Source organism: Atractosteus spatula, chromosome 5, assembly GCF_055471065.1.
Source record: "Atractosteus spatula isolate fAtrSpa1 chromosome 5, fAtrSpa1.hap1, whole genome shotgun sequence".
NCBI lineage: Eukaryota > Metazoa > Chordata > Actinopteri > Semionotiformes > Lepisosteidae > Atractosteus > Atractosteus spatula.
Genome location: NC_142710.1, coordinates 48,789,194 through 48,933,372, shown reverse-complemented (window position 1 = coordinate 48,933,372; position 144,179 = coordinate 48,789,194). Strand labels below are relative to the sequence as shown.

The 144,179-nt window shown below is 36.2% G+C and overlaps 1 protein-coding gene across 1 annotated transcript; it reads left to right on the top strand.

Annotated features, from left to right (window-relative positions):
* The first annotated feature begins 26,289 nt into the window (after positions 1–26,289).
* suclg2 (succinate-CoA ligase GDP-forming subunit beta) lies at positions 26,290–142,721 on the top strand. The gene is made up of 11 exons (XM_088916469.1): positions 26,290–26,382; positions 49,856–49,997; positions 79,784–79,883; positions 80,991–81,081; positions 82,442–82,594; positions 84,030–84,119; positions 85,880–85,976; positions 90,108–90,269; positions 91,988–92,130; positions 134,462–134,582; positions 140,990–142,721. Exons 1-11 carry the CDS (start codon positions 26,311–26,313, stop codon positions 141,103–141,105), a joined length of 1,287 nt encoding a protein of 428 aa, XP_088772595.1. The 5' UTR covers positions 26,290–26,310; the 3' UTR covers positions 141,106–142,721.
* The last annotated feature ends 1,458 nt before the right edge of the window (positions 142,722–144,179 follow it).

Below are 144,179 nucleotides of genomic sequence, written 5' to 3'. Positions count from 1 at the left end.
AAAAAAACATTTCAATCTGTCACTCATTTATAATTTATTTAGGTATATTGAGGTTTGCTGTTTCTCTGAAAGGTAGACATGGTTCTAGCTGTTGATTGTAATTTGACAGCATTCCTACTGGAAATTTTAATATCCTTGGTAATGGTTTTTCTGTAAAAACATGGGTTCAGAAATATAGGCAGAATGTTCCATCTAGGTTTTTTGTAATCTAGATTTTATGAGGTCTTGATTAAAGTTTTATATTGTCTCTTCCTACTTATTTATGTCCTGCTGTTATTTGGCTACATACTGTATTTCTCTGTTAAATCTTTAATTTATTATTGTTTTTATATATCAATTACCCACTGTAATTTACAGAATGATTGCTGGGTAGCAGTATCAGTCTGTTCAGAATAAACTAAGATAAAAAAGATTTGTTTCTTTCAGGTTTATTTTTTGTCCATGAACATTTCATATTATTTACATATACCTGTACAATCCTTTACCCAATCATGTTGAGAGGATTTAATGTTTTGGTCAGCTTTTACTTAAACATACAACCAAGCCACTTAAAAATACAGTACAACCCTTGCAGTATGCTGTAATTTAAAAATAAATTTAGCCCAGTTTGAAAATTCAACTGAGTATGCAGTGATTTATAAACATGGTTAAAAAATCAATTAAAATAATATCTGCTCAGAATTCTGTGTCCCTGTGATGTGTTGAAACATTTTTTATACGTACAAGACTCTAAAAAGCCTTTAAAAGGTGACAGAAATGATAAAAACATACAGTATGCAGGAAAGAAGATTCTGCTGGGACCTACAGTAAGACAAATCCTGTGTAATTTATTGACTGTGAACAGAGAACTCTATTAATTAAAGGCATTCTGCTGAAATTGCCTTTGTATCATCCTATAAAATACTACTTAATAGAATTAATGTTGGTTTTGCTTCCACAGATTGTTGTTATATAATAAAATTAATTCCCAGTGATATTATGCATTGTAACACTTAATGAGAGGTCGTCAGTGTGCTAGGAGGTGACTCTGGTGTTCAATGTCATCAAAGCAGTAATGTATCAGTTTTTGACACAAACGTTTGACTGTTGTCTTTAAAAGATGGGCAAATTAGCCTGACTAGACGAGATCAAATAGCAAAGCCTTGATGTGATGCTATCTGATCCATTTGTTTCTCTTGCGAGGAAAGGCGCCTATCGTGAAAAAAAAACAGACTGAAGACTCCCAGACCTAAGGAAACTGTTCCTGTTGATTGAGACTTATTTAAAACCACATCATGAATGAAGAAATTTGTTTTCTAAGAATATTTCTTGTTCTTCTGAATTCTCACACAGAGGTGGTTATGGGAAGGTTGAGAAAAAGAAGACAACAACCTACATGTGTGTAGAATTTAGGGCCTGAGGTTTTCTGAAACCAGTATTTACAGCTGGATTACAAATGCTGTCAAATCCTGATGTCATAATAAAAACTTTCTTTGAAAGCATTGCTTTTGTTTTGTTTTTTTTATTTTTTTAGTATTGGATGCTATAGTTGGGCTTGAAAAGACCTTTTGGGATTTTTTCACAAAAAATCAGATGTTTTGGCATTTCACTACTGGATGAGCTGTGAAATCATCATAGCTTTCTCCTTTAGAGAGCTGTTTGAAGCCTTTTCAATGGAAAAATTGTGCAGTTAAAATAACTCACATGAATTAGTTGTTCAGAGTGAAACATACTGTAGTTTAACAAATGCAAACAGTAATTTACACTCTGAAGTGGAGCAATAAGCAGTATAAACAACTTCTGTGCTAAAAACGGAAATCCTATTCATACTTAATTAGGATGTGTATGCTTGTGTTTTTGGATTAATGATACCTGCTAATCCACATATTATGTGCCCAGGACACTCACAAAAGCTCATTTTCAGATGCCACGATTGTAAGCAGGCTCACCTCACTACCATCCTGAAAAATAAAATAAGTGATGGAAGCAAAATATGTTGTTTCATATATTGTTTCAAGAAACAAAATATTCAGTTGTTTAACATTATGAATGATTTATTATAAGCTTTTTTTTTCACGTTATTTTCGTGATTACGTTCGGGAGAAGAGACAGAAAAAAATGAGATTTCTGTTACAACACATCCCCTTTAACGATACATACCTACCCACACAACAGTTGGTATGCCAGAGGTGTTGCACAGTTAGATTAAACATTGTTTCATATATGAGGAAAATGGTTTTAATAGGGTCGCTCAAAAAAAGGAACACGATTCTTTATGAAATTACATCCATTGCTGGAGCTCAGGGGCACTTATCCTTGAGTCATTCTGACAACTCATACTACACTCTAATTGAACTGGCTGGACTGAGAAAAAATGAATGTTTCTGAGGGAGAAAGGCCAACAGAATTACCAAAATTATATTCAGAACAAAAAGCTGCCTGGTTTCATACTTCACAATGCCAAGCCTGCTCAAACAAACACATTTGGCTGAAAATGAAGAGCATCTGCTACTGAGTTGAAATCTCATTTACATTTCATACAGCCCAATTTTACTGTTACTATTAAAATCTTACAGCCTCAGTTTCGCAGCCTGTTGCTTCAGATCCAAGTCACTGTAGGAAAGAGAGAAAGCATACGGGACTACCAGTAGGAATAGCGACTACTGGCAGGAATAGCGAGAGTTTAATTTTAATACAAAGTAGGCATTGAGTGTTAGAAATGTTTGGACAAAGTTCTAGAAATATACTGTAACTATATATACAGTAATTCTACTGCATGATCTTAAAATAGTCTTTGTGTACATAATATGCATGATGACCCTAGAAGAGTCAACTATAATTTAAATAGGGAACCGTTTTCTGTAACCATGAAAGAAAACCATTCAATCTATCTGGCTTCTTTGGCTGCTAGTAGCTAATGGATTCAAGGATTTCATCCAGTCATTTCTTGAAAGAAGCCCAGGCATCTGCTCTGACAACATGAGTAGGTAGCTTGTTCCATACTGCCAACATCTTTTTGAGTAAAAGAGTGCATTGGACAAATACTGCTGTGCTAAAATATGAAACTGACCAAAAAAGGTGACATAGCCACAGGGATTATTTTCTCTTTGTGCAGCTGCTGTTTGCCCTTTACAATTTACGGGAGACACTTCAAAATGCAGTTACATTAAATCCAGTTGTAGCCATGCTGCAGGAAGAGGCAAGTTACATTTTTCACCACCTTACACTTTCCACAATATTTATCACTGCCCTCCGTTCCACTACTGCCTATTGCTTGGGTGAAAAGCACATTAAAGCTTAAAAAATAGTTTGAGTATGCAGCGCCTTGCAAAAATTATTTAGCCCCTTGCACAGCTTCCACATTGTTTTATTTTAAACCTCGCAGTCATGACACTTATAAGCAGCAATTAATATCTGTTATACGCACAATATGCTCCACACATTTAAAACAAAAAGAAAGACGTACATAGATAATTAATATGAAGGGAAAATGGAAAAGTCATAATTGCAGAAGTACTCAAACCCTTTGTTGTGGTTAATTTATGTGCACAAAATTACCTTAATGAGACACACAATTAGTTGAGTGGCTTCTGTCTGTGTGCAATAACAGTGGTTTATATGGTTTTCAGAAGAAACTCATATGTCTCGGTAAAGTCCCTCAGTCAGGTAGTGACTTTGAAGCAAAGACTCAACCATGAGGACTTAGGCGCTTTTAAAGCAACACAGGGATAAAGATGTACTGTAGGAAGGCACAGACAAAGCGAAGAGAATAAAAATTTTTCAAATACACTGAATACCTTTTTGAGAAAGGTGAAATCATTAAGAATTGGAACGTGCATCGTACTACCCAGACACTGCTTACAGTATATCAGGCTGTCCCTTCAAACTGAGCAGCTGGGCAAGGTGAAAACTTGTTAGGGGTGCCACTGTGAGGCGAACGGCAATTTTGAAAGAGCTACAGAATTAAATTGCAGAGATGGAAGAAAATGCCCATGAGTCAAAGCTAGCCGAGAGTGGAAGAGAGTTGGCAGGGTGGAAGGAAGGATGCCTTTAATGGAACAAAACAAAACAATTCAAATCCTGCATAGCAGTTTGCAAAGAACTTCTAAACATTAAGCATTTAAAGCGTTTAAGTGTTACTACAAACATATGGTAAAATTTGTTTTTTGGTCAGACTGCAGAATGTTACATCTAGTGCAAATAACACAGCGCATCACCCAGCCAACACAATCCCTAGTGTCAAGCATGGTGGTGGCATAGGGCTGCTTCTCATTAGCAGCAAGCTTGTCAGGACTGAGGGAAAATGGATGGTGCCGACTATAGACAAATACTATAGGAAAACCTGCTTCAGTCTGTCAAATTTCCCTATTCACTGGAGTGATTTAAGAATAAGAAGGTGAATGTCTTTGACTGGCCCAATCAAAGTCTTGACCTGAATAATATTGAGAACCTGTAGAAAGACTTGAAAACCACCATTGGTAAAAGGTCCCCAAGCAACCTGAGTGTGCTTTCACAAATATGCCAAGAATAAGGGGCAAAAATGACATTGAGTTGATGTGCAAAGTTGGCAGAGGCTTAGCCAAAAAGACTTGTGGCTGTAATATTGAGTTCATGGATCCGAATACTTATGCAATCAACATATTTCAATTTTCAATACATTAGCTTACCCTTAGAAGTTTATAATTTGAGCATACAGGATCAAAAAAAATGTCATTTAATAAAACAGGTACTGTATACAGAATGACACTGTGGTGCAGAGGCCCTGGGTTTGATTCTGGACCCGGGGAGCTGTCTGCATTATTTGTTACTCTGTCTTCCCCGTGTTTGTGTGGGTTTCCTCTGGCTGCTCTGGTTTTTTTCTTTAATTGGCTTCTGGGAAAAATTGGCCAGAAAATCGGTTAGAAAATGGATGGGCAGATGGACACACATTTTCCATCCATCATTTTTCTAGTCACTTGCAATTCAGGGTTGCAGGGGAGCCAGAGCCTAAACTGGCGTGCCATAGGTCCAAGTTAGTATACACCCTTGACAGGACGCCAGTCTGCCACAAGGCACACACCAGGACCATTTTTTTCCCATAAGCCAATTAACCTACAAGTGTGTCTTTGGATTGTGAGAGGAAACTGGAGCACTCGAAGGAAACCCACACACACATGGGGAGAACATACAAACTCCGTGCAGATAGCACCACAGGTCTGAGATTGAACCCAGAGCTACGGTACTACAAGCCAACAATGCTAACCACTGTGACACCAGGCTAACATTACAAGAGGGATCTGAATACTGTTCTAGAGCGCTCTATATGTTCTTTTACATAGCCATGGGTTTTTATTAAACCAAAACTATAGTATCTATAAAATCCCTTAATGATTAAATACTTCATTGTGAGAACGTTGTGAGTATACTGTATCAAAGATTTAGTGTTTGCAATTTGCTCACTGTTACAAACGTTTTGTAAATGCTTAATTCAAAGGACACATACTGTACACAACCAATTTCTTTTTAATTCTCAGTGACTGAATTATTAATGGAAGGTTAGTTGTCTATTTTGAGATTAAGGCATGAGATGTTACACTGGAGTTACAGAAGATGTTCCAACACTTGTGAAATAATAATGACAGGGCTGTCTTATCTATGGAACAGTGCTTCTTTTTTCAAGTTATTCAAAGGCATATTGCAAAGAAGCAATATAAGCTGCTCCTTCATTCATTAAGTTGCATTTTCACAGTTTTTTTCATTTTCTTTTTATTTTGCTTTTAACAGCAAACCCATCATTCCAAGTAAAACACAATCATTGTCTATTAATACAGAAGGAAATAAATTGCATAATAATTTGTTATGGCACATAGGGACAAAATTGTGCAGCCCTCCAGTACTAAAATTATCCAAGAAAGAGAAAAAAAATGAATAACTGAATTAAGTAAGGTGACTTTCAATATAAATCCAAAGTGGTGACCAGATCTTCCACAAGTGCTCCGATCTTGAGTGGAAATCATCTTTCAGTTTTTTCAGAGGTAGAAATGCAGCACCTTGAGAGAGCCACATTTCCACAGTCGGTATCTTAGAGACAGATCATAGCAGCAAAGTACATTTCTTAGCAAAATAAACAAGCATAGAAAAGAGACAGTCTGAATCTTTGTCAGGTTTAACCATATAATCACTGTGTAGAAGATACTATTCCGCAGACATAGTAAAATGTATACCCAAGCAGTTTCGCAGTTTTAGCAATGACCAAAAGCACCAGAAATGTATATTTCATATAGGATCAATATGATGGCAAGTAAGGCTGTATATCAATGCCTTCACAAAAGGAATTGTTTAGGAATGCATTTCACATCTAGAAGAAAACACAATTTTATCAGAGACCGAACGCAGTGATGTTCAAAATGAATTCAAATTTAATAAAGCTATATCACATTAATGTATTTAATGTAAAGTGTTTAAGCCTCCATGCTTTGCAAGTTAATGGTGTAATAAAATCTTTAAAATCAATAAAATCTTGATGTAATTTCCAAGCACTGGTAATATGAAACATAGCAAGTGATCCAAAAGCTAGTTGTAATTACAAATCACGATGGTTAAGAAAACCAAGTGGCGCTCGAAGTTTAATGAGCTGGAGAAGCCATAGGACAATGATTTGCTTTTGTCGAAACCTAATTCAATACAAATACTCATAAAGTTCAAAGGCCTCTTCAACTTGTATTGATCTGTTTGAACCAATTCCTGATTGGCTCTTGAATTGTAATGTTTGAATATTAAGATGTATATATTACCTTGAACACATGAAAAGGTAATGGCGTTGCTTGACATTTTTCTTCTTCAGCCTGTAGTCAGAATTAAATACACATCCACAAGCAAAGGTTGTAGAGAGTATGTTTGTTTGTGTTTCTCTCTCCTGATGTTTGAATATTGCTGTTGCAATTTCATTCTGAACTTGTGGGACAGCATTGTCAGAGATTTTTCTTCTTTAGCCAGAGGTACAAACTAAATACACATTCTCGAGCATAGGTCATGTTGAGGTGATACAGCTCACACTCTGGACCAATGAATGCTACACAGGACAGATAAATTGTAGTTTACTTGTGTTGGTCTCCAGTACATTGTGCTGAAATGAGTTTTAGTCCTTTGAGAATAGCTGTCATAAACAGACAGGAAAGAAAACCTTAATAGGGTGAAGCTCTTTCAGTAAGAGCTGGAAGAAAAAAATAAAAATAGCATCCCACAGGTCTCGAGTCCAAACCTGAGTTAATGGAAAAAAGGAGAAGGGGAACATAGGCAACAGAAATGCATTCCAATTACAAATAATGTAACCAAAATGCTGTTTATCTGCTTTTCACCTGCTTTTATCTAGTAATTTTTCTAATGATTGAGCATTAATTTCAAATTAATCTCACAATAGTGGAATTGCACAAAGAAATGACAATTGCACACCTGAGATCTCAGCTCTATCAATCAGTAAACATCATTAGTACAAACCGGCTGACAAATAGTTGATAACCAACAGAGTGTTTCAAAAGCAGGATAATTTAGGGAAGTTTCTTCTTTCTTCAAGAGATATCAGCGTTCACTGGTCTGTGAAGAGAAATTGGAGCCCTAATCACTATTTTGAAAGGACACCCTTGTTAATTTACTGTTTTTACTCTTACTTGATGTTCATTTAAAGCTGGATTAAAATACAGACACAAAAATTGAGTTTTTAAAATAAAACCACAGTTATCGTCAGCAATGGGGAATTCAGTGACAGCTACAAGTTGCTGAAAATGTAATCTCATTGCAGTACTAATTAAAGTAGGGTTAATTACTCCCCACCAAGTATTATCATGTGCTTGGCAGAAACCTCTTATATTTCTCTGGGTTTTTACTCTGCACTAAATTTAAAGATATTTGTTCCAGTTGGCAGTTTGTTGAACAAGAATTAGTGACACTCATGGACACCAACTCTCAAATCCACTAATTTCCTGCCTTGCACCCATATTGAAGAATACCTACAGATACAGGAATGCATCATCGACAAGACACCTGTTTAGGCTATAGCTTTAGATTTGTATCACTGCAATCCCTGTCATGCTGTAAACAGCTTCCAATAATATCACTTTTGTTTCATGGGGTTTTAACTATACTTTAGCAAACTCCAATTCTGTCTGTCATATCAATAATTCCCAAGCTTGTTTTGGTTACTCTATTATTTGGAGTTTTTGCATGAACTGTTTTTTATTTCTATCACTCAATGATGTGTTTTTCACCATTAATGTGTTGACAACTCGTCAAATGTCATAAATATAAGTCATCATTGATAATGACTGGCTAAATACATGAATAATACTAACTACTATAAATGTCATAATGTCAGCTTTTATGGCTCCATTCTTTTGCATTGTTGCAGGACATTTTTATGATATTGTGACATTGTGTGCTTCAAAATACCTCTTAAGGATAAGAGATTTACTTATACAGATAGGTGGGAACGCACTTTATCTGTCAGTGGTGCAGTGGTTCTTTTGCACCTATCATAACAGCACCCTGGCTGTCAACAGATGTCTGAAGGGACAAACTGTGGAATGCCAGGAGAGCGAAAAAGACCCTATACATAGCGGCAAGACGGGGGCTAGCCCGGGCTCAGCTGTTCAGGAAATGCCGTATAGAAACCTATGCCCTCAGGCCGTGGACAGGAGTGACCTGGTGCTACAGTAGGTGGGTTTCAGGACATCCGAACCTCAATGCTGAACGAGAAACAGAGCAGAAGCAGGAAGTAAATAGGCTACACAACAAGACACACCACAAAGTCATGAATAATCACAGCGAACTAGGAACAAGAGAGAAGTAGAGAGCCCTCTAGGTGTACTGGGCGTGACAATGGCATTGTTCGGATATCTCCCATTTACTGAGCAGGCCCAGTCTTCCTTAGCTTTGGAAGTCTGAAGAGATCAGGCGAAAAGGAGATACTGTAGCACTGTCTGGTTCGGGCATTTGCTATGGCATTAACCTGCTGCACTCTGAATTCTCCCCCACAACACATTGAAAGCCACTAGGGCTGGAGGAGCTTAAATTTGATCAGGGTATCGTTGCATTGTTGCACAACTTTGACATATAGGCAGCAGGGCTCTGTGGAGACGACACGATGTCAGGGGATGGGCAGCTAATGCAATCAGCTTTCTGGTGGGGTGCTTGCCTGTCATCATTCCTCTCCTGGCACATTCAAGGGCTGTAATACCAAGCCAAGCTGAAATCCAGCTGGCAAATCTACATTTGAGCATAAGATAGAAGCAAATTTACTGTTCAAACTAAAAAAAAACACAGAGGTAGCATTTGCTGCTGTTGTGCTCCTAAATAACCTACAATGACAGACCTAACTTTCATTCTGTTATTGTATTTATAATTTTGTTTCTAAGGAGGTTTAGCAACACTTTTCAGAAGCTGTTCTTTTTCATATTTATTGTATCTCTTTCAAGGGTTAATAGCATACATGCGTGAGAATAGTTAATCTAGAACCAGGGGAAACCATGCTGTTCCAGTTTTAAAGTCAAAAGGAGTATAAGACTATTCTCCAACTGTACATGTAATACATTTATTGGCGACCCCATGTGTTAAAGCTGACAGTTCTGACCTAATTGCTTCAGGCTGTTTGGCTAGGTTGAAATAATGTATTTCCCTAACCATTGAAAGATTGTGAGCTGTACTCGGCATGCACCTGTGCTTTATCTAGTATTTTTTTGTTGTCAAAAATCAAATTCTGAGCAAAGGGAAATTAATAACAACTTAAAAAGTTACACATTTGTTTTCATCTATCTAGTTGGCAGGGCTCACTAAATAAGTAAATGCAATGCTTGGTTTCTCGTTTGGAATCACAGATTCATCAGATTTCTGTGCTTCAGTCAGGTATGTCTGTACACTGCCAGTGCAAAATTAAATGTCAACTTCTGGCTGTTGCATTAAAAAAAGAAAAATCCTGCTATTGTACCGCATTTAGCTCTTATATAAATATTCATGTTAAGGCTGCTCTGTAAGTGGCCCAGTGTGATATAACATCAATGATACTTTGTAGTTGTACAAATGAACGGAATGGCTTTAATTTTGCTAAATGATGTTTTAATGCGTTACATTATGTGAAAATGTATGATTTCCATCCTTTATCAGAAAGCCACATTTTCCTGTTACTGGTACTGTAACAGCGACACAGAGCCTGTCTTGGGAGCATAGAACAAAATTGTTACTACACCTTGGAGAAGCCAAATTATCACAACGCAAACACACACACAAATACACACATTTAGAGACACACTACCCAACCTACCTTCACAAATATGGACAGCACATGCAAACTTCACACAAAGCTGGAAAGAAACCAAGGACCCAAGAGCTTATACTATATGTAGTAGATGTCATGATGCATTTGTACTGTACATGTATAGTATAGTCAAAAAACAGATTTCAAAGTTATGTGTCTACACAAAACAATATAAAAAAAGATAGGTGGAAGTCTGTAGTTTACAGAGTAACGTTTTAATGTAGTGTCATTCAGAAAACCAACTGAGAATTCAGTTTGTAGACATATTGATAATGCTGCAGCTAGTAGCCCAAATTGAAAGATACTAGCATACCGTATATAATACTGTCTTTTGTGCGGAACTAATTTATGCTTTCTATAAGGAGAACAAATACTAAAAACGCAGTGGTGAGCTTTTGCTAAATTTAAGGTTAAGAATAAAATTATATAAATTTGTCTGTCATAAACACCACTTTATTTATTTCTTATGACAGCCGGAGCCTATTTCAGCAAGCAAGAGGCGCAAGGCAGGGTACAGTACATCCTGAACGGGAAGCCAGTCCATTTCAGGGAACATACAGACACAGACACAAATACACACACTCACACCAGGGCCAGGAACGCAAACACAAGGAGGACAATCTCTAAACTTCGCACATATAGCATCCCAGGTTTCAAATTCAACCCAGGGCTTCAGTGATGCAAGGCAGCAATGCTAACTATTGTGCCATCCTGCTACCCCCCTATACAGTATATGCTATATAATATATATATTTATATGAATTACAACTTGCAGCTGTATTTCAATATCAAATTAAGTAATGTTTCATAATAGGTGGATTGTTAGGGGCATGCACATTACAGATACCAAGAGGTTGTTTCTTTGCACAAGCAGTCTACAACACAAGCACGCATACTTTGTTTTGTATCCAGTTTTAAAAGTGTCAATTGAGAAGCTCTCTTGCTTTTTTTCATTACGTGGATGACAATCACAGAATCCCAAACTGATATCAAAGGAATGATAAAAGCTAATGACCTGACCCTCAGCTTGTGAGGCTGGAAGGAAATACCACTATCTCGACATTAAGATCATTAGAGACTGTTGGGTCATTACTAGAACAAGGACTGTTTATGTTCTCGGCGGTGTAGACTGCAGTGAGTAAAATGACAAGCGGCAGTTCATATATCCAACTATTTTTGGGTGCTTCTTCGCGATTTTACATTGTTAATTGAAAGTCAGGTTTCACTGTTGTAATGTTCAGCCTGGTCTGCAACATGACATTGCCCATGCTGATGTACCCATAGTGTATTCACAGCTCTGAGATGATCACAACATCGCAGTACCTCCCTGGTGTGCCTTATTACCTGTCATAGCAGAGATCAAAATAATACACTTAGGCTGAACGTCAATATTGATTGTAAAGTCATCCATCAAATCAGAAACTACAATGATAAGAGATGCTTTTTGTTGTGGAGTTGCTGGCATTCAACAATATATTCACCTAACTGAAACTGTTACTGTAGGTGGCTCAATATATTCTGAATTGCTTCCCAGGCATACAGTATCAAGGATGATTATCATATGCACCTCTTATTAATATGCATACCCTCATGACCCTCAAAAGCATGGTAAATTATACTGTAAACACTGAACAGAATCATAATTTCCATATATTTACCCAATATTAATATATGATTGTTTGTAAATATTGAAATGTATAAATACTGACTGCTCATTAACACACAGATAAGTATGATTTTGAACATTGGGCCGTAAGACTCATACACAGTGCAAGTATTTATATGCATCGGGCTAAATACTGTAACATTGTACACACATTTTTTAATCTTGGCAGAAATATGCTGGTATGTGTAAATATTGCCTGAATGCAATGCAAACTACTGGTAAGTAATGCACTACATCCCAAGGGATCTATAATACAAGAAACAGCTAGAAGCCAAGACCTGCCAGTACATATTGAAGTTAATCACGGTTTCTGCTTCTTCTGCCACTGGCACATTTCATGTGCCTAAAAGGGACATCCAAGGCTTAACTCAATCTGTTGTTTCCAGATGTCTCTTTAAAGTTATGGCTGCAGTTGACAGGAAAGCACAGAAATAAATGTGTTTTTTTGTGAGGATTATGAAGACTGAAAATACAAGCAAATAAGGCTCTACTATTTAATATCATGTGGTATCATGCAATGTGTACATTGTGTTATGTAAAAGATTAACATGTGGCCATGACTTGTAAGCCAATAATATAATTTCTTACATAAACTACATATGAAGAAATAACAGCAGTCACTGGCACCCTGTCATTGCTACACAAATATTTTTAATTTTATGTGATTTGTGGTCAATTAGTTTCTGATTTTATGTCCATCTTCAACATCTTGTAGACATTACTAGGTTACAAATTCCCTTTCTCACCTTGCATTGATACAAGCATGCAGAAAATTCAAAAACTTACATAACCTTGAAACTTTTTCCTGAAACATTTGCCAATGTCTTTCCCAAAATAGGGGAAATAATGTAAAATGGAAGAGGGACATTGGAAGTTATGAATGACCCAAAGCTTCTCAGCCAGCATACTGAAAGCCTAGTGTGATCTTTGTTCTTCCACCAGACTTCAAATGGAAATCCATGATTGAGTCAACCCTTTAAATCACTGAGTGTGATTAGATGAAATGTCAGAATACTTTCACCCTCATTTTGTTTTGTTTTTGCTCCTTCTTCAGCACAAATACAAACAGAATTATACATGAGAGCCAGGAGGGATGAATGTGCTACACTGTCACCCTGCAACACACTGGAATATCACATCAGGAAAATCCAATTCCCTAGGACTCGTTATCTTTTTAATAAAGTAAATGGGCTTAATACCAGTTCAATTAATTGCAATTCAGACAAAAACAGTCCTATCTCCAATATCTTCAATTTAAATTTTTAACAGTCTATAACACATGCACTGAACCGCATGTACTTTTACACTGAAAATGATGATTAATGTAGCTGAGCTGTGATTTAATGCTGTTTAAGCATTTTACTCAAGCAACGTCAGCCCACATAGATCATGATGGGTTGCAAAACCATAAATAACAGTATACAGTACGTAACAGGGTTTATAGTGTAAGATGTAACTATTATAGTGAAATCAGTCCCCAGGACTCTCGTGAGTCTTCTAACTCCTTATGGTAAGAAATCAACCTTTTGCTATAGTGAGTTTGGCACTTCACTGGACTTTGCAACCAAATTATGGCAGCTGAATTCAGGATCCACCTACAGACTACAGGAAAAGAAGCATGACCTGGATCAAGAAGACTGATGTCTGTCAGTTGCTATGGTATTTATAGAGTACAACAAAATTCCTAGAGCATGGCGATATTGCTCAAGAAGGTTAAAGCTTTCATAGCAAGGTGTAATGGGCTTGACACATACTGTAGCTGAGCTGTATAGACCAGGTACTGTAGTTGTGGAGGGCAGGGATAAGGGTTCAAACCCAGGGTCAAATTACACATAAATGCTGCACAGCATAAGTTCTAAAGATGCTGCAATGTAAAGACAAATCTGAAGATAAATGCAGCAAACATAAATCACCTACAGTTCACAGATATCATAGTTACTGTATATCTGGGACAAGAGCCACTGAACTAACGTTCAAGAACTATATGATAACATGAAATAGCATCTACTACTGTACTGTACAGTATATACTGTATGGTTGCATCAAAATAGGTTTGAAAATCAACTTAAAGAAACTAGAGTGATATTTAAAAATATGCCCTTCCCAGTGAAAAGGAGGAAAAATTGAATGTAAAATAGAGGCAAGATCAAAAACAACTAGACATAAAAGTTTGATTAGTTTTAATTAATGTATATAATAAAGTATTAGGCATTTATCTCATATTACCTTATATGAATTACTTACAGTACTTCCTTACACTAATATCCTGCTTCCTGCTTGTTCATTTGGTCTTTACATTCTTATCTATTTGTTCTTTTTTACATTAACCTTTTTAAAATATTGTGTTCCATCTAAATAAAGTTTGCAGAATGACAAACGGGTTAAGAACATAAGAAAGGTTACAAGCCAGAAAAAGCAATTCAATCCAACTACCCCATCTTGCAGAAATCAATAAACTAATCAGTTAAAGGTTAACTATGCAAAAAAGTAATTAAGGGTGAGGAGATACTTCTAAATATTTAGCAGGTAGTATTCCATGAACACTACACATTTGGTACATTAAGTTATCAGTTGATTGAATTTTATGATGACAAAATAATCCACTTGAACAAGGACATTCAAAAAAAAAAAGGCATTTACTGTATATACGCGCTATATAGGATTTGCTTCATAAAAGCCATTAGACAGCTACGTAACCTTAGACTTCCATTGAGTCCTCAGCTGCTTCCCCAATCTCTTACTTCAGGTACAGTCATTTACAGTCATTACACGTTTATAATTCGACTGATCCTCCCTGTGTTTTATTAACATTCCAAAGTCTGATAAACATACACAATATAACTCTCCTTTAAAGATTTTGTGAAACTTATTAAGTGCATTTTTTCACGGTCTTCATTGTGAACATTATACATTGATGTTATCAAGTGGAGCTTATTGGAGCTTATGTGTTTTAATAATGTGACTTATTTTGTCTGAATGCAGGGTGTATACTGTAACATTCAATCTAGTGTGTAGGTAGTTGTTGTACATTCTGCAATACTTAACCCATGTACAGTACATGTCCACTTATATGGCATTGACATTGGTTATAAACTGTAAGTACTTCCCATGTAGTATCTGTATAACCAATGCACTGTATACCGTAACTTGTATAACCCCATAAGAATTGTTTAATTTGTAGTTTAGATCAACAGTTCTTGTAACGCTAATTTTATTTGCAGTATCTTATATACTGTAGGTCCAATATCACTTTAAATTACATTAAAACTAAATAACAAAAAATAATACCTGCCTGTTTTCTGACCTTTTCCTGTTTATAGCTTCCTTTCACATACATAACATTCTGCGAGGGACCAATTAATACAGCCTGCATTCCAGTTATTCTTTTAAATTGTAAATGTCTACCTTAAAGTATTGAAAAACAGAGTGTAGCATTTAGATCTAATACACTACTGTCTGCAGCCATCATGATTTATTGCAGCAATATTCTTTACAACACAATCATGTTTGTTTCAATGTCTTTATTGACATTTGCTGAACCATAAATCGCATTGAAACCAAAGCCAAGCACATTCCTCACTGCAGACATAGCTTCACTGAGCTTCTAAAAGAAAATGTCCGATCAAAGTTTCAGACATCCAGTTTTATTTGAGAAAGTCCCTCCTGCATTATATATATATTTTTTTGCTCTTGTATTTTTATTTGCCAGTTTGTGAGCATTGCTGGAAGATGATTGAGCCACGGACGTCATTGTGGATGCGCAGTGTAGCAGGATGAATCACACACCAGTACAGCAAAGGGTTTTCATGAGGAATTGGAGCAGATCTGAAATGGTGAAGGGAAATGCATGTGAGTGAAGTCAGCAGGAGTTTGATGATTTATGATGTGCCAATATATGGCTAAACGATTTTGATTCTGCTTGGAAAACATATTGAACGAACACAGGTTGGAAATGTGTACAACACACTCACCCTGTGAACCCGAACACTGCACTGTTTTCTGTTGTCTAATGTTATAATAAAATTGAATTACTTATTAAATAAAAAGCAGAATAGACCAAGTGCCATGAATTCATTCTTAATATAATATTTTAATTAATGTTATCTGTTTTACAGATGACAGATACAGTGTTACCATATACAGGATTCTACTGTATCACCTGTACATTGCTATGTAAAGAAGGCATTTGTATCCTTGAGAAGACTGTAGACTGAGACTACTTCATGAATAAGAAAGTTAAAGCTATTGTTTCTTTCATAATTTACTTTCCTGACACATCTAATAACAGTTAAGAGGTTCTGAACATTATCCTTCGTTCCTCATGGATAAGCAGCCCAATGCATCCCTTCAAAGGGAAATTTGCTTTTATGCTCTAACTTCCATGTTCTTTTTTTTTTGCCTTTGATATCAATACTGACACACTCCCAGAAAGCTCTGAGGGAACCATGGGTATACTACATGTTGAAATATCCCATGTGGTGTCTGATGACAACACCCCTCTGCCTCTGTTTCTATCGAATGGATTAAGAGCTACATAAATGGATTATTTTACTGGAGTCTAGAGGTCGGGCTCTTTTGTTCCTTTCACTTTCTGTACACTTGCCTAGAGGAGTCCAATCTGTGAAGTCTTCGGAGGTAAGAAGCTACTTTGATCTACTTTATTCCAAGATGGCAAACCTGTTGGAGGCTGTGAACTGGATGAAACACAGAAGAACTGCATGCATTTATTTTTACTCACTTAACAGCTGAACCCGAAGCCTCCAAGACACTGAGTTTTATGAAAGTGCTGACTGAATGCACTAAATCGCATACCTTCGTGGGCTTCAACAACTGTGAAAAGGAAGAGAATATAATAAGATTGCAGGTTGTGCTGGGAAAAATTGTGTTGTAAAAAATACACAGTTACAAGTTACTTGTGTCAGGGATTTCAGTTTAGGAGAAAACAGTTTTGAAATGTAATCAGTTACAATGATAAGTACAGCGACATTGAGTGTGTGTGTGTGTAGTTGTGGTGTAAATAATTTATTACATTATAAAAACAATTTCCCCAGTCTTGTAAATTTCATTTTACATTTTACTGTCACCTGTGATGATAGCTTTCTCCAGCGCTGGTTGATAGTATTTGAAACTGTGGGCACTCATTGCAGCTGGATATGGAAATCAAATGTTTTGTTTAATCTCTTTAGCTCTTGTTCAAAGAATAGGAAATTACTTCACCTAATATTTTGTTTCTGTTTTCTCACACAAATTCTACAAAGCCAAATAAAATAAAAAAAACAATCAGTAATGGGATTGGTCCCTTTGGAATCTGAGTCTAACTGGTATTTTTTTCCTTAATTTTCTCATCAAGAAGCAGTTTTCATGTGGCTGAGTACTTTATTACTTTCCCTGTTGACTCAGCAGTTAAGTGCATTAATTCTCCAACTTTGTAAGGCATTTATTTTTGCCTGGATAGCACACAAACCCCCCTGAAGTGACTGTCTAATACTCAGTAAATCTGCTGGTAAACATATAATAAAATTGAATGTGAACCTAGGCCTTTGGGGGAATAAAACTGAAGCAATGGAGCTTTTAGCTGTGTTTAAAAATGCCTTTTAAATTGAAAGTGGAAATGGGTAATGCAATTTCAAATTCAGCTAATAGGGATGAGGGATCCAGCTGTAGTCATCATCCATTTTGCTAAGAAATTGTGCATTGGCAGCCCTGAAGTCATTGACCAAAAAGTAAATCAAAATAGGGTATTTGCATTTCTTCCTTTAAGCAAGTAAAAAAAATGTCTTTAATGTGAGTATGGTGTATGAAGAGAACAGACTTCAGAATAACTTGGGGATCTTTGTCTTTGTCAGCAAGCCCTAAGGTGGGTTTGTTTGAAACCTCACGAGAAGAAAGATTATAAAGGATGTGGCATTATGTCTGTGCATCCCCCCTCACCCCCTCAAGTGAGACAAGATAATGGGATATATCTGTTTAATTGCAGACCCAACTGAATTTAGCTTTTGTACATCAAGAAGACTATACAACCCAGTTGTTAAGGTAAAGGGCTTGTTAGCAGGAGATTCTCAACTCAAACTCTGACCCTTCCACTGATTCATGGTGTGTTGCCCTGAGCAAGATATTGAACCTTGGACTCCATCCTTCCAATGAGATATAAAACCAAGATCCTGTTGCATGTGGCTCTGCAGTAGCCATTGTTAATTCATTGTTCACACCACAGCCCTTGATAGCTGTGTAAAAGTGTGAGATAAATGATTAATCTTTCTTATTTTTAACCCGTATCATTAGAAGAAAATTGATTCATTGTGCATTGCCAGTGGAACAACAGGCTTAAACTGTTGAATTTTGTCACTGTTGTTCAATTCCCATCTACACCTGGTTGTCTATGCTGGCTGGACCCATGGAAAGAGCAGTAGCAACAATTTCTTTCCCAGGTATGAGACTATACTGTACATCTGTTCTGGGCACCGTTTCCTCATTTCTACAAAGATATCCCTTCTCAACAAACAACAGGTGCAGGAAAGTGAAGATAACTCACATTGAGCTCTGTCCACTATGGCTCCACCACGCCGTGACTTTTGGTAATTAGGTTTCCTGAGTGAAAATAGGCCTGGGGTTATTACTGAGATCAGGGAACAGTGCTCATCATTCCTCTTTGCTCTTACATGAACAGGGTGAAGAGATGCTGAAAAGAATTATGTTCTAAGTGAATTATGCCGATGAAAACTGAAACAAAAAGCAACTCCATTTTTTAAAAGTTATCATTTACATTTTACTTTGAATTAATAGGTAGCTCTGTTATATAATAATAAGTATACATATTTTAAACTTATTTAAAATGGTTTGCCCATCTGTTGGATGTTGTACAGTACATGGTATAATATTCTAAAGATCATGAAAATGTCATGGTGACATACAATTATAAAGATCTGTAGTCTTATTAAGCTAATCACCCAAATATACCAAAAATAGTAAAAGGAAAACAATAAATGTAGAAAATGTTTTCAGGATTACATAAACTTTTAGATCTATTACAAATTACATAACACATTGTTTTGTATAGTACAGTGGAATGCAATAGCAGCAGAACAGCAGGAAATAAATCAGAGTTGATCTTTGGATCTATAGTTTTCTATAGCCTCAAGAATAGACAAGATCATCTTATTATTTCAAACATGGAAAACATTTTTATGCTGTGCATTTTATTATTTGTGGTGAATGTTTATTAGAATAACCAATTATTTTAAAACTCTAAAATTCCCAATCAGCATACAGGTACAGTGTGTGGCTTTATGTCTTAATCACAACCAAGTGCCTACATGTGGATAATGAGGAAATACCCAAAGGTTCCTCTGACCCATCAAGCCTGTCATGTCTTCCAGCACATTGCAGCCTCCACTGTGACCTGCAGGGGATTCAATAAGAAGGTATGCTTCCTTAAAAAAGGAATGAACGATGATTGTACGGGGTACAGTGACTGCAAATCCTTGCCAATTATTTTGTAACAGTTAATTTGTAATATTAACTTATGCTGTTAAAAACATGTAGCTAATTAATGTCAAGTTTATTAAGCACCATTGTAGTTACTGTACCATGCGATTGACACATGGTCACCTGACATTTTATTCTTACAGCTCACACTGGCTTCAGAAGTATTAAAATTGACAAGTACAAAAAAAGAAGATAGTAATACTTCAGAACTGCTTGCAGTTTTCTAGTTGGAACTTATATTTAAAATAGGTATTTTGTATCATTTATTCTTTTGCAAATTGGTTTTATTAATGTTGATGTCTTTGTTTCATTGCTATGTAACATCTCCCTTCACAAATGCTCACAAGTATAGTTTACTGTTTCAAAAGGGAAAAAAAAGCTTTTTATGTAATGTACAGTAACTGTAATTGGATTATAGATTATAACATGAGTGTGTAATGAATTGTCATAAATTCCTGTGCTGAAAAAAAGTTTCAAAATAGAGATTTCCTTGTGCTTGTTTATTCATTCTTATCACCCATTAGCTATTTCTGTCATAATCTACACATTTTATTGTTCAGGACATTTTGTACAAGAAATGAACAGAAATATCAGCTTTATAAGGATAACAGTTTACAGTTATACGTAAATAAAATGTGTAGCACAGATTCAATGCCAGTTTGAAAAGCATGTAAATCAATCAGCTTGACATTTTAAATGATTGCACATAGGAGTTAAGTCCTCACTTGTAAGAATGATAAAACCTAATGTAATCAGAAAAATTCAATACCTTCAAAATGAAAATTTAATTGATTTGAAAAGAGGACATGTGGTGCATAAAGAACAGGGTGTGACATGATTTCAGATCATTGTACAGCTGTTTAGGCTGCCAAAGTGCTTCAAAAGTCAAAAGAACATGTTAAGTGTCTACTGTACATCACAGTTTAGGCCTGAATGTAAGCAAGTGCTATATTATGTTTGTTGTCTATAGATCTTTTCTTTTATTCTGCTACACTTTTAATTGAGTTTTCTATTAGCTTATGTTTATTCTGGGTAGTTTGTTCTATACTCTGGCAACTCTTTGTGTAAAGACATGCCTCCAGTTCATGGTTATAAATGCACTTCCACTTAAGTTTCCACTTGTATACTCTGCCTCTTTTTTCATGGTTGAAACTGAAGAAGTGTGCTTGGTAGATTTTGTCAAGGCCTTTGAGGATTGTGAATTCCTGTACCAGATTCCCTTACAGGTTTGTCTGTTCAAGACTAAGAAGCTTCAGTTTGTTGAGCCTGTCAGTGAAGGATATTCCCTTAAGCCATGGAATGTAACCGATTGCTCTTCTCTGGACTGAATCTGGAGCAGCAATATGTTTTCTATAATGTGATGACAACAATTGTACGTAAAATTCTAATTAAGGTCTTACTATTATGTTATACAATTTTAAAATTGTATCCATTGATTTAAATTCTACATTTAATATCTTATGAAGGTAATATCTAACATATGATTTGCTTTTGTGAGTCATCAAGCTCAGCATTTCTCATTTTGTATGGAGAAAGTAGTTGATGTTGTTGATACCTGCATGAAATACTCTTGAATACATTAAACCGGTGTTTGCCCAGTCTTTTTATCTAAATATTTTTTAATTTCATTTTCTGCTTCTATAATCTTTGCTGATTCCTCCCATTTTAGTTTCATCTGTAATCTTGAATACTTTGCTAAAACTATGCCAGAATCCAGGCAATTGAAATGAATTTTGAAAAGTAGTGGTTCTAGTACAGGTCCCTGTGGTACTCCAATAATTACATCACCCCAATTTGACCATTCATCCCTATCTGTACTATTATTTTTTATTGTTATCAATCCAAAATCCAAATATGCATTTCTCCAAATGTGTACCACCTGATATTTGCAAATATATTTCTTGTACTTTACAGATGTTCGATAAATGTGGTATTAAAAAGAATTCAGAATTGTTTTACAGGTTCAAGGCAGCTCAGATTATTTCATTGGCTTTCCTTCTTCCCCCCAGTGCTGCAGCTGTAGATGTGCCACACAGTAAGGCTGCAGTCACAAAGAGATTCAATCCAATTGCAAGACTAAAACCTCAGCCTTATAACATGCCGCTGTACAAAAGCAATGCAACACTCAGGTATAACAGATTTAATCACAGATAGCAAAAATATCACAAAACATGAAAAAAATACAGATTAGAGAATGTTATCAGTATGAAAAGTGACACTGTCAGATTGAAAACAGTACTGGGTATGACCCCCATGGGTATTAACACTCCTGGCAGGGCTGATTCATGGACCATCTTGGATTGCCTGCGGTGGGATGTTCTGCTACTTTTCATTTGCAACTGCAGCCAGCTGGCTAAGACTGACCACTCATGTTTGTTGATGATATTTGTAAGTTGACCCAAAAGATGTTTAGATGTTAGGGTTCAGGAGAAAAGCTGGCCACAGCAAGATCTTATTGTTATTGCAGCAGTTCCTCTTCTTTAGGTAGTGTGGTCTAGATTTGCATGGTATCACAATTTCCCTACTATTTAAGAAAGTAGGTAATCAACTGAGGTCAAAGTAGTTCAGGTGGGTAGCTGCGTCAGCATGCATAGGCCGCAAAAGAACAAGTCATAGGTTTATTCCATGCTGAAAAGTGAAGAAAGAAAAGACAATGTTTCGGCTGTGGAGCCTTCTTTGAGTGTCAAGTGGAGCCTTCTTTGAGTATCAACTAAGGTCAGACCAATTCTGTTGTTTAAGCCTTTACGCCCTTGTTTGGTCCTTAACCTTAGCCGTTGCACTTCCCCTCTTGATAAACCTCCTGTTTTCCCAGTGAATACTATTTGGTCAGGGACAGATATCAGACTTGGGATATTATATGCCCCGGAAACAGCAACACATTTCTGTCACACCGTTAACACATTTGTCTGCTTCAGACTTTACCAAACTACTGGTCTGTGACAGAACTTTACCTTACCAGGGCAGTTTCTCGGGACTTCATGTACAAAATTCACAATGACAACAAAAAGTATAGCCCACAAAACATTATTTTAGGCCTTTTTAGATAAATGCATCATTATCGTATAATTACACCCATGAGAAAACGAGCATTAATTAACTGATTAATCCCCACTGTGACTATTTATAAGCAATAGAGGCCTTGTGGGGTGTCATAGTGGTGGAGTGGTTAGCTTTGCTGCATTGCAATGCTGAGGCCCTGGGTGCAATTCCAGACTAAAGATGCCATCTTTATGGAATTTGTATAGCATGTTCTCCCAATGTTCGTGTGGGTTTCGGGTGTTCCGGTTTCCTCCCACAGTCCAAAAACGTACTGGTAAGTTAGTTGGTTTTGGAAAAACTGGCCCTAGGTGTGAATGTGTGCATGTCTGTGTTTGTGTCTGTCTTTAATGCAATGGCCTTGCGTCCATTGCATGCCTTTGTCTCCTCCTCAACGCTGAATTGGAATTAGAAAATGGATGGATAAAGACCTTATAGTGGCCTCTGTTGAGAGGTAAAGTGTAATTACACCTTTGCCACAGCATTGTAATCCCAGCATTGTATGGTGTTAAATTTCCCTGCTGAGAATTAATACGAATAGGGAAAGGACAAACACTTAGTCAATGTGATGCCAAAAAATTGCACTCAATCTGTACCAATTGGTGCTCCTGTGTTAAAGCAGAATCCTCACCCCAATATTACAGTTCCACTACCACACCAGTTGGATTAAACAATGTATTTTTAACTCTCAATCTGACATCTCCACAGCATTGTCTTCTGTTTGGTCTGTCAAGGGCAAAACGACATTTGTTGGTGAATTTTTCACAGCTCCCTGTTGCTATCTCAAATGCTCCCTGGTCTACAGAAGACAGTGATTTTGTCACTCAGTTGTCAGAATGTTACCCCTGATGCATGGGTTATTTCCTGCTCATATTCCTTGTGCTGTAGCTGCTGCAGTCTGAAAATGATTACATTGATTGATCAGACAGATGTGATGGTTTTAGGCTGGTGCAGTGACCCTCTGCCTTCCAGAACATGGCCTGTCCCTCATGGAGACGGTATCCTTGTTTCTTCGGACTAATCTGAGGATTGTTGAAGCGGAACATCATTCTCCAAGCGAGTTCTCTCACCGACAGACCGCCTTCAATCATACCAACAGCAACCTTCATTACTGAAGCGGAACATGGCAGTATCTTTAGCTGTGCTTGAATTAATTAAAGTTATGTCTTTTTAAATGGCTATACAAATTCTTAATCAACTCATTTTGGCATATTTAATTCAACACAGACACTGAGCACTTGTTTTCTTTATGAAATCACAAGACTTGAATTCAGTATTTTGCTGTCCCAAAGAACAATAATTAATTGGTTATATTTCTATAATGCTTTTCATCTCAAAGGATTCCAGAGCTCTTTACATAAAGGAAGGGACTCAAAGGAGCAATGCTACCCAACCAACAGCCCTGTCTGCCAGTTATGTAAAATATAAACAACATTACCCATGTGCCCAAAGAGCTTTACTGATGTAAAACTTAGATTGTTGTGTTTTTATTAAACAAGGATATGCTCTGTACACGTCCATGTCTTCTTTCGAGACCACAGACATTTTAGACCTTTCTCAATCATCTTTATATTTTAATTGAATATAACATTAAAAAAAAATGTGGGAGAAAAAGTATTTTCTAATTGTTCTTATTTAAATAACTGAATATGTGGCCCAGATGGGAGTAGAAAATGATAACTGTGAAAAGGTCCTACCCTTTATTGTTTGCTGTTATGGTACTTATGTTCCTACATTAAAGGACTACAGAAATCTGGCTAATAATCCTGTCCACAGCAAGTCTTAGTTCTAATATTCACGCCTCCATCTCCTCTGTTTGGTAGAGAGTCCTAAAAGTCAAATTCAATAGGGAATTAAAGTTATAGGTGTGCATTGTTATGTGGAAGTTTCTAAATCATATTTCAACATAAAGTATGTTGTGTACAGTGCAGGGAAAAGGTTTATTTTAGGCTGCTCCTTATTCTTGTATATCCTAAAACATAAATTAATTAGATTTTAATTATTGTCTTACTAAAGCCTTTTACTGGTGTTTGACACACGAATACACACAAAAGCTGCAGTGAGAGCAGATCCTTACATGTTACTCTGGGGCTCTTGAAACTTCCTAGATGATTAATTGTGCTGTTCTTGGGTCGATTTTGAAAAGATCATCCGTAGAACCACTATGGTCTTGAACAGTTTCCAACTGTAGATATGCAAAGACTATCCAGCGACTATCTGACAATGGGTACATGGAGCCCCAAATATTAAGAAATGGTTTTGTAATCCTCTCCAGACGAACATCAATTTCCCCTTTTCTGACATTCTCTGAAATCTCTTCTGACTGTGACATGGTGTGTTTCTGCTAACCTGTATGAGGAAGATTGTGTTTCTAAATATTATATACAGTAGGACAGGGCTGTCCAACACCAGTTCTAGTTTACATGTTACCCATTTATGGATTCTAATCTCCCCCTGAATTGTACTAAACAAACCAGGGGCACACATATTATTTCACATACACTGATGCTTAATTATTCATTCTTCTACTTCATACAACATTGGGTCTCAAAAACATTGAATTAGTAAATATGAACCTTTTTGGTTAAGAAAATAAATTGTAATTCCTGTTATTATACTGTAACAGGAGGCTCACAGACTTTTTTCAGGTCTGTATATAATTCTATACACACAAAGATACATAATCTTTGTGGACAGTGCATCTTGAAAGCATAAGTATGCACTTTATTAAGCATATTCCAATTTAGATATTCTTTAAAAGAGGGGAGCATGGTGGAGAGGTGGTTAGCATTGCTGTCTCGCTATGCTGGGGCCTAGGGTTCAATTCTTGAATGCTATCTGTGTGGAATTTGCATGTTCTTCTTGTGTTCATGTGGGTTTCCTCCAGGTTCTTCACTTTCCTCCCACAGTCCAAAGATACAGTATACTGGTAGGTTAATTGGCTTCTGGGAAAACTGTCCCTGTGTAAGAGTGTACCATGCCTTGTGCCCATTGCTCATTGTGATTGCTCTGGCTCCCCTGTGTTCCTGTATTGGATAAAGCAGATAGAAAATCGATAGATATTTTGCAAAAGAGATAAAATATTAAAATGAAGTCAATGATGCATTTCCTGATCATAGTGACCTGACCAAAATTGCTTCTGGAGTACACCCTTGCATCAGCAATTCCTTACAGTGATTCTGCAATGAACTTTTCTGGCTATCCTTCTTCCCTCTATCCTTCGGTGAATCTATATTGGGTGCCATTTGTTCTGTTCTCACATTTAGGATATATACCTGACACAAGCTGGCGATTCCTGCCAAATAACTGATCATGTCAACAGTTAGACCAGGTGTTCCAGGCAGAAAGCAAGGATACTTAATAAAGTACAAGGTCAATTAGCTGTCACTAATGCTTCTTTTTCTGGGTATGCACAGAAGAACAATGTGCACCGAAAGATTTCTGACAGTATTGACCAACTACTGCACTTTGGAATTCTTGAAAGCTTCTCTTTAGTTTCATTTTTCATGCAAAAGTCTTTCTTCTGAGATGAGTAAAGATCTGTAGCTCTGTACCTGCTAAAAGAAAACAGCAGTAAAAGGAGTCTTATATAAAATAAACCATTCTAATTTTATTTTACTAAAATTAATTAGAATAACATTAACAATAAAATAACATACATACAAGATGATTATAAGGAAGTGGAAATAAAAATACATTAATGTGGAATACACATAAATGGCCTGAGATTCCCTTTGTGCATCTCACATAAACACCTGATGCAGGTAGCATAGCAGGGAGAAGCTATTTCCTCCGCTCCGAGAAGGACAAGATTTTCATTTGTCCAAAGGTCATATTCGTTTCATACTTCCGGTTCAAGATGGCGGCGTCCATGGCAGCAGTGAGAGGATTACGTGGAGCAACAGCTAAATACTTGCTCCACAAAAGCAAGGTACTGGCGCAGATTAAACTAAAGGATTTAAAAACCTTTTAATTGCATCGTGACAGCAGCTGCTGTGTATTTAGTTGCATTAGTTTTGGAATGCATTAGCAAGTGCAGTGGATTACAAGACGGTTTAACTAGCGATTAGTAACAGCGCTACTCCAGTGCTGTTAAACCTTGATTCGAAACTTTAAAAAGTTAGGCGTTGTTTTTTTATACATTATTCAGTAATTAAAGAGGGATGCTTTATTATTTTACGCGCATTTTTAGAACTCAGTTATGCTGTGGACTCTGTGCAAAACCGTATAACTATATAACGGTATAACCACGTGCATAGATGAATATTTGGTAAAATAAATGTAGGATATGTCTGTTCAACCTCACGTTTACTGATAAATACATTTGACAATGTGTAATTTAGTTTTTAAATTGAATACTTTTAAGTTGGTTATTTTTTAAAAAAATATTTGTCCGTAACAGTCGAATTCTGTTTTTTCAGAAGATTTATAACCATGATTTCTTCAATGAAAATTAGTTTACAGAACACATTATGCTAGAATCTAACCATAATGTCGGTGTCCGATATAGTCCCAGTTTTTTTAAAGCAAGTCTGACTTTTTATTATTTAAGGAGATTAACAAAAATCTTTTTCTTCCCCACATTTTTTCATGCATGCACTAACAAGTGATATTATTGTGGAATTGTTATACATTGAGTATACGTTTTTGACGGCTTATCACCATATTATACATTAATGAATTTTGACCTACGAATGAGTTCTCGGAGCTTGTGTAATCATAGTTAACTGGTAGCGATAACTTGTTGCTTAATCACAATGCTGAAGCAAGAGTCTAAAGGTTAGTTTCAGTGAGGCACCATTTTTAGTAAAAATCAGTTTTATGATTAGTTTGTGCTATGGACAAATCTGCATGTGCTTAATTTGATTGTCCGCTGGTCCGCACCTGAATTACCAGCTGATTTATATTTATTTCTCAGAAGTGATTAATATATCCCATGACTGGATTTATTTTTGTTTTGAAATGCCTTTCAAAATACTCTTCAGCCAATTAGGAAGTTAATTATTGAGGTATTCCATTAAGAAGGACAGTTCTATGAACTGTTGTCCATTAAAATGCAGTATGTGCAGGCTTGTTTTTCCTCTTGATGGTGACTTTATTGTAGGTAGTATATGGTTGAACATTGGAGTTATTTGGAGACCACATATCACTACCTCAGGATAGCAGAGGGTAGTGCTAATCACTGGTAGAACAATGAGAAAAAAGGAAATGGAATTTGTGGGTAAAGATTACAAATCTAGGTTCGGCTGTTCAGAGACAGCTTAAGTGAAATTGCTCAAGAGTAGGGACCTTCACATTTCCATTTTGAGCCACTGCAGGGTTTGCATCCAGCCCGCTCTTTCATTAATCGATTGGGTCTTAATTACTTGACTGGTGCTGCAAAGGATCATTACTGTATATCAATTGAGACACAGTCAGAGTAAAGGCTTATAGTATTAGGGAACAGGAGAGCCAAAGTCACCTTCCTCTGAAAAAGGTGGTCGAACTTTGCCCACACGTGTTCAGTTGCATTGATTTCCATTGATTGTCCAAGTTCTACAGCACAGATGTGATGCCCCAACTCTCCTGGATTTAGTTAGGGCTGTTGGGTAGTCCCTACTAAGACAGAGGCCACATTAAGTGGGACTTCAGACTGCCTTTGCAAGTGATATTTTGTCCAGTTTTGCTACATTTTTTGGAAGAAACTTCAACACGGTTCAGTCATTATCTGCCTGATAACTGGACTTCAGCTCCTTTAAGACTGTGCAGGCTCGCTCTTCTTCCATTCCTTGTAGAAATCCCAGTAGATCCACTTCTAAGTGTTTTGGGCGGTGCGGTGACTCTGTGGTTATGGATCTGCGCCTGTGGCCAGAAGGTTGCTGGTTCGTATCCCACGGCCAGCAGAGGTATCCTACTCCTTTGGGCCCCTGGGTAAGGTCCTTAACCCCGACTGCACCAGGGGCACTGTATAAATGGTTGACCCTGCTCTTTGACCCCAAGCTTTTCTCCCTGTCTGTGTGTCTGTGTGCCTCAGAGCTTATGCGAAAAGACAAATTCCTAATACAAGAAATTGTATATGGCCAATGAAGTGGTCTTATTCTAATGCAGATTCTAATTTAGGATTGGGCTGCAGTCCTGCCTATGATGGTTGCTGGCCTCCACGTGAATGTGTACACATGTTAATGCCCGTCTTTAAAACAAATAATTGTCACTGTAATATATTAATCCCATTCACATTTATAGTTTGTGTGTGGTTCTGGAATAAATTACTTCGAACTTGTTGGCTGCATTCTGCAGTATTTATCAAATGCTCAGAAGCACATTGGGGGCTTTCAGAAATAAAAGCAGTTTATTTTAACTTTAACATTCAAATAGGGAGACTTTTCTGTGCATATAATAGATTTCCTAAGGGTAGTGAAACTTCTGCTATTGCCACGTGCTGTTTCTCTAAGGAAATTCCCTTGGCTCCACTCAGAGATAAAGGACGCACTGGAGATTAATATGCAGTGCATTCCAAGTTGATTAATAACCCTGTACGTTTAAATAATATTGATTGCAACAGTACTGAAAAACAAAATGTTGCAGTGACGCAGTATGTGGTCTGAGTGTACTGAATTGGAAAGATACTGTTTTTCAGCAGTTCTGTGTACTGTTTTGATAAATACGACTGTCTAAATATATTTTTTTCTAAGTTGCAATAGCTCAGGACCCCTTTCCTTGAACCTCTTATAAAATCACACCTGCTTCTCATAGGAATCACTGCCATATTGTACTGTCATAGTGTATGAAAAGGAGGCTGATTGTCCACATTTGGCATTTTAGAAATTTACATTGTTTTGTTGCCCTCGGAATACAATGGCTTCTGAAGATCCCATTCCAGAAAACCATGGCAAGCGTTTGTGTTTGTTTGGACAATGGAGGATATGGCTGTTAGATTAAAATAGAAGACTTATACATGTGGATATTGAATACAGTCCATATGTTTGTTTACAGACAATGCAATGAACAGGAAAAGAAAACATGCTAAAGTGCGGTTGCAGCTTATACAGTATATCGGACATAGCTTACAAGGCATAGTCCAGTAACACACACAATTATAGAAGCAATAGGAAGAACAAGTCTTCTGATGGTGTTGCTACTGTACAATAACACAACCAGTCATGTACAAGTTAAAACCTGCTCTATATGAATTATTTCTGTTATTTCATTTTTTTCAGAAAGGGACAATCATGTTGTTACTTTACCCATGAAAGTTGCCTGCTGGATTAAATTGTGTAGGTGAAAAACATGCTTTAAGGGTGTGCACCAGTAATGTAGCTTGTAGTGTATACAGAAGAAAAATCCAACAGGATATTACTATAAAATAGCTTGGGTCATTTAGAAATGCCTTAGATCTAGAGACCAATTTTAAAATGAATATAAGAGCTGAAAGAAAAAGTTAAAAAACTTTAAAAAATTGATAAAACTTAATATAATTTAACCAGTGTCCCACCATTCTGTGCTTCTTAAATGTTCTGATTTTTTATTCTGATTATTATAACCAATGACAATTTTTCATTAGATCAATGGGATCCATATTACCTCTACAGGACAACTGATGCTGGTGCTTGGCTTGGAATCTTGAATGGCCAATTAAATGGCTGTTTTGGCCATTCAAGATTTGACATTCATTATCAAATCGTTCTGAAACAAGATGCATTTAGGCATGGAGAAGACATGTATTTTATTAATAAATAATAATTTTAAAAATGCTTACACTTATATAGCGGTTTTCTGGACACTCCACTCAAAGAGCTTTACAGGTAACAGGGACTCCCCCCCACCACCACCAGTGTGCAGCATCCACCCAGATGATGCGACGGCAGCCATAGTGCGCCAGAATGCTCACCACACATCACACATTAGTGGGGAAGAGAACAGTAATGAAGCCACTTCATAGATGGGATTATTAGGAGGCCATGATTGGTAAGAGCCAATGGGAAATTTGGTCAGGATTCCGGGGTTACACCCCTACTCTTTTCAGGAAACGTCCTGGGATTTTTAATGACCACAGAGAGTCAGGACCTTGGTTTTATGTCTCATCTGAAAGATGGTGTCTTTTTACAGTATAGTGTCCCTGTCACTATAGAGGGGCATTAGGACCACATAGACCACACAGTGAGTGCCCCATGCTGGCCCCACTAACATCTTTTCCAGCAGCAACCTTAGTTTTTCCCAGGAGGTCTCCCATCCAGGTACTGGCCAGGCTCACACCTGCTGAGCTTCAGTGGGTTGCCAGTTGTGAGTTGCCGGGTGATATGCTGGCAGTTTTACATCATTATTTTCTTTATGGAAGTTCTTGCATTACGAGTGTTTGCTGATCTATATTTTCAGTACAGCCTTTTGCCTGAAGTTGATCTTGTATGGAGGGATTGTTGAGAAGACTGCTTTTTGCTTTATTCATATGTTTTTGAAAATAATTTGTTTAAGTGATGAACCTTGACTGCCTGACATCCAGATATTGCTCTGCCTTGGTGGTTTGTCGGTAGTTTTAATTTCACTGCTTTTTTGTTTTTTTTTCAAGTTGTATAAGGAGAAGGTGGTTCTGTTTTTAAAGATGCTGTACTGTATGTGATCTCATTTGAAAGTCTGTAAAGAAATCTAAATCATGATGTGGAATGAAAGAATCAACATTGTTCATTTTTGCAAGAAAACCTCACTTGCAACATTTAGTTCAGCAGTAAACAGCTGTATTTATTGTTTAAACTGCTCCTACAGGTGTTGCATGGTGGAAATGGTTTAAAGTGTGCCCTTTTCTCCTCAAAACATCTTCTTTTTGCTCCTGGGGTTTTTATGGCATCATCTACTGTATGGCCTCCTCTCCTGCTTCATTGTAGAAAGCCCTGAAATACCACTGCTGTACTTCTGCTGTCTGGAACACCTGGTTCTGATACCTTCTGGACAGCTGCTGATGTTATCAAACACAGAGTAATGACTTCTGATATTGTCACTTACTCCTATCAGGAAGTCCATTAGCTTGCTGGCATCCTCAGTTTGCCTGACACAAATTCTACCTGTACTTTGTCTGGGTTCTCCCATTAACAACTTTCAGTTGTGATAGCTTTGTCAATACCCATAGACAATGTATTAAATGAGTACAAGTGTAAACATTTTGTGTAAAAAATGGCAGTGCTGCTATCACATTGTACTCTGATCTTGTCAGATCTCCGAAGCAAAGCAATGCTGGACTTTTTCAGACTGGGGATGGGAGACCTCCAAGTAAAATACTCGTCTCTGCAGCACTTGCTGTTGGTATTAAACTGTTTCTAAATTCAGTTTTATAAGTAGAATTCCTTGCTGGAGTATTATGACTCTTTGTTATTACAATCGTATTGCATTGTTTCAATACAAATGAGAGGACTTCAAAGATAAAAGGCTTATGTTGTTCCATAAAAAAAGACATTTTGGCAAACTCAAGCTGTGAAATCCAGTATTGTGCAATACCAATATGCCCTACGAAGAAAACTGGTTTATCTGTTTTTGGCCAGAACAGGACTTCAGCATGTTGAGCTGGTTACAGTAAGAATGCATTTACAATACTTTTCCATATGCACCAAAATAATCCCTGGAGGGGAACAACATTTGGAGTTTGGAGACTTACCAGTAATTTATGTGGTTTCTTAATCAATTTGAAATATTCTATTCTGTAGAACCCAACTAAATTATCACAAAGCTCGTGGTATGCAGTTGTTTTTGTGTGTTTTGAAAACCAGGGAAAATTGTCTTGACTGTTTTTAGTAACTTGTCTACTGATTAAAAAAAAAATGTAGGTCTTCTCTCATCAGTGGCCAGCTGTATTTTGATACAAGGTGAGAGAATCAGAAGTAGTTTATCACCTCTTCCAAATGATTGAAGTCAGTATGAAGTAGGGGTCTTTATGAGTTTAAAAACTCAACTGCATCAATGTTAGACTATTAAATGCCTTGCAGACAGCTGCCTTTCGTAGTACATTCTGTGCTGTATTTTGCATGAATGACGGATGGCTTTTAGTAAATGTCGAAGCCCCCCAACACTCACACCTTCTATATCAAGATTTTCAAGCTAGTAAATTTTAGAGGTATTCAGAATGGCAGGTGATCAGTCATAATCTCAAAGATAGAAGGGATTATGCTGCATACCATTGCCTCCTCTGCAAAGCACAGACAACAAATGTCCGAATCTGTGTACTGAGCCGGATTATTATTGCAACAACACATCATCAGCAGGGTAAAACTAACCTGTATCATGGCATCTCTGTAGTTAGCTGTGGGTGTCTTGTAGTTTTCCACCGATTCAATAAGAATACTGGGATAATGCTATACTTCATAGTTGGTAGATATGTAGCCATAGGCTAGTGGCAACATCCTTATCTCTCGAGAGATGTTTCATATACCTTTTTGAGTGTGATGCATGTATTACACATAGTCATACATAGCTGTACAAGAGGTGATATATACTTGAAAAGGTTTTTCTGCATTATTATTGCTTGAGGAACTAAAGTTGCGCAGTTGCAGGTTAGAGTAGTGGTTTGAACACCAAACTCATTACAAGAAGATTGTGGGTTCAAATCCCAGGTGGGTCATTGCTATTGTACCCTTGAACAACCTACTGCACTCCTACTGCTTTAGTAAAATAACCCAATATACCAATGGGTGCTCCCTGGTTTGTCATTGTAAATGTTTTATTTTCACAATTTACTATGTGGTTTAAATATAGAATTATAATTGCATAGCAGCCAAATTTCAGAAATCTGTATTTTTGTTATATTAGATGTGTGTACATGGATTTCAAGTATCATAGACTTAGTGAGTGAGGCATTCATGGCTTTGCATGTGAAATGAATGTTTTAGCTTTTGCAGTGCATTATTTTTTCCACATACTTAATTCTTAACACAACCAATTTCCCCAGTGAAACTGATCTGATGCTGGTTTAATTTATCCACCACTGAATCTATTAACATATTTTTTTAAACATAATTTGAGGTCCCATTTGCTGCATCATAGGCACATCAGTCAGGTCACATTTTAATCTTAACTTTTATCAATTCTGTGCACTTTAAGCACTGGCCAGTGCTTCTCTGCAGCTTGAGACAGTGTGTTCTCAAGCCCCTGTGCACACTTATCTTGCTTTCAACCTGACACATTCAATAGGGTTGCTTAATGATGCATCTTATTAACAATGCTAATTGCTAAATTCATATCAGTAGAGAGCTGCAGTCTGTCTTTGTACCCTGTCTGTGGTAGATTAAGTCTCTTCAGACCTGCCAGTGATGCAGATCAGAGGGGTCTAAATCCTGCACACCAGTCTTGCTTGCAATGCATACAGTTCACTGTAGCTGAACAACATCTGACTTTGCGGGCTAATGATGCAGCCTAAAGATTTAGTTGAAACATTTTTTTTTTCTGTAGTGGAATATTGTAATACAATAATGCCAAGGACATTCTCTTTATTACTTTGTATGAAGGCAGGACAAGGATGTTAAACACAGTGGACTAAGAGGCAATAGAGAAAGTTTGTTGATTGTTTTTCATTTAAAAACATATATTAGTCTGAATATTTACTGACTTAAATGTCTTTTTGTGAAATGTTTTAATCAGTACTGTGGAAGCATTCTGTAACAATCCTGTTACTAGTATCGATTTTAAAATGTTGTGCATTGTGCATTCACTTTTATTTAACAAGGTTTGTATTACTGGTAATAAATTGCACAGAAGTATATGCAAATCTGTGTGGTGGTGGTATCAGTCTAGTTTCACAGTCCAGTATCTAAACTTAATTTTGTTAAGTAGTTTTGGTGAATCATATTATTCATTGTGCAAGCGTTTGACCATGGCTGAGCTGTGCTTGAGATGTAGAAAACCCCAATCTATACTCGAAAGATTATAAATGGATAGATCATAAATAGAGGATTATCAACTTGTTATTGTCCCTACGGATAGCAAAGTAGGGAAAAAGTACAAGTTCAAACAGAGCAGGAATAGAGTGAGATAAGTTTGCGATGAATTAAAATGTGTTCAAGTTTTTAAAGGTTCTAGATGTCCCACAAGGAAAATTTCAGTTAATCAGTTGCAACACCAGGGCAGATACTAATTAAGAGGAGACATTTCAAAGGGTTATGACTTCAGTGGGGATTTCAACTTTAAGACGTTTTCAGTGCAGCAGGGCATTCTATAGCATTCAGGCTATTGGCTGTTCTTTCCAAGTCTCCAGAGAGCAGCGCAGAAAATAGTGAACTTCTGAAAAGTTTTAAAAAAGCGACTATTTGTACTTAACCAATATAGTTAAACAAAAACTGCAGGCATATTTTAATTCTAACCTCAGTTGACTACTGTTTTGAATATATTCTGCAAGAGAAACTAAGCTGAGACTTCAAAGAATCAGAACATCAGACACTATTACAGTAACCTTAGCTGAATGAATCTGTAGCATAAATTAGCCGTTTGGTTTAAGACAAAGATAGGAGATCTGTAGTATGTTTTCTTATGTCACTAACTGTACAATGAAATTTGTAGCTCTTTAATGCCCTGTTAGCTTCTTAAGTTGAATGAGAGTGAATAAATAACTTCCGTTTCTCTCATTTACTGTTCTGCAGAAGGGTCATGTTTTATGCTGACATGTTCAGCTCGGGGGTGCCCTAAATTTGTTCCTGGTTGTCTGGATCCTGCTGGTTTTGTAGGTCCATCCCATCCATCACCTACTAAAAACCAGTGAAAGATGGATATTGTGACAATTAAATTGTTTAATCTGTCATTTAGAATTCAGATTGAAACACATGTGAAAAGTGTTGCAGCTCTCATGGACTAGACCTTAACCATCTCTGTTTGTAATAGGTCATAATGTACAGAAAGGCTGATTTCTTGAGTTCCTTGTTTCCTGCTGGAAGCCCATCTTGCCTAGCATCCCTGCCCAGACCTAAAACCATAGCCATGCACGTTTTCATTTCTGTACTTGTAAAGACTTCCCGTTGCCTCTCATTCTATTTTTATTTAGGATTCTGTACTCCTATACACTCTGTCTCTCGCATCATTTGGGGTCCTTGCACTCTTCCCAGTTGTGACTTTTTAAGGATTACCCTGGATTAGTTGCAGCTGAGTCTGTCAACAGGTTCACCCTAGTCCAGTCTAGTCTTTACCCGACCAGGTAAAGGAATCATGGTTGGGTAGTAACCTTCCCATCTTAGATGAACGTTACCTGCCCAGTGCCAATAAGGGCAATATCTGCCTGCATTTGGTGACTGTCATGGCCTGAGTGTGAACCATTGATCTTCAGCCTGTGAGAATCCTTCTGTAATCTAGCTGTAGGCTTCTTTTTTTTCTCTCAGATGAGTCACCCGGGAGCCCTTCAGAGAGTATTTATTATTTTAAATACATTTTAGGAAAGCTTTTGATTGAAAAATCATAAGCTCCACATTTTCTCTTTCAAAGCAGAGGGAGGTCAATAAGAATTTACAAATTGCCCTTCATGAATATGCTAGTGAAGTGCAGGAGAAGCTACAGTAACATAGATTTGTCTAAGAAAAAAAAGTCTTTACCAATCAATGATTCTTATTGACGGCTGAAGTTTACCTTCCTTCAGGTTTTAAACGGGGCTTATCTCAACAGTAATAGCACCTGCACACTCTTAAGACATGCTAATGGTAACGCTCGGAAAACGTAATGGAGAGATTATTTCTTTGGGGCATTTACATTTCACTGTGGGGTGTCAGGAATGTGCTGTCAGTGTTTTAGCTTTGTATGGGAGCTGTATAGTTGATTCAGCAACTAACACATTTATATTTGGTAAGTGGAACACAGAACAAAAGTTGTATGTAACATATAAATGGGTAAGTGAAACATTTTTATTTAAGGAGGTTCTTGTTCAAACATACCTGCTTTACTCCTGTTCACTCTTTTTCATCTTCAGTGTTCTGTAAACCCTGTAAAGTAATCTAGGGAAACATCATTACCTATTAAGAAGTACTATGCAAATCAAGATGTATAATGAGGAGTACAGTAAAATAATATGCTTAACAATATGTACAGTATATTATGGAAATGTTAAAAAAGCCATTTTGTCCCATAATAACCCACTAAGCAATACCTACTTAAAAGACACAATATACAGTTCAGACCGTAAGTACTGGGACAGTGTCAAAGTTGCTGTTTTTGCTGAATCCTCAAGCAATCTGGATTTGAAGTGAAAACATGAATATAAGGCCATAATACAGAATGTCACCTTTCATTTCTGGATATTTCTGTGCTTATATGTTGTACCATTTTAGAATAATAACACTTTGTTTTCAATCCTCCTATTTCAGGTGAGTTTAAATATTGTGACAACTGGGTGTCAGGTGTTTTCTTATTGGGTGGTTGTTTCCTGTTGTATTGATTATTCACACCTAAAAGAGCTGTGGATGTGTAGTGTTGGATTTAGTCTTTACTCTTCCTTTTGGCGTCTGCCTTTGGAGTCAGTAGGCCTAAACCAACATGAAGACTAGAGAATGGTCTGTGAAAGAAAAGCAGGCAATTTGGATGCTGAAAGTAAAGAATAATTCAATCGAAACTGTAGTACAAGAAAATGCCTCCAGACTCATTGGCTGGCTTTTCATCGTGCAGCAAGACAGTGGCCTACACTGCCGGTGCAGCCAAGGAGTTCATCGGGGGAAAAACATGCAAAGTCTTAGACTGGCCTAGACGGTCTCTTGATTTAAATCCAGTTGAGACTGAAGCCACACCCCCCCCCCCCCCCAAAACATACAGCAGCTGAAAATGGCTGCAGCAGTGTTTTGCTTGGCAAAGCATCTCAAAAGAATAAACCAAGAGTTCGGTGATTTCAGTGGGTCGCAGACTTGATGCAGTTTTTGCATGCAAAGAGTTTGTAGCCAAATACTAAATTTTAGATTACTTTAATAGACTTTGTTAATTTCTCCCAATACGTATGCTCACCTAAAATGCAGGAATGGACCACAAAAGGTGGAATTATGCTAAAACAATAAATCATACATGTGCAGAAATACCAAGAAATAAATAATGACATTCTGTACTTCCTCATGTTCATCTTTTTTTTTCAAATCTGAATTCCTTGAGTATAATGCAAAAATAGTAATTTTGACTTGTGTCCCAGTACATATGGTGCTCTCTGTAGCATATACCAATTAAAACTGAAAAAAAAAAGTCATTTTACAACGTAGCAGTGGCTGCTTAATGAAATGTGGGCTAAGGGTTTGAACTGCAAGAGCTGCTTTACGTTAAATATCCTGCTGTAAGCTCACATAAATGGCTAAAGTGCCTGTAGAGAGATCTGTTGTACAAAGCTGCCTAGGGGTCTTCTATGCTGGAACCTGTGAGAGTGAAGTAAGTGATGTGTTGTGCATCACACAGTGCACTAAAGTCGCTCACAGGCTTTGGAAAGCTTGGCACTACAGGTGCTTGCAGTCAGGCATTTGTTTTTATTGGACCTTTCGTCAAAAGCCAGAAATGTAGGATTTTAGCTCTTTTGCCTTTTAAAGATATTATTGGTTTTTCTTTCAGATTGCTCCTATAGAAGGGATTTTTAAAATTACATTAGCGGACCTAATTGTAGAGAACACCATGCAAAAAGGGGTGACAGAAGATTTTAAATTTAAAACTACTTAATTGTTCTGATTTTTTTTTCTCAGAAGATTTGTAAAACGTTTGCAAAAGGTGCTTTTATTCCCTTCTTTCTGTAGTGATCAGGATTCAGTTGTTTGTTTTCTGCTTTAGAATTCTGCCTTAAGCATTTATGGTAAAATTAATTGTGTTTTCAGAGCTTGACTGTTACTAACATTTGTCACAAAATTAATTTCCTTGACTTTAGATGGTGTCAAAGATGACAGTTTGTGTAAGTTAAATGTCATTTAATTGTGTGTTCTGCTTAAACAAGAATATGATGAAAGGGTGTTCTTATTTTTTGAATGGACCTAGAAAAAGAGAGAAAGAGAAATGTCTGACATTTAGGATATTGTCTGTTTATATACATTTGAAATTTGAAAACTGCTGTAGAAAAATTTGACAGTAGGTTACAGCCCTGGAAGTGTGCCAAGTGCCTGATCATTTTAGTCATTGTTGGTGTGTAATTTGCATGAGACAAGTAGTAGTTGAGCCTAGAAAATTGGAGGTGTTCAGCATCTACACAGAGCATAAAGAAGAAATAACACATTTGATCTGGTCATAACAGGATCCGAAACAAGTTGACAATAACATAAAGCACAACATGCCGTGAAAATTGGCTAAAAGATTTGTTTCAAGAAAATTCGTACCTAGTTTTGGATCCTGAGTGAAAATTCTTCCTCCTGCTGGTTTACTTTCAGGTATGTTGAAATGCGATAAATCAATAGGGGGTGAGAATTTGGACTTCTGAACCTGTGCCAGGAATTGTATTATTTCAAAGACTGAATTTCTCTTTTTTTTTACTTTTCTGCTAGATTGTCTTGAGATCATTGAAGCTACTTCGGGGCAAACTACAATGCATACTGGTCTCTGATTTCAGTCTAAGCATTTTTCTTAAACATTTTAAATTTTAAACTTTTTTTTTCACTAGTGCAGAAATAAGAAAGATTACTTGGTTGTTATTTACATTGAATAATGTAATAATTTGGGCAAAACTTTCTAGTACAGCTGGACACTGATCACTCTCTCATTGTGGAGCGCATTTGCATCCTGTAATCCAATAGCACGGGTAGGAGATCATCTATAGGACCAATGTCTGCATCCCACAGGGGCTCGTGGGTGCTGCATGATGTTTGAGGGTCAAACAGTCCTCTTAGCAGTGGAACCCCTTAAGGTTAGGCATCAGGGTCTGGGGGAGGGAGTCCCCTCTAGCTGATCGTCAGAACAGGTGGTGGTGATTCTCCTTGCAGTGACCCTTGTTCAGTGTGTTGAGGTGCTGGCAACTTCCCAAAACCTTTTATAGCTTTATTGTTTGTGGGTTTTACTAAGTCAAATGCATTTTTCACTTTTTGGGGTACATAGTTTGCATTGCTTAAAGTGAGTGTACTGCTCAAATGTAGAGTAGAAATTACAAGTAGTTTCATTGCTGACCTTTTTTTTAATTAAACAAAGTTTTGCTAAGTCAGGCTACCAGGCTGTCAGTAATGCTTCCATTTCTTCTTAACCTGTGGTTTATTGGAAATTCTTCCATTTTTACTCGATGTTTTATCTCTTAGAGGTTTAAAGAGAAACATTAAACATTCAAATGATGAATACCTACCCTTTACTGCTCCTACCTGTTCATTTTCTTTAAAGTGTTGTACAAAATGTAGTGCCCTGAGTGTTTTATATTAAAACTACTTGGCTTTTTAACCCTAATAAGCATTTATTTTGCTGCACACGTTTTCAATTTCAAGCTGTGAAATTCAGTAGAGGAGCGTGTCCGAGAGATGCGAGATTTACATAAAACAAGTAAAGAGGAATTTATAACACTACAGTGTCAATTAAATGTCATCTGGATGAAAAAGGAAAACCAGAATTCATTCCACATTTCAAATCTTATTACCAAGTGATGGATCGGAAGTCTAATACCTATGGTAGCAGCAATGGGTTTTGTTCTGCCCACTGCTTTAGACTGTTTACTGCTTTGTTTTGGGGGGGGGTGACATTTCTTGACCTTCCATTCTGAAGGAGAACTTATTGCTCTAATAAATCCCACTATGCTTTTTGACATATGCTTCCTGTGCATTGAGAGGAAACCTGTTATGATATAATATATTGCACTCATCATTCAGATTTGTTGGTACATCACTGGTAGAATGATTAGATGCACTGTACGACACGCAGTGGTGTCAGAGCTATAAAGCACAGCGTGGTTTACTGTAATGTGGGAAGTTATTCCTCTAAGAACTCCTCATCATTTATTGTCTGAAGCGAGGCACTTAAGCTCATTATATCTTAACTGTACATGGGGGGAAAAAAAATCAGAAATGGGTTTGGAATTTGAGCTAATCCAACCATAGTAAACTATAAAATAAGTCAGGTGTCACTGTCCTAGAATTTGCATTCATACTTAACTGTGTGTTTTAAATGCAGGAAGGGAAAGCTATCACCGATAGCAGGTTGAAAAGACTTGACTTCTTTCAGGAAGTGTAATCTGCAATGTGTAAAAAAGTGTAATGCACAGCTTGCTTAATATTTCAGATTTCCCAACAATGGTTTTTCCTTTTTCTGTGGTTCTATAGTGTAGCAGTTATCGCATCTGCTTCACACAGAAGCTCCTGGGTTCAAGTCCCAGTGGAACCAAACTCTTTCTAAGTTTATTAAATTGCCCCCCTGGGGATGAACAAAGAATTTAAGTTGTATTTATTTTTTCTCCCAGCATCCCACAGGATATATATTTAATCTGAAATTATCATATTGAATATTGTAATTAACACTTGAATTTCTTTCTGGTGACCTGGTTTGGAGTTAAGGAACATGGCTGAGGAAAAATATTATGAGCCGTAAAGTGATGGAAATAAGCACGGAGCCCCACGCTATTCTGTTCCGTGTTGACTTGCAGCTTTCACTTGTGAGTGTGCTCAATGTGATGTTGCATAACAGAACACTTGGGTATGTCGCTGTTATGAAATAGCAGCTCTGTGCCATTTACTAACCTGCAACATGGAAATTGTACTCATTATGTACTGTGTCTGTGAAGGGTTTTTTTTCCATGGTTGCTTTTTTTTTCCCCTCTGCTAGGGTATAGGCTCTGCAGGTCTGTAGCACATGGACTTGTCAGATGCTTTGGAAAGCCGGCTGGCTCGTGCTGTTGAATTTCCCTGGAGGAATGGTGCAGAGGGTACCCTCACTGATGTTGTGCTGTAGTTTGCCTTTGAAGACATACAGCTGCTGTGCTTTCTAAGAGAAAAGGAGCACGTCTGTGTCAGGGAGTGAAGCTCTTTGTCCAAGCTTGGCAAACCTCAGTACTGGCACCAGTATTGCAGTTTAAATTTAAGTTACATAATGCATTTTTGCTAATAAGCTATATATTTTTTTCAAACTCTGATAGAGAACCCAAAAAAACCCACTGTATAACATTTTTTTTTCAGATCACAGGAACTATACAGTAGGTACCTGGTCTTTAAAATGAGCCATTCTGTAATGTTAAAACTAATCTGCAGATTACACTGCATTTTAAACTGTGTTTAAATTAATAATTATAATTAATGCCTTTGTCTGCCTTCTTTGGAGCATAATATTCATTCTGCACTATTGTAGAATTAAGAAAATGTATTGGCAGGCACCTCACTTTTAATGCAGTATGAAACAATCTACCAGATTTACTGTTCTATTGAGGTTCTTTAATTTTATTTAAGGTTGTAGCCCACAGGCAAGCATTTCATTGTTCTTAATTTTGACACTAATTATTTTAATGTTTTATTTTATCTGCAGATATTATTTAATCACTTTGTGCTTACAGCATTTACTTTAATGCATGTAATTAATTGTATTTTCTCGTTTTGTACATCTTTAAACACTATGATAATGAATGTATTTGGTTGTTCAAAATTGTATAGACAATGCTATAAAAAGTATGTATTGAATTGTGGTAGATTGATTGTAATAATATTGAAAAGGACAGCCGCTTCTTGTTTCTTTAAATAAAGCTTAACACATCTATATCTTGAAATATTATCTTTTGTTACTGGCTTATTTACAGTTTTATGAACAAGTAGATTTTCCAATGACAGGCATATCTGTTTAGGTGTGAATATTATAATATCAATGCTATTCTTTTGTTACTTTTTCTTTCATTTGTCTATATAGAAAGGCTGCTCTTTCCCTCATAGCCCAGGGAACAGAAGGCTCTGTAAAACCTTTCCCAATGCAGGCATTTTATTAGCAAAGATGAATTGGAAGTGCTTTTTATGAAGTAATCAAAGGATATAGTGAAAATGCAGAAATAAAATTAGGCATTAGGCTGAGAGACTTTGAAAGGACATTTTATCTCCAAAGACACATTTGTTTTGTCTGCAGTAGCAATACATTACTTTACAAAGCGTCATCATTTCTGAAGTAAAAGAGTGACAGTTTTGCTTGAGTAATACAATTGATGGAAATGTACACATTTTACCAGTTCAGTGATTGGCCTTTTTTTTTACTTGCAGTGTTTTCAAAATAAAATACTTCACAAGGACTGGGTTTTGCTATAGTTGAAAGAAGCCTGGAGGGAGAAATCATTTAATATTCCCTAGAATGTCATTTGCACTGCGATGAATAATTAATTCTTTTGCTCTTGGTCAATCACTCTTAGGAAAAGCCCCGAGGTCCGATGGGGATTCTGAATTCATCCGTCGAGATTTTGATCTTTGTTGAAGTTGCATGCTGCTGCCTTGGCTGGATGCAAAAGGAGAAAAGATATAGAAAAGAAATCTTGTTCACTGATGCATGGCCTCCCTAGTTAAATCTTTATTTTAATGTTGCTTTCAGTAAATTACTGCTTTTCTCTGCTTTAAAAGTTCACAAATTAGATCTGTTCTTCATACTTTCATATGAAGCATCGATGGAGAATTGTATTTTAAGAAAGTGGTCATGTGTGTTCACATATTCTGCTACATTTTCAAGACAACTGACTAACTACTGTTTCACTAAGAAATATCTTTCTTCGGAGAGCCTTCACTGCTTCCTGAACTGGCTCATTGGATACTGCATGCTGAACATATCCTGGTGTTAGTGTTTTTTTTTAATGGTCAGTGAATGATCTGATCAGATTGTTTTCCTCTAGGATTATTAATGATTTTATTTTTGCTACGAGGTCAGATTTGAGTATTTTTTTCATGTTATGATTTCTCCATGTTTTACCCGATCTTGATGACTATCATGAGAAGTTTTAAATTGCTTCCTTCTTAGATTTTCCACCTTTGTCCTTTGATCTCCCCATTACGATATTGCTTGAGGACTCCGTAATTTAGAGTCAAATCAGTTGCTGATCTTCCCCTCCGTCTCCAGCCCAAGGGAACAGTGTGGCCAACATGATGCAGTTCTGCAGTCTCCAGAACACACTCTGACCTTATTTATACATGACAGGGTTTTCTGATTTTACAGTAGCACAGTGCATCACTAGGGACCAATGAAGCCTTTTTTGTGCCCAAAAGGCAAACAGATTCTTTCTGAAAGTTGTTTTGTTTCATGTTTGCTCAGTATATCTTCTGCTGCCTGGTCAAATGGCTTTGAGTTACTTGTGTGCACTACCATCAGCTGTAACCTTCTGAATGTATTGGTTAAATTCATTTGTACTTATACAATTGCTCAGTGAAATTAGCATTAGTGGGTCTCAATCAAAATATAAATCCTTTAAATGCTTTTGGAGTATTTAGCTTGAGTCAATTACGTTTTAAACAGAAAATAGAAATAAAACCTTGTGTTTCTTTCTATGTTTTAATAAATAATTGATTTTTTTTCCTATAGTTCCAGTACTTCTTACAAAATCCTTTGTCAGATCATATCTGATTAATGGCACTGACACAGGGCAGTGTTCTTAGTGATTGTCCATTGATTCAGTACTGGAAGACATACTCGGGACCCAGCTTTTGCAGTGAAAAGCTTTCTATCCTTTATCCCCACAGATGGGGACGGGTCATACCTTAAAAAAGATGCTTGCATCTGCCTGCTGCTCTTTGATGGCACATGCAAGCATAACAGCTTCTCAGCAGTATTTCTCCCTAGTTCTGTCATCATAATATTTGTATTAAAGTAGCAGGTCTTTTATGTATGTTTGTTTATGGAAACATTGAAAACATTTATATTGAAAACTTCAAATGGTAATTTCTGTAAGATTTTATTTTTTGTCATGCACATCTCTACACTTTTCCTATTTGTATGCATTCGTATGCTTTCGGAAGATACTTCAATGCTGAGAAATGGACAGCAAATGTGTGACTTTCCTCTCAGTTGTGTGCTACATAATCATTTCTTTTCACAGGACAAACTATAGTATAATGATCTGTTTTTTTTTTTAGTTTGCTTTTATACACCTTTTTCAGTATTAAATGGAAATGGATATTTACAGCAGTTTGTCTGGCTGTATATTGTTCTTTCACGAAAACAACTGTAATATACTATTTATTGCTAGGTTCTTGTACCTTTCTAAAATGTGCATTATTTTATGTAGTGAGGCCACCATTTAAAATTATATGGTTTCCTGAAATAGAAATGGCATTTTCAGTGGCCACTAACATTTATGATAGACTATAGAGCATTTATTCTTTGAAGGACGCTACCATATACAGCAGCAGTAACTGATTTTGTGAGACCAAAATTGTTTCAACTTCTTAACATTAAAAGTTTATTTGCAGTTTGTTAGCATTGCTGTCTCGCAGTGCTGGGGCCCTGGGTTAAATTTTTGGGGCATTATCTGTGTGGTGTTTGGATGTTCTCTCCAAGTTTTTGTGAGTTTCCTCTGGTGCGTCAGTGTGCCTTGCAGTGGACTGGCATCCAGGGTGGATCCTGCCTTGCACCCATTGCTTGCAGGGATAAGCTCTGGCTCCCCTGTGATCCTATTAGATGAAGATGTTAGAAAATGGATGAATGGATTTTTTTCCTTGGTTGAAAATGCCTTGTAATTAGCAGTAGGAGAGTTTTCGCTGAGAAGCGATAGGAAGGGCAAATTTGTTCTTTGTTTTCAGACCTGTTGTATTAGGGACTTATCTGCTGAGCCCCTCAGAGCTGAAAAATTCTGGTAATTAAATCACTTTGGCAGATAAGATAGGTCACTATCTTATCTATTGTAGTTTTGGGAATTTTGCAATGAAAATGGATATCTCTTTAGCAGACAGAGAATTTAATAAATGCACTTATAAAGCGCTTTTCTGAACACTACACTCAAATTGCTTTACAGGTAATGGGGACTCTCCTCCACCTCCACCAATGTGCAGCATCCACCTGAATGGATGGAATTTAGTGTATACCAGTGGTATAAGGTATATAACATATAAAGTTTTAGCCAGCAGCCATATCACCCTGCAGCTCACAGTTGGCAGCCCACTGAAGCTAAGCAGGTGTGAGCCTGGTCTGTACCTGGATGAGAGACCTCCTGGGAAAAACTAAGGTTGCTGCTGGAAGTGTTTTAAGATCATTTTATTGGCCATATACAAATGGCCATATACAAATTCTTGTATTAGGAATTTGTCTTTTCGCATACCCCAATTTGCTCTCCATAAGACACACAGACAGGTAGAGAAGCTTGGGGTCAGAGCGCAGGGTCAGCCATTTATACGGTGCCCCTGGTACAGTTGGGGTTAAGGGCCTTGCTCAGGGGCCCAACGGAGTGGGATTCCTCTGCCGGCCCCGGGATACGAACCAGCAACCTTCCAGCAATGGGTGCAGGTCCTTAGTCACCGAGCCACCTGTTGGGTGCAGTCTGTGTGGGTCCTTATGTCCCAGTTTAGTGACGGGGACACTATACTGTAAAATAGGCGCCGTCCTTTGGATGAGACGTAAAACCAAGGTCCTGACTCTCAGTGGTCATTAAAAATCCCAGGGTGTTTTTCGAAGAGTACTGTAGGTGTATAACCTCAGCATCCAGATCAAATTTCCCATTGGCCTTTACCAATCATGGCCTCCTTGTAATCCCCATCTATGAACTGGCTTCATCACTCTGTTCTCCTCCCCACTGATAGCTGATGTGTGGTGAGTGTACTGTGTGCACTATGGCTGCCAGCGCATCATCCAGGTGGAGGTGGTGGAGGGGAGTCCCCATTACCTGTAAAGTGCTTTGACTGTAGTGTCCAGAAAAGCGCTGTATAAGTGTAAGCAATTATTATTATTAATTTTTTATTATTAAAGTTGGTGTGGTGTGATTAAATTAAATGGACCTGGTGTAGCAAAACATTAAAATCAGTATTACATAGATAAAATTCATAATTTATTTTTTTTGTGCCTTGTGACTATATGAAATGGCTTCATGGCATTATGAAAATGTGTGGTATGTACAGTAGTTTGCATTGATAGTTTCTTTCAACAACAGTTGAGGTGGCAGAATGAGCAGATAGGTCACCATTCAACAGTGAGGCCTACTCAATGGACACATTAGGCAAAGCATGGAGAGAGCCTGACCATTAATAAAATGCTATAACTTGGAACATCTGTTGATTGAAGAATTAAAATGTATGAACTTTACAGAGAGAAAACAAGTTAGAAATTCAGAACAATTATTTTTTAAATGTTATTTTCTGCATAGGTTTGAGGTTTTTCAGTCTTAACATGACTAAAGAAGGCCCCAAAGCCATAACTGTTTTTCTGCCTGCCAGTGTATTACACCTCAGCTCAGAATTAACCTGTGCAGCTATTTTCAGTGCTATGCTAGGAAATGGGATCAGGCTTCAGCTCCTGCAGGACTGCACTGTTTTATACTGTCTGAATCTAATGGAGGCACCTGTCCAGAGGAACAATACAAGCATCCACCTCCAAACAGAAAAATTAACCACATTTCCCACATTCTGAGTTTTTTGGGGTTTTTTTGGTAGAGATGAAAGGATTCCCCAAGGCACCTACATTCAATTACTGGCCACGAACAGTTTTAAGGTAATAAATTACCATATAGTGGCAGTTTGGTTGAGTTTGTACAAAAGAGACAAACAACTTCTAATTTTAGTTAGTTTTCCATTAAAATATCTTGAAAATGGAAATATAAAAATTATAGCTAGGTAATTGACCCATTTATAAATTTGACAACATCAATGTCAACATCACAGTATAATGTTAGCAAACTATTAATATATGAGAATTATTTACAGTAAATGGTGAAACATATATAGGGGCAGTCCTTCTAGAGAAGCACTGGTAAGACAGGGTGTAGTTAACAAAAGGCTGCCAACCGCTGACTCACACATAATGGATACAAGCATATCTCAAATATGTACTAAGCTCAGAAGGCTCTGTCCACAGCATGTCTTTCTCACCTCAGACTGTCTGCATGTTGTCTCTTTAGCTTTCTCATAGTTATGACTCTGCTGTCTCCTGTGGTGTCCCTCAGGGCTCTGTCCTTGACCCCACACAGCCCGTAGTATGGTGCTACAATTAGTTGAATTGCTTTGTCATCGTTGTAAGTTTTTGAGTGTTAGAAGGATGATTCATGGCCTTTGATTTCTATGAGCTGGTTCTCCTGTAGCCTTCTTGTTTGTGTGCTGTGGAGATGCCATGTCTTTTCTCAGCTGTGGCTTCTTTTGGGTCGTCCACATGAATGGAAAACCAGTTCTGTACAATTTAGACTGGTCTTGTCGCATTAGGCTTAGATGCACCATTTTGCCCATTCAGCAGATACATCCTGTAGTGGTTTATTAATGAGACTAATTTTTAGGATTTAAGCCGTGTTCAAATTTTGTCTCTTTTTTTTTTTACATTCTTAACATCTGATCAACAGCAGATGGGTGCAGTCATGTTCTCATTCTCAAATGTCCTAGCAGAAATCTAGTGCTCATGTCTAGAATTGGCTCAGTTATCTGTTTCCAGGGTTCTAAATGAAACAAAATTTGCCTCGATGCATTTCCTTTTTCCATGTAACATACTGATCTGACTAGGCAACTGTTTCAAAATAGTTCTTGCTGTCTGCTTTTATAATATTGTAAATCGTGGCCTCTTGAGAACTTTCAAAGGAAAGTGTTCAGGTGTTTTTTCATTCAGTACTGCACTCTATTCTCTTGTCAGAAATAAGCGTTTTATTTAATATTTAAGGCTGAATTTCTTTTGCTTGCATACAGTACATATGTGTGCTTCACACTTCCCTATTTCAGTTCGATCAATATTAAGGAGAACAGTCGTTGAATGTTTAAAATTGTAAAGAAGGCTCCACAGCTGAAATGTTGTGTTTTCTCTCTTCTCTTTTCAGCATGGAATAAACCTATTACTTGTTCCTTTGTAAAAAAATATAATTGAATTTATATATGTACCGCTATGCCATTTTAAGCATTGAAAAACTTTATTTGAGCCTGTTTTTCTATGCAGTGAGTTTCAAGTGTGCAGTACAGAAATATTTCCCAAGACTAGAAAAGTGCCACACACACTTGAATGATTTTAACAATAACAATTTTTGGAAAGAGTACTGCTTTGTGCTTTATCGCTAAATTTGCCCCTTATGGAAGCTTAAAAAGCCAAAAGGTTAAATCTTTAATATTGGCTCTCTAAACCAATGATACTGTATGTCTCTTCATCTTCTGTAGTTCTGGTGCATTTAAATTCAGCCTACCTTTTATATATACTGGACAGCATCAGAAATGGAACTGGGTTGTATTTTATTCGAGAGCTATGGTGTCCAGTCCTCTTACTGGCAATTTTGAATTTCCAGATCGATTATAACTGTCTTGGGGGAGGCTGGATTACATCATTAATAAGGTTAGGTCTGATGGTTAGTTATATGTCCACAGTAAATTTAAAGGTGAAGTTTGAAGTTTGTAATAAAAATTAGTGTAATGCTTGGTCTTTGGTTCTGATTAGGGATTCGTTTGGGTTGTGGCTTGTTTTAAAGGTTTAGCGAGTTGAAGATTTTGTAATTGCATTTTGATCTGATTAGGTTCAGAATTAAGTGACTTAAGGGTAAGATTTAAGATAGATTAGCGTGACTTTACATGTGCTTGGATTATGATACCATTGTTTAAACTTACTGTATGCTACTTGCATAGATTCCTGCAAGCTGCCCAAGAGCACAAATGTACTTTATCGTACTTTCTTTTAGTCTAGGGATCTGTGATATGAAAAACATCAAAATTTAAGAAACCCACCTACTTGAGTAGGCAGCTCACATTGCATTGTCTGGCACTGCTTACGGTTGCCTCACTCTCACCGCCTTCGTCCAGATTGTACTAATGAACTGTTTCGCCCTTCTCCTTATTTGTATTGCTCTTTGGGAATACAGATTAATTATAGAATGTGGTGTGTTTAACAAATTACTAAACACAGACTATTTGCTATTATTAATGCGGATTTGCTTGTGCGTTTGCAATGTTTTGGTTATTCCTAACTTTGTGTTTTCCCAAATGCAAACAGTGTGTTTCTGGTACTTTTAAATGCACTTCAATTGATTGTTCTGCTGTACAGTCACAGATATTATTTTCATTCCCCTTTTTGTTTTGTTTTTAAGTTTTCTGTATCTGTTCTGCTACTTTGTAAATAGTAATTCTCTACCACAGATGCACAAGTTCAAGAAACTAGCGAGTGGAATCCATTTAAAAAGAAAGTGGAATGACAGATTTAAAATGAGACTGAATGTTTAACAGCTGTAACAGCTGGAGTTGACTTATTTCCGGTCTGCTGAGACAACAGCGAAGTGCGCTCCACGGTTTCTTTTGCGTTTCATCACACTTGAAAAAGAAAATGTCTGAGATGGTCTAATGATATACATATGTCTGTATAGTCCTTCATTAAACAGGTTCGGAAACTGCAAAAAATGACCATATATAGTATATAAACTATGACCAAATGCTCTCATCCTTTTCCTGTAGCCGGCCTGTGTTTATCCCAGACGATGGCTGAACCTGCAAGAGTACCAGAGCAAGAAGCTGATGCAGGACTGTGGTGTGGCCGTGCAGAGGTTCTTTGTGGCTGGCACTGCCTCGGAAGCCTTGGAAGCTGCCAAAAGGCTTAGTAAGTAGGAGCAGGAGCATATAAAGGCTCTTCTTTTCTGAGCTGGGTCCTTGGTGGTCTTGGTGGCTTACTCCTGCACTTTTTTTCACCCCCACTGTGAAACAAGGGGGCATTCCACAGAGACACTTCACTGTTACTCACTAGGATGAATCAGTGGAGAATACTCTCAAAATCCCGGATAACACAGTATCATTGACAGCATTAAGCTAAGGTATTTACAAAATATAGGTGGATGTTCAAGACTAGAAATGAAAAAAAAATAACTGAAAGCATCAGGCTCTTGAGCATGATCAGGTGTTACAAGTTTGACTCTGGATAATGGTACCAGCCAACACAAAAAATTACAAGTTCAAATGACAAAATAATAAAATCACAATGGTTATTCTTTGGATTAGGTTCTGATATATATATATTCCTAAATAGAAAATAGATAATGTGCTGCTTTTGTAAAGACAGATATGCAGTATGTTTTTGCAGTTTATTTTGATATTTACAGTATTCCAAATATTTATTGGAGCAAAAGTAAGTGAATGTAATTATACATTATAAATTAATAGCTTCTTAGTAAAAATTAAGTGTTTCCTCATGCTGAATTTATTAATTGGCAAAGTACAATAGCAGAATATTGCCAGTCAACAACTGGCAATTTGTTGCCAGTTGTTGACTGCCACACCATCACAATTCTAGGAAGTGATACAGTCATAGAGTTTTACATATAGTATGTGGTAAACACTGTGGTTTCTGGTAAGGAAATCACACATGACAAGTCCACAGAAATCAAAGGTTTAGCTAATGTAGATGATTCCTATTGACACATTGTAGCTGAATCTGCTGAAGAGTGGAAACAAAATTGATGAATTTTTGTCTTCTCTCTGTTCCTTAAGGAGATTATCCTCAAGTATTGTTTGTTCCTGTAGACAGCTTTTTGGCTCTAGACCAGTTTGTCAATTACAGATGTTGCTTCTCCGTACTTGCTGATTATGCTTTGGATATCAAAACATTGAAAATCCAGTGACATAGCTGTTTCACTCAGTATTTTTCTTTCTGTAGTTAAAAAACATGATGGTATAGTGATCTTCTCCTTAAATTTTTATCGAGTTCGTTTTATATTGTTTCTCCTAATGGGTGTGCATCTTTCATTACAAAAGTAGAAACCTTTTATCTTATGAATGAGTAGAGAGGAACAGGTGTTCGAAAAGCTTGGTTTCATCTCATGCAAGCTAAGGTTTATTAATAACAATGTTGCTACAATAGCATAAAACACTAGTGGAGCCTCTGACTAAATTTTTTGATGCTTGTAAAGTATATGTCTTGAATCTGTTTGACTTTTTCTTACACAGCAGTGTGTGTTGTGTTCTACACTAATTCTTAACTTTCTTTAATGAGTCTTTCTTTTCGATATTTTTATATTCCCAATCTGACCTCGAGGAAGGTGATTATGTAGCAGCCCATGCTGACTGTTCCTGCTTGTAAAATAAATAAATGTTTTTTAATGTGATGATTAAAATAATGTACACCGAGTGTTACAAGACGGAGGTGTTTGTATTAAACTTTCGTTCTCTGTTCTGAAAACTGAAGCAGCCTCAGTTCTTTTGGAACCAGGTTCTGTGCAAGTGTCTACAGAGCCTAACTAAAATATTCGGACCCTTCCTATAGCGTCCGATTTTGTGAGATTACGAAATGATGCCTACATCGTTTTCTAAACTTAATATTTTATTCTAAACATGAATGCTCAAGCTGAACACATCTATGAGTAAGATGAATTACAGTAGGTGTCAGCAAAAACTAAAGGGAAAAAGCTGAAGTATGGTGATTGCATAACTAGTAAGACCTGTGATCTCAGTATTTGGTGGAAGCACTTTTGTCAGCAATTGTAGCTGAAAGTGATTTTAGGTCTCTACAAGGGTTTGGTCAATTTTAAGCCCATTTTTCTCGGCATAATCAATTAAGCTCTCACTTTACTTGGGGAATCACTTATGGACAGCAGATTCCTAATAAGATGCAAGTCAAGACTTTGACTAGGTCATTCAAGAACATTGACTTTCTTGTTCTTCAGCCACTCAAATGTAGATTAGGCCATGTGATTTTCATTGTCCTTTTTGCCCCAGTTGTAAGTCTTTAGGAGACTCATACAGGTTTTTTTCTAGCATTCTCATCTGATCACAGCACCATATACAATTTTGCAGGATCACTCAGGTTTCCATGTGGGATATGAGATGGGTTTTCCCCTGTGCCATACAGGCTAGCTCTGTGGGGTGACTGGGATATTGTTGACTGAAATATAATTTGTCCCATCTCCATTATTAAACTCTAGCTCTTTCAAAATTGCTGTTGGCCCTTACAAGTTTCCACTTTGCCCAGCTGGCCAGTTTGAAGGGATAGCCTGATCTAAACAGTGTCAGGGTAGTACAATGCGCCTTCCACTTCTTAATGATCGACTTTACCCTGTTCAAAAGGATATTCAGTGTCTTTGAAAATGTTTTATACTCTTCTTTTTGTCTGTGCCTTCCTATATCTTTTATTTTTCCCTGAGTTGCTTTGAAAGCTCTTTAGTCTTCAGTGTGGAGTCTTTGCTTGGAATTCACTACTTGACCAAGGAACCTCACAGAGATGTTTTTGTTCTGAAATCATGTGAACCACTATTATTGCACAGGCAGAGTCTGCCCAACGAAGTTCATTAAGGCTTGCCACAGGCTTGAATGGCTTGAATGAATGCAGAAGGTTGTGTATGTAACCAATAGCAAATGCTATTTCACAGTGTCATGACTGCAAGTGTCAAAGCTTGTAAGGGCCTGAATACATTTGCAAGGCACTGTATTTAAGGTGTTTGATGAGGTTTTTCCCTCCAAAGTTAGCACATATAGCACTATCTATAGCAATATAGATCTGCTGCACGTACAATGAAAGATGTGAAAGATTAAACACACAGCAGTAGTACAGCATTTTTTTCTTCAAAAGTCTTGTCTTAAAATCCAGACTTAAAATATCACTTAGTTCTGTGCCAGAGTAGTGAGAGTGGATGGGCTCTGGCTAGAGGTTTCCAGTCAAACCTGTCGCTACAGCTCAGTATCTGGATTTTCCATCAAAGTATGCAACGTCATCTCTCCTGAGAAGAAACAGCTTTGGGCCAAGGGGAAGCTGAGGTGCCCAAGCAAGACGCAGGAAATGAATTGTCTCTGGCTGCTACTGCTGGGCGCCTATGAACATCAAATATATTCTATCTGTTGAGCTTACTTAACCATAAAACCATGAAGCTGACAACTTAATTGGAGCTGCTTCTGGAGAAACACTTTTGAGGGCGGACTTTATAAAGTGGATCATGATTGATTTTGCTACTTTGCTTCATAGTTGTTACAAATAAAAAAGTGAAAAAGGGTGGTGAAAAGATGAGAAAGCATATTATTTTGTTATATTGTATGTTTGAATCTGGTACATATTTAAATTTTACGATTAGTCATTTCTTGAGCCAAAATATTTCTTCTAACAAGCAAAACATTTTTTTGGGGGGGGGGTGTTTGTGTATGTAAATGAAGAGTACCTTATCTAGCCTGTTACGTGGTCTATTCCATTATAAGTAATGCAGTTTGATCGTTCCTCCAAAAAAAAATTAAAATATCTTTTGCATTTGCTGAATATGATAAACTATGTGTCGTACAACATGAAAATCTCAGAGCACAGGTAGGAGTTGGGAAAACTTTGTGGCTTTTGCAGTTAAGTAATCTACCTGTCAAAGCAGCAAACCTAGTGCAGGCTACATCAGTCATGTTAAGGGATGTGATTTTGCAGTTTCTCACTGCACTACTTCGAATAAGCAGAGGAGTTCAGAAAGATAAAAATAACAGTGTCAGTGCCTTTATTTGAAAAAGGAACAAATTTTCCAGGATTATTTTTTACCATTAGTTTTAATAAATCTGGTTAAACATTTAAAGAAGGGGACTTTTCAAAGAACAGCACAGCTAGTGTATCAGTCAGTTTTAACTATTTTTGTGTCTATTATCTATGGCTTTATTGAACATTGCAGTCTCGGGAACATGGTTATCAAAATCTCAAAGCAAATATTGTTGGGTGTACAAATCAATTTACTGATTTCAAATGAAATGATTGCTTGAATTCACTGTAGTCTCAATTGTTGTTGTGAAATAGCTGTTTTTATACACAGTCTAAATGAAGTCCATTAGTATAACAGTATTTGGACTCTATGAGAGACAAAAGAGCAAAGGATCCAAGGCTAAACTAGGTTAGGAAGGTCATTTAGCTTCCAAGGGATTCATAATGAAAAGTCCCAGAAAATGATGTCTTGTTGTTGTTTTCTGAAGATGGGGCTATTTAAAGATCACAATACTGAACAAAGAAATAATATTAACCATTTTTGTTTCTTTAGGTAATATGTCATCTAATCAAACACACATCTAGCTTTCAAATATAGGCCAGGCAGCTAACCATTTTTGTCCATAAAATGCAGGTCTGAGTAATGAATATAAATTGCAATATTTCTTTTCTGTTTTCTCAAAAAAATCTCTGTAAATAAAACTCAGAAAATGACTTTTGGCTGCTCTTTGTATCTCATAAACCTGTTGACAGATGCATCTGTTGAATTAATCTTGATGGATTTGCACCAGGCTTTACATTCACATAATACAGTTTTCTTTGCATCTGAGTTATCTCACACATCTGTCACATTTTTTTGTGTTTTTGATGCAGAAATGCACAGTCTGGAACCTGGAAATATTTGGATGAATTACATTTGCCTCAAATGTTGAGCTAGATTGATGGATTCATGCATTGCTTGTATTCAGAAAATAAAACATTAGGAAAAGTAACCATTCCATAAGCAATAATAGGCATATTAAGAAACATAGTTTGTTGTGTATCTTGAGGAAAAAAACGGAATTTCACGGATCTTATTCGTTGAGAGTATTTGCATTTTGAATGCGACAGACTGCATTTAGGTTATTTTTGCTAAAAGTCAAGTATCACAGTAAGGAAGACACTAATGTTTAACAACATACCACATTTAAAAAAAAATGTTTATAGTGAAAATTACTGATAAAAGCAGAGTGATAAATATACTCTTATTTTTAAAAATAATTTGCAGCCAATCAAAGCTGCTGTGCTGTGCTGCGAGTTGTTTTCATAATTTGAAATTGAAATCTATCTGTGGTGGAACTGTAGGATATCAATGTACTCTTTACTTTAGAAATGAAGCTGAGTTTGGAAAGAATTACTTCAGAGAAGTGCCACTCAAGGCTCTGTCACAAAGATGAGTTATGACGGCTCGATCAGTCTCCGAAACAGTGTGGAATGCTGTGTAAATTGCCTATACCAGTATGGTACAGTATCATGGCTCTGAACCACCTTGTGGTTTAGACGCACCAGAGGACTGTCACAGTTGTCTGTGGAAACGGATTTGCTCAACAAATATTGTAGGCGGTATCTGAGGTGCAACACCTCATTTGACTGTTCCAAGAAAACTAGCTCTGGCTACTCATCAGTGTTTGTTCATTCAAAAATTATGATGAAGGATGAGACAATTATAAACTTGTGGCAAATGTTTAATTTGGTCATACCGCATTGGATGAAATTGGGTTTATAGAAGGAGCTCAGACAAACTGCCTCAGTGTAGTTAAAAATACAAGAAACAACATCCTATTTAAGAATCTACTGTATGCTTCCGAACCTTTCTGTGAAATTAAAAGATCACAATTCTCTGGGCATAAAGTCTGAGCATTATGCCAATGAGGATATCCTCTATCCATATGAAAAGGATATGACAATTTAATATAAAATGTGCTATAGAAATGTTCATTTTTGACATATCTCTGAAATTATCAATACTGGCATATCAGTGTGTAGTTACTAATTAAGTATACAGTATTCTAGTTTTTTAACTGTATTGTTTTTTAACTATACAGTATTCTAGTTTTTTTACTGTATTGCATCTGAAGCACTATTTCAGGGAATCCTCTACTCTCTGGTAAATTGTTAGATGATAAGAGTATCTTTTTGTTTCTTTTGTATATCTTGCAATAAAATCATTTTCACTTTGGATTCATGATAGACAAAGGTTAGGTTGCCTGAAAACATATTATCGGTATTCTGTCAATATACAGTATATTGTCTTCTATGGCATTATCTTTTTGCATTGGAAAACAGGGTACTCAAGATTACTGCATTAGTTGTCCCTTCAAAAACTCCTAAATTTCATAAGATGATGGCTTATTTTTTAGATTGAGGTTATTTAGGTGAACCATCTCGTTAAAGAAAGATTGCAATTAACAAGAAGAATGAATGTATTCATTCACATTGCAGTAATATGAATATTCAAAGTAAAGTGTTCTGTTTTATGCATAGCAGTCAAATCTCCTGTGTACTTATTAGAGGGATTTCAAGCACGATATGTCAAAATACAGCATAATGTGGAATTGCAATGCCATTAAACTGCCTTATAAAAATTCAGGTGTGAAAGTTGGCCTAGCAGTAAATTGTCTTGAAAGGATAATGTAAAATTTGTACAGTGGAGGAGCATTATTTTTCAACCATATTATGATTATTATTTGGCCACTGAAATAAGGGCAACTTTATTTTAATAACTTGAAAGCACATGAAAGAATTAACTTTTCAGGTTTACTATATTGTGTTATGGACAGTTGAGGTAATTTATTTCCAGATTTAAAACAATTGCTGAATGTCTTCTAGGTGGCTCAACTCGTAAAGGTATTCACCTGAGCTCAGGTTGAGCTCTATGATCATGGGTTTGGGTCTGGGTCACGTCACTAGCAGACTGTGATTGGGACTTCTCAAGCAGTGGCTTATAGTTGGATGAGCACAATGGAGGGTAGGGTGGGATTAGTGCATGCAGTGCTGTTAGTGAGGGTAATAGCTCTCCTCCAGGTGGCAGTGAACCTCTGGTACAGTATAAGCTCGAAGGCTGGGTGGGTAGGAGGAGTCGGTCTATGATTCCCCCCACTGCAAAAATGGATTTGCATAGTTATAGAAACACCAATCACTATTAAGAAAAACATTTTTAGAATTGATTTATTATTTATAAGGACAAAAGTGACATGTATGGAGGAGACTCCTATGTTGTGCAAAACTATTATTGCTTGCATGGACACATTTGGAAAAAGTTGTCAGACTCTTTACTGCCAAACTTATGAAGATCTGTGAAATCTCTCTTAAAGATGGAGATTTCAGGTTTTTGTTTCCTTTTTCAGGAATATTGTATATGATCATTGGTATACTTTTGTGTGAGGCATTTTATGGTGTCTTCAGTAATTACATTTTCTTTTATATGTTGTGTAGTTTTTGATTGAACACATTTTTACTTACAGTCAATGAAAGTAATGCTTCATCCCTTTTTATATTGTTTTTTTAAGATTAGTTGAACCCCAAAGTCTTTTGATATCCCAGAAGAGTTAAGACAGCTTTAATTTTCTGGTTCGTTTGTCTGTCGCTAATGAAATAGCACATCGTATACCACACAGCACAAATTGAGACAGTAACTATTGAGACAGTGTTATATTTCTTCTGTATTTAAGATGACACTGCAATAGTGCTTAATTTGTCTTATGTACACTCTGATCTTGTGATCTCAATAAAAACAGAAATGCAGACCAAAATTTTGATGGTCTGAAAACTTGATGTTAGGGTTAAAGAAAACAGAATTATTGTGATTCCAAATACAAAAACAAGTATAGTGAGATAAAAGAATAAAAGATTGTGATGTTTTACAATGAAAATAAGGGTGATTGAGTCATCATTGCTAAACGTCATTCAGAAAATCAAGTTACCCTTATTGCTAATAACCAATTTGACTAACTAGGGCCTCCTCCATATCAGAAGATTTTAAAAAAAAGTAAACAGAAATTAGAAATGCATTGCCTTTGATTGAATGCCTTTAATTTCTGCATTAAATAATTTGATATGTCTAAATGCCTGTTGCATGGTGCAGTTCAGGTGAGGTTTTACAGTTCCGGTAAGTTCCCAAAACTTTTAAAAGAATAAAACACCTACACTTACCTGCCCTCAAGCCAATTTACCAAAATCATCATCATCATCTTTTTTTTTGACAGCTCATTTTCTTCTTGAAAATTATAGAGTGAGTTTGGATGGGTAAAAAAAAAACAGATAAGAAAAACTGTACTAGATCATCCTTGAAAATAATTTTAATGTTATTCTTTCAATTTTGCAACATGCAATTAAATCAGTTGTATTTCTACAGTGTTTTTCATCCCAAAGGATCCCAAGGTATTTTGCATATACAGGAGGCCCACTTCATTTACCTAGGAAGTGCAGTACCTACTTAACTGATGTGTTTCTGCTATTATAAACCAGTAACTTCACAGCACTGCAGATCAGGTGAGGAAATTATAAATTATTTCACAATTGAAACAAGGGAGAAATGTAGGTAGGGCAGATTGTACAGACCTATAGTGAAATTTAGCCAGAACATTGGGGTTAATGCTCCTACCCTTACAAACAGTGATGAAGGATAAATGGCAAGACAGTCAGGATCTCAGTTTAACATCTCCTCCAAAGTATAGCACCTTCACAGCTGTATTAGTGGAAAACACACAAATTATAGCAGAAACCTGGTTTTTCTTTGAGGTTTCCCATTCGGTTGGTGACCTGGTCCAACCTGGATTATCTTCTGAGATCTGATGAGACTTCGGCAATGCTCATGTCAAATAACAAATTCTGTGTATAAACTCTAGTAAGAAACTTGTAACAGTACTTTTTCATCTCCATCTCGATTGTCTGACAAAAAGGATTAATGACAAAAAAGTATTCAGAATTATTTGAATGCTGTACGTTGTGGAAATTTAGTGCAAACTGATTGCTGAATATCTGAACATTATTTTGACTGTCTTATTTCTTTTGTTAGTGCTTTACCACTGAGGTAACCTTACTGAATAACTAAAGTAGCTGTAGAGTAGTTAAACTTTAGTCTTTTCTTTAGGCACCTGATCTTTAAATACCCTCACCCTTGAGCCGAATGAATATAGATAGCTGCGGGGGAGCGAAAGGAGAATTTCAGCCGCACTACCTATTTTTGTTCAATATCCTGCATCCCTCTAGTTTTCAATCTTTCTTACATTGTTCTTTTATAAGCCACCATTCTGTTAAGTCATGTCCATCTGTCATCCATTGCTTGTACCAAAACACCATCTTGTTGATGCATTGTGTTTTTATTTTTCTGCTCAATGTCAACGCTTTTTGTTTTGACTTTGCTAAAAGTCTGGTGTCTAGAAATGCATGCAGTATATGTAAACACTGTAGTAGTTGGCGTTTGATCCTGATGTTGTGTTTCCTTCAATCTAGATGGTAAAACAAATACATTTGTCAGTCTCCTGGGATCTGAAGTGCTTAGTTTGGGCAATTGTTTGTCTAATTAATTTTTATTCAATTTAAGCAGTGCATTTTTTAAAAAAAAATCTAAATATTTATGCTACAGTGCCTGTCATAAAAGAGGGAATCAGTTATTATATTCACAGATTTACCATATGGCCATTTAAATCATTTGCTTGAGCCATCACATCCTATACATGCTATTGAAGATCCTGGCTCCAAGATGGCCAGTTGGGGAATATTGCACATGAAACGTCCCTAATGCAGATGGTGAAACAAAAGGTCCACAATGTTTCCTGACTGTAGTTTAGAACGAAATGCTTTATAAATAAAATAATAATAAATGTTATTTTACAGTATATTGCACCTTTAAAAGTGTCTTTCAAAGTGCTTCACAGTAAGAAAAAAGGAAAAAAACACAAAGAAAGGAGACAGCAGAATTAACACAATTACAGCAAGGGTTGGAATGCAATAGGAATATAAAGGGACAGACAGAACCAGTTAAATAAAAGCCCTTCTAAAGAAGAATAAAAAGAATCATATTCTTCTTTGGAGCATGACATATACATAATAATAATGTTTATTCTTTGCATTTATATTGTGCTTTTTATTTCAACAGATCTTAAATTTCTAAATTTGTAGGATGGGACCCTCTGCATCCCCCACTGCAGTGCAGTACCTTGCTACTTTTAGGTGCTACATCCATTACAGCCAACCCATTTTTAAAGCCCACTGAGGAGTTTAGCCAGCACACTGGGGCTGAGTTCTGTCAGAGGTTTAAAGTCAAAGTAGTTTACTTAATTTCTCAGTTGAAGAAAGCAACCTCCTATGGCACAGTGGGACTTTGGTTTCACAGTTCTGGTCAGGAAGGAAGTGCGGTGCCTACTGGACTACTTCTTCATCCTAGCGTTAATCCTGCATCAGCAGGGTCCGCTTGTCGGATTTGGTGGTTTGAACCAAATCTTTGAGCTAACATTGCCATTAAATGCGACCGAGAATACTCCAACCGGCGTGTCGCTCTGCCTGCCATCAGAGACCTTCACCATTAGTTCCAACAAATCGTTGTATCCAGCCGGCACCGCGAGGAGGTGGTGATAGGATTTTGCCGGCTTGGTGCCTACTGGACTAACTAACGCCTTGAAACTTGATTTTAACCGCGAGGTTTCCACCCCAGTACTGACCTCTCTCAGCCTTGTTTAGCTTCTGAGTTCTGGTGAGATGAGGCTACAATATGGTAATGCTGCTGTACTGAAGACAAATCCCTGTCTATTTGTCAGGACAGCTATCCTGTTAATACAGCTACCCTGAAATATATTCAAAGAAAATGCTACAGACCTACGATGCAGCATCAACCAATTTCTTGCTCCCTGATCAACTAACTGATGCTCAGTTTTCATACTGTACACCAACAGTTATTTTATAATCTGGCTCCCTGTTGTACTGACCTAACAGTACAGAACAAACAGCTTTACAAAAAAGACAAGCAGTGCTTTAATTTGTATGTGAATTTAAGTAATTATGAGATACGGTAGCCTTGTGACTTTTCCTTTTTATTTTGACTGTCTTATTTCTGTTGTTCTGTTAGTGCTTTACAATGGAGGTAACCTAACTAAAGTAGCTTTACAGTAGTTATACTTTAGGCACCTGACCTTTAAATACTCTCACCCATGATCTGAATTAATATATGATAACTGAAGGGGAGCGAAAGTGACTTTTCCTTTTTCTTAGTTTTTTAGTCTTCAGTTTGTTTCCCTTTTAAGGCTGCGGTCATGATCGGCAGCAACTGCAATGCAAATTGCTAAAGTTTACATTTCTAGTATTGTCCTTTTTATCTTGTATTTTTTTCTACTCTGGTTTTATCTAGATCAAACAGCAGAGCTTTGATGTCAATCGGAGGACAGACACAGCTCAAAATGATGGGCACCCATCCAGAATAAAATAGGGGGCTGGTGTCCTGTCAACCACACCTGTCCCAGCTTGGTTTCAAACCTTCAGCGCCTTCTGGACTGTCCAAAATGTGGTTGTTTTTGCCAGGTGTTTTGGAGAATCCCCTTTTCCTACCATGCTGAGAATTTATGTAACTTGTGAGAAATTTTTGCCAGTTTCAGTAAAGTTTAACATGGATACAGTATAGGTCAGTGTTATGTGCTGAACCACCAAAAGATAATTTTTAGGAATAGGCTCAAACTTTCCATATACAGGTATTTTAGGACATTAGACACCAGTATACTGCGGGCTATAGTAATAATCACACAGTTTGAATATAGCAGTGATGTTTCTAAATAAAAAAAATCTTCATTACTCATGGTTTGCTACATGTCTTAAACTCAGATGCATTATTTTTTTCCTCAATCTCTCCAGTAAGAGAAACAAAGAAATACAAGGTTATTTAATGTGTAATAGAGTCTGGAAAAAAGAAAAAAAGTAAAGGCCCTCTAATATGAAATTCTTGCAGTTTATGGGTCATAAAGGACTGTAATTGCAGTACTGATTTGTGTGTATATTGTAAAACAACTGAGATGTCTTTCAAATTATTTCTGTAAATACATTTCAAAGAATACGAGCTGCATTCAGGAACCTCACAAATCAAAATCTAATTTCGGATACTTGACAGCTGTGCAATATTGATATAATATGTTATACATTACCTTAATTCAAAATAAGAGATTTGCTGCTTAGCTAACATTTCAGTGGCTTGTTAAGGCACTAGGAATTATGCTATTATTTTTGTAATGTTCACTCTAAATTAGCTCTTTTATTATAGATACTTTATATTGCATAAAGTTGTACATTTGTTATAAAATCTTATTTTTATTCATGATGTATTTGTTCTAGCATTTGTTTTTTTCGTGCAGTCCTGCGCATGCAAACACGTTTTCCAGCTCCTCTGTTGTATTAATTTGTCAGAATTGAATTGATTGTAGTTCTGAGCAAACATCACAAAATGATATCTTTTGATAATCCAGTTTGCAAATTAAAGCAAAATTGCCTATTTTTTGCATCTGGGTCACAAAGCATCCATTGTTCTTGAAGCTGAATCCTTATGTCTTCCCATTGTTTGCATTTACTTGGAACAAATGCATGACTGTGCACTAGAGACCATACAGAGCATAACATCATCATCATTCCTTTGTCAGTACACTGCTGGATGAAAACCTTGCTAGCATTCTTCCACAGACTTCTGTCTGGCTAATCTCATCAATGTGTTCCTACAGCCTTTCTTATGTCATCTTAATACCATACACAATGTCTCCTTGGTTGTTTTGGTCCTCTGGTGCAGTATTTCCTTGGTCCATAAATTATTTGTGCTTTAATGTCTGAGCTTTGACAGTAGTGTAGCAATTACTTCAGAAGCTATGCCAAGTAATACTAGGGTGTGAAACCTCGAAGAATAATAAGGATATTGACATAAATGGTGTTGGTGGGCCTGTGTGTGTTGCTCTTCACTCTGGATTAGAATTTCCAAGCCAATGCCCAGTGTGGTGGAGGTGCCATCATTGCTAAAAGCTAAAATCTACTGGGCTTGCAAAGAAGTCCAACTTAAAGTTCACCCTTAATTCAGTTGTTTAAGCAATTTGTCACTTCACCTGTGAAGCGTTTAGTGTTATTCAGCTATTTAGTGTTGCTTGCACATAATGGCAGCTGTATTTCACCCCTGTCAATGAATAAATATCACTATACAACAAATTATTACATTCATAATTTTTCCTCCTTTCAGATCCATGTGTTAACAGCACATGTTGGTAAAAAAAAATGTTCCTTTTAAAGTATTGTCTCACACAATTAATCTTTCTTAAGCAAAGGTTCTGCCTAAGTATTTGATAGTTGAGAATAAACCTAGTTATACACTTCTTCTAACTTAGTGCCAAATACGTTCCATACATATACAATTCCTGGCTTATGTGCATTATTAAAGATCAAAAAGGGGAAAATACTGCTGTGTCTTCCTCAGTTACTTATATGAATAACTCCCAAAGTTTTATATCCAGTCAATACCAGAAAGAGATCAACCAAACCAAGATGTTCCACTGTGACCCTCCCAGACCGCAGTTATTCATTCACTTCCAGCTTCACAGAGGACTCTTTGATCTACCCACTTGAGAACAGGGCTCGGTGTTTGAAGTGGAATGCCACTCAAAAGAACATCAACAGCATTGATTCAGGCTCACCTTTTCTCTGTTCTATTCACATGGCAGAAAACAAACATGGATGTTCAGTGGTGAATTCGAAAATGCAGCACATTCCTTCGAGTTTTAAATAGCGTTTACCATGAAATATGTATGCTGATGCAGGCACCCCTCCACATTCACTGATGGTCGTCCCGTCTCATATTACAGTCTATGAAAGTATTTTTTCATCGATTCTTTTAGAACATGAAGATGTGAATACAGTACTTGCTTTCCCATCGGTAAGACAAATAAGGTTACAAGGCTGACCTGTACCATGACTATATAACAATGTACGCCTACATACCTCAGGGCTGACTCTGGCCTGGAGGTACTCGGTATTCCTCATGAGGTGTCTCATGAGCTCACTCTCTGAATTGCTGTAATATTGGAGGTCATGCTGTACTGAAGTTGTTGACCTGTGGTGTGTTAAGCACTCCATATTCAACTTGTTTTAGCCACAGGCCAGTTGAGAAAAGGGTGTCTGTGGTTTCACTAGACATAAGTACCTGCTTTATTTTAGTTTCTAAAAGTGAATTTCTGCCATAGACAGAAAAATTTTGTAGCAGAATGTATTTTTCTTATTGTCTGCCTGCCAAATGGTATGCATGTATGCTTAAGAATAATTTTCACAGCCTATAGGTTAACCAAGTAAGGTAAAAGAAGAAGAGAAGTGTTTTTTGAAATGATTTCATATGATTTTCACATATTTTCAAGCATTTCTTCAAATCTTTCGTGAACCGATGGCCTTCTGTCATCTAAAACGATTGAAGACTTGCTGTGTTATAACTAATACTTTGAAATTGATAGACGTGCTGCTTATTTTTTTGTTCCTCTTACTTCCAATCAAGTTGATCTAAGTCTTCAAAGCAAGTTCACGAAACCCCTCCTTGGCTGCTGCACCTCTGCTCCCTCTTGCCTCTGAAGCCAGGATGCTGGGAATATCCTCTTTTCTGTGTATTGATTTTTGTTCATAGGTTTCCAAGGGGATGCAGAGGACAAGTAGTTGTAATCTGTAAGAGGTCAGATTCAGGCCTCTGAGGTCAGTGTACCTCAATGACAACTCTTAACAGTGCCTTCTGTCATCTGGAGCAATGCTTGCTCTCCTGAGACCCTTTTGAAGGTAGAAAAAACCAACTTGAGAAATTTTTACATCTCAAGTCTCTTGTATATACATAATTAACAGGATATGGCTATATAACAAAAAAATTAGAAACAGCGTGTTAAAATTATTCTAGTATCTTTGTGTTTCCAGTAGCTACACAAAATCTTTTAAGTCCATGGTCAGATTAGACTGAATAAAAAAAGCCATCCCCCTCTTATGCAGGTCAGTGTTTAATATCCCTGCTGAAATTTTTCATTGTTGTCCCGGAGCTTTAGAATTCTACAAAATGTAAGGTTTGAACTTCTTACTCTTCAGAAAATGCAGAACATAGAATATAGGTCATATTTAGTGGCTTCTACTTTCTGGTTCAGACAGACAGCATCTGACCATTCTGTGCCCTTGAAGACTGACTTTATGCTCCCTGGCTCTCTTGGCTCTTGTTAAGTTAAATCTTTTTTATGTTTCCACTGACTGTTGAGAAAAGACTCGCATAATTGTTCATTCTACACAAAGAACAATTCTCTGTCAAATATGTTTTGACAACAAAATGCACTGCTCTACACCTCAGAAAAGTGTTTTAATTTAATTGCAAACCAGGAAAATGGAAGGAGTCAAGGATATCAAAAAGAACACAACAGATGTATTTTTTAAATTTTACTTTTAAAGGAAGAAGCTCTGTATGTGCTGCTTATACTTCTAGGCTCAGAATAATGTCTATTATAGCTTAAATAGGGAATCTATAATTTAAACAAATTAAATGTTATTAAAAAATCTGAGGTGGGTACTGAGCAACAGGAAACATCCAACTAGGTGATGAAAAGCTCCAATCAAAGAAAAAAGCTCATAATTTTACTACCATGTTTTCACTGAATAGAAAACATTGAATAGATTTAAGGAATAAGAATCTCAAAATAAATTTTGAATGAGTCTTTCATGTTATATGTAAGGCTCTTTGATCGAGCACGTATAAATTGAATGTCTTTTATGAAATTCCTGTTGCATCCCTGTGGTTTTTAAAATTTGTGATACAATAGCATCGTTCTAATCTGATAGGCGCATAACATCCAGCTGCCATGCTGCATGATTTGCCATTAAAAGCTTCTTGGAATTTTTTTATTTCCAAATTTGTGCTTTTAATGTTTAAATTGCCAGTTATCTCTTAAAAAACAAAGGAACGTGTGAAGATCAAGTTAATTGCGAGATGAGGTTTCCTGCCTTTTCCTTTAATCTACATATTTTTTTCCAGTAATGATCAGCTGTAATGAGAAAGTGTCTTCTAAAAGTCCGAATCGGATCAATTCTCTGCTTGTTAATGCTCATTTCTTTGCTGATCGTGGTCTAAGTCTGTTCTTTTTTACCTAACAATATAAGCTCAGTCATGGATCAGTCAAGTTATGCACTTACAGTTCAATAAGGGATATCTAATCCACATACCTTTTTAAACAAAGTGAAATGACATTTAACTTTCCTGTAAGTACACATTTTTCTCATAACTCTCGCACATGACCATGACCATCTCGCATCACATGATCATGGTGATGCAATTATTTGAAATGAAAACTGTTTTTTTAGCATTACTACAGACAATGTTTTAATATTTCCTGTATGTTCTGTGTGTGCCACATGTGCGATTAATACCGTTTCAGTGCTGTTCTGTATAGTGATACAGAACAGCATTAGTCAGATGATGTTCTGTAGATGCTGTTTTGGATGCAGCAATTAGTCAGAACCAGTCACACTTTTTAGGTATTAATGCAACTTAACCCATTGTGGTAGTTTAACCATCCTGACTACTCTTAACAAGAGGTACTGAGGTTTCTAGGAGCTGCAGGTGATATTTGAATGTTGTTCCTAACTTGTCATCCCTGCCAACGAAGATATGATTCTGGGTAGATCATTTATGTACTAAGCAGTTCAAAAGATTCAGAAAACCAACTAGATTTCCGTACTCATTTGCAGAGCAGAAAACGAAAAGTCGCTTAATGTTTTTATATGTATTGCTTTGAGAAGTGCTGTGTTTTGCTAGTCAAGGCATGTCTTCTCCTGACATTCCTGTGCTCTTCAAGGGCGGTGTGGGACAAAAGCAGAGTGGATTTCAGGTCTGGATAATAAAATTACATTTCATGTGTTTTAATAAAGTTTAATTGTAACCTGGGTTAAGGCTGATGAAATAAGGGTTATAGCTTGCTTCTCGATTGATTGAATTTTAAGAGCAACCTGCAGTTCTAAAATGCTTCAATTAAATTTAATTTTATGGGGTCTTCGGCACTGTGCAATAACCTCTTGCCTTTTGCCTTGGCTAGGCCTCCTCCTGACACCTGGAACTTATAAATTATTTAGAAATCGTAGCTAGCCAGTAACCATAAATCAATTTATACCTAATTCCAGCTCATGCCATAATTTGTTTTTTATAGTACAAAAATGTTAAGCAATAGATTTTTAAAATATTAAATTGACAAAAGATTTTAATTTTTCATATTGTATAATAAAGGTGTGTACATATAATAAGTAGGACATTTCATTATCTTTAACAGCTACATACATACTGTCTTTATAAGGGTACTGACTACTGTGTACAACTTTCATTATTAATGTAAAATATATACTTTATATACTAACTATAATATATATTATGTTTCATATTTTGCCTGTATAATGTAAATGGTGTTAAATAGGATAAAATCGACTTTCATATTACTGATTTTTTTCATTTTTGTTTTTTAAAAAATCAAGTACAATTAACTTAAATGTGAAAACTGCTATTCCATGTGAAGTATAGTATAGTTTAATGAAACAGTTTACTATCGCCCATATGTAGGGCTGTTACATTTTGAAAATTGCTAAAACAGAAACGTGTATATGAAATATGTTAGGCTCTTGTACCATATAGCATTCCTGGCTATAGTACTTACATTCGATAATAAAAGTATACTGTGCAGAACCTGATGGACACATAGTTTCAGAGTCTCATTCTTCTTCACAGCACTTGAGGAATGTACAGTCTGTATGCTGACCTTATTTATTTCACTGAGAATGTGCCATAAACACTCGCTTTCTTTCAATTTTTACAACACATTAAAATGACATTTTGTGGAATCTTATCTTGGAAGAGAAATACACAGAAAATAGAGCCATATTTCTTTCTCCGTCAAAGTGTATTTACAGACTAATTGTTCTGGGACTCTGTATTTGTAGGATGCAGCACCCATTTCAATGTTTTACTATGGAAATTATTTTCTTAAAATGTTTTAACATTACAATCTGGGTAATGCTCATACTTCCCTAAATAAGCAGTGTTACACTGCAGTTATCATTGCACTGATGGGAAAGGTTTCTTACAATTTTCTCAAGTAACCTTTTTAAAGAGAAGAGATCTCTTCAAAGGTAGCTGGATGCTGGCAAGCAAATTACAGAGCAACAGATCATCTGTAAAACCATTCCCTCTGATCAAATATAGCTTTGTATTGGTGTATGCAAGTCACATTTTCTGTATTATAGACATGTCTCATGGTTCCATTATATATTTTCCCGTCAGTTTACAGTATGTGCAGACAGTACCCCTTCAGGTTAAGACAGCTGGACAGCCCTGCCTGATAGTCACATGGGTTTTTCATTTGACTGTTCTTAGGAGAAGATAAACAGCAGTTTATCTCTATTTTACTCTGGGCTCATTGCTTGAAATGTTACTTACTCTGTAATCATTGAATGACTGTTTATGTGACACAAGAATCACAATGAAAGGTATTTTGCATTATACATTCCAGTGAAAGCTCCAATGACACTTTAACTTAAGCAGATATAAAATTGCATGAGTAGGTGTGTGTTTTGTAATACACGTTAGCATTTGATTTAAGTGCAGTAATGCACACTAATGCCTACTGACATTAATACAGGAGGAGGCTGTTGGCCATTATAGTGTTCTATCCTGTACTATAAAAGACTTTTTAATAGCTTTTCTGCTAGTCTTATTTATTTGCAAAAGCTGTTAATTATGGCACTTCCAGTACTAGGGGTGTTCAGTCTGGTATTCGTTATGATAAGAATCTACAGTATATGTACTATTTTGTTTAAATTTGTAAAAGCTAGACATGCATTTTATCTCTTACATCTTAAAAATGGATTAGATAAGAAAACCGTCATGGCTGAGCTTTCAAAAGAAGTTAAAGCTTGAGTTTCCTCTCCATATTGCCTTTCATGCCTTCTACTGTGATAAAATCTGCATTCGCAGTTGATAATATGAGAGACTGGCTTTATAAGTCAGTTTAAAAAAGTACTCAATTATAAAAGTCTTCTTTATTGTTTGCAGTTTATTATTTTGTAATGTTCTATTCTTACTCTTACTATTTTGTTCAATACATGCAGTGTACATTTCCAATTATCCTACATTTCCAGAGTCCTACAGGATAACTGTCATTCCCATCAATATGATGATGTTTTTTTTCTTTAATCAAGCTGTTCAAAAGCTTTTCACTGAGAAGGGGAGGTCTTGAGTTTAACATAGTATGAGTTTTTGATGCTGTTTTGTGCATTGATTTTATAAATGCACAGTGGATTTTTTAGGTATTGTAATTTTTACTCGTTAATTAGTCCCAAACAATAAAAATGCCATTCTTTTTTATTCATGGCTGTGTTTAATAATTAATAGCATGACAACCAGGGAGTACGAATATATCTTAAAAAAGAGAGGTCTAAGTGTGGTTTAAAATTATTCCAGAACAGAGTCACAGTGAGACTCTCTCTCCTGAGAAATCATTACTGTGGATTGTTTCTTGAGTCAGCTGTACATTCATAACAAGGAATCACCTGTCAGATCACAAGTGACAGGAGGATTTGATAAGTCCCCCTCCTAGATATGACACTGTCGGCCCGGGCTACTTATCAACCATTATTTTGTATTGTAAAATGAGGAACAGCATCATTAATCAGATTGATTTTTTTGTTTTTTTCTGGAGGAATTCAAATATTTACTGTATATTTATCCTACCAGAACAAAATCCGTTGTGTTAGCTTTCTAAAATAATGTACAGAAACCATCACATTAAAGTGAGATCTTTCCTTGGCCTCACTAGTTTGAAGTAACAGGAGACAAGGCTGTCATCAGCCCCTTGAGCTGCTCCTCAAGCCTAACACCTACCTGGAGTCATTCCCAGGGAACAAGGGAGCAGTCACATGCTCAGTTTCTTTCTGCGGGGGGAGTGGGTTCTGTTCATTTCTGTTTCATTCTGTTTTCAGATGTTATTATGCCATTCTCATTCCACATTTCCTTCTCTTTGTGTCTGTTTTTTTCCAGATTAAAATTCTGCCCTTCTTTGTACCTCATGACCCACTCGAACAGATGGTACTATGACATATTATTTCTCTATGCTTTCACCAAACTAGGCTCAAACCTGTTTGCCGTCTTTGTTTTTAGAACATAAGAGCAGTTACAAATGAGAGAAGGCCATTCGACCCATCTAACTTGCCGACAGGCCGACAGTCTTCCATGCAGTTATTCACAATGTAATGTTTTTTTTTTTATTTTCCTTGGGACCAAGTGAATACTGCGATGAGAATTATTGTAATGTTGCCAGATTGACCCCCTGGATCTGGGGGCTGCTATTAGAGGTCTCCAAAAAGAGGAGAGAATGTAGAGGATGCAAGAAGTCACAGCGCAGGTTTGAAATGAGTTGTAATTTATTAAAATGAGCATTTGCCAGAGAACATCCAAGAAGATGCACACACACAGTGCATCCTCAGGTGGTTTTCAGGAAGGTTTTTGAATCTGAGCACAGATCCTGTCACTTTCTAATTTTACCACGGATAAGTGTTTAGAAATTATCCTTGCACGTGCATTACAGCCACAAGGATTTTTCTGCACATGGAACAATGGCTGTTTTTTGACAAGGTTATCCCTCTCTATCAGTTCTTGAAATGTTGTGTACAAGAGATGTCTTTCTCCCTAAATTTAGAATGAACTTCAGGTTCTACAGGCACAAGCCCTTTTTTCTGTAAATCACTTGCCTGTTACATACTGTATAACTGAGCGTTAACTGAAATTGTATGAAATATTAAGTTCTTGCATCTGCAGAGGTTATGGTTGGGTATGCTGCAGTGGGGATCATCCACATATCTATCCTTGTTATCATTGCTTAATTGTAGGAATAATATTTGTAAAATGACACATAAACAAACATAGATTACTGAATTGCAGTTGTTCCAGGCAGTATTATTTTCAGAGCTCTCATTACATTTGTGTCTTTTGCTGGCTGTTTTAATCGAACATGCAGTTTTTGTAACACGAATATAAAATGGGGTTTTGCCACAGTCCTTGTAGACAAGTCTGCTTCTGATATATCTTAGAAGCTGCAGCCCTTTTCAGTGATGAAGGCTGCCTTGCATTAACAGAAATCAAGTTTCTGATGTTCGCTGTCAGATTCTGGAGTGTGTTGCTGTTGATAAAAGGGTTATGGACTCTCAGACAAACCAACTCATGGACAAGACACACAACTTGTAGGGCTGCAAATAGAGCAAACACAGTCATCAGAATTTTAAAGCAGTGAATGTATTTGTAGAGCACTAGCACCAAAATGCTCTGCTTGTTTTGTACAGATACGAAACCAAGCCAAATACCCATGTGAACAGGACTACCTCAAATTATAATGCCGCACTTGAGTACATGTTGTGGCTCTTTATTTTGCATTCCTTTTTTTAAATAGTTTAAATGGTATTTTTTTTTTCTTTTTGATGATGATTATTATTATAGATTCCCAAGTAGCAGAGACAGTTTCAGAACTGTAGCAACAATTGACTTCCAACTTGCTAGATTTCCAGTACAACCTGAGCTTCTTCTGATTTGCAGCTCCCAGGGTCCTGTGATAATCTTTCTGTATGTATGGGTCACCACACCAACAGCTTAGTGAAAGGTGACATGCTACAAAAATTTCTCCTGACCAAGGACTGTTCAGACAGCATTCAAAATTAGGTAGTGCACAGTGATAACAGTTAATATACAGTATGGCAAAATGAGGTTCCTACACAAACCACAGTGGCTACCTGAACCTTTGTTGGAAAATTTAAGCTATAATTGTCTACAATTGGGGAACACATTGCTGTTAAACTTGGCAGGTGCCTTTATACTCAGACATCCTGCTACATAAGTGCACCTCACAGGTTACAATGATATGTTCTACATTCCCACCTGGGCATGGGATTGGCAAATTAGCATTCCATACCACAAGCTACTCATGTACAAATCATGCATTTGCCCAGTTTTTTCCAAACTTAGTGAGACCTGTACAGTTTATTTGGTGGTGCTTTTATACAGGCAGCTCACATATAAAACAAAGTATCCCGTAGCAGCTATGTAGAAATACAGAATGTAGAATGATATAAACAAATGGAAATAGTTAATATATTAATACCATTTTACACTGTAACTGCATCTAAACAAGGTGCAGCTATACTAAACTCTAAGCTTACATTGCCACAGCATAGAATTAAGGGAATTAATTGTTTGGAACTATAGGTTAGCTGTCAATAAAACAAGGTTGGCAGCCCTCAGGTGTGTAGCACAGACAGTATAGTAGGTTGGACTAATTTATATTTAGAATGTTCTAAAGTGATGATAAAACTTGGGGTTACCTAACCGAATTATTAAACTTTTTTGACTAAAGCTGAATTGCATGTAATTATCTGCATGTACAAAATTGGCATTTCTGTTAAGAAGGTTTTCCTCTGTTGTTGTCTTTGCTTGCAGTACTTGTGACGAATAGAAACCCCATGAAAAGACTGTGGAGGGTTACCAGTGGAAAGCATTAACTTAAGAGATGGGGTGCAATTGTCCTGTGGTTCAGTGTCCTATGAGATGCATCTTTCCTGGGGATGGGTTATAAATCAACAGCTGTTGGGTATTCTCTGCCAGTTGTCAGAAACCTTAACTTTGGGGAAAAAATGACTTACAATGCACCCCTTATGAAAGATACAGCCTGCAGGTTGAACACATTCATCACCTGTCTTTACTGTGTTCCTCATGCTTTACCATGCAGGGTCTTTCTCTTGATTTTTTTAACAAGTAACACTGATTTTGATCAGGAGATCTGCTCTGTACCTACAACTAATTTCACCGAAAGAGCATCATCTTCTGTTATTTGGTTAAATGAAACTATATTGCCTTGCTTTAAAAGAAATCTAATTCTCTAGGTTCTTTGTCATCTTCATGACTGCTTTGCAGTCTGTATTGTTTTTTCTTGCCTTAGTTTCAACTGCTTTTGGATTTGTTCTTCAGTTATTATATTCTGTAATACATATTAAAATATGCTGTAGTTTCTTGATCTGTTTTAAGTTTTATGTTGACATTATACTTTATTATTTGTTTTTTTTCTGTTATAAAATTCACATTTTAGTCAAGTTTAACAGTCCTAGAATCCATAGATGAATTAAAATGCAGTTTATTTTGAAAAGCATTTTAATCTATTTAATATTCAGTGTATGTTTTTCAGAATAAATTACGTCCCTCATCCAGATTTGATAAAGAACATGCTGTAGTTGTTTTGGTTAAAAGGTAATAACAATTAACATAGTTATTTATTAGCTTGTATGTTATATACATTGTATATGTGATATTTGTCTGGAATTTGTATTTATTCATCAATTATCATCAGTTTTACTGTTCCTATGAAACTCAAGGCAATTTGTAAATGTGCAATTAAATTTATAAAATGTGCTATTACCTTTTGTACTCAATCTGAACATTTAATATTGTATTATAACAGAAGCAGTAACACAGGCTGGAATGCTGGAGTGTTAAGCAGTTATTAATTGCAATCATAGGACTTGTTTCTTTTTTTTTTTGCTTTATTCTTATTTCTCTAAATCCTAAAGATACTTCCTGCATACAGCATACTTTACAGCATTTGTTATTGAAAGAACTGACATAAGCCTGGCTTCACAGTTTTCTCCTCAGTTACAGGTTTAAAATAAAGTGCCGATCAGACTGTCTAGCCTGTTATGAGTATAACCACAAACAAAGCCTTCTCCCTGAGTCAAATAAGGAATGAAACTGTCTTTTAATTGCATTGCTTGATGATGTATGCGAGGAAATGGAAATGCTCAAAAATGTTTGTATGCTCCGTTAGATTTTTGTCAGCATGTTCTCATCGTATGCATTGCAGAAATGTTTGAAACCTGGAGTGCAGGGGCCTATTTCATACTTTTAATTATGTTTCGTTTTGCTAGCAAATGAGTTACTTTAAAAAAGGCTGCATAGTAATATGCACTTCTCAATTCTGTTGGATATGAGTTCACAGCAAGCTATTTCATGAAAGACATCAACCCTGCTGCATTCCAAGGCAGTTCATTCATTTGGGGTCTCTTTGCCAAGTTATGAAGTGCTCGTCAAACACTTTATCACTTCAATTTTGAGCTCTATGAATACATGTTGGAGTGATCCCTGCATGATTTTAAATACAGAACACACCCTTTAAAGAAATCAAGCTTTCAGAAATGTAGAACATTGCTATTTAACAGCTGAGACCTGGTTTGGTGTGCAGTAGTTCAGTTATTCATTTCTGCTGCACTCCCACATTTGTAATTTTTTTTATTAGAAGTAATTTGGTACTCCTAAGAAGAGTATTTTTGTCAAGTTTCATCTTTTAGATGACTATCCTGACTGGATTTATATTAGCCTGAAATGTCCATTTCTACAGTAATAGTTTAGGCTGTGTATCTGGTTGAATGCTTTTATACCATTCTCCTGCAGTCAGTGTTTTTGTTTCCATCTTTGAACTGCGTGCTCTGTAGAAGCAGGTAATCTTTCCTCTTGTCAAAATGGGAATGAGCAGCAGGCCTTTGCCTTGTCCTTGTACTCCAGAAATAACTCTTTTTTGAAAAGTTAACTGTTTCTAAGTGTTGTGAAACCAGCTTCAGAAATGGGTGCTTACAAATGGCAACAGAAAGCCCAGAGGTTAAAAGAAATGTTTTGGACACATAATGCATAGAAAACAATAACTTTTAGCATGTTTTGTCTTGAGGCAAAAAGAATGTTTTCATTCTAGATCCCTGTCTCCCTATAACTGTTATTGGTGGAGAAAAAAACAGCCAAGATCCCTCTCTCACTATTATTATTGGGGAAAAAAATTACCATCATCCAAGATTTCTGTGTTACTGTAATTGTTATCCATCCCGGTGATTCTAATTGGGCCATGTCCATTGTGAACTCTTCTGTTGTTTCAGACGTGGAAATCTTCTTATGATTGTCTGTCATTTTGTCCCTTTTAAATGTGTCGTAATGAGACTTGTTTACTTTGCTATGTTTCAAGGACATCTTTATGCAAATTATTTTTCCCTGTAATAAGTTCCTTACATGCTTGCAGAAAATTTGGTGAAGCAGGAATCATTTTGCTTATGTTTTGGATGTGCAAGTGTCAGATCTGTACAGGTGTTGAAATGAATTAGATTTTTTTTAGAACTCTTGAGTCAGCAGCCTCACAATAACACAACAGAAAACCGTAGGTATGATCCCCCAGAAGATCTGCACAAAAGGTGTGCTGTATTATTAATTTATTATCGGGGACATGTTATTATGAAGTCAATATATTTGTCTTGAGTATATATATACACACAATATATCAGGGATCTTGGATTTCAAATGCATTTGCTTTGTTTAGAAACTGCACACAGACTTTGAACTGTTTGCACAAGGGAAATGATCTCCTTCCCCCATAGCCTGTATTTGCCTTGATTTGCTTGGAGCCTACCTTGTTCCTTTATATACTCCCACAGTGTGATGGTTTATTTCTTAATTAAATACCAGACAACATGAACTCCATCCTCTGTAACCCCTGGCAACATTATTTCAGATTTTTTTAAAAAACTGATATGAAAAGCAAAAGTAATCAGATGAACTCCTGAAGCTTCAGTAAAAACTTTAAAATGACTGTTGCCATCATAAATGAGATTGGATGGTTCTGTTAGGAAGAAAAATGATTTGCTAAAACCCTTGTTTTTTGTATTTATAATTGTGATGAAGTACAGTGTTACATATAAGTTTTTGTTTAACATTTTAGGTTGTCTCATGATTTAAAACTTTCATTGTGTGAGGTTGAGAAAAAAGACTTTTTTTTTTTTGCTTTGGTTGCTAGGAGCTTGTTGATCCAAGTTTTGTCCAGCTTTTTCTTAAAAACACTCCAGGAAACCAGCTTCAAACCCTTAGCTGGATAGTTAGATTCTGAACGTATACTGATGCATAATAATAAAGTAACTGTCTTCACTCTCAGCACATTTACAAGACTTTAACATATGTAGTGCTACAGTATTTACCATACATTTGTTTGTATTTGCAGTAAATTACAGTAAAATACTGTTACATACTGTAGAACTGTAAATTGGTTGTGATGCTAAAATGATTTTTAAAATTATTTTCTAATTAATTTGCAGTATGAACTTCCAGACCAGTGATGCTTTCCAGAAGAAAACCCGCAGTTTCACTGGTATATTGCCCTGACAATAAGATCCTGTACACACTTAATGGTTTTTGAAGTCTTTGCCATTTGTAAGTGACAGAATTGTCAGCTCTTTTCTGTCTTCAGGTCTTTTCTTTTTTTTCCCCTATACTGGATGTGCTGTTTCATATCATTTTCATCTCAGAAGATAAAATTCAGACCTCTCAGCCATCTTCCTGATGGCTAACACGATGAAATAAATTTTGTTTGGCAGCATTCAGAGTCCCATCTATTCTGATACAATCTCAAACTGCCCTTTACTGGAATACCTATAGCACAGTTTTTCACTGAATCAATCCACATCTTCAGATTCTGTAGTTTTTTGTTTTAGTGCCTTTGTAAACCAGACAGTGTACTGCAAACATGTTTGTACCTGCATTTAATGCTTCTTTTCCCGTGCATTGCTGTTTGCACTAATCTCTGAGCATACTGCTTTGTTATGAGAATTATAACACTAGTGCATTGATTAATAATTGATGGATTTAAATCTTAATTTCAAGCAGTGCAAGACAGTCCCTGAAACTGCCTTTTGGCTGAGCTTGTGCTTGCATTTTTGCAGCAGATGAACTTCTAGCTTCCTGGTGCCTGTGTGAAAATGTTGACACTGTTAATGGCATCCCATTAACTCCCGTTCTTGTTTCCAGTTTCATCACATCACATTGGGACTTATTTTTCACTCAGTTGTATGAATTCCAAGCAATTTAACAACTGAGTAATCATGGGCTATAGATTTTAGAAAGCCAGAGTATTTTTTCTTATTTTGTGAAGTTCCTCAAGAAGGTGGGAGTAAGCAGCTACTCTCATTGGGAAAAGACTTATGTGCAAATGTCATCGCTTAGAGAGTTGTATTATTCTTACTCTGGAACAAATGATTAATTTTTCTCTCCTGGCTACAACCAGTAGAAAATATTAACATTTTATCTTTCTTTGAGGTAGGCTGCACTTTTTTTTAAAGTACAAAATTTCTTTTGTGGATATATTGTAAATGATTTAATTTGAGTTTGTCAGAAGATGGAATAGACAAATTCCTCCAGGCTCTTAAATCTTATTTCTAAAAGTAAATTACAGACCATTTTCCTCCCCTTTTTTCTATGTCAAACAAAATCACTTTGGAAAAATACAGTCCAGTTACTGGAAAATCGAATTTCTTTGTTTTATGAATTGTATGAGTGATAAAACTTTTCCTTTACATTGCAGGATAGATTTCTCTAGAGTTCCACATCTCATGAAGGGCAACTGAGTTAAGGGTGTGATATGTTGTGCTGTAGCATTATTTATAGAAAAACACTTCTCTCTTCTTCTCAATACCTTGAAAATAAAATACCAATCATTGGACCACAAGTGCGAAAACTGTACAAACAGTACAAAATTAACATGGACCACAGATGGTCATTGCAAGATCAGTTGTTAATTCCTGTCAATTGAATATGTACCAGCAAGATTCCCTCATTGTCATGTAGCAGTGTCTGTGCTTACTGTTCTTTTAGTATGTACAATGTCATCTTTTTGCATGGAACCTGCCTTACATTTCCATCATGTCTGTGCTTGCCTAATTCTAATTTCTTTCAATTTATTTTATTAATATCTGTTGTTTCTTTTGTGCTTGCCCTTAAAATAAAGATTTTCGTGTTGTTCTTGGTAAGCGCCATTGCTAAGTAAATGATGATCATGATGCATAAATGATCATCTAAATTTTTCAATATCATACTTATCCTATGCGATATCCCTTGTATTGCAACATTTGATTGCCTACTGAAGCTTGAGCATCTGAATTTCATCCCTTTGCTTTTCCTGAATGGTGAAGGTATGAGGTGTTGTTTCACGTTGATGTAAAAGTGTTTGCTTTTTCTCATGCCCCTTTCAATGATGCGTCCTCGGCTCCACCTGGCACTCTGAATGGGGATGTTGAGCTGACAGGCTGTCATCTTGCTGAGCCTTGCACTCAGTTCTTTATGCTGCAGAACAGTTTGTCTAAAATTGTCTTGCAAAATAGTTTTCATTAGCTTACTTTGCCTTTTTTCTTAAGTCATTCCTGTGCTTTCCCCTGCCTCAGCTGTACATGCCCGGAGGACGTTTTCAGTGCCCAGCTTGTACTTATTTTAATTTTCCTCCAATGTGTTTTATTTTTGGCTTTAACAAGCTTTATTTTTAAACCGTCTTCTTGCTGCAGCCATTTTTGCTTACAGCCCCTGATGGATTTCGAAAAAAGTTCTGTTTTATTCCAAACTTTTTGTTTTGATCCAGCGATGAGAGTAAAGTTTGGCACCATTGTAATAAAAAGAGGAATCTGACTTTCCAATTAGAATGTTCTGCACTATTTTAAATGATCAGAAATCAAACGCATCACGACCCTCACCAGAAAAAGCAAGCTAAAAACAAATAATCAAAAGCAAATTTAAATATATTATCATCACAGTATTGAAAATACCTCTGGAAGCAGAGACAATAATGGGTATGTAATGCAAATTGCACATCATAAATGTCTTTTTTTAATTAAATACAAAGAACAGATAATACATATGGTATTATTTGACGTGGTATAAGATGTAGATGTAGTTGGTGTGTGGAAACCTTTGCTTCAGCCTTTGTTTCTTTCTATGCCTTTAGTAAAGACTTCCAAGCTGCTACACACCCACTGAGACCATTTGGCACTAATGTGTCTGTGTCTCTCTCTGTTCCCGAAGAAATGTTAACAGCTGCACGTGCCACAAGGTTATTCACCATATCTCTTCTAGGTCACTGCCTGTCAAGCAGAGAATTCACTCCAAGGAACTTGGCATCATTTTGGGTAGTCTTCCTATCTTCAGCCACTACTATTGCCAATTTTACCAGTTTCATGAACCCCCCTCGGTCTTGTATACAGCAGCATGTGAATTGCAAAGTTGGGCTGAAAACTCTTAGTAGGAGTACCCTTTGTTACTAAACTTTTTTTGCTGTTGTCATGTGTGATTTATTTCCCAGAAACTACAGTTTTCATGACATATTTAAGATTTTACAATAATAACACTGCCTATACTCACATAGACCTTGTGGCAGTATGGCACTTCCTGATACTTTGTCTGACAACCAGTGCTGCTGTACGTTAAGATATGACTATTTTAGGTCTCACCACATTTTTGAACGATCACGGTTTCATAATTATTTTCCTACCTTTGTAAGTATATCATCTATCCATGCATTTCAAGGTAGGCTTGTGGACATCTAGTAAATGTCTGCTATGAAATGCATGATTATATGGCAAGATACAGTCTTCCCCTTTGCATTTTTATGACCTTAGTTGCAAAACCAAAATATTTTTCAAAGTAAAAACCTTCTACAGGAGGATTACTATTGGGGAAAAAAACATCTGAATCAACAATAAATTCCAAGTTTTATATTAGGGTTCATTGCAAGTACTGCACGTTAAAATGGTTTTTCCTTCTTTATGAATTTGACTATAATTAGTCCAAGCAGGACATGGAAACTGTAGAATTTGAAGGCCTCTGAGGGGTAATCAGTGTGGAAAGCACCGCTGATCAAAACTTATTGTCAAGGGTTGTGGAACTAATAGAGGCTGAACTCATGAGTTAAGTGACATTTGAAAAAAGGAAGCATATGTTACAGTGATTTCGGTGATAATGCACCTACTGGAGAATCACCTGTCATTCAAACTACCTGTCTCAGTGTTCTCTTTTTTTCCTTCCCTTACAGAAGCTAAAGAAATTGTTTTAAAGGCCCAGATCCTTGCGGGTGGACGAGGAAAAGGGGTATTCAACAGTGGGCTGAAAGGAGGTGTACACTTAACTAAAGAGTAAGTAAAGTATAACTCAACATTACAGCTGCAGCTGAGAGAGGAGCAAAGGAAAGCAAAAGCTCATCTGTAGAATTTGCGAAATGCTACAGTTGCTAGTTCAATGCAAAGCTTGATTAATGGCATAATAACACCTCATGCATCATTGTCATCCTAATAAAATGTTTTGAAAAAGCACTCAACTTAGTGAAAGTGGGAAAAAAAGAAGTTTAGTGAAAAACGTAGTGAAAGTTTTTCTTCCCTACACAGAGTTGGATATCAGCATGGTATGTCTTCTCCCACAGTCTATCAGAATAATGCAAAACTAGAGGCTTAATTTACTATGTTTAGCATTTAGCTGCCCAAAGGGAATGAATATTTCTGTTGAAAAGAATTGTTAAAATCCCAGGTAAGTGTATGGAACTGTGTTACCAGTGTTCACACAGGCATAATGGAGATTTTATTGATATGCCTTTTTGTAAGGACATTACCTTGACAATAAAACTTCACTTCATGTTAACAGAAGACAGTGAACACAGCACCTACCCTGAGGCTGTGAGATGCATAAACTCTGCACTTTAATTTTGAAATTTTTGCACGGCTCAGTGTTATTCTGTCTCTCACTGTTATTTATTTTATTACTGGTGTGTGTTGAGAATGCTATGTGAAGATGTGTTGGGTGGGTGCTATCTTTTGTAGGATATTTATATGGTATATCTTTTAATTCTAGGAGCTCGTAAAACTAAATTCCATGCAACTCGTTATTATGGCAATAAAGTATTGAACTTAACAGAACTTAACAAAAATACAGAATTCTGAGCTAACGTTGTACGTCTGCTTTTTTATCATTGAAGCTGTTGTTTTTGTCAATCTGAATGCAAACATGCACCTTGCAGCCATTATCCTTAATCTTTACGTAATAGGGTAGAAAGACAATAACTTATATTATTTTGTTGTTAAAGGAATTGTGGCTCGTTGTTGTGCTTTACATTTGAATAGTCAAAAAATGTTACTGAAAAAGACTCTCAAAAGCGAGTAAACTAGCACCACATTTTGGCTTCTACGGTGTGGAATTTTGATACAGAAATAAAAAGCTTATCTTACTGAACACTCCTTCTGTCTCTACAGCCCTTCAGTTGTTGCTGAGCTGGCAAATCAGATGCTAGGCTTTAATCTAACCACCAAGCAGACTCCAAAGGAAGGTGTTAAAGTGAAAACGGTAAAGAGGGGATTGTGGGCATTGGATTTGAGGCAAGCAGCATTATATATGAATGACAGTTTAATAATGGATTTCATGTGCATAAATGATTGTACAGGCACTGGCTTCTTGATTTTTAATTCCCTTTTCACTCTTGAAAATTGAAAAAAGAGAGTTTCAATGTTTTGATGAGTGTTGACATGCCGTCTTTATGAGGTGTGGTTTATTACATGTTTGGTGCTTTTGCTATTCAGTGCTAAAGCACATGTTCATGTCTACAAATTGTTTTATCAGTATACAAGCATTTCCACTGAGATTTTCAGTGATGTAAATAAGTATTTATATTTCCATGTTCATAGGGGAAAAAAGATTTTCAGATAATAAATCCCTCGTGAGTTGCCACTCTTACAGAGTTTGTCCCTTGTGTAATATGGCCTGGAGCTTCCCATCAAGGAATCTGTTCATTTCCATTGTTTAATTACCCTTTTCTCTGCATTCCTTTTCCTTATGACACAACTGACACAACTTTTTAAAGAAACCCCTTAATGTCACAGTTTCTCATTTAAAATAAAGGTCTCCTGGGGAAATATCAGAGCAGCTGTAGGATCTGGTTAATGTCACAGGCAATCACTACTCTAGTCATTATACATAGTTGTTACAGAGCACATGCAGATTGAATTTTACCTTTTGGGTGTCTTGAGTTTCATTGGAATAATTCATTATTAATTGATTACTTGCTTAATGTGGAGTTCTTCTTTAAAAAAAACTTTAGTCGGGTATCTCGTATCTCAATGGTATGACACATCCCTCTAGATTTACCATAATAGTTTTCTTTTTGTCTAGTATTGTTTTACAATCTAGATTGCATTCATATGTAATTATTCTTATGTGTTTATCTTCCAACTCCCAGAATTGTTTTCTTCATAATTCTGTGTAGATAAAGGGATTTTAGCACAGTAACTGCAGGGACCTCTCCAGCAGAGCTTTGAAAGACCAAGCATTATCAAGCATTATTTGGAGTTTTAGTGTCAGAGTTTGAACAAGCAAGTTGTTGTGCATTTATTTGAGCTTTATTTTCTCATGCAGCAGCCTTTTTCTTCCTAGGCACTCCTTGCTTTACTCCTCCTGGCGCAGAAAAAAAGAACAAAATGTGCTGGGTCCCATCAACACAGGAAATAAAACAGCTTTTAATTTCCATTTATTGTTCTTTTGGGAGGCATTATGAGTTTTTTTTCTGTTTTATAGATCTATATGTTGTAGTGCAAGAAACAGTAATGTACACTTACCAGGCTGCTTAGTCAAGGCTTTTTCATATTCTGTTTTGCCATTCTGCAGAAATTTGTAAATCTGTGGCAAGCTCAAAGTGTCCTTCAATGTGCAGGTGATGGTGGCAGAAGCCTTGGATATTTCAAGGGAAACGTATTTTGCCATCCTGATGGACAGAAGCTGCAATGGGCCAGTTATGGTAGGAAGCCCGCAGGGTGGTATGGACATTGAAGAAGTGGCAGCTACCAGCCCTGAGCTGATTTTTAAGGTATGGTTTACAGAATTACACAGACAATTCTGTACACAGCCTTTTTCCTGTTTGAAAAAAAGAGTCAGCAGAATAATACTGATACTTTACATACCTTGGCAGTTAAATTAATCTGTTCTTTTCATTTATTTCACATCTGAGGAAGAGACAATTTCACATTTGTGTTCCCAGGGCATTGTGTGTCCACGATGAGTATCTCCAGTCTAAGAAGTGTAGAAGCTGATGTTACAATGTGTTTGAAAATCAAACATGTATACAGTGGCTAAATACAGAGAAAAGCCAGATGGAGGAATGAAGGGTGGAAGGTTTCACACTCACAGAATAAGCAAATGTGAAGCCTACTTCATAAAGTGTTCTTCCAAAGAGAAAAAAACAAATGCACTCTAATGCCATGATTTTTGCCAAATAAATAAAAATGGCCAATTAAGTATAGTTAAGCTACAATGAATCCCTGTATGGTATTTAAAAATAAATGGCTTCATTCCTGTTGTGATGAGGGGAGGGGAGGGTATTTTCAAAACAGGTGGAGTCTAAGTACACAAAAGCAGTCAGACAGGGAGTTAAGCAAACTGAAGCCGTTCTTTATTTGTACAGAGCACAAGTGGGTTATTCAAATAAAACCAAGCTCCCTTTTGGAAGCTCTGATTCGCTTCCTCTCTTGCCTCTCATCAGTCACCTGTTCTTATGTCACACAAAACCAAACCACTCTTTTCTTTCCTCTCACTGTAATAAAAACGACTGCAGTTTTACTAGATGTTACGAGATAGAAGTCATGTGCTCATGTCCATGGCTAAGCGATAATAGAAATGGTAAAAGGACAAGCACAAGTAGAGTTTTGTGTGAGGATGTCGAGCAGTTAAGTTGATGTTTATCAGAATAGGTGTGAAAGTGAAGTCTGGGAGTCCTGATTTCCAGTTCCTGTTGCAAACTAGAAATGATGCAGCAACCAGGTGCTACACAGCCACATGAGACAACATAAAGGACTATTCCCTTAACGTTAAACATTTTTGGTAAACATTGGAGTGCCCTTTGTGAAGCTTTTGGTATTTTTTTCCCCAAGAGTGGGAGATTCTTAATTGGACTTTTTTTTTTCTTTTGGTAAGGTGCTTTTACATTATGAAACACATTTCAGCAGTTTTCTTTGGGTAGGATCATATGAATAAAATACTTATATTGTTTTACAGAACTACTTATTACATTGCACACAATGTGTATCAAAAAGTGAAAATCGTTATGTGACCCTTTCAGTATGTTGTTCAGAAGACGAACATTTCTGTAGATAGTTTGACAATTGTAAAACCATCCCGCAGGCTGTAGTTTTTGACTGGCATGTTGCTTGTATTAAACCTGTATGGATTCTAAAGTGGGTGTCTACTTCTTGTACTGGTATTCAATTAATTCAGTATTCCATTTCTTTTTTTCTCGTATTGAACAGGAAGCGATAGATATTTTCGAAGGGGTTCGAGATGATCAGGCTCTTCGCATGGCAGCTAATTTGGGATTTAAAGGACCTTTAGAACGACAGGTAATGGACTCCACACAGCCACCGATTTTTCACCCAAAACAATGTGCTTTGATTTAAAACATCTATAGCTTCAACCAAAATCTTTCTGATCTGGTTCTTTAGTGCTGATTTCCATTGTTTAGTGCTGAAACTTAGATGAGTATTATTATTTTAAAAAGAGGAAAGGAACTCGATGTATCAGCTATGAAAATGAAAAAAAAAACTATAAAGAAATGGAGTCGACTCGCAATTTACTCAGGGGCTAGGGATTTTGAGCTGTGCATAAAGGCAAATTCAAATATAGTCAAATTTTACCCTATGACAAAAAACCCCTACTAACCTCTTATGTTAATACAAGATATTGAATATAAGTGTAAAAACAGGAAATAAAAGAACATAAGATGACTATATAGATTATATATTATATGTATAGACTATGGATCTATAGATGTATAGCTCATGTAGGCGTGCTTGATTAATTTCTCAGAGAATAAAGCATTTTTTCAATATTTTTTTATTTTATGGAGCTGGCCACATAAGTTTAAAGCACTTAAGTAGATTAAGAAGGACTCCTGTTGTATCAGAACATATTTGCTCATTGATTTGACATGGATTTCCACAGCCAGAGAAATTACTTGCTACTGTATGTGTCACAATGGCCAGTTAGTTCCTTTAAACTTTAGTTCTTTTATAAACTTTAATTACCAGTGTGTGCTTTATTCTTGATAATTTGAAAAAAAGTTTGATTCAGATCTTGACTCCAGTTAAAATAATGTACTTTGTTGCTTTTTTCTTTTTGTATTTCTGAAAGAGGGTACCATAACTGTCTCTGTTGTCACATAGATTTCTTTTTAATGAAGAGGACAAAGTAATAGTGACATTGTAGGACTTTAAATTAGTAATCATTTTAGGAAAAAAAATCCCTTGTTATTTCCTTTGTCTCTTCTGTGTGACAGCTACTTATTATTTTTACTATTATATCTTTTCCCATACTAAATCTGTGACATTATGACTCATGAAAAATTGCTATGTGAAGACTTTAAAAAACATTTTTAGGCTCCAAATGGTCTTTAAAATACATTGAACTTTACATTAACTCTGATATCAATATCAAGAGGAATATACAAAGCAAAGCTGTTTTGTCTTTCACATCTGTGATTAAGAAAGGCCTTATAGGGAACATGATCACTAGCAATTTATTTAAAGAGGAATCTTATTTGTGAGAGGTCAGCCTGCCCTGACATTAGGGTTTTTAAAGTTTATTATAATCATTTTTTCTTTGTTGTGATAACTTTATAATCATTGTGACTGGCATACATTTAATGAGAAATTGAATGCAACTGCAGTGCAAGTGGGAAATGTTCCTTCTGTGTTGCTAATAATTTATGATACACTATTTAATAACCTAGATTATTCACATTTGAAACTAAATTTATATTCTATTACAATTTCAACATATAATGTAAATATTAATTATAATGCTGTTTTTCAACAGCATGGAACAAAGCACTTTTTTCCATAGGAGTCTGAGATTCTGAAACTAAATTTATTTCAGAGACATTACATAGTAAGACTTTGAATATGTGGCATGTTTCCACTGCGTCAACAGTGATAACTGATCTGCCAACACTACAAAGCCATGTCACATGTTTTATTAAGCATTTTGTTTAAAAGACAAGGAAGGTATTAAGCCTGTCAATATAGAAGTTGTTAGATTTTTTTTCCTTTTGCTTTGAATGCCTTTATTATTTTGTAATTATTCCTCTTCATAAAAAATACAGGCTGCAGATCAAATTAAGAAGCTGTATGATCTGTTTCTGAAAGTTGATGCAACTCAGGTTGAAGTGAATCCCCTTGGAGAAACTCCTGAAGGACAAGGTATGAAGTGGAAGAATAAATGTATTCTTTTGCATAAAGAGAAGTGGTTTGCTTGTTATTTTGTGAAAGGTACTGTAGTTGTGTAATCACTTCTTCCCAGAAGCTTGTGCATGCCTAACTTTGGCTTTGTAAAGGTCCTTCATTAAATATCATGATCATATCCTTGTGCTCTGAATTATTCACTTCTAATTCCTTTTTGCATTTTTTCCTAGTCAGTCTCAAAAAGATCAGACTTAGCTTTTTCCAAAGGAATTGAATGATTTTTAAAATTGACGTGTCCGGTAAACTGGAACATTTGTATGCAGGTGACGGGTGCATGGATACCGGGAAATCTTTTATTAGAATATTCTCAAGGAAGAAGTTCATCAAGGTTACAGACACAGTTTGAGCTGTAGAGCTGACCTCATTAGGAATGTTATTTAAAAAGAAGTTAATCGATCTGAGTCAGGTTAAGGATAACGGTTGTATTGCAATTTGTATGACACTACTATTTTAACACTCATGTCTTAACTGTTGCCATGATAACATCAATGTCTTTTATTGGACAAACAGTTCACTTTGAGATAATCTGCTGGTGGCCTCTTCATATATTTTGTGCTTTTAGGTATTAGCTCTAGTTATTTTTGTTTTTGTACATGTCACTTAATGGATCCCCACCCCCCACCAAAAAAAACAAAGGAGTTATTCTGTCTCGCACATCAATGATTAACATTGATTCATGTTGTCTAACCCTTCATTTAGTATGCAGTGGATCAGGGTTCAGAATCTAGTATTCTGGTACCTCCTACTAGTGTTTATAGTAACTTATGTAATACAAGTTCTCAAAAAGGAGAGTCAATTTGTTTGGTTAGAATGTTCTTCGCAAAAGAATGGACTTTTGCCAGTCCATAAAATATATTTTTAATCTTTTGTTGGATGTTTTATTTAAAGTATTTTTAAAAATGTGTTTAAAGGAATGTATTGGATCTTACATGTAGGTATTGAGTATCTGTCCTACTTAAATTTATTATGCATTCCAGGCCTAACCCCATTTTCACCTATGTAGTTTCTGAGATAAAAATAGTAGAACAGGAATTTAACAATTTTCCTTTTAAAATATTTCCTGTAAATGACACCATTGGCTTTGACCTCTCTCCAGGCAAACTCTTAGATAAAAGCAGGCAAAACTGCAGCTAACCAGGCTAATATTTATTGTATTTTCAGTAATGCTCACAGTTTACACAGACTTTATCTCCGTCAAATTTGTCATGACTGAGTTGTCGTTGAAAAAAAAATACCAATGTAGAAAGATTAAAAAATCAGAGCTTGGTTCAAAACCTTTTTCTTTTAATTTTTTTGTATGCTTTGTGTAATGGAGAAATATGCATTCCAAAGGTGTACCTACTATTTAGATATCTAACAAGCTGTACTTATCATAAAACAGTCAAAAACAAAACATTGGACCCCTTATTTGATATGTAATGTTATTCTAACTTGGATAAAGTTATATACAACTTAGAGACTTGGAGATTTACATGCACTAATGTTTTTCAGTTGACTGAACTATGAGTCTCTCTGGAATGAGTTGTTGTTGAATAAAATTGACAAAAAGATTTTAATCTTCATTAATCTCATACAGTTTAAAAAGATTTATTAAGCTTAACAAAACTTTAAATAACAGAATAGCAAATTTATACACATGCACCTTAAATATCCTTTAGAAGTACGTGTTATATGCCTTGTTTTGATTCTAATGAGCTCTAACTTGATGTAGTGTAAATAAGTAAACGTGTATGGCATTCTGTTCTCCATGAGGATATTCTTTGAAAATAGAATTTAGTGCATGGTATCTATCCTACTAACATCCATGACTAACAAAAAAGTAAGTTTATTCATAAACATTTGAGGGTGCACATACGGTATGATCAGTGTGCCTGAGGACTTGTTTGACTGGCAGCTCAAATGTGTTTTAGTCAAATGAAATTGAAGCAGAAAAATTGGCTTTCATTTCTCACACTATAAATACTCTATAAAACCATGTGCTGCAAGATGGCAGTGGCCTGCAGGCTTCCGAGATAAAGGATTTATTCTCTTTTTTCTTTCAAGATCTTGTTTGTTAAATTTTTAAAAAAGGAAAAGTTTGTTTCTTTTTGAAGGGGATGGGTACTACAATAAGCCCAGTGATTTTTCAGAATAAAATTTCAAAATGGAGAACTCTGACTCACTTTCGTTTTGAAGCCGTGCTCTCGATCATTGTATTTATGTAGATTATTTTGTATGGAGTGTTTTATTTGTGTATGGTGACAAACAGGCTCCTTTGCTTCAGTGGTTGGCTTTTTTTGTGTTGTTTTAAGGATTTCAAAAAGAAGACAGAGATGAACATGAACTAGTTTGTAAGAACCAGGTCTTCCAAGTACTTCAGACTTTGGATGTTTTATATAGTCCATTTGTTTAGAAAATTTGTTAAAAGAATAATTTAATTTGGTCACAGAATTTTTTCAATGTGCCTCTTTCTTCTATTATTATTATGTTTTATGTCATGTATATAACCCTATTAAGGGGTGGTGTCATCGCATAAACCTTTTCTTTTGTTCAAGGGTTCTTTGCTAAACCAGATCAAAGCATACAGCTGCCAGAATGCACTGTCTCTTTTATGCTAAAATAGCATTTCAGACGTTCTCAGACCGACAGCAGCTACAAAATAAAATCTCAGAGGATATGACTAGCTGTCTTTGATATTTGTTCAAAAGGAATGATATTCATCGCTATATTGCATCAAGCAGTGACGCGACAATGGGAATTTTCTAGTCAAATAATTGTTTATAAATATTAATAAATCTTTTACTGCAGCCTATAGTTATGTCAAGGTATTTGTTTGATATGGGTTATGTACAAATAAGACAAATGTTTCTCTGAAATGAAAGTGGTTGTAGACTTTTTTTTAGCGTGACTTCTTATTAAAAAAACTGACAGTGTGAGCTAGTTTTGTTGAGCAAAGACAGTTTTTAAGGGATCAGAAAATAACAAAACTGCATCACAGCATAAAATAGAAAGTAACAGAGGTGGTTGTAAGGTTTAAAGTAATAAATAATGTTTACATTTTCTGTTGCTGCAATTGTGTTACATTTTCCATGGTGATATATGAGAGGAACAAATGTAAAAATGTTCAAATAAAGGCTGTTCTCATAATAAAGAGAACCGAGGAGAGTAGCACATGATTTGAAGTATCTACCATGTATGGTTCTTTGTATTTCAACAGTGGGCATATTTCTTTCACATACTGGAAAATGTAAGTTCAGTTTATTACTTTTGGGAGCACAAGCCTGGTGTTATTTCCCTGAGAAGCGTCATTACACAATATATTTACCGTTATGTCTAGAATGAAGCAATATGGAAATACTGTCATTTTTCTCTTCTCCACTATTGATAGATGTAGGGACCAAAATCACCCCTTATAAATGACTGTAGCATATTCTCAGTTTCATAAAATTCTTCAAAGTTTTGGAATTGTTGGTAGAGTTTGGCATGCAGCAAGAACATTCACCTCTTATTAGTTGATTTGCAGTTTAACCTTCAATAATTATCTTTTTTTTTCCATTTGAAACTTGTAGATAACTGTAGACAAAATGGTTTGCATTTCAAAGATTCTTATTATTTTTAATAATTATTTAATTATTACTTATTATTTAATTCTGGTGAATAATGAAAATGCTGTATACCTTTCTTTTCCTAACAGTTTTATTTAGCAGACTTTACTGAATTCAGAATGCAATCTAAGTCTTCTTATTAGAGGTGAAAAAATCTTTTTACCACTGGATGCAGTGGCTTACAAATTTATATACTGTAACATAACAGCTTAATTTGCATGTGATATAAATTCTAATTGCCTTTAAAGGCACAGAGGAGTTAATCAAATGCAGAGTCCATTATGCATAGTAAGTGTTCTTTTTTAGGTGCTGTCAAATAGCCGTTCACTCTGGGCACTTCATTTAAAGGGCATGAATAATTCAGAGTAACTGGTCACTTTGCTAAGTGTTCTGTTAAGTTTTTTTTTAAGTAGAATAAGGATCAGACTTATTGTTTCAAAAAAGAATGGAAAAAATAGATATGCATAGTGTTCTGACTTTTGCTTTTCCTCATCTCTCCGAGCAGTGGTATGCTTTGATGCGAAAATAAACTTTGATGACAATGCCGAATTCCGACAAAAAGAAATTTTTGCATTGGATGACATGTCTGAGAGCGATCCTGTTGAAACGGAGGCGGCAAAATACGACCTCAAGTACATTGGCTTAGATGGAAACATTGCTTGCTTTGGTAAGTAAGCAAAGCTTTTTTTTTTCCCGAAAATAAAAAGTCCGTGTCACTGTGAGAAAATTACAGAACTAACGCTAAGAGGAAGAATACTGTGTTTTGTTTAATCGGCAAATTGTAAGCATGTAAAGTCGAAGCTGGAGGGCCAGGAGTGAATTATTCTTTTTAAATGTGGCTTTGATTACCACCGGGTCCCAAGACCTGATTCTCTGACAGTGTTAAATTCTCTCTGTTTGGTCGCTTGGCCAGTGTAACCATACTTTTGGTGCAGCCGTGGACTAGAGCTTTATGTGATATAATCAGCCAAGCTACATCCTCAGGACATCATATACCACACTTGTGAATAACTCTTCTGACATTTTTCATCTTGGTCTGAACTGATAATGTACTGATAAGAGTGCTGTGTAATTATGTGGTTAATTTTTGTAGGGTTTATAATGGCTGCTTATTAATGGCTTGGCATTTCTGTGAGTCTGCATTTGTGCCCTGCAGCACTCTGATGCGTTCATTTTGTTTTCTCATTAATGGGAATTCTCATATAAATAGCTGAATAAACAAAGTGTCCTGGCTAATCAATTCAGCTTGTTAGTATTGGCTACTTTACTTATTTGGCTGAAACTTTGACCTTCAAATCCAAAATTAATACTTTTGAAAACGGAAAGGGATTATTTCAACAACCAATGTACTGTGTTCCCATTCTGTGTTTTTGTAATATTTAATGTTTTATTGATTTAAGTGAAATCAGTGTTGCAGCCCCTTCTGAATAAACCTAATTGCACATTGTAAACTTATAAACAGGCCACAGATCTGTAGTTTTGATCGTTATCCCATATTAACAACACCTCACGTGTATGATATTGATTCTCTGTATTTACAAAGTCGGAGTTCACCTTTTGTTCTTAAATAATATGGCTAGGTAGATTTCTAATTTCTCAATGATGAACACTGGGCACCTAATTCTCAGCTTGTAGCATCATTGTTAACATCCACTTAAAATCTATAGTAATTTACCAAAGTAAAAAAAACAACTGCTACAGTATCCTTTTTTTTATCGTTGCACTTTCCTCCAACTAAAGCATTAATTAAAATAATAAAGTAAGACATTTGTATTAAGAAACAGGTTGTAATTTTACTTTGACTTAACATAATCACTGTTTTGGCTGGCTTGTGTAGATTTAGTAGAACCTTTCTTGGTTTGTTGCTTAACCTCTTGGAGAAGCACTAGTAAGGAATCTAGCTGTTTTTATGGTTCCAAATTAAGGCTACATGCCTGAGGCCACACATAATGACCTCCGTATCTAATTTCTGTCGAACATATAAATACTTGCCAGTAAACAAGTGAATTTAAACAGTTTTGTTCTTGTTCATTTAATGTCTATTTTTATTGTGACTTGAACAGCTGTCTTAAACAATACCCTTTTTCCCCCAATATGTGAATATATGAATATATGAGCTTGCGTAATGAGGTCCATCATAAATATGGGAATTTCTGGATGTTCAATGTATTGTATTATGTGTTTTATGTGCCATGAGGCCTGTTAACCTTTCCCTTTTTTCTTGTTTAGAACAAACAATATTTCTGTTAAACTTTGGTTTTGGTGGTATCCTGTTCTTCCTGCGTGGTGAATGTCAGTGATCTGTTTATGACGCAGGCGGCTCTTATGTTTCTTAAAACTGAGCGGATGTAAATCCTTTATCTAATTTTTTCTGTCTGTCTGCAGTGAACGGGGCAGGTCTGGCTATGGCTACCTGTGATATAATTGATCTTCATGGAGGAAAGCCAGCCAACTTTCTAGACTTGGGTGGAGGTGTGAAGGAAAGTCAGGTTTACCAGGCTTTCAAACTGCTCACTGCTGATCCCAAAGTAAGTGATTTCTATGCTTCAAAATCATGTTTTTCTATTGCTTGATTTGCATATCTCAACACAGCTTGTAGGAGATCTTTATCTCCACTAGTTGTATTCCCCATACTGTGCTAACGTCACTGAATGTTTCCATGTCTGGAGGACTTTGTTTGCTTCAGCAAGCAGTAATGCGTGAATTCTGTAATCACCATGGTGTGCATTAGTAAAGTTGTTCAAGGTTATCTGTGACCTGTGCTGATGGGAACTATGTTGAAATCATTAAACACTTGGTTGCAAGGCCATAGCTTAAAATGAGTGTCAGAAGACAGATTTACATTTGTTAATTGTGTTTTTAAGAGCTTGCCCCCCCCCCAGCTTTTAGCATTGGTAAGTGAGATCATGGAGCAGTTTAGGTAACAAGTTGTTTTTCCTTATCACGAATAACCCAGTACAAACATATGCAGGGATCAAACTTTACTTTCAAGCATGGGCCAGAGTTATTAAAAGAGAGGGGGTTGGAAATTACCGTACAGATGTGCTTTGTTTGCCCTTGGGATTCCCTGACAGAACCCAACAATGTGCAGGAGCGGCGTGGAGCAGTAACTTAGGCTGAAGGGAGGGATTCTTTATCCTTTTGAATTAAATCACACTCGGAGCACGTCAGATGTCAGCTACTGAATCAACTCCAACTTGCTATCCAAACTTGCTCCTGCTGTGCATTGTGTAGCTGCACATTAGCGGGATACATCATAAAAAAAGGCTAAATGACTTTAAGGCCTGACCTTTTGTATAAATAGAACAGCCTTCTATGCTGGACCAAAGCACAAGCTAATTTATTTTATTACTATAGCAGGGTAATGTGTTGATTAATTTTTTATAAGTCATTTTATTATGACCTGTCTAAATAAATAAAAAAAAAGACATGAAATAGGGTCCAGCCCTCACAAAATTAAATGCCTTTTTTATATTAGGGAATGGAATGTGCACAGGATCGTTGTTTGTGAATTATACTTACTTTAATTACCGTTTCTAAAGCACCAGAGTCCATTTTTCATGTTGAACACAAAAATGAAAACCCTAGTAAATATCTTTGTATATGATTCTGTAAGCAGCACAATATAGTGCTTTAATATGTTTTTAACTCGACAACAGACAATAAAAAAAGTGTAATGCTGTTGGTTCATTGCAGAGTGAAATCTTCTCTATTCTCAGTGCAGCTTTCTGTTTTCATATTCATTGTCTAGCATATGTATGACTTTGTCTGTCATCGGCAGTGTTTTAATGTGCTGTCTCCTGTTACAGACTCGCACCGTTAATTGCTTTTCCCAGTAGACAAACTCAGCCTGATAAGTTATCAAGTCAGAGAGTGCAAATATTTCAGAAGATGGCAAAGTTTTTGATCCTTGCAGGTATCACATGTTGGAATCCTACTATTATCATGAAGTTGCTTATTCCGAGTGAACTGAGGACACCATGACAAAAGCATCAGAAAAATGTTATTAATAACAAGGAAAATAAAATAATGATCTACTCATAGAGCCCATAACAATTCATAGAACCATCTACTTAAATGAGAATTAAGCTCAAAACTTCGTAGACTTTGCATTATTTTTTTACCTTATCTGTGGGCATAATCCACAACTTTTTCATTGTATTCATGTAATCGTACTGGAACTCTCCCCAAGGTCCACTATAGCAAAGAGACTTTAAATTATACAGTATGTTACTTCAGAAAGTACTCAAATTCATGGTAATCCACACAATATTTGTAAAAAAAGGAAAAAGAGAAATATTGTCACTTAACTCGGCTGAGAAGTACAAAGAAAATATTCTGTGACAAGCATCAATGCATTTTAGATAAGTATTTTTTCCTCAACGTTGATATTTCATACTCTCATACCTGTGTATTCGTTCTGTACATGTGAACAAATCCATTTATTTTGTTTTCAAAAATAAAAAGTCAAAAACTGTAGCAAGTGTGAGTTTTTTAGAAAAATGTTAATCCCCAAATCGATTTTTTTTCTTATTTGCGCTAAAACAATTGTAGCAGTCAGTAACTTTCATTGCTACATAGTAACTACTTTCATAAAAGGAAAGGCATTAATATTAAGAGTAGAAAAAACATTGATATTCAAACTTCTACATATTAGAATTCTCTCCGGAGATTTTTTGTTGTTAGACATGAGATGAACTTGATCAGCAACCTAAATAGTATTAGATTTCTGACAAGAAAAAAATAATGTATTCACGTCTATTGTAATTAACACACATTTGTTTTCTTTACATTAAAATTCCAGTGTATTTCACCCCACAAAAAGTCTTTGAACTATGACCATAAAACTTTTTTTTATGACTACAAAACTCTTTTACAACAGAAAAGGAAAAACACAAGTCCTATCCAGTATCATATACACTAGTCAAATATAAATTTTGCTCTTATAGACTTATTATAGACCTCTGGGGAAAAACTAAGGTTGCTGCTGGAAGAGGTGTTAGTGGGGCCAGCAGGGGGCGCTCACCCTGCAGTCCATGTGGGTCCTAATGCCCCAGTATAGTGATGGGGACACTATACTGTAAACATGCGCCGTCCTTCGGATGAGACGTAAAACCGAGGTCCTGACTCTCTGTGGTCATTAAAAATCCCAGGGCGTTTCTCGAAAAGAGTAGGGGTGTAACCCCGGCGTCCTGGCCAAATTTCCCATTGGCCCTTACCAATCATGGCCTCCTAATAATCCCAGGAACCAGGAATCCTAATAAAACCAGGAATTGGCTTCATTACTCTGCTCTCCTCCCCACTGATAGCTAATGTGTGGTGAGCGTTCTGGCGTTCTGAATATTCATTATGCCTTTGTTACTGGGCTCAGATACGAGTACGGTGTATTGCTGTCTTATGGAATTGCTACAATGTGGACTTCAGTTCCACACTTCAATGGTGAACTTTCCTTTCCACAGCCTCTAAACCACCTTTCAAAGTAGTCGTTCTGCTAGGACTGAGCCGTTGCCTTCGATTAGGCTCTCTTTCTTCCACGTTGTTATCCTGCACTCATAAATAAAATGTCAGCGAAAAAAGAATTAAGAGGCTTTCCTGGAAAATGTTGTTAAGCTACACAAAAACAGGCAGGGTAATTGCTAAGAACACGCTTTTTGTTTATACTAAACAATAGAACAAAAGCAAGCCAAATGGTAAGCTGCAATGCACAGAAATTGCACTGCTATTTTTCTTCAACTTAATTAGTTTCCGAGGCTTTTCTGTGTACAGTACATTAGGACAGCAGCTCTTGTACTACAATGCAGAGTTGGCTGTTTGCGTGCACTTGTCTTTTTAACAGCTTGATTGCCATGACTATCAATCAATCAATCAATCAAGGTTTATTTATCAATGCACGAACAGTGCAGCATACAGCGTTGTTGTTGGCAATGAAATGCTTTGTCTGCGAGCTCATTAAGAGGGATAGAAGAGTAGAAGGACAGGAATTTATAGGGCTTAGATTAATGAAAAAGAAAAAAATAAGATACAATAAATTACACAATTGCAATTTACAATACAATTTACAGATTGTGCGAAAGTAACACAAGGTATCATGTTTTTTCAAAGTCGTTCCATTGATATTGTTAAGTGAGGTTTGCGGGCATGTAAAAAAAGTAGTGTAATCAGAGTTATGCATGTTTCTCAGGCATGCAGGTCACAGAGACCACAGGTAGTGTCAATGCTTTTGAATTTGATGAAATAACACCTGCAACCTGCATTAGTGTTGAAATCAATTTCTTTTGGTTAAGCTTAGATTTTTAATACAAGTCCTGATTTACATGTGTGCAACTTTTAGTAGAGCTCTGCCATGCAGCTGCTAATTAAATATCAGCTTGCCCAGCGTTTGAGACAGAAGCAGTATATAGCGGGTGCTGAGCCATTAAATAATGTATCAAACAGGAGAGATAGGAGGCCTCTCCTCTCTATTCTCTTTGGGAACAGGTGGAATTTAGAGTAGGCCAATCATTAAACTCTTCAGTAGCACACTGTGCCCTTTGTTTGCACAGTATATTCTGTAATTTTAATGTATTGTTCAGCAGATTGATTTCTATGACAAGTGTGATTCACAAGAACAGGTGCTGTAGCATAATTTATGTCAATTGATCCGGTTTATTATTTCTTTCAATAAAGGTGTCTTTTAGATTATGCCCAAGTGAATGTGGAAGAACTGTGTGATTCTTGATTTACACAATCTAGAAATTTAAGATCGGCAACATCAGGCCGTATTCACATACCCACTGAAATATGATTGTGGATACCAGTATATCCTACAGGGCACTTAAGGCTATGAATAGCATATTAATACTGTACTATTCTGGTGAGATTATAGATGTTTCATTTTGAGATGTATCTTTTAAAGCAGTTGGCTGACATGCATTTTGAAACATTAAATGCACTGAATCTGTACTGAATTACTAGGTGTTGATATTTACCTTGTGCCACCTGTGTGAGTTGTATGTTCATTTTTTATGAATCTTCATGAGCTGTCAGAAACTAGGTTTGTGTCCCGGAAAATGTATGGTATGGCGGTTAAAAGGACGCCAAGATTTAACCTAGAGCTAAGTTTGGATCTGTGCACTCTAGTGTTTGGTGCTAGAAACAGACCAATTATCAACGATAAAGGTTTTCATGTTTCTGAAAGATACCTCAAGGAGAGAGGCTTATATTGCCAAAGTTAAATGAGAAGGATGAGTGCTGACATCCAGTTCAAAGCTATAGGGCTGCATTTCATCACAGGTGTGCTGATGAAAAAGATGTGTGTGCTATGTACATGCATACATAATAGATTTGGTGTTACCTCTTTTTGGCTCTTCCTCTTGTGGCTTTAGTATTTACAGTTAAATCACGCTACTGTACAGTACAACATAGGATACAGGCCTGGATTTCCTTAGTCTAGCCTTATTCTGAGATCTGATAAGATCAGGCGAAAGGATGGAAATTCAGTTATTAAATTGGAAGTAGTATTTTTAATGCTATGCAATAACAGTAGTGATGTTCTTTAATCTATAAAGTTTAGAAATTGGTTATTTGCTGCCAAGAATATTAAGCAATACATATTTCTCTGTACATTACATTTATATATATATATGCAGTATGATAATGAGATCCAAATATGACTAGGGTATTTAGAAAATTACAGAAGATATGCAGATATATGACTACCAGCTGGCTCCTTTTTCCCCATAGTAATTGAATGTAAATATTTATTTTACCAAAGGTGTAATAGTTAATTTATGCATTCGTTGCTTTCATTTTATTCCAGCAATTTTAAAGCCATATTCTGTCCCAAGTTTAGGCAATTTTCAAGATCATATTCATTCTCAAAATATCCTTGGGATCGTGGAGTCTGATGGTAGCTTTATAATATCTGTAGAGAATATTTTATGCAATTGTGTAAACACTTGCACAGTTATCATCCTAATGTGTGGATATTTTATTTCGGTTAGAGTGGTTAAAAACATCATTACATGTCACTTTCTACTGTATGTTTTTTTTTGCTATTTTGTGTTCAAAGTTCAAATTTGATCATGGAAACAGTCATTGACTTTCTTTCCCTCCTACATACTATTTTCCTTTTTTATAACTGGGGACCACAGACTCAGCTCAGATGCTGCTGCTCCTACGTGTAAACATTTTACACATTACTCAACCTCAGGCAACACTGCAGCAACTTAATTGCTTACTTTTCCAAGCCTAAAACACGATCGAGACATGAATATAGCGTTTCTTGCTGTTGTTAAATATTCTTCTGCACAGCTGTATTTCCCAGTCCAGTCTAGGAGTACCCCTGTTCCTTCTGGGTCTCATTCAAAGTGATCTTTGTTAATTTAGTATTCTGAACATTTATGTTTATTTTTAAAATCCCTCTTAAGCAGTAGGTTACAAATTAGGATGAATCCTGTGACTGGTGCTGAATTTCAGTCTTCCCCTCTGACTTATGTTTGTTTCAACATTTGTCAGTTCTGTTAGGTTGGTAAAATTCTAACAAGACTTAGGGAGAATGTTTGACGGTGTAATTCTTACCTGTTTCAATGTGTCACTAATGGATAATCCGTTAAGACTCATTAAAAATAACTTTTTAAAGCAATAATTTTAAACCAAGTTAAAATAGTTCTGATTGATAAACTCCAGATTAACTCCATTAGAAATAATGTCATTTATTTTTTAAATTGAAATTAAGGAACCAATAAAAAATATTATTTGATTTAATCAATAAAGCATTCAGTATACCTACTCAAGTTAGAATGAGTTGGAATGAGAACCAGTAGAGGCAAGGGTGCTCAAATACCAGGTTAGTGAAACACTTCAATATATTACAGATTTTAAAAATCTTCCTTGAATAACTATAATCACTATGTGTTCAGGTGGGTAGCTGCGTCAGCGTGCGTAGGCTGCAAAGGAACAAGTAATAGGTTTATTCCATGCTGAAAAAAAGAAGAAAGAAAACACAACGTTTTGGCCGTGGAGCCTTCTTCAGGTGTGAGAAAACACCTGTTTTCTTTCTTCTTTTTTTCAGCATGGAATAAACCTATTACTTGTTCCTTTATAATCACTATGGCAATCCTGTGAAATACCCCAACATGTCTCCTGCTGCATTCAGCCACAATCTAGACACATAGAGACTTCCCAACGGCGTTATTTCACTGTATACCACACAGAAATCACTGTCCTGTGGTCAGTTTGTGCTGTGTTTGTACACGTTCCCACTAACAAATTAGCTCTAAGGTTCTGTATGCCTTTACTTCTTCTCAGGCGTTGAAACGCTTCGTCTCTACTTGGTAATAATAGATGTGTAGGCATGTTGTCTCTGGAAGCCTTTTAAAGTCTTTTGCAAATAATGCTGTCCTGCCACATGAATCTCGTAGTGTGGTTGTATTGATTGTTAATTTTTCATGGTCACACTTTCTTTCTGCAGTCAGAGACTGGGGATTCTCTGGGGGCATATGTGCAATGCATTTTTTTTTGTCATGTGGGGAACGGTGTTTAATAAAAGTTTGAGTTTATTCCAAGACAGAAGGGCATACTGTAAATAGTCAAAAAAGCATTGCAAGTTTAATATGGCAGATTAAAATGGGTGCATTCAGTTATCTAACTCTTGGGCAAATCAAGACCCATTTAGCATTTTACTCAGTCATCTGTCACAAACATATGTATGGATTAGGATGCTTGACATGCTTTTCCCTCTGTTAAATTATCAGAGCTGCAGAAATGCATATGGCTGCCCTGCAGGGTCACCTGTCTTTCCTCTGGCCATCTTTTAATACCAGACTAAAACATGTCAATGAGCAGAGAATTAACTTCAAATAACTGAACTATTGTCTCAAATTACCTCCATTTATAATCAATTATATGTTTTCATTTCTTAATTTATTTAAGTTTATGTATGCTCTCAGTTTTATTTTTATTCCTCACATTGTTTATTTGAATTCAGTGATGACACCTTGAACACTTCTGTGTTAAAGACCCAGGAAATGTGTGCAACCTTTAGCCTTATACTATAGCTTCCAGGGTATCATTAAATAGTCATGCAGGGGCTCAAAAGGACTGGATGTGATATAGTTTGAGACTCCAACTTAGCTTTCAAATTAAGGCACTCAGAGCGCAGGTTATGCCAAATGATCCAAATGTTGCTGGTTTGAGCCCAGGATTATATGACTAGCTGATTGAGACTCTACAGAAAGAGACATCAAATTGGTGCTACTGGACAGGGAGACAACCGCATCTTTCCAGTAACGTTGGTGACATTCGTCGCCACTGTTCCATTGGGCACTAACTCTTCTGTACCGCTACACTGCAGTCATAAAGCCGAATCTTCAAATGATAATTCAAATTGGCTGGTTATATAAACAAAATAATTCCAAATTTAAAAAAAATACTAAAGAGTTGATGTGAAAAAAGAGATTGCAATTAAACCTTCAATTCAAATATGAAACAACTTTTCTCTTTCAAATCGATGCTTTTATTGCTGTTCCTGGTCTTTCAGAGATGTGCTCTCTTCATGTTTTTTTTCTCCTGACTACTTCTGTCAGAACACACCAGCATTCCTTTCTCTGTTATTTCACTGAAATGCAGCATATCTTTCTCTAATTAACTCTTCTGAGTGTCTCCTTTCTGTAGGCAAGTAACTTGCAATTAGCCATCACGTTCAGTAGCACCATAATAAGCAGTAACATGAGATTATTGCGTGGAGTTCCAGGAAACACTTTAATCGAGTACCGCAGTTCGTCAGTCTACTCACACAAATATCTTTCACCTATATCTTCAAAGAACCAAATTCAACTCACTCGTTTTTCACCCTAGTGCTGTCTCTGCTCACTACTGTCCCACTTTGCTTTTATTTAACTACTAATTTTTGTATTTTTGGCATCATCGCTGTCATCAAGGGCACTGAAGAGAAACAAAAAACATGTTCTAAATGATTTTGCACATAGGCTATTGCACTTGAATTGCTCAAATGAAGTTAGAAACCACAAAATTAAAGTTCTATTTTCAGTTTTTGTTTTTTTCAGTGAGGGTATCTAATCAAGGACAGTATTTGGGATGTTAATGGGGAAGGATAAAGAATTGCAAGACAGAAATATGTGGGAAGGTTTCCTAGTATTTGACTTTCTGATGTATCTTTGTCATCATTGCAGAGACGGCATCATCCATTTGAAACACTTTATACTTCTTACACACCTCATTACACTGATCCCTCTCTGCACAGCATGAGAAAGGTTTTTTTCCAGGCTTTTTATGCTTCTCTTATTTCTCTGGAGGTTGTAGTCTGGGTCTAAATCTACACTTCTTGAAGGGGCTACTGTCTTTACTGTGCTCCACTGATAAAGCTCGCTTCTACCTCTGAAGCCACTGGGAATTAATACAAGTATATCTGGCAAAAAAGCTTAAACATTTCTTTCCAGTGTAATAGAGTTCATTTTCTTTGCGGCATGCATTAACAGACTCTGATTTTCCGACACCGCATCTGTGGCCTTGTAAACAATGTCTGGTAAGTGATGGAGATAGACTGAAAAGGAATTTTATTTTCAAAAGGTCAAGCTCAGTTTTTTTTTTCTTATTCAGCAACACCATTACAATTTTTAAATAGCTCTATTGACATGACTAGTTCCGTGTTGAGTTTTATATGTAAGTTTGAATTGGTCAAAAGGGGGAAGTTACTTTTCAAGGAGCTCGGTGTCTGTTGTTAAGTGATCTCTTTCATCTGGTAGGCTGGAGACATGCAGGGGACTCATGCAGGGAAGAATTCTGGTGGCCTGAGGTGTCAGACTGAGGTTACAGAATAAGAATTATACTGGGATGCAGCCCCTGCTTAAAGTTTGAACAGAATTTTCCTTACAATAAAATAGAAAAAAAAAATCAAATGGACGATCATTATCCTAATGATAGCGAACAGTTGTCTTGCAAAATTAATTTATGATGAGATCTCATTTTCTTTTCTGTATCATAAACATTTAGGGCCACCATTCTGGCACATGGATCTATATGTCTATTATATATAAATGTTACTGCAAAAATATTTATGTTTCAAATGCTGTTGGTTTTCTTTGTAAAGATCTAATAGGGATCTATAGTCTAATTATCTCTGTATGTTAAGCATGTAAGAAAGCTGACTAATGAAATGTTTATTGCGTTCATTTTATGAAAGATTGAATGATGCTTATCATTAATAAAATACCGTATTTGAATGTATGTTGTAGCTCTTTCAAATGTGCACTTTTTGTATTTGTTTTAATATTCATGGTCATTATATTTCTTTATCAGTGTATTGCCCTTCAGTGTGCTCTGTTTCCATAAATCCTGGAGTGCTTACCCTTGAGGCTTATTTCTGCCACTTTTCTGCACTTATAGAAGGCAACACCTCTTTAGTTTTATGAGAGCTGCTGAAAAACTGTATGTCGTTTTGCTGTCTAAAAGATTAGAGGGCTCTTCTGTAGATCTCAATTATTAAAAATTGCTGGTTAATAAGCCCTTTGCTTTTCTAGCGTGTTTGAGGATGACTTAAAATGTCATAGCAGTTTAATAAGTCAAGAACTGGGGTTTATTATGCTATCCCAGAGCGTATAATCGAATGCTAATTCTATCTCCTTGGTAAACGTCTGTGGATGTGAAAATGCTTCTTTAGATCATGAGGGGTATGCTTTTAAAACATCTAAGTAACTGTATGGAACAGATTTGTTTTTCATCAGAGCTTTGCAACCAAGCCCTTGCCACGCTAATTCATATTGTCCTTTCTATCCCTTGTTAGAAAGTCACAGCATCAGGCGAAAGGCAGGACTGAGAGCTTTTCCACTGCACAATATGTCCGTCCATCTCAGGGACTGAGACGGGGATAGTTTAGAATAGGCAAACCAACCTGGCCACAATGTCTTTTGGAGGTGGAAGAAAACCAGAGCATTTGGCAAACTTCTGATGAGAACATGCAGACTCCATACAGACAGGTGTAGGAGCCTGGATGTGAATTCATGACCCAGGAGCTGTGAGGCAGCTGCAATGTCTTTCATTCCCCTATACCATCCCTGTACTTGACATATGGAATTAAAACTGTCAGCACCATGTGTACAACCTGGAGGCAAAGACTATGTACAATCACAATGAAAACTTTTTCAACAAAGATTTAGAAAAAAACAGCCAGATGTGTGGTATTACATGCTGGGCGTCATATGAAATGTAAACAGAATTTAGATCTTAAAATATTTTGGTGTCACTTTCATTAATTGATATCTATAACCGGCATTTATAAGCATTGAATCAAATTAAATTAGTGAGAGCTGTTCAGGCACAGGTGATGAGGTGATTTAATTTGTTGGAATGTCAAGTGTGGTGAAAATCTAGAAAGAACACAAAAAGGAATCAATATGCCCTGTATAAGGAAAGAGCAGCACCTTCTTTCCATCTGGTATGGCTGAGGTGGTGATTAAGTCACATCTGCTGGAATCGCCAGGAGATGGAGTTAAGTCCTTTTCAATGATGAATCAAGGACTTCTTGATGGGCCACCCAGGCGGATGTCAGCTAGTGTGTCGCAGATGTGCAGAACTATGACCTGATTGTTGTGAACAACAGCCCAATCAATGAGGAGCTCCAAGTGTGATAGTCTCAGCAGGAATGTCCAGACTACAGATCTTCACTTGTAGTGATTGTTAGTAACCTGGCTGTACGGAGCTACATTGATCAAGTCCTGGGACCTGTCCTTGCTGTGTGCTCAACCTCTTACGACAAAATTCAAGCAAGACAATGCACATTCTTAACCTGCTTATGTATCAATGTCTTGTGCAATGAGAATGGGACAGTTGTGTTGTGGATGACCTACTCGCTAGACTTTAGGCCCATTGAACATTTGTGGGATGAGCAAGCATTATGCCTGATATGTAGGGCTCCAAGACTACTGCTTGTCGAAGTTTGTATGAAAGGAATGTGATGCAATCCCATGAGACAGCATCTGCAATCTGTTGGAAAGCATGCAGGTGCAGGTGTACAGCTTGTATTGCTTCCAGCAGTGGTCATACACAATACTAGCCAGTGCCTTTCACAGTAGAACCCCTGTGGATTACACTTTTGGATGACAAATGCTAATTAGCATAATGAATTTACCTATGTCATATTGGTCCAATAAAATGTCAGTGCATCTGCTCCAAAAAAGATTTTTTCTAATAATCACCTTATAATGACTTAAGTCATAATTTGTTATGTGGTAATATGGCTGTCTTAGAAGAACACTTTGTTTTATCTTTTGAAACTGATTTTAAAAAACTCAGATTATTGTATCTGCCTATTGAAATCTTTTTATTTGGCAAATTAGAAACAGTCAAGAGTAAAAATCAGATGGAATGTAGAGGACTTTTTGTATGTTGGGTAAAGGTGTGATGAATTGATTAATTCCAATGTGATGGGTTTTATCAATTCAGTTTATACTAAAGGCAGATACTTATAGTAGACATTCTGTGCACTACAGTAAACACATGTTTTTCAGCTGTTTTTGAAGCCAAACACTTCTTCCTCTCTTTACTTTAGCAATAAAAAAATCAAGCAGAGTTCTTCAAAATATAGCAAGAAGTGTGGAATTTCTACCAAGGGAAGTTTATACTCAAGCTTTATAATGTATTAGTAAAGCCTAAGTGTTTGGTATAGTTTTAGTCAAGTAAACCACCAAAAGGATATTATAGCCTTAGAAAAAGTTCAAAGCTGCAGCAGTGATTCCTGGCTTCAGGAGCTTGCTTGTCAGATACAGACAGGATAAAGGAATTAAAGCTCTTCAGTGTAGAAGATGGAGTGTTGAGAGCAGATTAATCCATAAAGTTCTAAAGGATATAGAGTCCTAAAGGGTATAGACAAGGTCAACCCAGGGTACTGCTTCGAGTTCAGCAGTGAAACAAGAGAGATTGTTGTGAAACAACAATTATGACAGAGGGTCATAATTGGAAATTAAGAGAGAATGCCTTTGGTTAGCAAACTAATATTAATAATTGCTTCTACTCATATAGCACTTTTCTGGATAGTCCACTCAAAGTGTTTTAAAGGTAATGGGGACTCCCCACCACCATCACCAGTGTGCAGCCCCACCTGGATGATGCGACGGCAGCCATAGTGCTCACTGTACGCTCACCACACATCAGCTATCAGTGGGGAGGAGAACCGACTGATGGAGCCAGTTCATAGATGGATATTACTAAGAGGCCATGATTGGCAAAGGCCAATGGGAAATTTGGCCAGGACGCCGGGGTTATACCCGTACTCTTTTCGAGAAACGCCCTGGGATTTTTATGACCACAGAGAGTCAGGACCTTGGTTTTACGTCTCATCCAAAGAACGGCACCTTTTTACAGTATAGTGTCTCTGTCACTATACTGGGGCATTAGGACCCACACAGACCGCAGTGTGAATGCCTCTTTCTGGCTCCACTTACACCCCTTCCAGCAGCAACCTTAGTTTTTCCCAGGAGGTCTACCATCCAGGTATTGACCAGGCTCACACCTGCTGAGCTTCAGTGGGTTGCCAGGTGTGGGTTACAGGATGACATGGCTGCTGGCATGCCAAGATGGGCAAATGGCTTTTCATTTTCAGTTTCCTGTTCTGCATTTCCTCTTTTATTTAAAAGGAACCTTTTATTCAAATCCTAAAGTAGGTTTACCATGCAGATAGCAGTAACTCGCACCACTGATTCTAACTGAATTCTTTCTGTATCATTTCTCATTTTTTATTTTTTTTATAACACCTAGTCCTCCTTTATGCTTTTTGGCCAGACTGCTACACTCACAATCTCTTCGACTGCTAATAAAATATTTGCTGGTGCCTTTTGTTTGATGTTAAAATTCAGACTTAGAAATTAGGCTCATATTATTATAATTGCTTTTCTATAATAGCTTGCATCCCAAAGGACCCCAAAGCACTCTACTTATTGGAGGGAACCCGCTTCAAGTGAAGTGCAGCACCCACCTGGGTGACACATGATAGTCATTTTGTGCCAGCAGCCTCACTACACAGTGGATCAGGCGGAGAAGTGAGAAATTGTTTCTCAGATTGATGTGAACTTGGTCTTTAAGTAGGCCAGATTGTGTGAGTTCAGACTGAAATTCAGACAGTACACTGTTTAACAACCATATTGTCATTTAAGAATGTTACATTCTGTACAAGTGGAGGCAGTTTGGGCTATCTAGCCCATTTGTTAGTAGCTAATTCAGGGGATTTTATCCAGCTGTTTCTTGAAAGGAGCCAGGAATTCAACTTTACAATATTGCGCTATAGCTTGTTCTGTACTCCTAGAACTCTTTATGAACAGGAAAATAGGATCATTTAATATTCTTAATTATTTAAGACCTCAATTTAAGGTTACTGGTCCACACATGCCACTTAACAGCAGCGCCATGAATTTCAGTGACAGCATATGTTTGTACAGAATGTATATTAATAGATATATGAATATTAATCAACTGTGGCCATTTCGTGATGTTAGCAAGCAAGATGAGACTTCTACTGTAATTCTGCTTTGCATATATAAACACTATAAACCTGAACAGTGTTTCTTGCAACATCCATATTGAGTCCAGTTAGCTGGTCAAAGGCCTGCTGTATGTAATGAACCCTCATAGTCCTCTCCAGGGTTCCATACTTTGACTAAATATAAGCAAACCAGAAGACTCTTTAGGAGATATTACTGTCAGACATTGTATCACTTTCAGAATGGAATAATATCAGTATATCCAATAATTCATAGCACCTGCTATTTGCTCATAATTATACCACAACTTTAAACTAGTTATTTTGTAATGTGGATATTGGAACCAAAACTTTTTCCATTAAACAAACCAACTTGTACAAGAAGAAAATATTACACTGATGGAGAAGATCAAGAGGCTGCTCTGAAGAATGTGAATTTTAGTATGTGAATGCCTGAATTTCTGCCCTATTCATCAGTTTTATTAGGTACAATTTCTAGCAGTTGGTGTAAAGAATGCTCTTGACATATCAGGTGGGCATGCAGTTCACAATTCTTAAAGAAGCAGAGGCCCAGGTTTAAGGAAGGAGGTATAAAATGTAAATCCCTATAAATTTGTCTCTGGCTATTTGTGTTGACATTGTTTCTAGAAGACTTCTTTGAATTAGAAAAATTAGAACATTTTAGTTTTAATTTTATCACATCTTCCCCAAATCCTTCCTGCATCTCATCTTTTGATTCCTGGGTCCTAGTTTAAAATTTCCCTTGTCCAGTTTTTAGTCTGTTCCCTCTTCCAGTATCACTTTTGTTTCCTCTCTTAATCATTTATTTTCCTGCCCGATCTTTTTATTCTCTTGCACTTTTCCATTCCACCTTAACGAGTAGAAAATTAAAAAAAGACTACTATTTTCTTTTTTGTGTTTGTTTTAGATGATTGCATGTCCATTTCCCTCTTTGATATGGCCAAATGCTACAAAGCATATCACACTGTGTCATATTCAAAGATTTTGGTGGATTTTTATCTGTTTTAATTATGTATATCCCTACAAATATGAATAATTTTTAAATGACATGGCATGTCATTCTTAAACTTGTTTGTTTATGATATACATACAAATATACTGTTTTTATTTAGAAATTACATGAAACAACTTAGTAGGTTTGATGAAAACTGCCTTTTCTAGCATACTTTGCCACTTTTCCATTTTAATGGGGAAAAAGAGTATCTCCATTATTGGAGTTAGTACTGCCTATTTTGTATTTTTACTTTTCATCAATTCAGAAAAACACCTACATACAGTAGACCTACATGACTGTATAGTTTTATTCGCACAATGTCACAATACGATTAACCTAATAGATAAGAAGCTGACCTTCTGGATATAATTTTGTTTAAAAATGCAGTAAAAGATCATTATTTGAAATACAAGCCATGATGTACAGTGCATGACATCACAAAAGAAGTTAAGAAATCAAATGTTGGCGAGGATCACAAGGCTTGTGCTGTGTATATTCTTAATTTCTCAGAGAGGAATGTAAGATATAAATGGCTAAGTTTTAAAATGACCTCTGTAGGTGACAACTTTGCAGGCAAGTGTAATAAATGAAGTATTTTTTTTCACCCACAAGGTCAATTTGGAAATTGATTAGATTGCCACAGGAGCTGGGTAGAATCCGATGATGCATCTGATTGAGTTTTCCTGTGAGATGCAGGTTCTCCATACTTAGCTCGATGTGCCTGATATATTGCAGGACACATTCTTTCTGACTCTATGTCTGAGGTGGTGCCTCCATGATGATAAAAAAGCAGATAAATATTGCTTTTTGATTGCCATCATTATATTAAAGAAATATTTTTGTCATTTAATCAGTGGCCACTTTTTGATTCTCAGCATATGATAGTGTTGCATTAGCGAAATGCACTTTTATCTACTGCTCCATTACCAAAAATCAATAGTGAAGATGTAGATTCAAATGATGTTTGCTAAATTGGCATTTATATGGTACATTTATGGCTTCTAAAGAGTATTTTGTCCTGTCAAGAATAGGAAAAGAATATCTTCTCCTGCCCTTAGTCTTCCTTCATGTTGGCTTTTATTATAATCGGTTAAATTAGGTGAGGACTATTAACTATATAATTTAGTTACAAAATTTAAATGATCTGAATTTTTTATTGTACTTGTTACATTTTGATTTCTTTTGTGGAAACCATGAAGTAATTCCTTATGCAGTGAAAGTTAAATGAAATCAAATATCAAATTAATCTAATGTTCATAGCTCAGGAAATTTGTAGATTTTAAATTTACCATCATTAATTGCATAAAACCAACTAAAGTATAGCTGTGATGACGGATTATTCAAGTAACTTTTATCTTTGAGTATATCAACTCGGAAATGAATTTCTCCATAAAATTCTGACATGAAATATGTTGCTATGTATAATTAAAACTTTAGTCCTCATTACTAATAATTCATATTTGTTCTTTCTGTATTTTATCAGGTTTAGAAATTCAGTCATGCATAAAAGAAACTAATGGACTGATTTAATTAATCAAATATAGAGTAATTAGTCAGCATCTTTCTTTATTCCTGCTAAATGCTGGTTTGTGATGAATCCCATACTGTAATTACTCTCCAGAAAACTAAGTAATAGAATATTTATGTGGTTTCTTTCACATGTTAAAAAATAAACCGTAAGTGCCATTAGATTATTAATATTCTGATTTCTGTTTCTATTCAAAATGAAACACAAACGTGGTTAATGGGGACGCACAATGTTGTAATTGCAGAAACTGCCGAAAGCAGCTTCATTGTGAGTTTTTTGGCTTTGTTAAAACTGATCTTTCTAATACGAGATAGGTGATTATTTAAGAGCTAAAATACGTAATACATAATATGCCATATAGTTCTTTCCTTATTTAAATATTATAAAAAGTACGGACTGAATTAAATCAAATTTGTTATTGAAGGAACTTCAGTGTCAGACTTGTCAACACCGAATGTCATATGAACTAAGGAAGCAATTTTTCTTTGACTGCACGACAACAAACTGAGCAATTATTTCTGAATATTAAGGCAGTACTTTTAAGTTCTTTGTTCCAAAAGGCATTTTGTGTGTGGATCAAAATGTAATATGCATCCTAACATGTAATAGCTGTGTCTGATTATTGTTTTCTGATTGTGGAGGTGCCCACATGTTAATTTGGTATTTTGATCTGAGTTTCCTGCATTCCCCTGGGTTTACAGCCCATGTAGTGTATGTTGTGTAATTTGGTGAGAGACAGGAGAAAGGAAGTTGTGTTTAGATGATGAGATGGGAGGAGGATTATTGATTTTCATTTCTCTTCACTTGCATTAGAAATAAGACAACAAATTAAAAGGGTTGTAGGTATAAAAAGAAAATCAGATGCCCTAAAATAAAAAATAAAATTTAAAAAACAGCATCATAGACTGAAAACTCTCTTTAGGTGCTATCTCCAAGCTGATGTTCCTGTTTTTTTCCTTGTAGATTTTTCCTCAAAAGACAATAGCTTTCAAACATAAACAGTAACCTCAAATTACAGAATTACAAGAAAGAATTAAGAGCCAGTTGAGTATAAACACCACAGATTCTTATATGTAGAACTTATACATTTGGTCTTTTTTAAATTATGCGGACACTCCTGTACAAATTACAATTGTGCAACCAGCCAAGTGAATAAAAGCCAGATCAATTTCCTTTCTCCAGTTATGTTAATTACTTCTTTAATTCTAAATTTTAAAAGAAAAATAACAGATGCCACTTATTCATGGGGGACAAAAGATTTTTATTTTAGAGTGGCCCCGATAATATAAAGGGGGTTCATCATAATTCATAATGTGTACTTCTCCACTGGTTAATTAATGCAGCAGGCATGTCCCAGGGCCACCTCACTGTAAGAAAAATCAATCACAAGTCAGGATAAGAATACAAAAGCTGCTACACATGTGATTGGTCTGCCTATGGCAGAACTGTAAGCCAAACCTCCCAAAATTATTAGGATTTTCTGAAGCATTGCAGTGGATTTAACTAGGGAAGTCAAACTGCATGTGGTTTTAAGAGCTGCCCCGCTGTAGACTTCTGCAGAATGTGTCAGACTGCATATTGTATTGGATACTATTGCTTTAATTTCAGGAGGCTTACAGGAACAGGGAAATGGGACTGTCATATTACAGTTGTTTAAACCAAGTCGGTTTGCTTCATCAGTACTATTTCTATTTACTATTTACTATTTATATATGGATTGCACTTCTGTTCAGCTGAGGTCTTAGTTCTACCCCTGGGCTGTACCAAACCTCTGAAAAAGGATATTTCATAAGAAACAATATTCTGTAATAATTACAATGGAGTTTAAAACTTAAGCAGTCACATACACATATATATATTATATACATATTTAGTACACACAGATGGAAAACTATTCGGGTAATGTACTGTAACGCTATGAAGCTTGAAAGGCATTGCCTGTAACATTTTTACTGGATTCGTTCACCTGCTAAGTTGCTGTGTTTGCTTTCCTTCTTTATTCAGAAACAATTTTCTGGCAATCATCTATTGAACCTTTAGCCATTTTGTTTGAAGCTCACAATTAATCTTCAAAGATCTGTATTTTGCAGTTCAAAATGTAGCCTTTTAGCTGTATGGAAGTGTAGAGAGGACCCACTGATGTCCATCACACGGAGCATCTGAAAATGAATCAATTAGATGTGATTGGTAAATCAGTGACCACTTTACTACAACACTCTATATTGACTGTATGGATAGGTTTTCTTGAGTTGCTCAGCTACAGGTTGATCACGTTTTTTAGAGATGCTAAATGATAAGCATGGTTTCTTCTCACCCAAACTAAGATATATTAATAACAGTCAAATTTGTTGTAATAGTGGAACATACTAGGGGAGACTTTAAATAAATTGTTGATACTCATAAAATACATATACAATACTGTAACTCTTGTTTGTGTTTTAGATGCCTAGAAGTTTTGCACAGCAGCATTCATATAGTGATCGTTATCCATTATTGGATTGTCTTGTGTAAAAGACCTCAAGGTTCATGGTCTTACAAAGCGAGCAAGTTATTCCTCATGTCAATTTGTATTGCTTTTTAACAAACATTTAATGATTTGAGTAAAACCATTTTTCTCACCTTCCAGCTGTGTTACATCTGTAAAATGTCTTTCAGCAAGCCAAAATGTAACACAAGATCCCTTCATTTTTAAAATACAGATGGTTAGAAAAATGATTATATTTTTCGCATTGATCTGCAAATGCTGCCCTATTGCATATGGTTGCATAAAATCTTATAACCTAAGTCATTGTAAAAGAAAACAAAAAATGATTAAAAACAGAAAAACAGTTACAGTAAATATCTAATAGATATGTGTTCAAACTTTAAAGTGAGATGCCCAGCAAATCATTCAATTGAAAGGGCTAGGACCACAATGCATGACTTTTCATTGAAGAACTGTAAAAGAACAAATTACCTTTTCCCTCAAAGTCACAGAAACCTTATCAGAATTGTTTAGTTCCTGCTGCTCCCTGGAGGTTTTCCTTTTCAACTGCTGACTGAGAATGTGCTCTCTGGATTGTGAAGGATTTGGTTTTAATCAAGAGGAAAAAAAAGTCACGCAGAGTGGATTTTTAAAAATTCCTCTATTTATGAAAGTCATTCAGAGACTACAATAGTTTGCATGTTTATAATGAGAAGTAACAGGGTTCATAACATACACACGGGCTGAAAAATTGAATGAATTTGTTTAATGCAATATAATTTTACAAAGTAGGCTGCACACAAAATATTATAACTGCAGAGTTCTTTATTAGTGCCAGTGAAGCCCTATGAAAAATATTATAGGAAAAAATGTTTTAGAAACAGAATAATAAATACCTTTATAAAATGTATGATTTACAGATTTTTTTTAGTTTCACACCTAAAATCCAGGATCAGCAAGTTGTAGGATATTTCCTTTTACATTTTAAAATCTCCAAAGAAAGGTTACAAATAAGAAAGGCCATTGGTTATTTGGTTGCTAGTAGCCAGGAATTTTGTCCAGCTGTTTCTTGAACAATCCCAGGGATTGTGCTTCAATGGTATAGTTTGTTACAATCACAAACACTCATTTGTAGGTAGAATTACCTCTGATTTTCTGTCCCAAGTGTACCCGAAACCATTTCAGTTTCCACTTGTCCTTTTTTCCACAGTTATTCCAGAAGCAGACCTTGGCTGATATTTCCAATAGCTTCCAAGATTTTAAATACTTGTATCAAGTCCCCTTGTAGTGTTCTGTTCAGGATTTAAGAGATGCAGTTCCTTTACCAAGTCTGTGTCAAAAATACTTAATTAACCCCATTGCCCTCCTCTGAACTGAATCCAAAGAGATCCAGGATGTATTAGGATCTAAGGATGTATTCTACAAGAGTCCTTGCTAGTGAATTGTATAAACATTCTGCCCTTTTCTCTATGTACCATACATTTAAATTTAATGCTTTCTGTTTCTTTGAAAGTCTTGAACAGATATTACGTCCAAATGAAGAGGCATGGAATTATATGTTTCCGTAAATTGTTAGTTTCAGTTGATGCAGCCATTGTTCTTTAACCAGGATTCTAATGGCTATGTTCATCAGGTTTCATGTGAGCAACACGATTTACCCAATAAGAAAGGGCAAACCAAAATGAGCAGGGAAGCTGAAATATACTGCAGTTCGTTGTTTACAATAATGAATTTGTTTCTGAATGCCAAAGAAGATTGAGAATTGGCCAGCAGGCATATCACCCTGCAACTCACAACTGGCAACCCACTGAAGCTAAGCAGGTGTGAGCCTGGTCAGTATCTGGATGGGAGACCTCCTGGGAAAAACTAAGGTTGCTGCTGGAAGAGGTTCCAGCTCACCCTGCGGCCAATGTGGGTCCTAATGCCCCAGTATAGTGACGGGGACACTACACTGTAAACAGGCGCCATCCTTCGGATGAGACGTAAAACCGAGGTCCTGACTCTCTGTGGTCATTAAAAATCCCAGGGCGTTTCTCGAAAAGAGTAGGGGTATAACTCTAAGTCCTGGCTAAATTTCCCATTAGCCCTTACCAATGAATGCCTCCTAATAATCCCCATCTCTTGGCTTCATTACTCTGCTCTCCTCCCCACTGATAGCTGATGTGTGGTGAGTGTTCTGGCGCACTATGGCTGCCGTCGCATCATCCAGGTGGATGCTGCACATTGGTGGTGGTGGAGGGGAGTCTCCATTACCTGTAAAGCGCTTTGAGTGGAGTGTCCAGAAAAGCGCTATATAAGTGTAAGCAATTATTATTATTATTATAAATCCTAGCAAGCAGCAGGTTGTAATAGATTCGTGGTTTAGATGTTTGTGATTTGATAGTTTTACCCACCTACAGTTCTCCCTCCCTTGATAAGTCTACAATTACCGAAGAACTCATGTAAATCTCTTGCATTGGATGATCTACAGCTGCACCCCTTATCACCGGGAGCTGGGAGTCATAGCACCAGCGAGATCATTAATGGTTGTCATAGAGAAATGAGTTTCAGCCACAGTGGTGGGGATTGGATTCAGATGCACAATAAAAAAGTGAAACTTGAGTGCCCTTATCTGAGCAAAAATGCTGCATCTGTAGATCTCTGTGCAAGCGTGGAATTCATATTCAACTGGCTGACAAATACTTCAAAGATGAGTTCTTTGGAATTAAAAAAAAACATGTGGAAAATGCGTCATTGCATCCTTTATTTTCCTTGCTATGTTATAGTTGTTTGGTGCACTGTTATTTATGGGTCATGTCTAATATGGAGAGACACTACAAGCTCCTGTGTTATTAGCCTCTGTGTCCCCTGTTAATTAGCCGGAGCTCTCGGCTTCAGCTGTATTAGCAATGTTTTGAGGATATGGAACAAATAACAGCTATTGTTGTACTAATGTCCTTTTGAGGCTTAGTTAACATGATTTGATTAATCTGGCGAATTACAGAATGCCTGATCAAATTGGATTTGTTTGGAAAGTCTCATTACTGACATGTGTCCAGCCCTGGCATGTCAGATGACTGGTATGTCAGGTCACATTTGTTGTTTCTTACACACTTTTTATATTTGTCAGCAGCCAGTGAAAACATTTTTTTTTCACATTTATCTAATTATACACTGCTCAGCAAAATTATTAAGGGATGGTATATCCCATAGGAAATCAAAGGAGTCAAAGTAATGGGAAGTGCCCAGCAAATGGCTTATTATTTGATTCTGGAGAGATTTGAAGTAATAGCAGACCAGACCATTTCATCAGTGTGCTGGACTGTGGACTTTCAGTCTCCAGATCCCAACGCCCAAAGAGCACTAATCAGCTACAGTGTACAGGAGCATCACATCAGACATGTTTCATTCCTACCCCCTTGTAATGCAGAACAGTGTCATCTGCTCTTGACTAAATGGTGCCATATTTCCTTGGATATCAGTGTACATGTAATGGAATTGACACCGTTGTATGTTAAGTCACTAGCAGAGGTGGACTGTCCCTCAGTCACAGGTACTCTCCAGTTTTTCAAGCTTTTTGTACTGGCAAGTGGATTCATTGTAAACGCTCAAAATATCTTAAGTAATACATTTTAAAATTACATATTAAAAAGACAACACAGAAGTACAGGAGTAGGAAAAAACCTGCCTGAGGCTAACTGATGAAGAACTGACGATCTACAGTAGTTATACTATCAATATAGACTTTTATTTGATTCAGCTACTCGTTTATGGATCCTTACAGAATTACAATAAAGGGTGTAAAATGTTCTCATGTTTATACAGCTTGTCATTCAACTGAAGATAAGATTTTTGGACGAAGCGATTACTCCATAAACTCCGTGGTGAAATATGTTGTGTTTTGAAAAAAAATTATACACTAGCGCAGACAATTTGCTTGCAGCCAACTGAGTTTGCAATTTGCATCCATTTAGTAACATTTCCTCTGCCTTTTTTATCCCCAGCAATGCACTCTGTATGCTAAACCACACTGGCTGCAGTTCATAGAGATTACTGTCACTATAATTGGCTTTTCTAGACCTGATTTGCTATGAGGCGCTTGTATGATCTCTCTATACCTCTTTACCTCTAATGGAGACAAGTAGCTAAACATGAAATGTTTCTTTCATTAGGACATTGTGTGCCCACGAGAAATGAACAGCCTCTCATAATCACAGTACCTTCTATAATTTACTTGGTGAATGTGGCAAAAAAAAAACCACGAAGTACAGCAGAAAGTATGCCCAGATTAAAAAAATCCTAAAGGGGTCTGTTTAAACTCCCTCTTTTAGACGCTTCTAAATATGCGCTTACAAATTTTGAATGAATCATAATGCTTATTGATTTTTGTACGGGTCTTTTTACTGTGTTTTGGATAAGGGTCCAGAATTTGCATGTGGTCATCCGTGGTTGAATTCCTGCCAAGGCGGCTTGAATGCAGTCCACTGACTCCACACCAAAAATAGAACATGATTATGTTCTCTTGCTCTGCAAGTTATAATCAGTAATGTTTAAAACCTCATGTTTGTACCAGTATATGGAGATGCAATTACAGCCAAAACACTAGGAACTGTGATAGCTGACCATTACATAAGGGTTTGTGTTTTTTAATTACATCACCCAAATAGAAACATTTCAACCCCTATTAAAAAGTGGATTTCTACATAGCTTTCTGCTGTGTCATGTTAAAGGTGTTGAGTAAATATTAAGGTGGAAATACTACATCTGAGGCAGAATCCTTGCTAGGACTTCAGAGCTGCACTGCTCTGGACCAGATACATGATTTTTGAATGAACATACTGTATATCTTAAGTTCATTGTTATCCAGGGAGATAAAAAGGAAATTTGATTCGTTAAATAGGAGCTTGTAAAACACATGCTTTCACAGTTCATGGGTTTGTAAACCTTTTTTTCCCCAAAGGTGCACTGTATTGGTTAATATAGCCTTTACAATTACATTTTTCAACTCCTATCACCCCCCGTCTGCCACAGAGCACCGATTCTCACATTTTAAGCATAGCAGTGATTACACTGTCAGTCACAGATCTGAAAAACCAGTATCATTCAGAGATTGATGTTTGACAGAATAATTAGAAAACTGTCACTCGCTGTAATCACTGGAGCTCGTCTTCTAGGAGTCCTACACCAAATACGTCCAATCTGAAGTGTCAGGGTTAAGTGTTAACTTTGGACAAGCCATCAGGCTAGAGGAGAGAAAATGCATTGAAACAAGCTGTGGTTTAGAATCCAGTCATGCTCTGGTTCCTACTGGTCTACCTAATCACCAGTTCATTAATTCAGCTACTGTCAAGGTGCAGGGAAAGAAGGAAAAATATCTCAACCAGTGCAAATGTTTCCTGCATGGTAACGATGACAAATTTTAATTGATGATCATTCAGGCATGTTAAAAAAGGTTTCTAAATTACCAGGCCCATCCAATAACTGAATCCAAATATTGTTATTCCAGCAGCATTACTTTTTAGCTGTTTGGGTCTGATTTAATCCCTTTAATACCTGTGCAAACCTTTTGCCACTAATTGACATGTCTCACTGTTATGCAGATGAAAACGGTATCCCCAGTGCCTTCTTGGTCTGAGAGATATACTGAAACTTAACATGAAAGTATGCATGAAGGATATTTAATGTATTTTTAAGTTGCAGTGTACAGTTCATTGGTGATAGGGAACTGGTACTCTCTATGCTTTCAAACTAGCACACAATTTTAAAAATGTTTTCTGTATTTGATCTTATAGCCTATAAAACTTCAAATTACAATAAATACCTTCTCAGGCACTATTTCAGTGAGTGGTATGTAGAACACTTTGGAAGGTTTAGCTTTTGAATTAAATGTTGATTGTCCCTTCCTGTTACCATAGTTCCCCATATTTCACAAGTTTAGAGTTTTTCCCTAGCTTCTCATGAGGAATCTGCAGTACTTATATTTCTAGCACTTTTTAAATTGTCATGTATTCAGAACCAAGTAGTCATTTATCAGGGTTCTTTACATGTTTTTGTACATATGTGTCTGAAAGATGTTCAAAATCTCTATAGTACACAATTTTTTTTTAATACAAAAAAAGCAAATCTAAGAAAAGGCTAAACTGAGCAGCAAAGAGCAATAATTAGAAAGTGACTGATGATCTCTGCTTAGATTTCTTGGTGCGGTTTATAAGGTGATGTTGAGACTGACCATTTACACAGAAAATTATTTAATACAGACTGTGAATAAGAAAAAATAGCTTTGTTATGGATTGTATGGATCGTACCTAGTGCTCACTATTTGGTCATTTAAAGGCAGTAAGTCAGGTAGTATATTATTGAATGTGGCAACTGATTAAAAATCCAGTGATTTTACTGCTGTATATAAATGTAATTGACAATCAGATTTTCTTTCAGTTCTATATACCAGTTACATCCACCCAGGAGTAAAGATTGGCATTTAATTGAGCTTTAGCAGACTTCTTAAATTTTCTGAGGGTGTAATTTATTTTAAAGTGCTGGCTTGGAGCAGCAATTTGTTTGTTTGTGCTCAACATTGCATTCCTGACAATAAAGCTGTTACATAAACAAGATGGAGCTTCTGCAGCTGTAATTTACACTTCTCGTCTCAATCAGGAGCACAACGCAAGGAGGACAGCGCTACTCATTAAAATACTGCCTTTTATGTGAATCTGTTGAATTATTTAATTGGAAGTGTTGAACACCATAACTTGTTATTCCACAGCATTCGCGATGTGTAGAGTTCAAGACTCTGGCATCATCAGCTCCAGCACCCCCGCTCCCTCGCAGTCCCTGAATGGACATGATTAGACAAGGCTGGAGAAACAGTTTCGTTGTCATCTGCTTTTGCAGATTTCCACCTCCAGTGTTTGAACTCATGTAAAGATAGGACTCATTAAGACACCTTGAACTTCGAAAAACAAATTTAGGAGTCAAATACCCTCCTTCGCAATGTCCCCAAATGATGGAAAATTTTTCAGTACAGCTCATTCTCTGAGATTTTGGCTGGATTGTGCTTTTGCAGCTCAGGAAGTCTGAATTTGGATAAAAGGGCAAAGATCACCAGGTTATTCGCCATTCTGTCTATTCTTCTCCCTCCTTCTATGCTAAGGTAGAGGGGAGAAATATCATTTTAGAGTGAAAGAGTGTAGTCATATCTTCTGTGTATGCAATATTAAAAGAACTTGAGTTGAATACTTTTTTTGATGCCCTTTGCGATCAGAGTTTATCAGAGTAAAGCATGGTGTCGATATTTGGTGAAGGTTTCTGCTCTCAATAGTGTAAAATTCCTTTGTGGCTTGTGATGGCTCCATGCAGGTATATGTCATTTTGTGAAAATGCATTGAATGAATCCAAGGAGAGCAGTAGGGCCAGTTCTGTAGTGCTTCTTCCATCCAGTGTCAGACATTTGCTTATTCCTGGAAGCACAGGGCACAAGGATGGACAACACCTTGGATGGGACACCTATGGTACTTTAGTACTTACTCGTTTTATAGTTTGGAATGAATGTACAAAAAAAGGAGAATCTAGAACAACAGAGGTTTAGAGAATTATATAGATATTTATTAGTTTCAGCAAGTTTGCGCTGAGATTTAAATGAAAAGCAGGTACTGTAGTAGTGATACTGTACCTTTGTTGTTTGTAAATTTTCTTCTGTACTTGGTGTTCTTTGGAGACTCTTATTTTAATTCATGATTTAGAAGCAGTAAATGGCATTTTAATTGTTTTTTTCAGGTTTGAAATTATTACATTTTGTAGGCTATAAATGGATTTGTTCACACCTTGATTTCATTTCATTAATTGCTCACATAGTTGAAAGGACTGCTCAAATACTAGACCCCAACCTAGTTTACCAAACGCGTTGTGTTAAAGCAGACAGGGAGGCGGCATGGCATATAAAATTTGTTACCTAGAAAAAAGGAAAAAAGAACAGATGCCCTTTAAATGGCTCATTGGCTTCCAAGATCAGGTGCAATCTGAATTAGAATCATTTGGATAATTGACCTTCTGTGTGAATATATTAGAATAAATTAAATTTGATTGGCCATGTAACATTATGAACAAAGTGAAATTTTTGTCTTTTATATTCAGCTCTAGCATGTTGTGTGGAGTCTCAAAGGTGATTATGTATGCCATTCAGTGTATTATGAATTCCTTAAATCTAATAAAATAATTTGTGTAAGGAAAAAAACACCAGTGCAGATTTTCTTTTTTTGGTGCAAGAATTCTTAGGTGGCTGCAAGATGCACAACGATATTGGATTCTGTTTGTGTAGCAATTTCTTGCCCTTTTTCGGATGGATATCTACTCCATATAACCTCAGGTTCTTTTCTCGTTCTGCTCAAACACATTTTATAACACCATCAATCCCTGTCTTTAAACAATATTCCAAACATTGCTGAAGCGGTAATTAATCAAGACAAGTCCATGCATTTCACAGCAAGTTTAAATTAAACGCATAAATGACCGTTCCATTTGTTAGACACTGAAAAATGCTTCACTAATTAACATGATATCTTGATCTTGATTGAGTGGCTTGAATGCTGTGTTTTGGCTTAGTTTGTAACTCGGTATTTTCTTTACTTATTTATTTAACCAGAGAAGTCAATGGAAACAAATGATCAATTGCAGTGATTACCCAGAGATATCCCATTTATACATCAAGGCATTTAGTGGAACCATGTGATTGAAATGCTGAGCTCCAGAGTGCAACAGCAACGTCCCACCTGGAACTTGTACCCACAGCATTTCAGTTTAGGGTCCTTACCACTACTCCACACTGTAGCTAGAAAGCTTTAATTCTAAGGGAAACTTTAAAGTAGCCATGTTCAGATGTTTTCTGGCTCTGACCACATTTGGTGTCACATCTATTGCTGTGTTGTTTCCTGCAGAAAGAGAATGACAGTCTTCTTCAAGAGTAATTCAATTGCATTTTGTTACACAAAATAGTATTCCACAGCTCCTCTATGAATAGAACCCTCTACAGTGTATATACAGACTTTCAAAACCATATTTCTTATAGATTCTATATTTCTAAGTAACATCATCCTCTCCGTGTTGCTGGAGGCAGAGCTGCATTACCTAGCAAAGGGATGGCCAAGCTGAGAGGACTTCACAGCAGCTGAGTTTCATCTTGAGAATATCCAGACCATCTTCTTTTGAAAAAGGCTTCTAGCATCAAGACAAGCTAGCTAAATATTAAATCACAAGACTTCCGGGTGCATGGCAACACATTAAATTGCTTTGGATACTTTCAAACTAATTAGAAATTCCAGAAACTGAAGTGAATGGAAAATGAAAGACTATGGGCTTGATGGAAGAAGACAGTATCAGAAAATGAATAGAGTAGCATTTAATAACCACTTTAAACGCACCAACAAAGCTCTGGTGGGTAATGTCGAGAAATTTACATGACAAAGAAGAAGGTGAATTGCTTTGTACAAAGCCAGACTTGAAAGTGACTGAGAAGGTATTAAAACAGGCCGAACTACAGCATCTCAGAGGGACTCGCCTCTGTTCAAACATGGAAAATGACATGTGAGCATGAAAGAAGATGTTTTACCTCTTGATGTATACATTAGGCTTTTATCATGAGGGTAAGTGCAAGCACAGTTCATTCACAGGCAGAAAAATACATGTAAAACCAATCATGTATTTTTTTTAATACTAAAATCATTAAATGATTTGTAAAACAATGGTTATCATGCTGACTTTGCACATCTGCTCCAGAGTACTGAGAGCATTACTAATAATCATCATTTTTTTATTGTTTTGTAATTTTGGAATCTCCACTTTTTGTTATACAGTAGCACAGATTACGAGTGGATTTGCAGTGCAGTCAAGACTTAAAACAATGTCACCCTCACCTGCTTAATTAATAGTAAGAAATGTCATTTATATGATGCTTTTCATCCTAAAACTCTTAACTTGTAGGAGGGACCTGTAAAATCCACCACTGAAAAGTAACACCCACCTGGGTGCCAGTATGTGCCAGAGGCCCAAATATGAAGTAGATAGGTTGGAGAAAAATTCCACCAGCAGGTAAACCACGTACAGTACCTACTAGGTTTACCTACCACTTACAGCACCAACCTGGTTTGCCTTACAGGTCTCCCATCCAACTATTGAGCAAATGAACCCTTGCTTAGTTCCTGAGATCTGACACAAGGAGTCTACAGTGTTGTAAGGCTGCTTCTGTTTGGCCACAGGGGTCTCCATCGCAGAGATCTTATTAACCCCAGGTGCACTTGAGGAAACTTTCAGAGTCACTATCCAGATCCCGAACGAGAGAGCTTATCAGGAACCTAAATGAGATTGTTTTTCAACCCTTAAAAATAAATTAAACAAATTTCCCGAAACTTGACACTTTATAAGACCTCTGAGAAATAAGGCTTTAATGCAAGCATTATTGATGCTTGAAAAGAAGAATTTTAAAAATACATTTCTGGTGTGAATTTTGGAACAGTCGGCTAGGGCACTGTGATGCACTGATGTTGAGTCTTAAAGCTTTTTGAAATATCACTTTTTTAATGTGTTTGAAGTCTGTTGCCCATGTGGCGAGAGTGTTGTTGAAATTGAATGATTCCTGAACTGAAAAGACAGCTGTACTCATCCGTGATGGGCAGCTAAAGGCAGCTGTCACAGTTCACAGGCTTGTGGCGCAAAAGAAAGACAGACCGTAAGGCAGAAATGACCAGTCTGAGTATCAATTCATAGAGATCTGTGGGTCGGAAAGTCTCCATGATAGCCAGTCTTCTAGAAATCTATTTCTAGTTGATTGGTTTCTTTTCTTCGTCTTAAAATGAAGTCCAGTACAACTCATAAGTGGAGTGGAATAATTTAATTTAGTGGAATGCAGAATGGAAAGGACATCTTAAAGTCAGTCTCTGGAGTGGGCTCTGAAGTATTTCAGGCAGTTTTGGGGAACTTTGTTGGCACTCTAGTACAGCCATATGGAACACTAATAAGAAATGTGCTCTGATTTAAAAAAAGGCAAGAAAAGAGCTTAACATGGTATAATAATGTTTTTTTTCCCAGATATGAGTAATAACAATTCAACAATTCTGAGTTTCCACTTAATTTTGATCTGTATATGGTTATGACTTAGGAAGGTGAATACTTTTGAATTTTGACATGAATAATTATTTTTGCTGAAGCTATTTTTCCTGCGTATGTTTAGTTGATCCCAGAATATATTTGTGGGATTGTTTCTAGAGTAATGGCTCGATCTGCATTTTCCAGAAAAATATGTATAATTTCTGCAAATTGTGTAGAATGTCTAAAAATTGCTTATCGAACTATATAGGAGTCATAAGTATCTGTAAAATGCCATGCAAGTGTTACCTGAGATGTTAAGTTTAGATTTAATTGTAAATTATACAGTTGCCAATGTGTAGATCCCATGTGCATGCTGTACTGTAACTGCAAGTGTAAGTTCAGTTATTGTGCAACAGCATTTAACATCAGCTTGGTTTTCACAGCAATATGAAGAAGGCATCCTGCAATTTTTAAGTATGTTTCCTAACATGAACAAAAGTTTAAGACTGTCAAAATGTTCCTCTGTTTGCAGCTGGTTTGTGACATAATGCTTCATCTTTTTCACTCTCAGCGAGGAGGAGCTGTCATGCTTCAACAGGCTGGATAATTATTTCCCTCTTATCCCCTCTACCAGGCCAAATCACAAGTTTCAACAAAAAGATGGGCCCCTTCCTCACTCTAAAGGCATCCATGCTGTTGGAATATGAAATGTATCTGAGAAAAACATTACAGTTTTGATAAGATGGTGCCAAAAAAAAAACACGAAGCGAATCCAAAAACCCTGTCTCCAGAGTAAAATCGCTTGCATTAAGTTTTAAATAGCATGAAATGTGAAAACACATTTCCAAAGTTCAGTCTAGATGATCAGTTTTTCAAGAAAATCATATCGTAGTTTTATTAAAATTGTGAAGGAAGCTTATACAGTATTGAACATAAGCGCTATTGTGGCCTATATAGCACTGGATAGTATCATCTAGTCTTAAGAATTCAGCATGTGTGTGCATAAGTCTTTTTGAAATACCTTTGGATTTATACCCTGAGTTCCAGTCTAATTAAAAAAACTGTAACCATCCCCTGCAGCCAGCATTAATAACCAAAAAAAAAACTGAAATTACATTGTGTGAAAAACATCCTAAAACTGGGAACACCGGGTTTTAAATGTGTGACAGGATAGAAATTGTGTTTATGGTATTTTATTTAATCCAAAGTGTTGATTCAAATTAACTTCTTTTATGTATATGTATCCATACAAATACATATAAAATAGTACAAAGGACAAATTTGCATGTAGCAACAAATATTCATTATTTATGAGGCATCACCTCTGCAGGGACTGCAGTAGATTCCCTCTTGTAAGAAAGATGGCTCTTGTAAATGTTCATGCTTCTTTCAATGCTGATCTCGACCTTTAACCTCCGAAGCATCCATGTATCAATCTGCAGTAAATTAGGGATTAGCTCAATAGAAAACGAATACTGCTGCTGAAGCCTGCATTTAATAGATAAACTAGAACAATGGATTTAATAGGCTACAGAGAGAGCATTTAATGCTTTAGCAAATTTTATTAGTTCTAACAAAGGATAAATGAATTTTCAGAGACAGATTACCAGCTTTCATCAAGGGTACAGTATTGTTAAGACTGAAAAGAGCTGTAAATGTGTACTTAAATGATAATTCAGATAGTCATTCATAAGCTTACCACAGACTATCGTTGTAAAATAAAAATGGCAAGTTTTGATGTCTCAGTGTTCTGAATACAGTAGATGAGGGAATGATTCATTGGATTGTTGTTTTCTTGATATTAGGTTATAAATGAAAAATCATTTGAGATGTTTACTACAGATTATTAGCTATTACATCCTTCTGTGATTTATTTAAACAGAATTAAATTCATTGGCTAATGATTGTTATGCAAATTATCTGAGTTACATCCATATGAATTTTGTAATACATTTGGAACATGTTTAATTACCCAGTTTTTGTAACCGGCATATTTCTTTGATGTTAAAATATAAGGCGCTAATTTTGTGTTTGTGCAGTAGAATTTTGTAGAATTTTGTCTCTGGTCTCTAAAAACAAAATACCATAACAACTCAAACCAGACAAAAAAAAATTCCACTTTGAAGTGGCTTACATTCTTAAGTAGAAATAAATACCATGTGGACATCAGTCAACGAGACCAAGAGCTAAAGCAAATTACACCAACAGAGGACAGAGCTGAAGGCTAAGATAGACAACTGGAGACACTTATTTTCCCAAAGGTTTATTTGAATCTAGAACAATATACTTGTCCATGCTGTTGAAGTCTTGAAGTCCTTCAAAAGATCCTTTGATCAATAGGTTACTGGCAACTGAACAAGCAAGTTGGAAGGAATGGTTTGCTCTTATTGGTAACCTTTCTAATGATATCTTCAGCAAGCTTTGTAATGCAGTAGACCACGGAAGACCATAGCAACTTAGCTGAAATTTGAGGAGCACTAGCAGGGATTATACACAGCAATAGAACTTCAGACACTTCCCTCGTCTTTTACAAAGTGAAATAGGAAAACATATAGATAGTCACACACAAAAGCAGACATAATTTCTTAATCTTCCATTTTTCACAGCTCAACTGGGAATTTAGTCACAGATCTGTACTGATGATGTGCATTAACATTAGTTCTCTCATGTGGCTATTCATTTAGTGGGTTCCCATCAAAATTGTAATGGTCCAACTCTTCCTAACCTTTGATTAAATGAAGCCCCACCTTGGTAACATTTTTTGACTCACTCCATTAAGCTGTTTGTTCAGGAGATAATGGGGAAATTAGTATGTAAATGCAGCTGGAATTGTAGAACATGCATCATCAGAAAACACAACTATTGCTGTTAAACTCAGTGTAAGGGGGACAGAATGTATGCAGAGTGAGTGTTTTTAGAAATAAATTACAATGATGCATGATTATTATTTCAATCCCTTAATCCCCTAGACAGATCTTATTTTGTCAGACAGATTTACAAACTGTATTCACCCATAGATTCCCAATGCGAAAGACAATACTGAAAAGGTCTGACATTTCAAATCAGCAATTACACAAAGAAAAGAAAAAGTGGTTTTCAAGGGTTGTTTCTCTCAAGTTGTGAAAGTGGTGTTTGTTAGCATTAATTTTTGTCAGCATTTCTTAATTCAAACCTTTCATCCAAATGAGTCCACCGGTTTTAATAATTACTGTGCAGAAATAGTTAAAAGAGTTCTGTTACACCAGTGGTAATATTTTGTTTCGTTTATTCTTTGAAGTTTTAGTTTGATTTTTTTTAATGTTTTTACGATTTTTCTGTAAATTCAGCATTGTGGTTGATGTTAATTAACAACTTTTTCTTCTCCTTGGCTTGAAATGAAAATCCGAATCTGAAAGGACAGGGGAATGATGTGAATGTCGTGATTGATAAGTCAGCTGTGGCATAACTGCCTGGGTGATGCAGCTGAAGCTATGGGTAGATTAAAGACATGGCTTGTTAATGACAAAGAAGTGCTTTCTGAGAAAACAGAAAGCAACATGTTATTGATTGCAGAAGCGATGCTAAGTATCAAAGTCTCTGAAATGGATGTTCTCGAAGTCATTTCTCCCCACCGCATTGTCACTCCTCAGATATACCTTACAGTGGATGTATCAATAAGAGCTGATTGTGTGTGTGGTGCTGCTCGGTAAGTGCAGAGGGTTCTCATTTTGATTGTAAGAGCTTTAATGTAACATTCAAAGAGACTAAACGTCTCCATCCAACTGAGTAAATATCTCAAGGGCATTGCTCAATTAATAAAACAAGTATTACTGCTGCTACTGATAGAATAATTGTCTGTCAAAGTATGAAAAGTATCACTTTTTATTATTAAAATTATTAGTAGTACTATTATTATTAATTTAGACTTTAAACAGCTTGTTCTCTATCTGAGTCTCTCTTTCATTGGGCTGGTAACAATACTGGATCATTGTTGATTGTGTGGGATTTTTTTTATCAGTTACTGTCCAGGCTATGAGGCAGTCCTACTTCATTGCCTTGTTTTTTCTTTGTTAACGGGCAAAGGATTTAATTCTGTTGAATTCAGAACAGATAAACGTCAGCATAGTGATGTTTACTACCTAGTGTTTGAAGTAAAGAAACAATAATGATGTTTAAATCGATAACCTTTAGCATTTTTATTTTAACTTTAGGGAGGCTTCAGTTCATGTATAAAAAAATCTAGAGGGAGCTGCTAGTCAGTTTGACCCAGTTAAGTGACACTGATATACAGAGAACTTTCTAGTATTATCCACCCCAGAAAGACATTTTAGGAGCACAGGGGATTTGTTGTCGCACCACAAAAGTAAAGAGATTTCTGTTCAGTTTACAGGGTGTGAGGTCAGTGCTGTACTTTTTTAATTTGGGAGTCAGTTGTCTTGAGGTCATTTACCACAGAAGAATGTTTATGATAATGAAATATTAACAGCTGAGCCAAATATCACAGGTTTTTTTTGTATGTGGGGGGGTGATATTGCATCATAATACAGATTGGTGTAACTGTATGGTTCATTTGAGTTTGGGCAACCATAGATATTTCTGTCAGGTTATAAATGGTAATTCATCTATTGTAGAAGAGGTCAGACTGTGTTAACTGTAAAGGAACACATAAAGGATAATTCTACGTAGAAAATTAAACAACTTTTTTGCACTTCTTCTGGAATAAGGTGTGAGGTTAGCTGAAATGGTTTTTTTTCTACTTTTCATTGTGGAATTAATCTTTTTTTAGAAGGTGCATACAGTAAGCATGTGTAATCTGCTTTGCCACATTAGGTTTGTAATAGCACACACCTGCTTAACATATGCTCAACATTCCCACATAAAATAGTGTAAATGCATTCTGTAATATATAATGGGAAAAGACAATTTTTTTGTCAATAGATGTGTTCTGGGAGAAGATTGATTCACCACATTGTTGACAGAATGCCTTGAGCATTTGCCTCTTTGGTAGCTACTGTAACTAACAGCTAGTTGAATGAAAAACATTTGCTAGAAAATTCCAGTAATAGCATACATTTGAAGAGTTTTAATTCTGCCTTTTTTGGTTTTCAGACCTTCCTTTTATGTATTTTTGTTCACATAATTTAATCAATTCAAATTGATGGATAATGTATAGGAAATTGTTTAGAAAAGTACTAATAAACGTGATAAACGTGAATAGGTGCAAGATTAGGTTGAGGTTAACTTTTACAACCCTTTTGCCTTTCTAGCATGTTGATGCATTGTGCCCTCTAGTGTTTATTATGGTGAACTGATTATTTTCAGCAGCCTTACACAAAGGGGATCGCAGTCATTTAGGTCTCACATCTTGAACTGAGAACATTTGTGCAGAAAACATTTTTGAAACATTTAGTGTAAGAATAAATGTTTGTCAGATATGTCATCTTATGAAAGGTCAAACATAGCACATCCGAATCCTCATGTATTAAGTGAAGGGTATAATTGTATGCAAAAATAAAAAGGCAACATTTTCTTAATTAAATTGCCTGTGAATTATTTATCTTTAGTAAACACACAAAATTATTTTAAGATAAATTAAAAATTCCAAAGAAAATTACAAAGATTATCATCTTTTTTTATAGTCTTACATGAAAAACTTCTTTAGTCTGGCACTGTTTTTCATGTGAATACACTTTCAAGTGTTATTGCTTAAATTGATACACTTCATAAAAGAGTATTGATCATGTGATTGACAAGTCACACACTTCATAAAAGAGTAATGATCATATGATTGATAAGTCAAAGGTGGGCTTCTTTATCCACAAGAGCAGTCTGTCAATCCACTCTAGTACTTTGTGGTGAAGGGTTTTGTCAGATTTTAATCACCCTAAGCCCTACAGTAGTTACTTACCAGCGTGGTGTTTAATTCACCTCAGCCACCCTTTCAAGAGACATCTGTTGAGCAGGTTCTTTCTGGGAAATAAACAGATCCAGCTATGGAGCTCTGCATTACATCAGGGTCAGCTACTGATACCAGTGATTTTAAGAATATGGTTTAATGTGAGACTGATTACAGCCTGAAAATTAATCCCTCTGATTGCTTTCTCCCTGTGACTCATGATTAGATTGTTAATTTGAACTTTGATTTGAAGCATTTAGTTACAGTTATGCTAGCAGAAGCTTGAATGTCACTCTCTTAAAGCAAGTTATATTGCTTCTTATTACTGCCTTCTCATGTAACCGGACACATTTTTTTTGCCATCAAGAAATATTTTTTTAATCTTGCTTCTACACGTTGCAGTTGTTTTTGTTCTAAGATTTGCAATCTTGGCTTAACACTTTGTAATTATACAGTATGTGCTTCACAACTCCAGCTTTAAACATATTTTAATGTGTCTGAAGAATCGGTTCGAAGAAAAGTCTTGTTTGCAATGAAAAAAATCCTCATCCTCTCTGTTTTTTAAAATGCTACTTGCTAAAGTTGCAGCTGCTACAAAATAATTTTTTTGGCGATGACTTTTTGTAGACTACTGCATTCAATATTGAGAGAGACTGCAGCATTGGTACTTTTTGGTATTTATGTAGAGTATTGATATCAAATGAAAGTTTTAGGTGTCTGAATAGTGGCATTGGGTAATAATTATAAAAATGTGTTCAGTATCAAGTTGATCATTTTGTATTTGACCAGCTTGTGTCATCTGAAAGCGGAGAAGACAAAACTGTGTAATTTGTGCTGGCAATTAATGGCTTGTGTGCTGGATTTTAATATTGGTTTTGTCAGTTTAACGCATTCTACACAAGTTCTTGGAGGTTAATTCTTAAAAAAATGCTCAATTGTTCACCACTGTCTAGGAGTTAGAACAATGGCAATACAGCTTTCCAGGAAGCTCCAGACCCATTTTGTTCCTCAGACTGTATCAGTGTAAGATGCTATAGTTTAAAGGCATACCTCTGAGCATGACATGATACCATTTTTTGAAAATCCTAGACTGTGATCAGGTGATTTACTTAAGAGGTACATATGAAATATAGTAACCTTGAACTGTGGTTCTACTTACTGGTTTCAGCATATGAAATTTGATACTCAGACCCAGGTGTAACGTAACCACAGTCTGTTGCCATGAATTCTTAGTTCTTACTGTGCCTCCCTACTAGCTCAGCAGCATAACCACCTTGTAGTCAGATCTCACCAGATCGCAGTAGCTAAGCAAGGCTTGGCTCAGTCAGTACTGGGATGGGAGATGTCTGAGGAAAACCAGGTTGTTGCTATAAGGGTAGTAGTGGGTCTTCTTTCCTTTGGACCAGATTTTCCAAACCAGTGCCCCAATATGATGACAGGGCACACTGTGCTGTAGGAGGTGTCATCATTTGTTAAACAGAGGTCATTAAGACATCTCATGTCACTGTTTGGAAGTACAGTATACTGTAGTAATGATAACCCTGGTGTCCTGGTTGAATTTCAGTCTGATCTTTCAAAATCTTGCCTACCAAAAGTGTCCCCTGAATTCAGTTGTGCAGTTTTTTTCTTCTATGCCTGATCTGTTGTGTAGTGGGGTTCCTGCATGGTAAATAATCGCCTCATATAGGGCTTTACTTCAGTGTGGATCCTGTCCTACATACGAAGTGCTTTAGTATTATTTTTGGGAAGAAAGGTGCTGCATAAATGCAGTGAATTAAGAGAACATGAAAACTAAACAGCTCTGTCTTGATTGTCTTAAATTTTGGGAGCTATGTTTTTCTATGTACAGTATTGTGGGCACAAATGTGTTTTATGGCCACATTATTTAGGCATCAACATCCAACAGATAAATCACATCTCTGTTGTTGTAAGTCATAATGTTGTGAGTAGGTATTTATGGTTGTGTTTTGAGTGATTTATCCCTGTATTTGTGAAGCAGACACTGTAAACATATGTCATCATGGTAATAAACGTATCATCTTGGTATGGAAAACCATTACGGATGTTTTCCCCCTGAATAGAGCAGACCAACTTACTTTTTAAGAGGTTTGACAAGACAATAAGTAAAAAGAGATTCTGAAAGCATCATGAAGCTCTGCACAGTGAGTGTTGCTTTAATATTTAAAGGTTTTACAATATAAGAGAGAATATTGTCAGTATATCACAAGCTAAATTGTCAGATATCATTCAGGGGTGACAGTGATGAAGAAGATCTCCGCCTGAAGACTTTGTCATTCTCCTTGAGATCTGACAGTTGAAATAGATTAATGTATGACCTTGCTGAAGAAGTAACAAAGAGAAGTGAAAAAAACAGTCAATAGTTGTACAGTAAACAGTGTTCCTGCATAAAGCAATGTCATGTTCAAGCTAAATTAATTGTTACATTTTTGTATGTATTTTTATTTTTATATGGATTAACGTAAATAAATGTTCCCCATGGATAAAAAATGGAATTCCATTTTAAACACAGAAGAAAGTGACAATAATACAGTTATTCCTTATAGGTTATTTATATGCTTGTGGTCTTTTAGTGTTTCCGTACCACTTACTTTTTTAAGTGAAAGCTAGAAAAAAAAATATTTGTAAGTGTCCAAGAAAATATGTCAAAGTTGCATAGTCTGTCAGGTAAGTTTATTGCACAGATCATGCAAGGAGCAACCATCATAATGCTAGAGATCCACACATAACCTGTTATATTAAAAAGAGTACAGTGCAAGATACAGAAGGAGTAACAGACCAGATGATGATTATGATAATATGGTTACATACAAAGAAAATTAACCATAATCATGGTTTTCCAGTTTATTGTTAAAAGAAGAAATAAATCCATTTCATTATTTTTCTGTTAATTTGATGTCCACCTTTATTCCCTAGCTAGACAGATTGAAGTTGTTAACATTTATGTGACAATGATCAGAAGGGAGAAGAAAGCTGACCTTCCCACTGTATTTGTCTGGTTTTTGATTCATGTTTAAATGTCTGTGTATTTCAGCACTTTACCTGTTGGCCCTTTGAATTGCCTGGGAATTTGTTCTGTACGTGGATGGCATTGTGATAAAATATTTAATGGGCAAGGAGCAAGCTAAAATGGGCAATAAGGGTTTTGTCACATAGTATTTTCACTTCTTGATAATGTGACAAAAATGATGTAATTGTAGTCTGTATTTCTCCAGTTTCAGTTTTAGAGGAAAAAAACTAGCTGTATAACTTGATTGTCAACATAAACTTTTTTTAAAAAGATATTGGGCTTCTTGCTTTGATCTGGCATTCTTACATAGTCACCCAAGTACATGTTTAGTGACTGGTGCTAGCCAGACAGTATGTCACCATCAGGCTTGGTGTCGGAGAGAGATAAGAAAGGCTTTAGCCTAATTAGTTTTTGCATTAAGATTGAGTCCAATCAGTGGGAGGGGGATGTCTACACAGGGACCAAATCCCCCACAATCCCTACTTTTTCTTAGCCTGTGCAGTGTTTGTTTCTGGGTAACAGCTCAGAGCTTGCATAATGTAATATGTTATTCATAAACAAAATTGACATTTCACCAATTCTATGTGGTGATAAAAGATTTCCTTGAGCATCCAGGTGATGAACATCTATGTTGGTTATCAGAGGTGTTATTCCATGTCATGAATGATAAGTTAAAGGATCAGTTGTGCAGTGAAGGATATCTACTTATACCGAAGCCTCATCCTTTGTCTTTATTATTCAATGTTAATTCATAATGACCGTATCTGGAGTTTAGAATGATGCTCTGTGAAGGAGACCACTACTAATGCTAGATACTAATATTAAAACTTTTTCTAGAATTCTTTGAATGTATAGATTTGATGTATAAATTAAGTCAGTGCGTGCAAGACAATTGAAGTGACACTGTTTCATATCTTTGGGACATTGAACCTCCCCAGGAATTGGGCTAATATGAGATAAATTAATCTCATAATTAATACATTGTGCATTTTGTTTTTTGAAATGTACAGCACCAATCACTCTATATATTCAGTCATGTGTAGTGACTAAAATGTCTGTATCCGGGGTATGTTTTCAAAACTTAACAATAATTTATATTATTAGGAATAGCAAAAGCAATGAAAGAGAAGTATGTGTCCCAAAGATGACTCTCAAATAATTAATATTTATCTGTTCTATGATGCTGTTTGTTTTTTCAAGAAGAGCAAGTGTTTTGCCTTTAAATTAAGAGCCATTTGATTAATTTTGTAGATCATATAACATTTTCTTCCAGGGTGTATTTTTTTGGAAAATGATCATATTACATCAATTACATCACTTACAGATCATAACAAGTTAAGGTATTTAATATTGTATTGTTAAGTGTATTTGAATACTTTACCATTTACTGAGAGCAGTCTGAAATCCTTTTAATTTATTCAATCTTTTACTTTCAATGTTTCATAAATATATCCACAAATGGATCGGATTCCAAAAACCACATCATGTTTACAATGAAAGACAGTCCTTTTAGTGGGTGGTTACAAATTTCACTGCTAAGCCTTCATGCCATGTATAACCCATGACTTTTTCTTTAAGATCTAAACTTCATTACAACCAAATAGCTAGCATATGCCTTGTGCAATGTGTCTAACAGATTAGCAGAGATTATAAATAAACATGTGGAATTAATCCTATCTTCCTACACTTTGCTCTTCAGACAACTGCTCTCAGTAATTACAGTATGGAGAGTCAGTCATGACCAAATTGCTTCCTAGATTTTCTTGTTTTTCAAAATAAATGCAGCAGTACTGCGGCGATGAAATATTAATTCTCTTAAGAAGAATGGATTCTGAACTCTATGCACTTGTAAATTGAACAGTAAAATATCTGTTTCAGAACCATCCACTCTGTAAGCCCCTGTTATGTTCTTAACTTTAGAATAATGATGCATTCATCTTTAATTAAGGACAAAATACCATGTGTTGAAATCCTGCTTTAAAACGTTTGTGCAACCTCTACACTACAGTTGGCATCTACAAGCAACAGATAGGTTTGATTGTACACGTTTGATTTCACTTAAAACAGTCTAATAAATAGACTTTCAGTTGCAGGCACTGTGTTAGTTTGAGGAACTTTACACAGCTTCCATCACCTTTCTTGGACAGAACAATATAGCATTTTGGTGGACCATGCAGTTGAAACCAATTACATTCATCACAAATTCAACCATAAAAACCTTGTTGGAAGAATGAGGTGGAATTGGGCTTCAGGTAGTTCTTGTGGATTGCATGCAGTTCCCTATTAAGGCTGTTTATGATATTTGGTTGGACGGAGGGGGTTCTAGTTATGTATCCAGTGATTGTATACTAGTAATATGAAGTTCACAGTGTAGGAATCACATTCCTTCATAGTGGACAAGTGTTGTTTTAGGCAGTAGGTCTATTAAAGACCTATAAAACACATTGAGAAATTATTCCTATTAGATTTCTTTACAAGCATTACAATAGGTAATAGATTGTAAGGTTAACTGTTCGTTTTGTTTTATTTTCAGTATATCACAAAAGTTTCATTTCAGGGCTGTATGTGCTACTGTATGAAGTGGGGGATTGTTCTACAGTTACTGATGTGTTTCTGTTTCGGGAGCTGTATTTCTCTGGCTCTTAAAAGCCTCTTTTCTTCTGTCAATATCTCACACTTTTCAGTAGAGAGCCAAAGGCTAAAATTCATAGCTAGGCAGAAAGAACTGTGACAGTTATTCGATTCTGGCAGAGCTCTCAGCCAATCTTCTAGCATATCCATACCTCAGAAGTTAACAGTAGTTTATCAGATGTTAGCTCTTCACCTTTATCTATCATTGAAGTACTGTCGGACCATGATTTGGCAACATTCTTTGTATTGTCAATGTGCTTTGACACAGCTCCCAAAGAACTGTATTCACCCAGCTCAGCAGCCAGTTGTTTTGTAACAATGATTCTAAGTGACCATCCATAGAAATACTAGACTTACAATGACTGAGTTACAATGTGGCCAAAATACTGGTAGATGGACTAAATACTGCTTTTTTTATAAAGGCTAGTTTTCTTTGTTTTGCAACTGCTTTAGTAATATGAAACTGTGAAAGTGAGCCAATGAAGAAGCTGTTCTGAAATATATTTAGGAATATCTTACATGGCATTTATGATGCCTCATGTGGAATTGTTCAGATGATGCTAAATGTAAAGTTGAGAACTGCAACCCACATTAAACAAATCTTTTTCAGTCTTACGATGGTAAAATGACATTGGATTTGTCTGTGGCCTCTGGACTGAAACGTTTTTCCTCCACACATTAGGTTTTGATTTTTAATCTAAGTCTTAATAAGAGTCTTTTTTATTGCAACTGTATGGTCTGAAATGCTTGTTCTTTTGTTGGAATATTTAAGCTGTCGTTTTCTCTCCTTTTTAGGTTGAAGCCATCCTTGTCAACATCTTTGGTGGGATAGTGAATTGTGCCATCATTGCCAATGGAATCACTAAAGCTTGCAGAGAACTGGAACTGAAGGTGCCTTTAGTTGTCAGGCTTGAAGGTGAGCTCATATACTGTACACAGCACAGAATGCTCCTGCGTACAGTATGTTATACACAACCTTTCCAACATTTTTAAAGTACATCAAAAGTTATGCAGTTCCTTCTGGATCCCACTCTTACTACTACAGAAGAGAACTGTATTGATTACCCAATCTTTCTGCAGTTTCCTGTATGTCATTTACCAATTACTGATACAGCATTTTTGGTATGTTACTGGAAAGTGTAAATAATTTCACTTTAATAAATAAGTAAATAATTTCAAATAGCCCAAATGACCCCTCTCTTGTAGAGATATGTTTTAATATTACTAACATCTAAGTAAGCTGAAACTGCAAAATTAGATTTTCTGAAGTTATGGATGGTTACATCTTTGCATTGACTAACAGTAAACCTGAAATTGTATATAGAAAAAGTTTAAATAGCATCATAGGCATTACATATTCATTGTTCAATCTTTTTTCTAAAAGAAAACAACCATCAAATTAGTGAATTGACTAATTCTGTCTGTGTAATTCTTTGCAATCAGCCAGAAACCTTTAGGTCTTAAATTTAAAGGGTAACACACAAGCCTGATCAATAATCTTTTCTTTCCTCACTTTCCACCCGAATCACAACAGAGGTATTGGCTATCAGATTATTCATCTGGAAGTGTTTAATGTCTTTACTACCTATTGATTGGTACATGAACCTGTCTACAAAATGGCAGCCTGTAAATGCTGAGGATTTTATCACGCTGGAGTGCTTTTTGTCCTTACTTACAAAGGACAGAATTTGTGTGGGGTGCAGACAGCAGCCATCTATATAAACTGATGAATTGTGTGTTCAATATACTGTAGTATTGAAGAAGATGCTGGCTTTTTCATACTAACTCCTAAGAGCTCACACTTGTCAGGAACTGCTGTGAACCATAAACAGGTTAATTTCTTTTATGATGTTTAAATTGAAACATGGTGTGATATATTCAGAATTTCAGGGCTTTGTCTTGAGCCAGCTCTCTTCTAAACAGTTTTGAGACACACTGAGTGTGTTTTTTTTAGTTTTTAATTGAAATCACATCTGGTACTGGAATGGGATTTTAGTTAATTGGAGGTTTCTCAAGGAAGAAGGTCACCGACAGAATGCCATTCATACGAAGCAGGTCATAGCCACCAAATTAAGTCTCACTGCTGGAGTATTTAGGACAAGGTTTTACTCTAGTCATTATAAAGTACAGCATTTGAATGAAGAATCACTTAGAATCAATCAAATCTGTTCGGCTTAAAGAAGGATTTTTTGACAAGAGTCTCTTCTCAATGGATTCTAATTGCAAGCTGTTCTGCAAGAGGATAAACCAGAGATTACCCTGCTGTGTGAAAATTGCACGTTATTAATTGGAAGCCTTCACTCAGTTCATCTGTGAACCAGATGCAAGATTGCCTTTGTAAAAAAATAGGAGTAGTAGGAGTATGAATTGGATCTGAATACAAGGGAATCATCCTGTGTAGTTACAACGATTGGTCTGGCGTTTTTTATCTTTCAAACTGCGTTATCTTTGCATTTGTCATTGCTTTTTTCTTTTGGCCTGTTTAGCTCTTGCGAACAACAATGTCTCTGAACATTAATTTTTATTCTACAATGCAACAATGCACTTGTTATGCCAGACATTAGTCTGTCTTGCCATTGCTGTTGCCTCTAAATGTCACTGAGATTATTTCAGTTTGTTGTTCTATTACATGCCTATTACATAACACCATACTTGTAAGGATACAAGGCAAATGTAATACACTTTTAAACAGGTGAATCAGAATGACTGTCCATTCACATAAAAAAACATTTTTACCTTAGATGACACTCCACTTTATCTGTGGCAAATAACTAAAGAAAAATAAACATCTTAATATTCTTTATTTTTCTGCACTTTAACATATTCACAAAATATTATTATATGTGAATGGGCTAGATGTCTTATTGTACATATGTGCAGTTTCTGTGAAGAAATTAAGTTTTTAAAGTGATCGCAGTTGTATTGATTTTTCAATTAATAATTCATTTTTGCTGCAGTTTTCCCAAATGTTAGCGATTCGTCCTTAAAGGAATTCTCAGGATATCACAGTTTTCAAACTTGATTAGAACAGCGTTGCTCCTGAGGTCTGTTCATGATGACTTCCAAACCACTGACAATATCATTATGGATGTAATTGAGTTATCTGGAGGCAAGAGCACAGAGGATGTTCACTCAAGCTAAAACTGCAGATCACACATAAAGCAAAAAAGATAGCGAAGGCCTGTTGCCTCTGGGCTTCAGCAGCTACAGGTTATGGGAATTTTGCAGGTAGAAGTATTTCCTTCATCTGCTCAGCCTTTAAGAATATAGATTTCATATTTATCTACTTTGTAAGACAGAGTTAATATTAAAGGAATTATTAAATGCACGATTTTCTGGAACAGCCTTTTAATGAGTAAAATTGTTAAGCTAATGGGACCCCCTCAAATACAGTACACACATCCATTAACATTTCATATCCAGTCCAAGAACATCCAAGAACATGGAGCCATACTGTAGTGGCTCACATAAAAAGTTGCTGAAGTAAGTCTGTCTCTCTCTGAGCATATGCAGTATTTGTGGGAAAGTTTAAATCACTGTATATCTATTTTAATGCCATGTTTAAGAGCAATAGGTTGTACATCGTGGAAAAATCCATACTGTGCTATAATTACGAACATTTAACCTAACAGTATTTTCCTGAATATTATTAAGTTACAGTACATATCCTCCAAAGCACTGTTGATCTATGATGTTTACCTGCTCATAGATAAATTGCTGCCATCTGTTTTACTGTCAGTGTTTATACAGCCCATGTAAATAAACTTTGAGAAGACATCTTTCCATTTCAAAGTTCATACATTAAAGTAATACAGGAAAAACCTGTTACTTAACTTTAAAAATGTTAAAGTATACCTTCCTTATTCATAGTAAATTTGTGATGTATCCTCCCTGGTTGATAAATCTAAGTATAGGCATGGCACTCTTAAAACACTGCAGAAATCATTGTAAATAGATCTCTGCCACCACCCAGTGGCAGGAGGTTAATGGTAAAACTCTTGTCATGAATTCTGCCAGACCTTCAAATAGCCCAGTGAGCACTCTTGTGTACTAGGATTATCTTAAACCACTACTAGGTTTTTAATTTTAATGTTAGATTTAACTGTCAAAAGCTTATTCAGGATTTGTAATATCATTTATAGGATTGTTTTTTAAATAACCTATGTACAAAATTAATTTGACTAGGCAAACGTATGCAGTAATGTCTTTTTTTCTGGGTAGAAATGTCAGGCACAGCCTGTGTTCAAAACAAATAATACATACTTGTGGATAACAGAGAATGACAGCATAGTTTGGGTTTTATGTAAATTTAAATAAGGCAATCCTCTTAGCAGATGTGCATCATGCATTTTTAAAACAGGTGGACTTAAAACAGGAGTCAGTCTGGAAAAGAATCTTGGTAGTGCACTGCATCCACCTTCTGTAGTATAAAGTTAAGAGTCTTCTCCCAGAAATATCACTAGACAACAGAAATACTTAAACTTGTTGTAATTAGATGAAAGAAGGTTGCCATTTTATAGCAGTACATTGTGTTAGTTTTGCATTGAACATCAGAACTGTACAATTCCTTTTTTAAACAATTTTTTAAAATAAAAAAATATTTTAGTGTTTACTGTTTCGATCACTGGCCATGTAAAATAGATTACATGAACAGAATTGATTGTTGTAAGAGACTTGATGAGATTTTGAATTTGCTCCTACTTTTTAAACAGTAAAAATAAATATTAGTTGTCTTTCAAAGGGCTCGCAGTAAAATCCAACACTGGTTTCAAGTTCACAAAATTTCGAATATTATGAACAGTGATGGTTACCCTCTGATAACAGCTTGCTTTACAAAAAGAAAACAGGTGTGGGTTTTGTGGCCTGCAATACTGAAATGAAGACCGCAGAAACTCTGGGAATACAGAGAACTCTGTAGATTTGAATGAGGCTGTTTGGAGGAATTATACTCTATGTTGTTACCTTAACAAAGTTTAATATGTTTAGTGCTAACAATAGAGTTTAAAACCAAAACCAATCTGATCTTCATGTGAATTAGTTCATGCACTGCTCTTTCCGCAATACGCCTTTCCTAAAAGATATAACTGTACCAAGTTCATACAAAAGAAATAGAAATCCAATTGCGTTTGCGGGTGCATGCTGTTTTCCCAAGGTCTCCTTGAACAGTCTGCTCATAAATAAATACTTGATAAATAAGGTAGGCGTCTGGCTGGAAAAGATTGCAATATGCAAATCTGCACACGTTATACAAAAGAATTGCATTCACCTGTAAAAGCATCATTGCATTTAAAATGGGATTGACACTTGTTTCCACTGCGTAGCTTCTTGCACAAGATGGCATACATTTTAGACAATGAGCCACTAGTTACAGAGAGGACAAAAAGAGAAGCAAAAGAAATCCAATCTTTCAAAGAGACTGAAAGATAATTGTCTGCACTCCCTGTGCTTCTGGAATAGGGTCAGTGTTACCTAACAGGAATAAGTGGCATTTTTATAATGGATGGATGGATTAAGTGAAGTTACTTAAACCCATGTGATCAGTCAGGAGAGATTGCTGTATTTTTTTTTAAATTCAGAACCTATATTTATATTGACATAGTACAGTATAAATTCACAGAGATTTAAAATCAAATTTCAAAAGCACATCGAAATCATATGCATTATGATGTATATTTTTTTTCCATAAATTACATATTTCTCTGCCAGAAAATCTGCTTGATAATGATGAGAAATGCAGATTTGTGCAGCAAACCCAAAATTTCAAGATTATTTATATATGTTTGGCTATTTTTATTTTGGAGAGAGATTTTGTAGACTGAAGTGTGTCACTAGCCTTGCTGTACCTGTAATGATTGCATTACCTTGTGATCACTAGATCCCTCAACAGTTAAAACATGTCTGCTAAAACATGTTTATAAGGTAATTGTATTCTGATTCAACAGACAGCATTCTGTTTTTGCAAACAGAAAATTCATTTTGAACATTGTGTCTAAATATGAGTAGGCTCATTGCAGCACTACCCAAACTGAAAGATGTGAATGTGATTGACAGTTTGCCATCTCTTTCAATTAATCTATCCTCATTTGGTTGGATGTTTCTCCTTTAATGAGAACCATTCAGCAATTTGACGGTGTGAAACTCCTCACTCCCTACAATGTCTCATATGATTTACTGGCACTCCTATGATTGGCAATGTCCTTTTGAACCAAATTTGGGAAGTTGGAAATGTTACAATTAATAGATGTGCACTGTGGAGAAGCTTATAAAAAGACAACGGAATCAGTGTTTGCAGTGTTTTTCCTGTTCGATTTGTTTAGTCAGAATTGATTTTTTCATCTTTAAATATTTATGGGATATTTTCAAGTACTTTAAGAGGGAACATACTGTGTTTTGAATGTAATGCAATTTCCTTCAAATGCACAAGTTATTTTGTTTATTTTCAGTGCGTGTGTGTTACCCTTATTTGCATTGTTACAGCCCATTGCTCTAACCATTATCTATTCATCAATATTCATTTTGTGGGTCCTGAGGCTCATGACCAGTTCTACCCTTAACATCCATTGGCTAGTCCATTTTCCAAACCTTTAACTACTGACACTGTAGACCTTTCTGTAGAAGAGTCGACATTACCTCCAGATTCTTGGCTTAACGCAAACTCTGGTAAGCAGAGTCTTCATGAATATGATTGTTGATCGCAATCCCATTACATTTTTGTACAATGACAGAAAAATCCATATTCTGATTTTTTTTCTTTCTCTTAATCCTGAACAAGCATGCAGATCACCAGTCTAAACTAGAAAGCAGGGCTTATCTCAAAAGCAGAAAAATGATGATCAAAGTGTCTTTGTTCTATTTTGGCTGCCATCTTGCCAACACCTGACAGTTGACATGGGCGGTACAAAAAACTGGGGTTTTGGTGCTACCATCTCTTCCTTGTAGTCTTGCTCTGTGAATGGAGTCAAATACAAATAACATGAAAATAATAATGATTTAAAATAGCATGAGCCATTTCTTGAACACCCTATATTTCTTAACATTTATGAGACTCGTATGTCAAGTTGTTGAACAAAAATAATAGTTTTGAATAAGATTTTTATTTTTATAAACAATAAAAAACAGCAATCAGAAACTGGAACATGACAAACCCTCCTACCTTCCTCTCATCCACACCTACAGTGGCAACCCATTCCTAAAGAGGAGAGAAAAAAACATGTTTTGTGTTGCGAAGAGACCTTCAGAAATGTTGTGATTGTCCTTTTGAAATTTTAGTTGTGTTCATTCAGTACTTTTCCCATAACTGAAGGTTTCTGTTTTGGTTTGTAGGAACCAATGTCCAGGAGGCCAAACGCATCCTGAGTGAGAGTGGGCTGCCCATCACCTCCGCCAATGACCTGGACGATGCTGCACAGAAGGCTGTAGCCAGCATCGCCAAGAAATAACCAGTCTCTCCATTTCTTCTGATACACTCAGTGACCTCAATGGAAATGCCACTGGCAGCATTTTGCATAAAATTAATTAAAGAACTCATTATTTTCTCACGTTGATTCCTTAATAAGAGCAGTGCTAAATGCATACTTAATGAGTAGGTCTGCTTTGTGTTTTTCTAGGGAAAAAAATTTGGTTTCTAAATCATTAGTTAAGCTGCAAATATTGGAATCATTCCTTTTATTAAAGTCAGCAAAAGCTCCAGTTGTTCAAATAAAATAAGCGAACCAGACAGCAGTCCGCAAGTTGTAAGAAGATGTAATATCATCATAGAAAACTGAAGAACAGTTAAATATAGTCATATCATTGTGCTTTTTAACCCAAAGTTAAATCAAAAATTAAACAATACTTGTTTCCCTTTTAAGTACTATGCATTACTGTGAACAGTTTCTATGTTTTCTAATTTCTAAAGGTTTATAATCTTTAACAAAACTGAAGTTCTCTGTAGATGTTTTTCTATTAATTCAGAGCCAGTGTTTGGTTAAATTAAGTGTTATGTACAGTACATTTTATATGTATAATCTTTAAGCCTACTCAGACTTGCTACTCCTTGTGGTGGTAACCTGTAAATTAGATTTGACTGCCTTAATGTGAAAAAGGCACCAATTCCATTCTGAATTTCACCAATTAATGCCTTAATGTGTGATCTTCAAAGTTAGTGTTCACAATATTTCTAGAACTAGATGATGCTTCTTGATCATAGAACGTTCCCTTCAAATCTTAAGATAAAGTGATCAAGTTTTTCCTTTAAATTAGAGGCATTTTAGAATTCTGGGCTTATTTTTCTCTTAATAAAATGCAGTTTTCATTTATATCATCCCATATCATTGTACACCTATTTCTAGGTTTGTGACATTTTAATGCTTTCTTTTAGACTGTATTCATCTTAAATAATGTTTTTTGGTCATGTTCTAGAGGTTACTTTCAACAACAGTCTAATCCATGCTGACAATTTCGTCTGATTTACTTGTAAATTTACTTTTTTGTAGTCCATATCACTTACAGAGCAACATTTAATCCTCCTCTACCCCTGTCTCAAATAAAAAAATGAATATTTCAAAAACCTGTCTGGAAAAACTTAAATGAGATAGGCTTGTGTTATTTTGTAGTGTGGATGCTTCAGTGGGCTTTCTTCAATGGCTTTTCATTTATGTTGGCCAGTGTGTTTTCAGCAATTCAATCAGAATTCTGTTTCCCTGTTTATTTCAAGGGGGGGCATTTAATGTTTTGCCTGTGTACTGAACAAAGGGAGTATTTTTGCAGAGAGGAGCAAAAACAAATTGTCCTGTGGAAAAGAAACTAAGGCCTTAAGGCATACCTTTTTATTAACACTTATTTTTAAGTTCCCTGGTTGATTTTGAAGAAAATATAAATATTCTTAGTACATTTATCACCTCTGCACAGCTTGATAATTTTTTACATGTGCTTCACACATTGAATCTGGTTACTGCACCAGCAAGTTTCAAAATGTGCTGCTCTGATGCTTTGTTGTAAGGAATTTTATCTATCTTGCCTTTAATAAAACATGTTTTAGTAATTAATTTTGGTTGGAATAAACATTTCATATCCCTTTTGATGTGTGTTTCTGTTTGTACAATATGTATGTCCACACTTCTGTGTTCATGTATTTTTTAGGTTCAGCTGTTTTTGTTTATATTTAATGTACTGTACGACACTTTAGCATACTGTACATGTCTATAGGGTGTTTGATGAGGCTGTTTCATTTGTTCTCATTGCATTCCCTTTTGAATCAGGTAAGTTCTGTTTTGAATCAAATGAATACTTTACAGCTGGAAATAATACAGAAAGCTTACGTAATTTCTTATGCTGCTGCAATCAAATGCCTTTTCTTCTGCAGAATCCAGCCATTTTTACAGTATTTTGTACTGTAATAATTTAGTATAGGATGATCTAGAGTAACTGCATTTTCTGGGGAGGGAAGATTTAAAACAAAATTATTTTTACGATTGTGATCTCTTAACCTTCAATGTCTCAATAAATTGTTTACACATTTATTCATTTTAGTTGTTGCATATTATGCACCATGTTATCTTATGGAAAATACCTAGAAAAATACTGCATAGAATTATATGTACAATGTAACATATAGCGTACACGTATGCTAAGCCAAAAGCCGTGATTTAATTTTTCATACTGTACATAAATGGATCAGTAATCAAGCATGTAAATAATTGTGTATAAACCTAGGATATTTTTTTAAAAATGTAATATTAACATTTTTGTTTTAATGACCAAATATTGTGCTAATGTTTCATGCCATTCTTTCAAAAGAAAAAAAATGGCACTAGATATACAGTATCTTAGTACTATCCTCTATAGGAAGGAGGTAAGGGATCTTCCCAAGTGTCTAAGAATAATGTATTTTCCCATCAAGGTTAAATTGAGAGACAGACTGGAATGGCTTCCTAGCAAGCCTTACAGTCTTTATAACTCAAAAAATGTGCTTAGTGATGTGTGATGATCTGATTGAGCATGGCCAAAAAGAAACTATATTCTTTTCTTCTGTGGCAAAGACTTTACTGTGTATTAGTGTGAAATTCTACATGTAATAAATGAAGGCGATTTCAGGGCATCTATCGTGTGATTGATTTCATCATTTACGGACTGTGATTGAAGATGAAGAGCCAAGACCAGCAATCTGTGGACTAGACCAGATACTGAATATTGCCCCAAAGAGGGGAACGGGGTGGGAAAGCAGGAACAGAAGGAGGACAGAAAGAAGCAGACGGAGTTGTTAATTTGGCAAATTTGTTAAGCATCACAAGAAGAGAGGCCCCACTGGACTCCTGCAATCCTTCAGAAGCACAGTACCCAAACTGACTTTTACAGGTTTTCATGCAAAAATAGTCTGTTGTCAGAAAGCTGACATTTTGATAAATTATCTGTTACAGAATCTGAGAGGAGACCTCAGAAGGATCAAGTGAAGGCAGCTCGGTGTCGTTCACCAGAGAATATAAGAAAGGGGAAGAGGAGAATTTGATACTCGTGGTACAAGCATTTGGTTGAC

Bases quoted from the DNA above. Each gene is read 5' to 3' on its own strand.
- suclg2 (XM_088916469.1), top strand. From the start codon at position 26,311: ATGGCGGCGTCCATGGCAGCAGTGAGAGGATTACGTGGAGCAACAGCT. The intron at 85,977-90,107 runs GTATGAAGTGGA...CTCTCCGAGCAG, and splicing joins AGAAACTCCTGAAGGACAAG to TGGTATGCTTTGATGCGAAA. The intron at 134,583-140,989 runs GTGAGCTCATAT...TTTGGTTTGTAG, and splicing joins TTTAGTTGTCAGGCTTGAAG to GAACCAATGTCCAGGAGGCC.